Source organism: Pelodiscus sinensis, chromosome 10, assembly GCF_049634645.1.
Source record: "Pelodiscus sinensis isolate JC-2024 chromosome 10, ASM4963464v1, whole genome shotgun sequence".
NCBI lineage: Eukaryota > Metazoa > Chordata > Testudines > Trionychidae > Pelodiscus > Pelodiscus sinensis.
Window position 1 is genome coordinate 14,198,774 of NC_134720.1, and position 144,179 is coordinate 14,342,952.

Sequence of the window (144,179 nt, forward strand, 5' to 3'; positions counted from 1 at the left end):
AAAATTATTTTGAAATAACTACATTTCATTTAGCTCCCAATTTTACAAAATTGAAATAGGGTGTCCCCACTACAGGGAAGCCTCACAATTAGTTCAAGGAAGGCTCCATTAATGTGGTCATGCTACCACAACTTAGAGCCCCAGGAAACAATAGAGCAATTAGTCTGAATTACTCTGGGGAGTAGTTACAGGCAGTCCCCGGGTTACATACAAGATAGGGACTATAGGTTTGTTCTTAAGTTGAATTTGTATGTAAGTTGGAACTGGCTCCAGATTCAGCTGCTGCCACTGAAACTGACCAGGGGCTGACTACAGGAAGCTGGAGGCAGAGTTGCTCTGCCCCCAGCTTCCTGGAATCAGCCTGATCAGTTTCAACAGCTGCTGAATCTGGAGCCTGGGACAGAACAGCTGGAGCGCTGCCCGGTAGGTTCCCAAAGGACCAACCCAGCAGCACCCCAGCTGCTCTACCCGAGGCGTCCTGCAACTAAAGCCTGGTCTTCTGGGGGGGGGGGCACACTAGCTGCGCCCCGCCCCCCCCCCCCAGCAGACCAGGGAGACCCGAGCAAAGCCACACAGGCGGAGGAACCCCGCTGCCCGTGCGGCTTTGCTCTTGTCTCCCTGGGTGCTGGGGGGAGCCCCCCCCAGCACACCAGGGAGACCCGAGCAAAGCCGCACAGGCGGAGGGACCCCGCTGCCCGTGTGGCTTTGCTCCTGTCCCCCTGGTCTGCTGGGGGGGGGGGTCCAGCAAAGCTGCTGGACCCCCCCAGCAGACCAGGGAGACCGGGAGAAGCTTTTCTTGCCCCGGAGGACACGGGTGGCGACCCGGCGCCCGTGAGCTCCGGGGCGAGAAAAGCCCCATTCGTAAGTGTGGATCTGATGTAAGTCGGATCCGCGTAAGTCGGGGACTGCCTGTATTTCAAAATAGTGGCACTGGAGTGTCCACGCTAATGCTATTTCAAAATAACCATTATTCCCCAAGGAAAGTAGGAGTACAGATTTCAAAATAAGCAGCCTGTTATTTTGAAATAACAGTCTTGTTAGTGTGGACGCTCCGCATATAAATTCAACCTAATGGGGGTTATTTCGAAATAGCACCCGGGCTCGTCTACACTGGCCCCTTTTCCGGAAGGGGCATGTTAATTTCAGAAGCCGTAATAGGGAAATTCGCGGGGGATTTAAATATCCCCCGCGGCATTTAAATAAAAATGTCCGCCGCTTTTTTCCGGCTTTTAGAAAAGCCGGAAAAGAGCATCTACACTGGCCCCGATCCTCCGGAAAAAGCGCCCTTTTCCGGAGGATCTTATTCCTACTTCAAAGGGCGCTTTTTCTGGAGGATCGGGGCCAGTGTAGACGCTCTTTTCCGGCTTTTCTAAAAGCCGGAAAAAAGCGGTGGACATTTTTATTTAAATGCCGCGGGGGATATTTAAATCCCCCGCGGATTTCCTTATTACGGCTTCTGAAATTAACATGCCCCTTCCGGAAAAGGGGCCAGTGTAGACGTAGCCCCCTTGTGTAGACCAGGGCTAAGTGGGCAACTTTTTAGAAAAGATAAATAGAAATCACTGTATTTAGGGGGGTTAGATAAGTAAGAGTAGTACGAGACCTATGTATAAAGAAAGCTTTGTTATCGGCACTTTGTTAACCAGAAAATTGGTTAACCAGCATTGCCCCCAGCCATAATGCCCAGCTGAATGGCTTGATAGATGGCTTGATGCCTCAACTGTTGTGGGGTCTCCAATAGCTGGCACTGCCTGATGACATCATCAGGTGCCTTCTTCCCCCTCAGCCTGCCTCAAGCTTGTGGGAGCCAGATCTGCTGGAGGGTTCCTGGGCAACTTAGGAAAGCTCTGTGCCTTGAGGGAAAGGTGTTCCCAAGAAGAGGGAGGTTGCTCACCACAGTCTCCTTTGAGTAGGGGGCAGGAGCAGAGCAATAAGCTAGAGTATTTGGCACATTCATTTAATCGGCAACCCCCCTTCCCTATGAATGCCAGATAGCAAAAACTTCACTGTAAATGTGGAAATAGAGAAAAGAAAGTAGAAGATTATAGAAGGAAATGTATTCTACAAATTGCTTTCAAAACTAGCACCAGGAGATGTCTACCAATGAGTGATATAAGGTAAAGAATTCCACCAGATAAATCATACTTGCACTCACCTCATTCAAGAGTTAGCCATCTGCCTCTGTTAAGTGAGGTTAAATGCAACCTCTGCCCTAATTTTTCCAGAAATTCCAAAGCAACCTTAAAACAATAAACTGGGTAACAAGCATTGTGGATGTGAGGAAGTGGTAGATGTGGTCTATCTTGACTTTAGTAAGGCTTTAGATACAGTCTCACATGACTTTCCCATAAACAAACTAGGGAAATCAATCTAGATGGTGCTACTGTAAGGTAGGTGCATAACTGGTTAGAAAACCATTCCCAGGCAGTAGTTATCAATGGTTCACAGTCATGTTAGAAAGGCATATTGAGCAGGGCCCCAAAGGAATCAGTTCTAGTCCTGGTTTTGTTTAGTATCTCAACAGTAATTTATATGGTGGCATAGAGAGTACACTTGTAAAGTTTGTGGATGGTACCAAGCTGTAAAGAGTTGTAAGAGGATAGGATTCAAATTCAAAATTATTTGGACAAATTGGAGAAATGGTCTGAGGTAAATAGGATGAAATTCAACAAGGACAAATGCAAAGTGTTCCACTTAGGAAGGAACAATTACTTGCACGCATACAAAATAGGAAATGACTGCCTAGGAAGTAGTACTGCAGAAAAGGATCTGGAGGTCAGAGTGGATCACAAGCCAAATATGAGCCAACAGAGTAACATTGTTGCAAAAAACACCAAAACCAAACAAACCATTGTTCTTTTTTGTATTGAGTGTTGTAAGAAAGATACTAGAAGTAATTCTTCTCTACTTCATATTGCTTAGGCCTCATCTGTAGTATTGTGTCCAGTTCTGGGTGCTACTTTTCTGGGATGATCCAGATAAATTGGAAAAAGTCCAGAGAATAAAAAGAAAACATGATTAAAGGTCTAGAAAACATGGCCTGTGAAAGAAGATTGAAAAAACTGGCTTTGTTTAGTCTGGAGAAGAGAAGGCTCAGGGGAAACATGATAACAGTTTTCAAGTACATAAAAGTTTGTTAAAAAGAGGAAGGCAAAAAAAATCTCCTTAACTACTGAGAATAGGAGAAGAAGCAAAAGGGCTTAAATTGTAGCAAGGACACTTTAGATTGAACATTAGGAATGTCTCCCTAACTGTCAGGGTGGTTAAGCCCTAGAATAGATTGTCCAAGGAGGTTGTGTACTGGAGCCATTATTGGAGTCAGAGCAGGTTAGAGAAACACCTATTATCCAGCTCCCAAAGCTCAGGGCCCCACCAGTATTGGAGAGTCCTGGTACTCCATCTCTTCTGCTGTCCCACAGCACACAAAGTCTACTAGCTTGGGCTTTCTGGGCTCTGGTGTGTAAGGAAAAGGTGGGGAGTGTCTTTCTCCTTTTCAGTCAAGGTGGTTTGGGTTGTGGGGGAGTTTGGGTTTTTTGTTTTTGTTTTTGTTTTGTTTTACTTCTCACTTTCTCACTTGTGTGTGGCCCCCAGCTGATTTTTTCAGTGGGTCAGCAGCCCCTGACCCAAAAAAGGTTCCCCATCCCTGGTGTAGATAACATTTAGTGAATGCAGGGGTCTGAACTAGAGGACTTCTTGAGGTCCCTTCCAGTTCTCCCATTCTGTAAACATTTTTTTAAATAGTGAAGAAGGAGAATCTGGGGAGACTGGTCAGCTCATCTGAGTCCCCAGAAAAATCATGGAGGAGATCCTCAAGGATACATTTTGAAGCACTTGGAAGAGAAGAAAGTGATCAGGAACAGTCAACATGGATTCAACATGAGCAAGTCATGCCTGACCAACCTGATTGCCTTCTATGACAAGGTAACTGGCTCTTGGATACATGGAAGGTGGTGATGTGATATATGTTGACTTTAGCAAAGCTTTTGATATGGTCTCCCACAGTATTCTTGCCAGCAATTTAAAGAAGTATGAATTGGATAAATGGACTATAAGATGAATAGAAAGCTGGCTAGATTATTGGAGTCTTTAGATAGGGATGAATGGCTCAATGTTTGGTTAGTGGTTGGTATCCACTGGAGTGCCCCAAAGGTTGATTCTAGGGCCAGTTTTGTTCAACATCTTTATTAATGACCTGGATGAAGTCATGAATTGCACCCTCCGCAAATTCACAAATGACACTAAGCTAGAGGGAGAGGGAGATTTGCTGGAGGGTAGAGATAGTGTCTATAGTGACCTGGACAAATTGGAAGATTGGACCAAAAGAAATTTGATGAGGTTCAACAAGGACAAGTGCAGAATCCTGCACATGGGAAGGAAGAATCCCAAGTTCTGTTACAGGCTGGGGACTGACTGGCTAAGCAGCAATTCTTCAGGAAAGGACCTGGGGATTTCAGTGGATGAGAAGCTGAATGTGAATCAGCAGTTTGCTCTTGTAGATAAGAAGGCTAATGGCATATGGGTGTGCATTAGTCATATTGTTAGTAGATCTAGGGAAGTAATTCTTCCCCTTTATTTGGCATTGGTGATGCCATATCTGGAGTACTACACCCAATTCTGGGCCCCCCATTATAGAAAGATGATGATGCATTTGAGAGAGTCCAGTGGAGGAAGACAATAATGATTAGGGTGCTAGAGCACATGACTTGTGAGGAGAGGCTGAGAGTTTGGGCTTATTTAGTCTACAGAAGAGAAGTGGGAGGGAGGACTACCTTCAGGGCACCCCTTATCCGGCCTTCTTTATGGCCGTCGTGACAGTGACACTCCCCGGATGGCTGATATTGGTAACAGATGACAGAATGAGGAGCAATGGATTCAAGTTGCAGTGGAGAAGGTCTGTTTTGGATATTAGGAAAAACTATTTCAGTAGGAAGTTAGTAAAGCACCGGAATGGGTTACCTAGGGAGGTGGTGGAATCTCCATCTCTAGAGGTTTTTAAGTCATGGCTTGATGAAGCCCTGGCTAGGATGATTTAGTTGGGGTTGGTCCTGCTCTTATCAGGGGGTTGGATGCAATGACCTTATGAGGGCTCTGATAACCCTGATGATTCTAAAAATGGTCCTTTAACTACTAAAAAGAAATGGCAGCTACATATAGAAGAGGTAGGTAAATATGATCTTGAAGTTTATATACATTTTTAAAAAGCTGGAGGGAATTTAGTCATCACTTTACACAAAGATTTGTTAAAATGGAGCATTCTGCCAGGGTATGTCTACACTACCCCGCTAGTTCGAATTAGCGGGGGTAATGTAGTCATCCGCAATTGCAAATGAAGCCCGGGATTTGAATTTCCCGGGCTTCATTTGCATGAAGCCGGCCGGCACCATTTTTAAATGCCAGCTAGTTCGAACCCCGTGCCGCGCGGCTACACGCAGCACGGAGTAGCTAGTTCGGATTAGGCTTCCTATTCCATGAGGAGTACAGCTAGTTCGGATTAGAAGCCTAATCCGAACTAGCTACTCCGTGCCGCGTGTAGATGCGCAGCACGGGGTTCGAACTAGCCGGCATTTAAAAATGGCGCCGGCCGGCTTCATGCAAATGAAGCCCAGGAAATTCAAATCCCGGGCTTCATATGCAATTGCGGGTGACTACATTACCCCTGCTAGTTCAAACTAGCGGGGTCGTGTAGACATATCCCCATTTAGCAGAAAAGGACACACATACCAGTAGATAAGATTTTATAAGGGCTAGTCAGACACTTGCAGAAATGGAATAACCTATGCTATCAGTAGGTAGAGATTGGTACAACAAGATCATGAGCCATATGTATCCATTATGGATTTCTGTACTAACTTATCCAAACTCCTTTGAGCTAGAAATCAGACTGTAAAAGTCACACAAACAGATTTATCTTGTGAGATATTTGTTTTTTTCCTGGTAAACATTAATAAGATTACATCTATGCTACAAGCTAGGTCCTAGCTTGCAAGAACTATCACTCTAAAAGTGGTAGTGTAACCATGGCAGCAATGGAGAACAGAAAAGGTTAGCCATCCTCAATACAGCCTGGCCTGAGCCTTGTTATGGCTAGCCCATGTCACAGTCGCCATTGCCTGTGTTATTGTGACTATGCTACTGCTTTTATTTCACTAGCTGACATGAATCATGTCCCTAGGTCATAGTGTCAACAAAGCCCTGGAGAACGACCTTTTCTTATTATTGTATTGCTGGTACTTCTGGTCACAGCCAAAATCAAACCCCTGCTAGTCCCACAAAAATGGACAAGCTTTGGTTTGATGTTTGGTTTAAATTTTGGAGGAGAGTTATTTTAGATGAATAAAACAATGAGTAGTCCTGTAGCACTGTCTCTAAGGTTCTACAGGACCACTTTTTTTAAAGTTACAAACTAACACAACTACCCCTCTGAGGCTTTTAGCTGAATAGTTCATCCTCACTTTTAATGTTCCTATATATTTTGTTGTTTCACACAAGATAAATATTTCAGTGCAAAGGGAACACAGGGCACATTCTTGTCATGCATGAGTCAGATATCTTTATCTGGTTCTGAAAATTCTTTTCAAATTGGTAAGTATTTCTAGACCGTCCCAATACAATGGACCATATTCTTCAGTAGAGCCAAAAAAAAGTGTAAATTAAGTGGAGACCAGACTAATTTTCATTCTTGTCTCTGTACTACAGACTCCCCAGCATAATTCTCTTTACTTAAGCAGTTATCAGAGAAGAGGATTTGCCCCTTATTATATTACATAAAACACAGAGAAAGTGTGACCAAACTTATGGGATTTAATAGGAAATGATAACCTTTCTCTAGTTTATTTGAACTGTCCTACAAAATTTAATAGAGAATTATATTCCTACTGCTGAATGTATAACATGGTTGAAACACAGATGGAAAATACTTGTATCTATTAAATTTAATGGGTTTTTAGCATAATTTCTATAAGAAACCTATTGGTTCCATCCCCATTAAACCCTATATGACTTTTACATAAGGGAAGTTTAGCTGTCATGATTTATTATGTCATCTGAGCCAATGCAATTATATTCTGTGACTGAGCTGTCATTCTCCAAATCTGAACCCCAATCCTGTAATCAGATCCAGGCAGGTGAATCCTTACATCTATGTAAAGCCCCCTATAAGTGGTGAGGAAAAGTTAACACCAGAGCTCTTATATAGAACTGTTTCTTGTAAAGAACTAATTCACCAGATGAGAATTACTGAAATAATCCATGAGAAATAACACTTGTGCTAACCCCTAATGCAGGCATGTCCAAAGTCTGGCCCGCGGGCCAATTGCGGCCCGTGTTCCGGTTTAATACGGCCCCACAGGTAATTTGGCAATATCTATCTTTTATGGCCCCCAACGAATCCATATGTATTGAGATGAATACATTGTAAAATCTCAGTTAATGTCAGTTGGTCTAAATCAGTTATAAATATATTTGGACACAACATGTATACTTGGTGGCTTATGTTCCTGTTCATATTTTTTGAACTTAAAAGTTGACAGACAGCCTTTATTACCAATAATATGTAATGTACTTTACAATGTTCCTGACATATATTTCAGCTTCCTGGATTTTTTTTCATCTGGCCTTCAGATATGAAAGGCAGAGTGATTTAACACCTGTTTAGATTTGTCATCCATGTGACGGAATGAAAAGTATGCCGTTTGCAATAAACTTTGCATAAAATAGTTAATTTGCATTTAATTTTAATGGTTCAAAGAATGTCAGGCAAAATGGTCGGCCCTCACACATGTTCACTTCATAAAATCTGGCCCTCTTTGAAAAAAGTTTGGACACCCCTGCCCTAATGCTAATGTTTCTTCTCTAGCATCTCATCCCTGCACCTTAATTCAAAATTTAAGAGTGACACCTACAATTTTACATCTCATTGTATGCGACATATTTGATAGAATTCCAGCATTATACAGAAGATCTACAGATGGATAATCTGGGAAAACTTGTCTCTCTCTTTTTTTAAGTTCTGTGAGATAGCACCAGCTTGTCTGGTTAATTGAGATCCGGAGACCAGCAGTTAGTTAATTAATGAGACTGACATTCCTGAACAGACAGGTTCTGGCATGTGTCCAGGTATACGCACTCTATTGTATTAAGTTGTCCCTGCAGTGAAATAACTCATTTTACAAAATTAGGAAGTGGTGCTACATATGTACATATTCCTTTAACCTGGGTATTTAATTTACACGGTCTATTAATAAATACAGATTTTGTTTGAACATCACCAATTTGCTGAGCTTCAATGTTACATGACATTAAAGAAGGCTAGAAGATAATTGCTTATATTTGTGATGAACTGGGGACCTTAGAAATGTTCTCCAAAGAGGAAAACAATTTGAAAAAATATGAATATTTGAAAATAACTATAAATATTAAAAATAGTTATTTTGAACAACATGGTCAGGCCACTGCCTTAAGTAATGGATCTATCCAGTAGTATTGGAAACTGTAGAGATTGAAGGCTTATTGCATTTGTAATGTAAACACAGCTGTCAGTAATACCTTTATCATCAAGCAATTCGAACCACCGCCTACTGAATTAATATTTGCTATATGTGAGAAACAGGTAGGTGTACACAGTCTGACTTGGCAACCTTTCCTCATGTTAGTGAGCACCTGTTTGTGCAGTCCTATTGACAAATAGTCTTCCTATTGACTTCATTGTGCTCAAGTGGATGGTAAATAGTCAATAAAGTTAGGATTGTATAGTCTGACTTATGGCATCCATTAGACTGAGGAAGTAATAGAATCAAGGGGACCTGAAGTTGCTTGTTTGTTTGTTTGTTTGTTTGTTTGTTTGTTTGTTTGTTTGTTTTGGACACAAACTCATGCCATTACAGGGTCATTCTCCTAAGAGTAAGATAAGGAGTAAGGATCCAGGAAAATCAGCCTCCAAAAAGCGTGCCCAACAAGGTGAATGGACAAGACAGATCAGCAATAGGAAAGGTAAGTGATATTTTGCATTCTCCTTCTCACACTCAGATGCTAAGTAGTCCACACACTTGCAATCAAAGATAGGTCTTATGCAGTTCAATCGCTGTGAAAATAACTCACTCAAGAAAGAAACCCAAAGGAAAAGAGGCACACCAAGTGAACAGGAAAAGTAATGGGCTTTTATTGAAGCGTGCATAGAAATCACCCAGGCCTCTAAGGGAAGCCAGGAAGGCATCAGTGGCACAGAATCATCATAAGGTGGTAAGGCAACCTGGTGCTCAAAATGCATTTGGCAGCTGGTGGTTCATCTGTTACAGCTCATAAAATTCTTGACAGCAGAGGAGCTGAATGATTGTTTTCAGTGAATAATTTTTCCCTATTACGTATCTGCATACAATGTGCCCAAAATACCCATGGAAATAGAAAATGATGCCAGGCAGCATTGACTGACATCAAGCTTTCCTTATTCCACATTTCTTTATGCCATGATTACGAACATGAATTCATGACAATGACAATGTGGTGTTACTCCCTGACAATTATGGAAATTCTTTGTCTTGTAGGTCTTGGAGTGGGCCTCATGACAACAAAAGTCCTGAAAAGAAGTCAATAGAGCACAGCTACATGGGGTATCTACCTACATTAGCCAGGCAAACTGTGCAGAACCATCTGAGGGAGCAGTGAACGCACATCAGTGTGAGGTGTTATAGAGATATATTGCTATAACTTTTGAGATTATATTTCTCTTGAACGGATGGAGCCTAGAGACAACCGTATGTGCAATGCAAAATATTAGGAGATAAAAGCAAAACAATCAAAACTTGCCTTCTTTCTCCAATTTTGTTTTTTTTTTTATTAAAATGCAGCATTAAGAATCAGAGCACATGTGAATAAATCAAAACCAATTGAAGATTTGGCTGTGTGTATGTGTTTGTGTGTACATTCTTAAATATGAATTTCCTTTAGCTTTTTATCTTATTAGCTAATGAAACAGCTGTTTCTTCTGCCATCTGTTTGTATTACAAAGGTCAGAATTAATTAATTTGCTTACAAGATAACAATAATTTTATAAAAGCAGTAACATATTTGAGGAAATACAGTTTCACTGGGTACCTGTACTATTATACAGTGAAAACAAATTGGCCTTTGAAAATATCTCTTATAATGCACTGAGGTGTGGGTGTACATTATACCAGAATATTTTGTATTTCACTGTCCATACATGCATAATGTTTACTAACCATAGCAACTGCATTTTATTAGCTTTGAAAGACTCTATGTAGGCATGGGCCTCACTGTGCTACCAGTAGGTGATCTACAAGCGTATAGGGAAGATGCAGTCCCTGGGCTAAATCCCTTCAAATCTAAACAGACATACCAGGCAAAGATGCAGGGAAGTTTTGCAGCCAACAGCAAAATATAGTGTACACACATGGTTTGAGGTTATCTAGATACTTTTGGAAGAGACACATTTTATCTGTTTGTTAAACCAATCCTTTGAGTTTGGGCAGCAACCCAAACTATTTTTATCAGTTTCGCTGGAACTAGATTGGATACAACAATTTCTGATTGAATATGCATTTTTAATATCTCACAGCTAATGTTATATTTTCACTCTATATAATACGGCATGACACTTTTTTGTTACAGCATAGTATTTTCATATGCAATATCTGAAAATTTGGTTACAGACTGAATGTTAAGAACCATTTAAAATACATTGTTCATTTTCAGGAGTAGTACAGTCTAGTTTCCCATAAGATTTTGATATTTTAAAACTACCTTAAGTGACTCGTGAATAATGGGTGATATAATATCCATATGTGTCTGCTTACATGCATAATTAACTTAAAAAAAAGCATCTGTAGCAGATTGGGGTCTGGTGAACCTCAAATTGTTCTAATTTAAGTTTATACCCTACTATTTAGTTTAAATTAGCCAAACCTGAAATTAAAAACAGCATTCGAATGTTAAAGAGAGGTCAATTTAAGCATAGATCTTTTCAATACAGGGGAGAATATGGTACCTCTCAATAGTGCCAACAAAACCGATATGGCAAAGGTAGTGTTTGGTGGAAAAAAATTCAAAAATAGGAAAGATGGTACTTCAACACTGTGGTGGAAGCCAGGGAAAAATGGGAATTCATCAATACAAAAATAAATCAGACAGGAACCAGATCCTAGAAACAAATGGGAAATAAGAGTGTGAAAGTATTCCGGACAATTTTTGGATCTTTGAGAGTAAATTAAAGATAAAGCAATCTAGGTAGAGAATATTCCCCATGTTATCGTGAGCCACATTGCAAAGAAACATCTCTTTCTGTGCAAATAAATTCTTTCCCCTATTATGTGGGTTGTGAATGTGCAGACAGGCATCTTGACAGCAGGCCCATTCCATCTCCAATTCATTCTTTTCTCTTCATACAATTTAAGATCTCAATTTCCAACTATTTTAGTTTAGTTTAGTTTATTGCTATTTGTTTTAGTGCTGCCTTTTGGCACGCAATGGCAGTTCCATTTAGAATAAAGGCTTGATGGAAGGTTGTGTGAATCCCTGTTCTTTATTCTTTTATGGCATATGTGTAATGGTGTTAGGCTTACCATGGTGTGGTTTCCATAGCAATATACCATAATGCTTGTCTTGTTTATGCAGAAATAAATATAATGTTGAATTCCAGTGATTTTGGGTGGGACCGAGTAAAGGCATTTTGTATGTTTAAAGAAGACAAGTTTCCCATTCGTATATGTTCAGGTGGATTCTTGCACTAGTGAAATTTGGTTTACTCCCTGTCCCCCTTCTTTTGTGAGGCCATGCCCCTATTCCGCCTCTTCTCTGAGGCTCCACCATGCTCGATCCATCCCCCTTCCCTCTGTCATTCACTTTCCCCACACTCCCTCACTTTCACCAGGCTGGGAGGGAATTTGTGTACAGGTTCTTGGCCGGGGCAAGGGGGTCAAGGTGAAGAATGGATTCAAGGGATTGGTGCTTACCTCAGGCAGCTGCAGAAAATGACCAGCACACCCCTCTGCCAGTGGCTCGTAGGCTGGCAGGAGTAGGAAGGCTGTATTTAGATGCTACCTTCACAATTTGCACAAAAACTCTTTTCTCCTCCCTCCCCCCCATCTTCCCTTGGGGCTGCAGGATGATGTGCTGTCCACTTCTAGGAGTAGCATGGAGGAGCAAAGGCAAGCAGGAAGCCTGCCTTAGTCCTGCTGCACTTCCAGCAGTGGTAGCCATGGTCCATGGGCTTTTTTAAACTGGCTGTGCTTCTGGGTAACTACTCTCTTCATCCCCTCCCATGTGTAGGCCTGCACCTCTCTGCTCTTAAGCAGAAAAAGCTCCCAGTCAAAACCTTTAAACCACCATCTGATTATCCTTTAAGTCCTGCCTCAAAATTCACCTCTCCCATAATGCCTATGAAAAATTCACCTGTCGTAGTCTGTCTTTGGTTTCTTTGGGACAGGCCTGGCCTGGCATTTGTACAAAGTCTGCAGCCCTAAACAGTTCTAGACAGCTCTTTAGTTCAGTTTACATTAAATAAATATGCACTTCTTTGCAGCTTTTATGATTCTTCCCATTCTTCAGGCATGCTCAAGAGCCCAGTAGTTTAGATAGATTTGATTCGTTAGATGAATCAGAAATTAATATGTGGTGGGGAGCCGAAGGAGATTTTTTTCTACTCAGTCAAAACCTAGAGCTAGAATGTGTTGTCAAGGTGCACAGGAATATTTGAGCCGTAGTGCAGGATGGGAGGTATGTCTTTCAGCATCAGGTTTCTGCTCTTTGGTTTTGTCTTAAGACCTAAATACTGATAAAAGGATCATTCCTTGGAACTGAACTTGCAAAACCTTCCTGAAGTTTAACCACCTCAAGTTTTTCAGACATTGAAATTCAAAATTATGGGTGTTTTTTTTTTTAACTTGACTATTGCTTCCAAAACAACTCTGCAGCTACCGGCTTTATTAATATGCATATGGTGCAATGTAAATGGCTCTTGAGGCCTCCCCTTGGTAGATGATTTAATGTGGCAGTTATGAAAGCTGCTCAGACTGTGCTCGATTAGCATAATAATGAAGCTTCTGCAGCAGTGTTATCATCCTCAAAGGAAATAGCCTGAGTGGTCACAGCTCCTTTAACAAGTGCCACTTTAGGATAAAAAGCAAAGGAGTCTGTTTGAAATGGTAGATTGGAATATGCAAAATGGGAGGGAGTTGTTTGCTGTCAGTTTGTTGTCTTTGCTGTGAGGTGGAAAAGTGGCATCTGCAGGCTGTGAACAAGCTGCTACATAGACTGGGGAAGCAACTGTGGGTCTCCAGTTACTGTGTGTCAAAACCTTTGCAACTAGAGAGACATTTTCTTTGTTTCGGAAGTCAAGCAAATAATTAGCCTGACTCTCCTCTAACTTTCCCACTATTTCCTACACGGCCCCTTCTATTTCCTACATGGCCCCTCTCAGAGCGGGCTGTGAGGGGGACAAAACGTTGTTTTCAAACCATTCTAAAGCCACATCTGAAAATAAGGAGCAGTGTAGCTGTTTAATGCTGATTTAGTTTGATTTCTGTTGCTTTCTAATGGAGCAGGAGGCATGACAAAAAGGAAAGAATAAAGCTTTTGGTGGCTCTTAACACATGGCTGAATTGAATCATAATTTATTTTAAATGAAAAAAATATATTTGATAATGTGCACACCATGCAGAGCTCCAGGTCTCTCTCTTTTTTCTCCTCCGGTTCTGAGGTAGGAGGTGTGAACACAGAGCAGACAGACAGCGGCAACACTTCCAACTTCATGATTGATCGTGGAGGGATTGAGTGAATGAGTTTGCTGCCTCTACTGGTGAAATTTCATAGTAGGAAGAAGTATTCTTAACTAGAGAGTGTTTCCCATTCCTGCCATGGTGTGATCCTTGATATGCCAGTATTTTGCCATTCTTTTCCTGTATTTCTAGCATCATGCTCCACCAGGCAGAAGAAATCTTCAGGGTAGAGCAGCAGGAAAGACATGAGTGAAGTTTTCATGTAGTCTCAGACATTGAACCAAAAGGTGCTTTATGACTCAGCATGTTGGCTAGTTTCCGTTCAAGTGAGGACTAAATCATAGCAACTGCTTGGTGTTTGGGAACTCTGTGCTTCTTGGAGATTCAGTCTTATACACAAGGTATTCAGTTGAGGTCATGACCATTTGTGGTCAATTAAAATCCCATGTCATTAGCCAGGGTGAGTAAGAATGGTGCTTGCAGCCTCTGTTTGTCAGAAGCTGGGAATGGGTGACAAGGGAGGGCATTGGCCACAGTTAGAAGACAGGATACTGGACTAGATGGATCTTTGGTCTGACCCACTATGGCCACTTTTATGTTATCATTTCTTACCTTATTCCAGTGTGGTAAATTGCATTCTTCCTGTCTTGGATTCTCCTCGGGTTTTCAAAGGGTTCAAGTGAGACTGATTTTTCCACTCTGTGAAACTTTGTATTGTCATTTGCTGTGTGTAAAACTCTACCTTTGCTATTTGGTAGCATTTTACCCATGCTTTGAAGTCCCTTTCCACATGTAAAAATGATTGCAGAAGATGCAGGGCAGTAAAGAATCGGGCCTATCTCAACTGAATGTTGAGGGGCTATTCTGAGCAGTTGCTGCATGTCTCTTCCAGAGCTCATACAATTTGTATGGGTGGGAGAAGTGATTGAATACACACACCCACACCCAAAGGTTTTGCCTTTCTAAGGATTCAGAGGAAAGGGAATGTTTCTGGCCAAAAAAGTATGTTTGGAACAATGATCAAATCATGTAAATTCTTCCAGCGAAAAACCACTAAACTAGTCAATTGTAGAGTGCATTTAAATCCTTTCTGCTGTGCAGTAACTACAGCACAAAGATGCTAGTGGTGCAACTTTTGGACTTGTACACAAGTCAGTACTGAAAAACTTCTAGGGATGGAGATTCTACCACCTCCCTTGGAAAACCATTCCGGTGCTGCACCACCCTCCTAGTGAAATAGTTTTTCCTAATATCCAACCTAGACCTCCCCCACTGCAACTTCAGATCATTGCTTCTTGTTCTGTCATCTGTCACCACTGAGAACAGGTTCTCTCAATCCTCTGTGGAATCCTCCTTCAGGTAGTTGAAAGCTGCTATCAAATCCCACCTCATTCTTCTCTCCTGCAGACTGAATAAGTCCAGATCACTCAGCCTCTTCCCATAAGTCATCTGCTCCAGCTCCCTAAAAATTTTTGTTGCCCTCCACTGCAGTCTCTCCAATGCGCCCATATTCTTTCTGTAATAGGGGGGTCCAGAATTGGACACAGTACTCCAGATATGGCTTCACCAGTGCTGAATAAAGGAAAATAATCACTTCCCTAAATCTGCTGGCAGTGCTCCTTCTAATGCACCCCAATATGTCATTAGCCTTCTTGTCTACAAGGGCACACTGTTGACTCATATCAGCTTCTTATCCTCTGTAATCCCCAGGTCCTTTTCTGCTGAACTGCTACTTAGCCATTCAGTCCCAAGCCTGTAGCATCACTTGAGAGTCTTCCTTCCCAAGTGCAGGACTCTTCATTTGTCCTTGTTGAAACTCTTCAGATTTCTTTTGGCCCAATCCTCAAATTTGTCTAGGTCACTCTGGACCCTATCCCTACCCTTCAGCATATCGACCTCTCCCCCTATCTTAGTGCCATCTGCAGACTTGCTGAGGGTACAATCCATCCTCTCCTCCAGATCATTTATAAAGATGTTGAACAAACCCAGACTCAGAACTGACCCTTGGAGCACTCCACTTCATACTGCCAACCAGACATTGAGCCGTTTGATCACTGCCTGACAATCTTGCCAGATTTCTATCCATCTTATAGTCTATGTATCTGATCCATATTTCTTTAACTTGTTGACAAGAATACCATGGGAGACTGTATTAAAAACTTTGCTAAAGTCAATATATATCACAACCACCATCTTCCCCATATCCACAGAGCTAGTTACCTCCACCATAGAAGGCAATCAAGTTGGTCAGGCATGATTTGCCCTCATTGAATCCATGTTGAATCTTCATTGAATCTATATAATTCCTGATCACTTTCCTTTCTTCCAAATGCTTCAAAGTGGATTTCTTGTGGATTCCATCCATGATTTTTCCTGCAACTGAGATGAGGCTGGCCAGTCCGTAGTTCCTCAGGTTCTCCTTTTTTTAAAGAGGGGTACTAAATGTGCCTTTTTCCAAGCATCCGGGACCTCCCCTAATCAACATGAATCTTCCAAGATAATGGCCAATGGCTCTGCAGTCATGTCAGCCAACTCCTTCAGCACCCTCAGATGCATTAGATCTGGCCTCATGGATTTGTGCACATCGAGCTTTCCTAAATACTTATTCACCTGTTCTTTCTCCATTGAGGGCTTCAATTCCAGTTGTGCTTTGACCTTCCTGATTACTCCCCTGGATGCTCAGGCAATATATTTATACTCTTCTCTAGTCTTCTGTCCAAGTTTCCATTTCTTGTAAGCTTCCTTTTGTGTTTAAATGTGCTAAGATTTTCACTGTTAAGCCAACCTGGTCATCTATCATATAACTTTTCTTACAGCACATTGGGATGGTGTGTTCCTGGGCCTTCAATAAAGCTTTTTTGAAATACAGCCAGCTCTCCTGAACTCCTTTCCCCCTCATGTTAGCACCCCAGGGGATCCTGCCCATCAGTTCCCTAAGGAAGTCAGAGTCTGCTTTTCTGAAGTTCAGGGTCTGTAGTTCACTGCTGTCCTTTATTCCTCTGGTAAGGAGCCTTAACTCTACCATTTCATGATCACTACTACCAGGCTGCCACCCGCATCTACTTCTCTTACCAATTGTTAGAGACTGTGGATCTAGTGGTTACAGTCTGGTCATCAGGTAACCAGAGTTCTGTTCCTTCCTGGCTCTGCTGTTGGCTTGTTGTAAGGCCTTGAGCAAGTCATTTCAGAACTCTGGTTCAGAGGCCCCATCAGTAATGCAGTGAGAATTATATGTACACTTTCCTTTGTTATAAACCTGTTACAATTATTGGTGCAGACCACCTATATCTGACTTAAAGTATGATTAAAATGTAGACTGTTGAAACGCATATTTATAAACCATCGAGAACTGTCCATCTGTATAGATGTCTGTTGCTTTGATAGCTAAACAAGATTTTGTATCCTTCCACTAAATCTTCCCAGTTCATCTCCATCTCCAATTCCGGGAAAGAGAGAGAAGAGATATTCATATATAGTGGGGGGGAGGGGGAAGGGGGGGGGAAGGATTATCTGTAGTTTGTGAAGAAGCGTGTAAGTTTCTGATTTTACCAGTGGATCCTTGTTGGGCAGAACTCTACTCCTGAGTGAAGTTCCCTGGAGTGTAATGGTATTCTGCACAGTGCACACTTGCAGATCTTTTGTGGGACTGGGTTATGTTCACAATAGCCCATAATTAGGAAGCAGTCCATATCATAGATCTCATTACCCAAGGGATTATTTTTCCAAGAGTTACACTGCAAGGTGGAAAATCACCATCTATTTGTCTGCAGATTTAACCTTTTCAGATCTGAGAACTGAATTTCACCTACAGGGTTAGGAAAATCTTTGAATTATTCTGGAGAAAAGGCAAGGTCACAATGTCAGTCAGATCAACAGTCTAATGTGACAAATCTCATTCTTGTTATTAGGTGCGTAAATGTTTTCAGTGGGACTATGTGTGAGTGTAGCCAGACACGAACCCAATCTTGTTCCTCCCTCCCCCAGAGAGCAAGAGAAAGGCAGTCAGCCTTTGATGCTCTGGGAACGCAGGTGTGGTGCCTGTCCCTGACTCTACCATAAACAGAAACCAGACAGTAAATGGGCTAGCTGATGATCCGGGGCCTCCCGTCGCCCTGATGGCTAGTACCAGTAATTGATACTCCTGCACTGTCCCAGGAGAGGAATCTTCGCCTATCACATACCAGAGGTGCCCATTGTCTGCATTTTCCCAGGTGTGAATTATGCTTTGCATCCTTCGTGGGAAACTTGGCATTCAAAGCCATTTTTCCTAATTGGCCACTTGAGACCAGGAAGAAGCCTACGTGACCCAAGGGGTATAAAGAGGGGTTTAGTAGCCCACCCCATTTGAGCTCCAATCATCTATACCTGCTGGCAGGTATAGATTATCTCCCAAGGTCTGTGGGATGCCCAACCTCACCCTACTTCTTCCCGAGGGATTGAGAGAAAGACGCTGGCCACGCCAAATCTGGAACGCAGGGGTGAGAATTATACCTGCTAGGTGTCTATTTTGCATGCATTTAATAAGAGCTCAGAGAACCAAAGGGGTTTCATGGTACCTGTAAGTGACTTATTAGTGTAATTTCTGTCCTGTCCTTTGTAGTGTCTGTGTTATCTGTAACACAGCAGTAGCATTTAACAACTAAGTTTACCCTGTAACAATAAAATAGTAACTGTTTAAGCTTTAACCTGACTCCTTCAGTTGCTGTAACAGAACCAAGCACAATTTAAAAGAACTTCAGCCGGTCATAAGGGACTCACTGCCCTGACCGTCGGCTGACAGTGAGTGAGGTGAGCAACTTTTTGCATAGTTAAGGAAAGAGCACGATGTACATGACACTGCAATGAAGATTTCTAACTTGGGGCTTACAAACAAGTGGTGGCAAAGGGAAATCCAAGTCAGATCGCAGATATCTAGAAAGATTTCCCAGTATAGAAAATGAGGTCCTGATGTGGAAACCCACTGCTATAATATAAAACCTTTCTCCCAGTGTTCTCTTATCTTAGCTGAGAAGATATAGAGCAAGTGTCCTCACTCTCGGAAGGGAGTAGCCATGGTGGGGAAGCCTGTTGCAGCATGGCACCAGAGGCAGCCCTTAGTGTTATCCATAAAGTTAGGTGGCTGTTCCGGTGCCTGCAGCTTATTCTATGAAGGAGGAGCATTTCACTTTTTACCTTGTGCTACCACCTCTTTGCTGAATCTTGCATTGTCTTTTGTCACCTGCTGAGGCGGGGACATGTGGTAAGCTATTTGCGGCTTTATATTTGTCTTCCGTGTGTTGTCATCTAGCACAGTCACAAATAATATACTGAATAATAATAAGAGGGACATTGGCTCTACCTGTGTAGTTGAGATCCTTGAGACTGGGCTAGGTTTTCCCAGTAATCCTTGCCAAAACTGTCACCTTGCCTGCCCCTTTGCCTCTTCTCAAAGCTGCTTCTTCCTGCTAATCAAGAGAAAAGTGGGAGAGACCTACCATGATGCTAATGGTATTTCAAAGTAACTGTATATTTCCATGTTCTCCTCTGCAGAATTTTCCATGGACGAGGATAATATGAGCTCTGAACTCTAGACTGGTCTCTAATGAATAGAGGTGGTTTTTTCTAGCATCCTTTTAAGATACAGAAAAAAGGAAACACACTTTTGACAATGCAATGAAATATGAAAATAAGGCTTAATCAGAATTCAGTTTTATGACTGTTTTACAAAGCAAACTCTGATGTGGGATGAGCACCCAAAAATAGATACCACAGCCCTCTGTCATGTCAAAGAAGGTGGGCTAGAAAGAAAGAGAAGAAGAAAAAAGACCATGTTCTCCCTGATCCCAAGTACTGCATTTTTTTTCATACTGCAAATCGCTTCCTATGAACTAAGCACAGGAAGTGATTTACCCGTGAACAGTAGGATAGGATTGCTCTGCAGCAGAATGCTGAGACTAACCCTTTACTTGCAGAATGGCTAAAGGATAAATGTGTCACAGTCCTGCTCTCATTGAAGTGAATACTATCCCTGCAAGTATTATCCCCATGGACAAGGTTTATTCTGATTGAAAAGAGAGAAAAGGTTGTCTTTGAATTTTCTGGGTATTCATCTTTGCTAATATGAAAGTATGCAAATGCTGCAGCCTAACAACTTTTGAAATCCAATTATGGGATGTCTTAGATACTGTGGCACACAGGCATTTGTCCATGGCTTGCATCCCTGTCATTTAATCTCTTTCAGTATTCTAATAAACATGGATTCCATGCTTGCTTGCACTTGCACTGCATGGTCCAAGGCCTGTATTGTGGGGTTCTTTCATTCTAATTTGCAGGCACCTCTCCTACACTGATTATGTTAATTACATTTACTTCCATATCATCTCTTTTGTTTGTGTCTTTCTTCTTTTGTGTGTTAAGCTCCACTGGGAGGGCTTAGTCACATTGCTCGTTTTCTTTTTCTCTTTTCTTCTGAAAAAGTAATAAAATATTTCTTTGACAACTTAGTTAACTTTACTTTTCTCCTACTTGTGCTTTCCAGGGAAATGTTTTGACTGACTTTTCCAGCGGGGGAGAAAGAAGGCAATTCTGATCTGTTAGGCAGGTTCTAGCCTAATATATCTCTACTGAACTCAGTGGAATTAGTCTTGATTTACACAAGGCTTTGAAAGTTCAGAATTGGACTCATGGTACTCTCCTGGGTTCTGTGGGAATCCCTGCATCTGGCTCTTGCGCAGGTTTACAGGAAGCAAAAGGGGAAGGGTGAAAAGAGCTTTACTTATCCCACTTTGCACCTGAACGCTGCAGCCAATAGAAATCTGTGGTCTCTGTGCTCTCATTAGGGGGGGAAACTGATTTCCATGCATTTTTTCCCTCTGGCTTTGAGGTCCCGCTGTTGCAATTGCTGTGGTTTCCCCTCCTCCCCCTTTCACTGCTCTCTGCTCTGTCCATTACTGTGGGGATGGGGAACAGAGAAGAAGTCTAGTCATGGAGGACTGATGTAGTCCAGCCTGAGCAGAATGGTGAGATGGACAATGTGTGTGAAGTCCTTGAGGGAGAACTAATAGTTCTACAAACATTTCAAGTTTCTTCTGCTCTTACAAAAAAAAAAGGGAGAAAAGACAGAGATAAAAAGGGAAACAAGGGAGAGAAATGCAGATGAGATCAAAGACACTGCAAAACAGTCAGGGAAAGGGAGAAAATGAGGAAAGAAATGATCTATAACACACATTTACAATTTCTCCCTTGTGCATGGCCTGAGTTCAATGTAAACACTGTGAAATCCACCTGAAAGGCCTTCTTCGAAATATTCCTTAAAACTCTCATCTGCTTTAGTGCCTACAAAAACTTGAAAATAGCTAGGCAAGTTGATGGGCTATGACCACAGTTTACTATACTACTGCTCATAATTATCTCATTGTTACCTTGGGCCTCCTTTATCTGGGAAATGATTTGACAGTGTAGCTTTGCTAGCAAACCCTCAGTGTTAGATGTAGCTAATACCATTTAAAAATCTACTTTTGCTGATATAGCTTGTATTTGTTCCTCAAATGAAACAAGCTATATCAATAAAACCGCTAACTTTTCCCCTGCCAGTGTGAGGGAACGAAGAGAAGAGAGCCTGGTGTTGGGATTGAAAGTTTTATCCTTTTTATATTTGTATTTTAGGTTTAATAATGTAGCAATGTAAGGTAACATATTATCACATTTAATATTTTATTAAACTAAGCCCTTTAGTAAGACACATATTTCTTTGTTTTAAAGCTTAGTGAGTTTAGTAAGTAAAGAGACAGGATTTTGGTATTGTGTCTGTTAATGAGATTAGAAATATTGAAGGTCCGGGCCTTTGATGTGAATTGTTTTGATTTTGATTTTGCTTAATATAAAACAGTATTGTTTACCTTTGAAGGTTTCTGTGAAAGACTGTTTGTGTGAATAAGAAATGTATCATCATAAAGATAAAGGCATGACTGCCACCGTTACAGCCAGATGGTCAAGAGAGAAGGGGGGCAATGCAGATGAAGACAAACTGTAAAAGACAGACTGTGAAGAGACATATCAGCATCAGAGGAACCATCAGTGCATACTCATGGTCAAGAATTGATCAGATTGGCAGATTGATGGCTCTAAAGGTGAAGGCATCCCTAAAAACAACTGATTAACAGTCCAGGACAGGATGAGCCTCTTAGAGATGTTTTGGGAATAATTAAGATCAACAAGATAACACAGACTGACACAGCAAAATCCATAGACTTCAACAGGGACAGAGGATTATAAAAGCAGGGTGCCTGTTACGGAACTTTGGGTTCGTCTTGTCTCCAACTCCAGGAGAGCATCAGATCGCAATCGACAAAAGACCCTGCCCTCCCTCTCTGTTAGATCTGGCTGTCCAGACTCCGGACTGGTAACTATAACATCGTCTGGTGGGACTGCGTGTGTATGGTGTCTGTGTGTGTGAGAGACTGAAAAGCATATGCAACTGTTGTATTCTGAATAAATGCGGTGTACTGCCTTTTCCCCTATAAAAGATCGTGTGTGCTTCATTTAAGCATAACACTGGCATCACAGGGGTTAAACAAAGCCTTTTGGCCCAGCTAGCCTCATCCTGGTTTATGTGTAGCCAATGCCAGGCCTGGTGGAAGGACAAAAGGGAGGAGCCTGGCTCAGTTTGGGAGCAACCAGCAAGGAGACAGGAGTGTTTCCTAAGTTTGTAGGACTTGAATCAAAGCCTGTCCACCTGGCCAGCCAGAGGAGCAAGTAAGCCTCCAACCCCACACCCTGGGACAAAAGGGGGAATTTACTAGAAACTAAAGGGAGAATCTGCACTCCATGCCCCAAACATAAGGACTGTACGAACATAGTGGGCCAGAGTTCCTAGGCCTGGGACACCACTGGCAGGGTTCTGCACCCCTTTTCTGCCAGCTAATTGACCTAACCACTAGGCCACCCTGCCACCCTGGCCACACCCTGGTATAACTGCATCTAGAGAAGGACTTTGGCTGGTGTAGAGGTGGTGTAAATATCATACCCTAGGCTAAGGTTGCCAGGTGTCCGGTTTTGAACCAGACAGCCTGGTATTTCAGCTTTCTGTCCAGGAAACAAATTCAGAATATACCGGACATATAAAATGTCCAGTATTTTCTAATTAGGTAAGCTTTATTATTATTAGGAGTATCCGTACATAGTTGCATACTGTGTGAGCATGTCTTTCAGCCAGGCAGTACGCAACTATGTGGGGGAGGGGGAGCAGGGCTGGGGTGGGAGGGAATCCCTGGGGCTGGACTCACTCATTCTTCACCGGGACCTTGCATGGGATGGGAAGCACCTCAAATTCTGCGTGCGCCAGGTCAGTCCCGCTCCCCACCAGCCTGTTCTCCTCCAGCTAGTCCCGCTGCCCCTGGGCGCCCCTCCGCCAAGCCTGCCTTGCATCCTGCCGGCCAGTTCACCTCCCCGCCCCAGCCAGCACTGCTCCCCTCCCGGCCGGTCCCTCCCCCTGCCTCCCACATCTGAGATCAAGTGTGTTGGGTATTTTTTTTTTTTTTTGTAGCCATCTCTTAACCCTACCCCAGGCCCTACCTGACATTATAGTGGTAAAAGTTTCTAATTTAGACCTTGCCTTGAGCTCTTGGTCTGCTTCTTGTTGTAGCCACTTCTTCTCTTATACTTAAAGACTATGTCTACATTGCAGGCTTTTTGCGCAAGAACAACTGTTCTTGTGCAAAAACTTGCCGGGTGTCTACACTGTACGCGTGTTCTTGCGCAAGTTAATTTAGAGTACAGCATCAGAAAACAGGGCTTCTTCTGGAAGAGTTATTCCTCTCCCCATGAGGAATAAGCTCTCTTGCTCAAGAGGTCTTCCACAAGAAGGCAGTGTAGACAGGCAACACGAGTTTCTTGTGCAAGAAACCCTATGGCTAAAATGGCCATCAGAGCTTTCTTGCACAAGAGAGCATCCAGTTATCACCCCTAGTATTATTATCTCATAGATACTAAGCCTCCCTCTCACCCCCCTCTGTTCTAAATCTGACTTGTCAGTTTTACAATGTGTTCACTTTTTTTTCATTGTATTCCTTTGGTATATATGGTCACGCCAATTCTCTTGCAGAATATGTGAGGAAGTGGGTCTGGCCCACGAAAGCTCATCACCCAATAAACCATTTTGTTAGTCTTTAAAGTGCTGCATAGTCCTGTCTTTTGTTTCAGCAAGATCAGACTAACATGGCTACATCTCTATTACCACAGTGCCATGGACGCTCTTGTGCAAAAGCACATCTCTTGCACAAAAACACATGACAGTGTGGACATGCTCTTGTGGAAGACCTTTTGCACAAGAACTCCTGTGCAAAACAGTTCTTGCGCAAGAAGCCTACAGGGTAGACGTAGGCAAAGTGTAAGCACTCTGAGGCTTATGATTTTGTATAGCATCTAACTACTGTAATACAAATAACAATCGAGCAGAAAGTGTTCTAGTCCTAAGGCTTTACTGCATCATTCTTTCCAGAGTGATGCAGAATGAAACAGGCTTTCCTTAAAAAAATGTAATCTGAGTTTAATCCATGGAATGAGATCATTAGTGCTCTAAAGGTGGGTGAAATGATCCTCAACAGTGTTCCCTGCCCTGTCTTAATGTGATTCATAAGGTTAAATCGACTAATGTTTGTGGAGCACTTTGAGATCCTCAGGTAAAAGGCAGTGCAGAATCTGTTTCATCTGCCTATTATCAGGTGTTTATAGTGTACAGTGTGTTATTAGCAAAAGAGAATTGTTTTCTCACAGTGTGTGCATATCTCCCATTAGCTTTAGTGGGTTTGTTTACTCACCGAGAAGAGAACTCCTCTCAAAAGATAAGGCATGACACTTTAGATTTAAAAGAAAATGAAGAAAAGTGAGAGAGGTTTTCTGTACTTGAAGATTTAACCACCTTGAAATATATTTACTATAAGAGGCTCTAAAACTGTGAGAATAATGTGAGCTGCAGCAGAGATGGAAGAAACTACAGGAAAAATCCTGGCCCTATTGAAGTGCAGGGGCTGGGGAGGATCAGGATGCTACCATAAGGCTATGTCTACATTGTCCCCTCTTGCGCAAAAAAATATGCAAATGAGGCAAAGCGTGGAATATTGCTGGAACTCATTTGCATAATTAATTAGGCTCTGGTTTTGTGCAAAAACCCCCTCTTGAGCAAGAGCTGTTCCATATTTTTGCCTCTTGCTCAAAAACAGAGCCCAATTAATTATGCAAATGAGGTGTGGTGATATTCCATGCTTTGCCTTTTTTGCATATTTCTTACACAAAATGGGCGCAGTATAGACATAGCCTATGTGTCTGATCCACAACCTGGCAATCACTATTTGCACGTTCAACAGCTGTATGCTCTTGTGGATTTGCTAGGCATGTCAGTGGAGCCAAAGCCTACAACAAATTCCAACACACATTGGCCATATTATTGCCCTCATCCACTGCCTGCAAGAAAACATCACAGTCAGCTGTGGAGGAAGCTGGCAAACAGTCTCCTATAGCCTGAAATGAGTTTGTAAGGAAAAGCAGAACATTGATTTGAGTCACGTGCAGGAGAGACCTGGAAATGTATTCAAAACACATTTGATTGACTGAACTCCCTTATCTAAGGCCAGATTCTGATGTTCCTTAATACAGGTGCATGGAGTGAATGGACAAGTACCTTCTACTCTCATTCCCAAGTGTGTCATCCAAGGCCCACTGTTTAAAAAGCAGTCAACTCCCAGTAAACAATTGAAATTTATTTCAGGGTCATCCAAAGAAAGAAAGACAACAGAGATTCATTTGTGTTGCTCAGTGTATTTGAAAAAATGAAGGCTTGAACTTGAGCTGAAATGATTTGTGAGACCTATTGTTGCTAGCGCTTCATTTTTAGTGGAAGGAAAAAATACTATGCAAACAGATTAGTGTTGTTTATCCTGTAGCTGTGTAACTGTTTTATGTGCTTACAGGGCACCAAACATGCTTCAGTCCTCATATTGCAGGCCATGAAGTTATTTTGGACACTGCAGGAATGAAGTGATACCAGCCTGATTGTGTTCTCCAGCACTGGTGAGTGGAAGAGCAGCCTGCTCTTAATGTGAAACAAAAGAGGCTTGTGAATATTGTAAAAACAGCATGGACAACTAGTGTTAAACATTCGGGATAAGACATTAACTGAAACCACATGTGAAGTGCAGCTGTTTCTGCTGAGGCTTTCATCAATCTGTACTGGAAGATTGGTGGGTTTTAATATGTGGTTCCAAGCAGAGCCAATAGAGATGTGTGGGAAATGTGTGTGAAATCAGTGTGCATCCATGAGGAGGGGGCATCTTGAGCGCTAGTGTATTTTTTCTTTGCTATATATTTGAGAGAGTTTGTGTGTGTGTAGAATAGTGATAGAGATGTAGCCGTGTTAGTCTGGGGTAGCTGAAGCAAAATGCAGGACAATGTAGCACTTTAAAGACTAACAAGATGGTTTATTAGATGATGAGCTTTCGTGGGCCAGACCCACTTCCTCAGATCAAATAGTGGAAGAAAGTAGTCACAACTATATATACCAAAGGATACAATTTAAAAAAATGAACAAATATGAAAAGGACAAATCACATTGCAGAACAGAAGGGGGATGCGGGGGGGGGGGGGGGGGCAGGAAGGAAGGTAAGTGTCTGTGAATTGATGATATTAGAGGTAGGGAGAGTGGGATGTTTGTGAGTTAATGGTATTAGAGGTGATAATTGGGGAAACTATCTTGGTAATGGGTGAGATAGTTCAAATGTTTGTTGAGTCCTTTTTGGAAAGTGTCAAATTTTAACATGAATGACAGTTCAGAGGATTCCCTTTCAAGTGCAGATGTAAAAGGTCTTTGTAGCAGAATGCAGGTGGTTAAGTCATTGAGAGAGTGTCCTTTCTGGTTAAAATGGCAAGAAACTGTTTTCTCTTTGTGATCTTGTCTGATATCTGTTTTGTGGGCATTAATCCTTTGGCGAAGTGTCTGAGATGTTTGTCCAATGTACATAGCAGACGGACACTTTCGGCACATGATAGCATAGATTATATTTCTGGATGCGCAGGAATATGTGTTCTTGATCTTATAACTCACTTGGTTAGGTCCAATAATGGTATCAGCAGAATGAATATGTGGACAAAGCTGGCAACGGGGTTTGTTGCAAGGGAAGGTACCAGGGTTGGTATTATGTGTGTGTGTGTGTCTATGTGCCCATCCACCTGTGAGCCTGTTAGCTCAAGAACTCCTCCTAAACAGTAAGAGCTAACACCACCCAACTTGATATGCAGCTTCCTCTTATCCTAACTTAAAACAAGATCAGGGTTAGGCTGTTCCAGGACAATGGGTTGTGCCTGGAATGTAATTTGAACCTTTCTCATCAAATGGAAAGTGAAGGAGTGATAAAAGATAGTTATACTCTCCAATGACTGCAGGGTGGCAGCAAGCACAGGGGGCAGTAGTACCCCTGAATAACCACATGGGGACTGCAAGGACCTCAGTCCTGTGGAGCAGCCATTAACTGATAGCATGACCCCTGGGAGTAGCCACTGTCTGGGCCACACAGCCCCCCTGCCACCACAGGCCAGCATTTCCCCTCCCCCCCACTGCCTCCGAACCATCCCCAGGGAGAAGCTGGCAGACAGGATGCATTGCCCTCCCCCCAACTGGTCCTGGGGAGAAGCCGGCAGGTGCACACACACCCCTGCCCTGACTCCTGCATCCCCATCCCTACCTTAAGTCCCTCCACATCCTCCAACCCTAACTCCTGCCCCCTTAAGCCCTCAGCCTTCTGCTCTGAGCCTCCTCCCATGTCCTAAAGCCCCTACCTTGACTCCTGCACCCCCACATTCCCAGCTCCTTGCCCTGAAGGAGCCAAGCAATGCTGTGTAAGCAGGGTTGCCAGATACTTTCACAAAAAATACCAAACATGGTGTGGAAAAAATTGGTTGAGGAAAAAAAAAGAGTAACTGTGCCTTTAAATCCCCATGCTCGCTTCACCTCCACCAGATGTGGCAGTAGAAGAATGTCCCAAGCAGCCTTCCGTCTGAGAAAAACAGAGAATTCTGGACATTTTACATGGACAGAGGCTGCAAATACCAGACTGTCCGGGCCATTACCGGACACCCGGCATCCCTACGGGTAAGTCTTCTAATATTAACATAAATAATAGTGACAATATAATTATCACACAATGCCATTATTTGAACATAATAAATTGAAGGGTGGAAGGGTCGACTAGGAATATGGCTCTTCCTGATCACATTTGTCCCTGTCTCTGTCATAAAACACAGCACGATGCTTAGCATAAAGTCACTCATCAGTAATGGAAGCATTAGTCTGAAAATCCTTCAGGAAATACATGAAGCTTTTTAGATCATCATGTTCAGAAAATTGCTGAAATTCTAGTTGTTTCTGGCTTGGTGTTTTAAGGTGACTAAGATGTTGGTATGAGGAGTAACTAAACGAAGGAAGAGCTGCAGTAGAGGGATAGATGTGGCTGTTACTGGTGACCTCTGATGAACTCATGCTTGCAACATTGATATGTTTGCAACATTAGCTTCTAAATCCCATCCAAGGACGAAAGTCAAACTCTTCTACTATACTCACCAGGAGATTCAAACCTTTCTCATCAATTAAAGACTGATAATACACTATGGCTGCATCTAAACTGGCATGTTAAAAGTACTTGCACAAGAGAGTGTCTATACTGGCATGTGCCTTTGTGCAAAAGATTTGCTTTTGCGCAAAAGCATTCATACCAGTGTAGACGCTCTCTTGCGCAAGAAAGCTCCAATGGCCATTTTAGCATCGGGCTTTCTTGCACAAGAAATTAACATTGCCTGTGTACACTGGCCCTCTTGCGCAAGTATTCTTGCGCAAGAGGGCTTATCCCTGAGCGGGAGCATCAGAGTATTTGTGCAAGAACCACTGATTTTGTACATTACCAAGTCAGTGTTCTTGCGCAAATACTCGTGGCCAGTGTAGACAGGCGGCAAGATTTTGCGCAAAAGCAGTTGCTTTTGCACAAAATCATGCCAGTCTAGACGCAGCCCCCAGTAATGCTTTTGACTCTCACATGATGACTGGATGCTGTAAGTAATCTTAGCATTAGTAGAACGAACTACATGTGCAGTTTAACTGAGATCCTGGTGGTCTGCATGCAAGGACTCTATATAGGTTTTCTAGAGGATGTGTCAGTAGGAGATGTGATAAGCCTTTCCCATCTGGAAGTTGCCATTACATATGTATGATCCATAGCGTTAAAACATTCCAAAATAGGTAACCACATAGTGTGACTGGGATGGAGGGGAGGCAGAGATCCCGATATGCTGCAGCTCTACCTTTCCGTGTACCATGGAACTCCAAGAGATCATTTTAGAGTAACTTGCCATCTACTGCAAAGACTGCTTGAGGGAAATGAGAAGCCACGATGAGGTTATGCTAAGTGGGATCTTTTCTCTCTCCCTCCCTCCTGGAAGAGCAGGTGAGAAAGAGTTTCTTCATAACTTTGAAAACTACTAAAGGGAACAAACAACTCTCTTTCACATGGCGGGGGGGGGGGGGGGGGGGAAGGGGAGCTAGGAGGAATTTTGTGATATTAGTTTGCAAGAGATTTATTTTGGTTTTGTTTATTTGTGACCGGACAGGGAGGATAAACTGGGAACAAAACTCAGTGGCATCCACAGAGAAGAAAGGAGAATTGCTGTATTTACAAATATCCTAGGAGGCCATGAGATCTGGCAGTAAGAGAAGGGTCTTAGATACCTGGGTTCTATTAACCTGGGCTGCCACCTCCCACATTACGTGGGTTCAAATCATTGAGGCTATCCATGTGCATTTGTTTCCCTTTGTATACAATTTGGGAGGATAAGGCTCATTGCTTTCAGATCCTTGGTTAAACAGTGCTATATATTGTTTTTATTTGTAACAAGTCTCAGAGAGGTAGCCATGTTAGTCTGTATCTACAAAAACTAACACCATGTCTATACTACAGATAAGATCGAAGCAAGCTGCACTTGATCTTCCCAGGTTCAAATTAGTAGTTCTAGTGAACATGCACTAATTTGAATGGAGAAGGTGTTCCTGTTGATGCTGGTAGCCCTGCTTCTACAAGAAGTAAGGGAAGTCAAAGGGAGAGTGTGCTCCTGTCAACCTCCCACTGTGTGGATGGCACCAAAATTTGACTTAAGATACTTTGACTTAAACTATGCAATTCACGTAGCTGAAGTTGCATATCTTAATTTGAACTTATCCCCCATTGTAGACCAAGTCAAGACGTCCTGTGGCACCTTAACAGATTTATTTGGGCATAAGCTTTTGTGGGCAAAGACCCATTTTGTCAGATGCATTGGAGTGGATATAAGAGGCAGGCATAAATATATTAGCACAAGAAAAGAAGAGAATTACCTTATCAAGTGGAGGGACAGTATTATTTAGGCGAATTCAATCAAGGTGGATGTGACCCATTCCCAACAGATGATGAGGAGGTATGAATACCAAAAGAGGGAGAGTTGCTTTTGTAATGAGCCAGTATAGTGAGTATAAAGTTCTCAGAGGTGTAGCTGTGTTGGTCTGTAACTTTTTTTTTAAAGGAGTAGTCCTGTAGCACCTTAGAGATTAACAAATATATATACATATATTTAATATCATGACCTTTTGTGGGCAAAACCCACTTCCTCAGCCAGGAGCAGAACCCCCATGTGTGCACTGGATATAAACAGAGTAAGAGATATTCTCTACCCAGAAGAACTTAAAACACAAAGTGCAGGAAGGGAAACAGAGGCACAGAGTGACAAGCAATTTGCCCAAGGTCACACATCAGTAGGTCAGTTGTCAGTAGTTAGAAACAAAAGTTTGGTCTTCTGAGCCCCAGTCTAATGGCCTGCAGGCTCTGTGCTTGTTGTTAGAGCGCTAGACAGCTGCCTCTGCTGCTGTTGTCTAACAGATGTAAGTAGGAACAGTCCAAAAAGGACAAGCAATTTTTTTTCTTTTAGTTTCAAATGAAATATAAAAATCCAATTAAACCTACGCTAGCACAAACATAGTTACTTGAAGAAAGAACAGTTTCAGCTAATCAAACAGCTTTCGAAAACTGGCATTTTAGATGTGGAATTCATTGCCTAAAGGTGTGTGCCTTTAAAATAGCATGTAGGCAGAAGCCTAGACACTTGTTAGATCTTAAATGCTTTGGCAATGCAGAAGCAATGCAAACAAACTGCTCTTTGTTAACCTGAGAAAAATCAGCAGCAGTAGTGTTGAAAGCATCAAAACCCACCCACCCATTCATACACTCAACATGCTGGGAAAAGACTTACACAGAACACTAATAAGAACTAAAGAGCCTCTGCAGGTGGCTGCCTAACTCCCATCAAAATCATCTCCCCCGAGCCAATAATAAGCAAGGAAGGATTACAATTATCATAGTACTGATGTTGGTTCTAGTACTGTGCCTGTTGCAGAAGAAAAAGATTAGCAATAGGGGCCATCTCCCTGAACCTCGTAATCTATATATAATCCCTCTTTCCTATTTCTAGGAAGTACAGGGAATATACATACAACTGTTTGCTGCTCCAAGATACATGAGCTAATTTTGCTTTGCTTAGGATAGGATAGGATAGATTATGGGTGAAATCCACCAGAAAAACTCATAGATTAATTACATGCAAACATGTTTTTCATACTGTCATAACTTTCTTCCCTTACTTTAAAATTCTCTATAGACTTAATTAACCTCAACTAGGATCATAAATAAGGCCAGGCATATGATTCATCATAAAGAATTTATTGATGCAATGTAGCCCCCATTTTTCCTTTTAATTTGTCAAATTTTCTGAGAACAGACTGATTTTCCTCAAATGTATTTGTTCCGATATGTTCAGCAACACAGCCTCGCATGGTGATTTGTTTATTAGTTCATTCCAAGTTTTCAATATTTCAAATTCAGTTTGCTCGTATATATGTAATGAATGTAGTATTTCTGTTTCTCGATTGAAAATTTTCCAGTACAATTCATTTTCTGTGATTATTCTGAAATGTTCATTTCAAATTGATTGTTTCAGGAAATACTTGTGCCAGATAAATTGTTTGCTGGGGATATTTATAGAGCACAAATGAACAGGAACAAAAACACAGTCAAAGTAAGTTCACTCATAGATTTAAGTAAAGATTCAAAGCATGTTATTTGAGTTATTGTATTTGCTGTCATCAAACATACTCTATGAGGGTTTTGTTGTACTTTATTTTTTTAAGAAAAGCAATAGCGGATAGCAAAAGTCAGAAATTTCTTCATTGACGAAAGCAACGAGGAGTCCCGTGGCACCTTATAGACCAGCGATTCATTGGAGCACAAGCTTTCAAGGGCAAAGACCCACTTCATCAGATGCATGCACAAAAGCTCCAATAAATCTGTTAGTTTATAAAGTGCCACAGGATTCCTCGTCACTTGCAGATTCAGACTAACGCGACTACCCCTCTGATACTTCACTGACAAAATTACTCAAAATTAGTGCAACCTCGTGGTCTGGGGTACTTCAAAACTAGAAAGTAAATAGTTCAGAAAATAACTGAAAAAAGAAGGAAAAATAAAGATGTTCAGTGGAACTGTTGAAGTTTTTACTCAGAGCAGATTTGTTTGGTTTGATGTAAATGGTTGGCTGAGGAATTGGGGATTCCCCCCGTGACAGGCATCTGCCTCGCACTGGCCTTGCAAGGATTAAACTCAGCCCTGGGAGAGGGCTGAGATTTTTGGAGCCCACAACAGTGGCACGTATCATACAAATAGGGCCCAGCTTAGTAAATAAGAGCTCTTGAGAAGAGAGCAAAGACTCACTCACTCTTGCCCCAGCTATGGAGCAGAAGAGATCTACCAGGGAAGCTAGAGGTTTCCTGAGACACAGCAGTGCTGGGAGCTCTGGCCAGGCAAACTCCCAGGCTTCAGGACCTGAGTCAAGGCCTGAGGGAACTAGGGCTGCAGGAAGGAAGCCAGGATAGCAGAAGGCAGTTGGTCCACTTCCCTTGCCAATGATAAGTAGCCATTTCAGATTGCAGTTTGCCCCTGCCTCAGGGGCAAAGTGATGACTGGCAGTGGGTCACTGAGACAAGGTGGGCATAGGAGATTGGGGGTTCCCTGAAGGGGAGGAGAGTTCCCAGAGTGTGGGGTCACTGTGGCAGGGCAGTATTCTGAGGGAAAGGCTGTGCAGCCTGGGAGGGATGCAGGACCTGATACATGGTGGGGAACAGACAAACAAGTAAAGCAGGTGAGACAGTGGCCAGCAGGGGTGCTCCAGGACTGAACTGAGCTAATTCCCTGAGACTACGTCTAGACTACAGGGTTTTTCTGGGATACCAGAGATATCCCAGAAAAACTTTGCCGTGTCCAGGGAACGCATCTGCTCTTCCGACATTTTTTCAGAAGAGCAGACGCGCTCTTTTGGAAGCCCTGTCTTCTTTGTTTCACAAGGAAGAAGGGCTTCTCTGAAAGAGGAGGCTTTTCTGAAATTTGGCCCAGTGTAGATGGGCCAAATTTCAGAAAAACCTCTTCTGAAAAAGCAATCGGAATTAGGTATGCAAATCACAGAGAACAATTTGTATACCTGTTTCCAATAAGACTCTGTAGTCTAGATGTAGCCTGGGTGTCCAGCAGGAGGTGCTGTGGTGGTGAGTCATGCCATGTTACACCCTTCCAGCTTTTGAAAACAAAACAAATCTATTGCTTATGAAGAATGGGTATGGCAGTCTGAAACAATAGAGATTGAAATTGTCTGACTTCAGAACTGTTCCACCTGGGTAGCAGCGGCATCAGCTTTTCTAACAATGTCCCTCAGTGCTGATTATGAAATTTTGTTCAGGCTCCCTCAGGGCTCCTGGGCAAAGTTGGTGGGGGATGGTAGCTCTTCACTTCTGCAAAGGACAGTGCCGCAAGCAGACAAGGTGGGCAACCCTCAGTGTAGAAAGAACAGGTTAAGAACTATTTAGAAAAGCTAGACACACACAAATCCATAGATCCGGATTTAATGCATCCGAGGGTACTTAGGGAGTTGGAAAATGTCATTGCAGAGCCTTTGGCTATTATCTGGCTATAAAATTATTTGGCTATAAAATTCATGGAGAATGGGAGAGGTCTCAGATGATTAGAAAATGGCGAATGTAGTGCCCATCTTTTAAAAAAGGGAAGAAGGACAATCCAGGAAACTACAGACCAAACAGCCTCATTTCAGTCCCTGGAAAAATCATGGAGAGGTTACTCAAGGAATCCATTTTGAAGCACTTGGCAGAAGGGAAAGTGATCAGGAATAGTCAACATGGATTCACAAAGGGCAAGTCATGCCTGACCAATCTGATTAGCTTTTATGATGAGGTAACTGGTTCTGTGAGGAAGACGGTGGATGTGATATACCTTGATTTTAGCAAAGCTTTTGATAATATCTCCCATAGTATTCTGGACAGCAAGCTAAGGAAGTATGGATTGGATAAATGGACTGTAAAGTGGATAAAAAACTGCCTAGATTGTTGGGCCCAATAGCTCGATGTGTGGTTGGCAGTCGGTTTCAAGTGAAGTGCCCCAAGGTTCTAGGGCTGGTTTTGTTCAACTTCTTTATTAAAGACCTAGATGAGGGGATGGATTGCATCCTCAGCAAGTTTGTGGATGACACTAACTTAGGAGGACTGGTAGATATGTTGAAGGAGGGGTGGTGGTGTTAGTGATAGGGTGCAGAGTGACCTGGACAAATTGGAAGATTGGGCCAGAAGAAATCTGATGAGGTTCAACAAGCACAAGTGCAGAGTCCTGCACTTGAGATGGAAGAATCCCAAACATTGTTACAGGCTGGGGACAGAGTGGCTAAGTAGTGGTTCAGCTGAAAAGGACCTGGGGATGACAATGGATGAGAAGCTGGATATGAGTCAACAGTGTGCCCTTGTAGCCAAGAAGGTGAATGGCATATTAGGGTTCATTAGGAGGAGCATTGCCAGCAGATCTAGAGAAGTTATTATTCCCCTTTATTTGGCACTGGTGAGGCCACATCTGGAGTATTGTGTCCAGTTCTGGGGCCCCCACTACAGAAAGGATGAGGATGCATTAGACAGGGTCCAGTGGAGGGCAACCAAATGATTAGGGGACTAGAGCACATGACCTACGAGGAGAGGCTGAGGGATTTGGGTTTATTTAGTCTGCAGAAGAGAAGAGTGAGGGGGAATTTGATAGTAGTCTTCAACTTCCTGAAGGGAGGTTCTAAAGAGGATGGAGAAAGGCTGTTCACAGTAGTGATGGATGGCAGAACAAGGAGCAATGGTCTTAAGTTACAGTGGGAGAGGTCTAGGTTGGATATTAGAAAAAACTATTTCACTAGGAGGGTGGTAAAGCACTGGAATGGGTTACCTAGGGAGGTGGAGGAATCTCCATCCTTAGAAGTTTTTAAGCCTGGGTTGAGAAAACTCTGGCAGGGATGATTTATTTAGGTTTGGTCCTGCTTTGGGCAGGGGGCTGGACTCGATGACCTCCTGAGGTCTCTTCTAGCCCTAAGATGCTATGATTCTATGCCCCCAGTCTTCAGTGCTGCCTGGAGCATGTCAAATGGAGCTCTGGTGGCAATTGAAAGGTCTTGAGGCTCTGGGTGCTGTTTCAGTAGCAACTGTGGCTACCAGGGGCTCGGGGCTCTTTCAATTGCTGGGTCCTGGGGCAGTTGCCCTTCCCTGCCCTCACTGTTGGTGGGCCTGGGGTTCCCTAGCATTCAGCATTAATCCCCTCTGCTTTGGCTGATGCTAGTGGTATCAAATTTGGCAGGTCTTTTTTGTCTTGTGGTGTTGGGTTTTTTTTGGAGGGTGGGGGGTCTCTTTAGCTGACATTTTACTTACCCACTGGAAAACAGACTTTCAGATTAACAACTGCTTCCACGTAAGTGGACTGAATGCGAGCTTGTCATGATTATGAGAGTTAGCCAGCATGTCTCTCTCTGTAGCTGCAGAGAACTCCCAGAGACAGAGGAGGGAAAAACCCAAATTCCTTTGTCCCAGTTTAAAAGTCCTACCTACATTCCTATTGGCCACTCCACCTCGCTAGGTGTAGTTAACCCCTTAATCCCAAGGCTGCTGGCTAACCCTCATAATCATGACAGAGCTGAACTGGTTGGAAGAGGGGTTGGGGATTTAAACCCACAACCCCAGGCTCTCTGGACTTTGACTAGTTTTGTGTCAAAATGAAACTTGCACAATTTTTTTTTGGAGTACTCACTCTGCCACAAATCTTTATTAATTTGATCCAGAGTGACATTGTGCCATCTGGAACAGGCTTTAGTGAAACCTAAGTTCCTTGGCACAACAGTGACTTTGTGCCAGTATAGAAATGCAGAACTTTTAGGGGTGAAAACACTTTTTGTAGGATTTTTAAAAAAAAATTCATTTGTGGAAAATGTTTATTGGTTTCACTGCATTTTTTGAGTTTTACCATCAATATAAGTCATCTTGTATACCTCCAGTCCTCACTTGCATTACCTTTGATATTTATGTACTTTTCTTCTCTTGAACAGGGATTGCTAAGTGCTAATGGTAATATTTTTTCTGGGAAATATGAGGGAGTCTTGAGATATGGGCATAGATCCCCTAAGAACAATTTTACAACCATAAAACTAACTATACAAACAAAACAGAACAAAATATATGACCTAAATAGGCTTGAAGCCCACTCTCAAGAAGCAAAATGCTACTCTGAATTAACCAACTGTTCTACCTAATCTGTTTAGGGCTAAACATTCTGACAGAAGGTAAAACATAATGAAAAGCCCCCATTCACCTTTCTCAAACTCAGAATGAAACTTTTTAGTGAAATGGCAAAATTGGTGAAATTGTGCAGAATCTCCCTGAAAACAAATATGCACTGAACACTGAAAAAAGGTTCCTACAGGGCCTTGGCTATGAATAATAGATTCCATTTCATGTAATTATTAGTGGGAAAACACTTGAAATGTATTTCAGAGTGAACAGTTGGAATAGATGAAAAGAATTTGTGGGAGAATAAAAAGCACTAGGTTGTTTGTTTGTTTTTACCAGAATTTAGCTAATAAAAACCATATAGTCTGCTCTCTGTGCGTTAGCTCAGTCACATTTGAACAAGAGACTTTTTTGTATATGTAAATGTTTTGGTTGTTTGAAAATTAAACACATTCTTAGATTTCGCATCATAGTGCCAGCAGCAGACCAACTGGGGAGTTCCTAAAAGGATAAATTGATAAAAGTCCTAATAGGGGAACTCAACAGGAAAAAAGCCAAAATGAATTAGCTTGCCGAGACATGGCTAACATCATTGAGTTTATATATGTTTCATTAAGCTGAGACTTGACAGCTTTATGAGAAAACAGTGGGGTTGGGAGTGCATGAAGAACCTGTAACACTGCCAAGGCTGATCAGGTCCTGTGCCATGCAGCCTATTTAATAGACAAATATTTGCACAGTGAAAATGTCATTTTAAATGACTGGTTTGATAATCTCTTAAGCTTTTAAATGATCTGCAAAGTCTGGAAATTCTTCCCTGGTGTTTAAAATCTCTGTGCATGTAAGATAATGAAAGCAAACATTAAATGATGGCCTATGAGTTGTTCCCTAAATTAGGGATTACTTTGGTGCCTCAAGATCCTTCTCCCTCTCCCTCCATTTTCTTCTTCACATAGGAGCCTGTCTGGAATTGGGAGAGGACCTGCCTCACTGCTGCAGGCGTACTTTGTTCTCACAGGCCTAGAGCCTGGATTTTTGTGCCTGCAATGGTGGATATAAGGTATATATTGGAGTATTTGCCCTTTTAACTCCCTGATCTGCATCTGTATAATTAGACAAGCCATTATTTAGCATCTACAGTTCAACTGCAGGTATGAATTGTGCAGATGCAAACTATTGCTGCCAGTCTAGGACAGGTTCTTGATTTGCTACATATTAATAGTATTCATTTCACAGCTTTGTATTTCAATGCTATCTACAAAAAGGGAATCACAACTATTTCAGATTTGCATAGTCACAAGTCAGTGAATTAATCATAATTAGTAAATTAACTGTTTTTTTGTGGCCTGGCTTGAAACAGTGTTTTACAGAAAGTTCCTTTTCCTCAACTACTCCTCCAGATTAGCTGAGTGGAGATGAGGTCAGGCTACAGTAACTATAACAGTTGATTTCTAACACAGGCACTGTGGGTATGTCTACACTACCACCCTAGTTCGAACTAGGTTGGTTAATGTAGTCAACCGAAGTTGCAAATGAAGCCCGGGATTTAACTATCCCGGGCTTCATTTGCATCTTGCTGGGTGCCGCCATTTTTAAATCCCCGGTAGTTCGGACTTTGTGCCCGTGGCTACATGCGGCACGGAGTAGGTAGTTCGAATTAGTGGTGTAATGGTAGTTCAAATTAGAAAGCCTAATTCGAACTACCTACTCCGTGCCGCGTATAGCCGCGGGCACAGAGTCTGAACTACCGGGGATTTAAAAATGGCGGCGCCCGGCAAGATGCAAATGAAGCCCGGAATAGTTAAATCCCGAGCTTCATTTGCAACTTCGGTTGACTACATTAACCAACCTAGTTCGAACTAGGGTGGTAGTGTAAACATACCCTGTAATAGTGAACAGAGACAAGGAGTCCTGTGGCATGTAATAGACTAACAGATGTATTGGCGCATAAGCTTTCGTGGTCAAAGACCTACTTTATGCGCCAATACATCTGTTAGTCTATTACATGCCACAGGACTCCTTGTCACTTTTGCAGATCTAGACTAACACAGTATCCCTCTGATAGTGAATAGAAATTAACTGAAAAATGTAGATTGATCATGTAAATATTTTTTTTAAATCAGAAAAAACCCTAATTTAAGATCACATGCTGTGCTTCCGCTGAAGTCATTAGCAAATCTCTCAGGGTATGTCTACACTGCCACCCTAGTTCGAACTAGGATGGATAATGTAGGCATTCGAAGTTGCAAATGAAGCCTGGCTACACACAGCACGGAGTAGGTAGTTCGAATTAGGCTCTCTAATTCGAACTACCGTTACTCCTCATGGAACATACCCTCACAGTCTCCAGCACAGCTAGGATTGGGACCTCTTCTTCCTGTCGTTTTAACCAGTGTTTCCTTCTGTGATACAAGACCTGGTCTATTGTATCTGTGCAGTCAGTGGGTCTTTTAATCTGCAGAGAAAAAAGGACTGGGTCCATATTGCTATTAATCTTTACAATGCAACCATGACAGGGCATTAATAAACTATGGCCTCTGCTGTGAAAGCCACATGTATTCTGCTTCTGAATAAATTAGAAACCACGAAGATCAGAAAACCAGTGGGCTGGGTACCTTGGGTTTCCTGAATCAATTCATCCTTGTTTTAGCTTGCAAAAGGACTGAGAAGAAGGGCTACAGGTCACTCGGAGTGTGTATACCTATCCATTCAGCACCTTCAAGAGCACTTTTCAAAGCTGCACCCCCGTAAGGAGCGGCTGTGGTTTCTACAGCTGGCTGATGCACTTTGACAGAACAAGCTGTCAAGGGCAATAGTCTTGTTACTGTAATTACAGGCTTTTGATGAAGAAGCTCTTCACCACTTGCTTCAAAGTATTAATCAATAACCTCCACTCAAAATGCTTACTAAGAAAATGAACTAATAGATTACCAGCCTGAAATTCCAGTAAGACACTTGACAGCTTGTAGTTAAATGTGTCACTAATTAGGACATTCAGTATTATATTTTTATCAAACAGCTCTGCTCCCCTGAACCACCCCATACACACACACTTCTACCAGTAAAGAAGTATTTACAAAACCAGAAAAATCAGGGAAATTTTTAAGGTAAACATCCAATAAATGAATGCTGTCTCCTCAGTCCTTTAAAAGCTAGGATTTTAAAAGCATGTCAGGGTATTAGGTGCATCTTTCTCATACAAGCCAACAAGAGTTCGGTACCTAAACCCAGAATAAATTCCAGAATAAATCTATTGTGTAAAGCCAACTCCTTTAAAAACCTATTCTTAAATGTCACCCAAACTTAGTTTTGCCTTCCAGGACTGTAGATGACACATCATAGGTTTTGCCCATACTCCACTCGGGGGAATGATTAGTCATGTATTAATGAAACTTTTTCACTAACAAGAAACAACATAGTGATGGGAAAGCTCTGCATGGTCATTCTTTCTGTTCTGTACCATCTCTGATCTAGGGCTGTGGCTTTTAAAATCTAATTCTATGGAAAGGAACAGTAACAATATAAAACTGATTTCATTTGTTCTATGTGTAACCTCCACCAAGGTGGCTTTGAACTTGGGACCTCGGGAACTGACTATAGGAGCTGAGCTAAAAGTCGACTGGCTCCTTGCCCATGCTGTAGAGGTCTCTTGATCTTAACTGTTGCAGTGGTCTAGGTGCCACTTGCAGTACTCAGTAACCACACTAGGGCTGTGTCTACACTGGGCCACTTATTCTGGAAAATCAGCCACTTTTCTGGAATAAGCTGCAAGCTGTCTACACTGGCCCTTGAATTTCCGGAAAAGCAATGACGCTCTACTGTACAAAATCAGCCGCTATTCCGGAAAAACTATTCTGCTCCCGCTCTGGCATAAGTCCTTATTCCGGAACATTGTTCCGGAAAAGGGCCAGTGTAGACAGCCCAGTAGTCTTTTCCGGAAAAAAGCCCCGATCGCAAAAATGGCGATCGGGGCTCTTTTCTGGAAAAGCGCGTCTACATTGGCCACAGACGCTTTTCCGGAAAAAGGGCTTTTTCGGAAAAGCAGCCTGCCAATGTAGACGCTCCTTTTCCAGAAAAACTGAAAACAGAATAGTATTCCGTTTTAAGCAGTTCCAGAAATTCATGCCAGTGTAGACACAGCCTAGGTGTGTGGGTTACATGTGTGTCTGGTAAAAGGTTTAGTGCAGTGGGATCAAGTTGGTTCCACATTCAGTTTTTGAGAACCCCCAAGTTAGAATGTTGCTTCAGGCGCACATCTGATATTTCTTACCCTCATTCAGCAAGATACCTAAACATGTAACTTATTCTATACAGAGAGTAATAACGATAATGGGACTGCTCACCAGTATAAGATGAGGCATATGATTGTGTCTTTTGCTGAATTAGGATAAAAGTATACTTCGCTGTGAGCAAGTTTCTTACATGTTTTATATTCTCATTTTGATTTCTGTAATGTCTTTAACTGAATTAATTTCAGCAAAACTTGCTGTATATAAATCTTTTTCTTGAGGTTACTGTCTGAGTATAGCACATTTTTACTTCTTTTCTCCCTGTCCCCTTCATCCTTCCCTTTTTTTTAGAACCTCCATCATTTCTCTCAGGAGAGCCAAAGACTTTTTTTATCATTTGGAATAATTTTGTATCAAATGGTATGTTAGAAAAGTGTTGTGTGAATTTGCAGCACGATATAAACAAGGATTCTTAATCAAAATTAATGTCTGCCATTTGTAGGAAATACTTGGTGTTCTTAGCCTTAATAACTATATTGTATATTTCACAAGGAGTTCAGAGTAGAGAATTTAGAAAGGACATACTTGAATTGTCTAGAATTTTTTATGTTTTAGTCGCAGTATATTAGTACGCCAAATTATTTGACACTTACACAGTAGGCAACATGCTAAAATATGCTAATAACAGCATTGAAATAAAAGCTTTTCTCCTATGTTTGTGTCTAGACATACTTTGTTGTTGTGATAAGTTAATTTAATTTTGATTGTAAATTAAACTATTTGTGTTCTTAATGTTGCCTCTCAAGAGATTAAAGTGTGAAGGTTAGAGAATATCAAGTGAAAGGTAATTTCTGTCTGATTTGGTGCTGCCAGGTATCTGAATTAATTGAAACGGTAGTATGTTAGCAGTTTCTAATAGTCACATTTGTTGATTTTCTGACATTGAGGCAAGTTTATGGGAAAATACAAAATGATTCAATTTACGTCAGTGGATTTACACCACAGGAGTGTCTGGTCCATAAAAAGCAGAGTTCACAATGCCTGCATTTTGTTTCTGCAGGAGTTTGTTTGTGTAGCTTGTGTAGTACAGTGATGGAAATTCACAGCAAAATGCCCCATGTCAGATTAGCTGTACCAGAGACCTCCAGAAAAAAAGTTGAAAAGGACCCTTGTAGGAAACCTTTCCTTGTGCTTTGAATTTATCACAGGTTACAGACTCCCAACTTTCTTTGTTTAGAGGCCCTGGTGAACATATTAACAGAACTAGGAACTTTTCCAACCAAATGAACAGAAAAAAATAGAACAATCTATAATTCAGCATAATAGCAATTCTCTAAGTACTGTCTAAAATAGAGATCTATATTAGTGAGTAATAATGAATATTAGTGATAGCTGAAAACACTTCTTTGTTGTGCTTTGGAAGATATTTCCATTTGAATATATGTGTAGGAAGACACACATATACGTTTTATATTCAAAATGGAATACCTGCAGATTCAAGGTTCTGGTATTAGAAATATAAGTCATAGCTAGTGCAATGGCTTGAATTCACTAGCAGAGCCCTAAGGGCATTACTTTGTGCACATGAATAGTTCCAAAAATTGGATTATATGCATGAATAGTTACTGGAACTATTTCAATGAGTAAAGTTATACATGGACTTAAGGCCCAGATTCTGCAATGTGTTTGGTTGGACGAATACTATACGGGCATAAAACACTGCTGATTTCAGTGGGGCACCACTGAGGGTGTGTCTAGACTACATCCCTCTTTCGACAGAGGGATGTAAATTAGACACTTCGAAATTGCAAATGAAGCCAAGATTTGAATTTCCCATGCTTCATTTGCTTAATTGCGTCATGGCCCTCTTTCGAAGAAGCGCTTTTTCAAAAGTGAAACCGCAGTCTGCATGCGATTCTTTCAAAAATAGAAGCCTTTTTTGAATGATCCTGTAAACCTCTTGCACCAGTTCTCTTGATAGTTTGCAAACTTTTCATAGCAGGAGTTGCCTTTTTGTTCTGTGTTTACACAGTGCCCGGAAAAAGGGATACCTGACACATTATAGAAATTCCTAGGTGCTACCCCAAAACAAATAATTAGAGGGGATGGATCAACTTCTATTTAGGTGCTAATATTTCCAATATAAGAGATGTTTCCTACCTTTTGAGAAGATCTAACACCACTGCTGTTTGGAGACAGCTTTCAAAATTAATCGGGGAAAGCCCTAGGCTTAGCGAAGTGCTTCTTTTGGTCCCATGTAGCTCAAATCTTAGACATCAGTGCTGATATCTGTGGGTTTAAACCCTGATGGTGACACGTGATGGGGGAGCAGTTTATTACATAATAGATAAAAGTAAATTCTAGTTCTTTAAAACAAAATATCTACAAAGAAATAACATAGAGTAGTATTTTATATGTAATAATAATATATTTTAGGCAGCAAAATCATACACCCTACATCTCACTAGACAGTGCATCCTCCATACCATAGGACTACATGGGCTCCCTCTAGACTTTTGCTCTGGGGAAGAAACCCGTCCTCGCTATAATGGTGGCTCCTGGTCCAACCCAAGAACTGGGAGCAGAGAGCCTATTCCTCCTGTGCTCTAGTGACCAAATTGCTGGTGCCTAGGCAGCATGTAGCATTAAGCTACTTGATGCTAATGAAGAGGGGACAAGAACTAGGCTGGAGGGGTAGGAAGAGCAGGAAGAAAAAGTAATAGCTTGGACAAGCAGTCTGGTAATGATGGGAGTAGTGGGAAGAGAAATTGGGAGTTGGCGTGAAAGACTGGGCTGGGCTGGTGGAGGAGATGGGACTAGGAACCAATGAGAAAGGTGAGGCTGGGACTAATTGGGCAAGGAGAATGGAACAGAATAGGGCAGAGAGGAGTCTGGAACTCCTTGAGCAAGGAGACTAGGTTTTGGAGTCAGGGAGGAGATGGTGGGAGGACTGAAAGCCAGCTGGGTACTATGGCTAAAAGAACATAGTGAATAATCACATAATTAAAACCTGTTTCAGAAGCAATTAATTGGCTTTCCAAATGTGCTGATAGTTCAGAAAAATAATAATAAAAAAAATGGCTCAGGTAGAACTGAAACAGATTCTATTTTCAAAACTGAAAAACAATGAAAAAAAAGATAATTTCAGGTTGAACTAAATGTTTTATTGCAATTGCAGACATCTGAAACCTTTTTTTAAATTAAATAAAGCAAAGGAAATGAATGGCTGGATTCACAAAACCAAAAAGCAGATGGTGGTGATGGGCAGATCTCTTAACCAAGGACTAGGGCACTCACTTCGGATGTGGGAGATGCAGGTTTGACTGAGCAGGGACTTGAACTCAGTCAAGTGTCCTTTCTACAGGGCTATTGTCTATTCAGCAGGGGGCTCCTCTGTTTCTCCTTTTGAAGCTGTTCCACTAGGTATAAGTAATTAAATAGTAATTTAAGCTAGTTAGGGTTGCACAAACAACCTTAATTCTGGCATTTCCTAACATTTGAGTGCTTGACTTAGCAACCCTAATGTTCTTTTAATGTAGTTTTTGTTTGTAATTTATATTGGTATTCCTGAAGACAACAGTGACTTCTTTCACTAACACAGCTCTCTTTCTCATGGGGTGCTTTTTTAAATGGCTTTGGTTCATCATACTCTGGGGCTGGTGCATCCTGCTCAGCTATGCTGACCACTTCCCAAGTGTAATCCTGGGAAATTAAAAACAACCAAACAAAAATGTGCCCTGCCATCATGGTAAAATCAGTCTCAAATAATATAAACAATAGAAATTATCTCATCTTTATTAGATCTTCTTTTTGCCAACTACAGCAATTTTATGCTCTGTAGGATTTATGGATCCTAGGCTATTGAAAATAATTTGCTGTATTGTATTCATATATATATGTGTTTCTTTATTTTTCTAATTTCATTTATGGAGAGGAGAACTTGAAGTCCTAACGTAGCACCGTGGCGATTATGAATTGTTTGATGTAACAAATGTAACACGTAATGGTGGAGTTTATGCTGTAAAAACATTTATGCCTTTATGTGACTATAAAATCATAAGAGCATGGTCACATAAGTGTAAATCAGAAGCAGAGCGATGCTGAAGGTTGTGGATAACTCACAATGTAATTCAGACAAGCTCTCTCTTCTGAGATAATAAAAAATGTGTTACTTTGCCCAGCTTCCTTGCTGCTTTGCACACATGCATTGAAAACAGTACTTTATATTGTACTATGTTGAAATGCAATTGTGGTGGTTGTGGTGCTCCCCACGTGGGTGGGGCTTGAACCCATGATCCTGGGGTTCTCTGGCCGATCCTGTCCCCAGGCCACTCCAGAACCCACCCCACTTTTTTGCCTTTAGGGTGTCCCTTATCCTGCCTTCCTAATGGTGGAGCCAGCACCATCCCTGGGGCAACTGGTACTGGCTGTGGTGATGCTCCCAGGATGGGTGGGGCTCAAATCCACGGCAGGGTGGCGGGTTCAAGTCCTGCCCCCCCAGGGGGAGATGGGACATCACATCAAACACCCAGGCTGCCGCAGTGAAAGGCAAGATAAGGGATGCCCTGATGGTAAGGAAATGGGGTGGGTTCTGGCATGGCTTAGGGGATAGGGCCATTCGCCTGGGGTGGGCAGGGTGGTGTGCTCATAGTCATCCCTCTCCCACCCTCCCCAGGAGGGACAGGAGAGCCAACACCCAGGTTGCCCTCAGGATAGAGGTGGCTCAAGCACCTGGCAGACATAAGAGACACCCTGAAGTTAAGGCATGGCCTAGGGGATAGGGTGTTTGTCTGAGAAAGTCCCCTCCCCCCAGAGAGACAGGATATCAAGGCCACCCTGGTAGAAGGTGGAATTCTATAGCATCTGTGCATCCCAATTGGTGAAGTGATGGCAGAAGTCAGGGTGTAGGTATGTGCAAGGGTGGCTTAAAGCTCACAGAGCTATGTTCTAATCTTGTTGCTGCACACAGAGCTATATGCATGTCCCTTTGCACGAGAATTAGAGCAGCTCGAGTGGCTTCTACATCTGCTGTATGTCACCAGAGCCTTGCATTAGCTTTGGAGTGATGCTTCCAAGGCCATACGTGCAATAGAGTGATATTGAGCAATGTGGGGTGTGCTGTGTGGAACAATCCAACCTGGTCAGAAGCATGCTGTGAACTACAATATTTTTTATATAAAATTTCTAAGGATTTAATTTACTTTGTTTGTAAATGGTAATGCTGCAACCAGACAATCTAGTCCTGACATGATTTCCAGAGGAACTTTCATCTTCACTAGAGGAATACTGATGGAAATGCCTGGAAGATAATTAGACATGGTTAAACTTCAGTTGTTATTTACATCCTAACAATTAATGTTATTCTCTGAACTTTTCATTAAATTCATATGTCATGCAGCTGTTGTAGAGTCAAACCATATTCTCATAGAAATGATGTCACTGGGCCAAATTTCCCTTGTACAACTTCATTGATTTTAGTGGAGTTACCTTTAGGATTTATTTGGTCCATTTTACTAGTACCTGATATAGTAATCTATCCAAATGAATTGTTAGTCTATTTTTTTGTTGCTACTAGCGTAAGGTATATGATTGTCCAACCCAGAAAGCTAGTCTGCTGTTGAGCATGTGACTTCTAACATGATGTTTTGCAGAGTTCCGCACAGGTCTGGCTGGCAGTGTCAGATGCAGATTAAGATTCAAAATTCTTCCCACTAGAAATAGCAAAAACAAGCTTCAAATTGACACAACAAAACTAACTAAATAAATACAACCTGGATAATTCAGATGATAAAGGACTTTTTAGTTCTCTGTCTCTTAAAACCATGAGGGCATATCTCATTAGGGCCTGATCCAAAGCTCACTGAAGTCCACTATGACTCTGGATTATGTCCTTAAAAAGCATATGGTCCTTTGAAACATCAATGCTGATTGTACATATTTTATTCTTTTCCTTAGTTTTTTCAATAATAAAGATCTTTGTTTCATAGGGGAAAATATGTCTCTGTTTATTCCTAAGCTGAAGTTATAATATTCCTTTTATGATTGGATAATCATCTGCACAACAACCAACTATCGCAGATAGGGAATTTAGACAGTGACAAGTGTAGTTATTATAATTTTAAACATAAAGACTCTGTTAGGAATAAAATGGGACTCGATGGTGAAACAGAAATTATAAAGCAGAACACAGACATTTTTTTTCTGGGCGATGTTAGTCAGCCTTTAGTTACCTTGGTGTAAAGTTAAGCCATAGACATTCATTAAACACCTACGATACAGATATACAACATGACTGAAGCTTCTGCTGATTCCCATCTGAGAAGTTGGGAGTGAAGTGGCTTATAGCTGGACTGATCTCTAGATGAGTTCTTCATTGACCTGGTGAAGGCACTTAATGCTTTACAGGGTCAGTTTGGCTTGCCTTCATACATTTGGGAAGCTCCTCTAGTCATTAAACCACGTGCTATACTCACTTCTCCTAATAACTGTCAGAGCTGGTCAAAACTTAGAATTTCCATCGGATGATATTTCAACATTTACTTTCATACTGACCTGGGAGGGAAACTATAAAAAATTCTGTTTGCTTTTCTTAGAACAGAAAGATTTGATTTGGGAATGTGGAAATGTTTCAACTATATTTCAGCTTGGTTTGACAATGAACTGCAAATGCCTGAACTACTGCAGTGCCTCATGGGAATTGTAGTTTGAGTGCTTCATTCTTCCATATAGACAGAGCTTCTCAGCTGGACTGTGCTTCCCAGGATCATTGTCTTGGGACTCTCATGATATATTGTGGCAGTTTTACCAGAGGGGATACTGATGCATCATAGGTCATCTAGTTTAGGTAGAAAGATTAGTTTTCAGAGGTGAATGGGCACATGAGGCACCTGAATCAAAGCTACTGAGACACCGTGGTAGCTTAGGAAGAAGGAGATTAATACAAAGCTAGCTAAAACTAAAACATAACATTTTTGTTCATCTTGACAAACCAAACTGTTTCATTTCAGCTTGACCCAACCTGAAACATAATATTTCATTTTGATTTTCCTATAAATTTTCCCCAATGGAAAGCACTCAGCTTGTTATTTCGAAATAAGGTGAGTTATTTCAGAATAACTCCCAAGGGTAGAGAAGGATTTAGTCCAACAAATTTATTAGGTCATGAGCTTTCATGGGTAAACTCACTTCATTAGATGACTGGAATGGAAATTACAGAATCCGTGCTATATATGAGAGCAAAAGAAGTTACCTGTCAATTGTTGGACTAGTGTTAATGAAGCTAATTAAGTGAGGGTGGATATGTCTCATTTGCAGCATTTAATATGGAGATGCAAATATCAAAAGTAGGGAAATTGCCTTTATAGTGTGTTAAATAGTTAAAGCAAAATGCAGGACTATGTAACACTTTAAAGACTAACAAGATGGTTTATTAGATGATGAGCTTTCGTGGGCCAGACCCACTTCCTCAGATCAAATAGTGGAAGAAAATAGTCACAACCATATATATCAAAGGACACAATTAAAAAAATGAACACATATGAAAAGGACAAATCACATTTCAGAACAGAAGGGGAATGCGGGGGGGGGGGGGGAGGAAGGTAAGTGTCTGTAAGTTAATGATATTAGAGGTGGGGAAAGTTAGATGTCTGTGAGCTAATGGTATTAGAGGTGATAATTGGGGAAGCTATCTTGGTAATGGGTAAGGTAGTTGGGGTCTTTGTTCAATCCCCCCCCCCCCCCCCCCCGGAGAGTGTCGAATTTTAACATGAATGACAGTTAAAATTGTCATGTTAAAATTCGACACTCTCCGGGGGGGGGGGGGGGGAATTGAACAAAGACCCCAACTACCTTACCCATTACCAAGATAGCTTCCCCAATTATCACCTCTAATACCATTAGCTCACAGACATCTAACTTTCCCCACCTCTAATATCATTAACTTACAGACACTTACCTTCCTTTCCCCCACCCTCTGCATTCCCCTTCTGTTCTGAAATGTGATTTGTCCTTTTCATATGTGTTCATTTTTTTTAATTGTATCCTTTGGTATATATGGTTGTAACTATTTTCTTCCACTATTTGATCTGAGGAAGTGTGTCTGGCCCACGAAAGCTCATCATCTAATAAACCATCTTGTTAGTCTTTAAAGTGCTACATAGTCCTGCATTTTGCTTCAGCTACACCAGACTAACACGGCTACATTTCTATTACTATTTTAAATAGTTAAGATCCTTATTCAAGCCTAAATTGATAGTTTTGAACTTGAACTGATTTTACCTCTCAAAGCTCATGTCCCAATAAATTTAATTTCTGAGGGTTTGTCTACACTACAGAGATTTTTTTGGGGAAAAACAGTAGCTTTTCCTAAAAAACTTCAGTTATGTCCACACTGAAATCATATTCTTTTGAAAAAAAAAATTGAAAGAACAGAGGGGTTTTTCCAACATTGGTAAATCTCTTTCTATGAGGTTTCAGAGGTTTTTAGCTCTTTTGGAAAAAGGTGTGTGTGGATTGGGAAGAGGGAGTTCTTTTGAAAGAAGAGGAAAGAGAAAAAAGCACAAGTGCCCTGATGGCCACTCCATCCATAGTAATCACAGCTGAAATGTGAGATAGCATCCATTCAGTGTGGACACTCTCTTTTGAAACAGCAGATCGCTTTTTCGATGCTCTTTGGCAGTGTGGATGCTCTCTTTTGGAAGAAGTTTTTTCAGAAGATCTGTTCTGGAAAAGCTTCTTCCAAAAGAAGCCTGCAGACTAGACATAGCCACAATCACATCCATTTATTTCTGGGTTTTTTTACTTGCACTTATCTGTTCTCAAGGCCCTGGCACTCTCCAATTCTCTCTTGATATCCACAGTGTGATAATTCCAAGGCACTGTTGAACTTTTGTATACCTGCTTCCAGATCCACCTACCTCATTCTCTGATTGTTCTGTTACCTAGGTTCAACCTTTTTTAAAAATCTTAATTTAAAAGTTCTCTAGGAATTCAGTTTTGGTTCTATCTCATCCATGAAGGGTGATTACCAGTCCTGCATTTGTTTAAAAAAAAAAAAAAGTATTTCATCTCTCTCTGGGCTGCAGCCCCTTTGAGTTATGTATCTTTCATATCCAGGAAAGAAACAGAGTGCTCACCCTTCATGGGTGAAGTATCCTATACATATTCAGGGCCAGGGAGCAAGCAATTATAAATAGATTTAAAGAGACGCCAAGATCATTGTCTGGAAACATCAATTACTGTGAACTCTTTGTTTGTTCCTCCTCCCACCCTGTGTTTCACATCACGGGTCCTAGCAGTAGAGTAGCTGGTCATACAGTTTAATATTAGGGGGTGACCATCATTTTGCCCCTTCCAAACCATGTAGATGACACCAAGGCTACGAAATAATTTATGTTTACCAATAGTTACAAATGGGGATAAATTCAGTCCTAGTTAACACCTTTAGTCTTCCTCTGCAGGGAGATGGTCTGAACTCCCTGCATCTCCTGAACACAGGAATGGCAGGGACCATGGAAAGGGCTGTGTGGCCCAAGATAGGAAAAGGAAATCTGTAGGCCTGTAGCCAATGACCAAGATGGATATCATCAGAAGAAAACACTGAAAGGCTGCAGTGCCTCTATCTGTGCAATGAAGGAAAAGGCACACAGGCACAGTAAATAGGTCAATGGAGGGATGATAGGAGTTACTATAGAGAACTTTCTGGGTGTCTGGCTGGTGAGTCTTGCCCACATGCTCAGGGTTCAGCTGATCGCCATATTTGGGGTCGGGAAGGAATTTTCCTCCAGGGTAGATTGGCAGAGGCCCTGGAGGTTTTTCGCCTTCCACTGTAGCATGGGGTACAGATCACAGCTGGATGATTCTCTGCATCTTGGGGTCTTCAAACTATTTGAAGGTTTCAATATCTGAGATACAGGTGAGAGGATTATTCTAGGAGTGGGTGAGATTCTGTGGCCTGCATTGTGCAGGGGGTCAGACTAGATGATCATAAGGGTCCCTTCTGACCTTAAAGTCTATGAGTCTATCACCCCATTGCTAATTTGCAAATAGCATACTTATATATTGTATTGGAATATATATTACAAACTTCCAATGTTCTTTCTTTGCTTCACCCTCCCCCACCAGTAAAATTAGAAAAGCCAGGACTGGGATCAGGGCAGGAAAGATAATGAGCTCTTGGCTGACTCTCTGTGAGCTGAAAATCTCTTGATGCCAAATGAATTGCCATGCCCAGTTTGTGGTTTCAAGAACAGCCAAGCAGAGCATAGCCAGTGCCACACTGCACTGGCAGATGCAGTTTCTCTTTTTAAATACCTAATTGCGCCAACCTTGAAGTGCAGCCCATTTGTTTTAGCAATGCAAGAGCTCCTGAGAATAGCAATACTTTAGCTACACTTTGTAGCTCTCAACATCTCAAAGTAAAAATAGAATCAAGATTAGTCTAGTTCTCAGCATGGGAGAGGAAATCTGACTTCTCGCAGCAACCATCAACCTGGAGTTTTAAAGAAGCAGCTGGAAAATCCATGAGCTGTTTGATATATTATTTCATTTTTTTTCTTAAGCTTTGAACAAACTTACAATCTGTTCTGACACTTTCGTGTGTATCAATGTGTGGGGGTCAATTTGAAACAGCTATACTTCTGACAAGGTAGTTGCATATCTTAAATGAATTATATATATGCAGAGCTCGACAAATAGTGTAATCTACTCGCCCATGGCGTGGAGCGATCTGCGCATGTGCAGAACGATCTGTGCATGTGCAGAGCGCAGAACCATGCAGCTGGTGAGCAGGGCTCTCTGCCGCTTGGCGAGCCCTGTATATATGTATATAAATGTACACATATGCATTTTTTCTATGTATATATACATGCATATCTATATGTAAGGCTCTGTCTACACTGCACATCAATTTCAAAATAAGCTATTCCGGAATAGTTTTTCCAAAATAACTTATTTCAAAATAGAACATCTACACTGCAGGGAAGCATCAAAATTAGTCCAAGGCAGGCTCCCCTAATCTAGATGTGCTACCTCGATTTAGAGGCACAGGGGAAGAATAACTTAGTATTGGCCTGATGAAGGGCTATTTCGAAATAGCAGCAGTGGAGCATCTACACACAGCCTTATTTCGAAATAATTATTTTGGAATAGGTGTTATTTCTTGTAGAATGAGGTTTACAGATTTTAGACTAAGCCATGCATTATTTTGAAATAAGAAAATGGCCGTGTGAATGCTCACATTGTTATTTCAAAATAACGCTATTTATCTCGAAATAACGGTGCAGTGTAGATGCACACTAAGTGTTTATATGTGTGCATCTATAACTTAATATATGGATAAATCTGTATGGATACAGATGCACACACATATATACTGTACAGTGATTTTTCCCGTCCCTCTTCCAGTGCCTGTTTTTGTTTCTCTGTGCCGTGGGAAATGGGCCTGCTCTATCTTACATGTTTATTAATGTTTGAAGACATACCTGTTCTATCAAAATGATGTCTAGCACTGGAGCAGCAGACACTCAATGTTTATTCATTATTTCAAACAGTGATCACCATTAAACTGCCAGGGCTCCATTCTCAGCTGGTGTAAATCAAAAAAGCTCACTGACTTCCCTGGAGGGTAGCCATTTTAGGACAGCAGACAATCAGGCCCTCAGTATCTATCAGTTGTTACCACAGATCAATAAATAAAAACCCAATGATCTCTTAGATGACTCTAGTGGGGCTACTAAAGCATTTGAAAACTCTAGCTGATAGGAGCACTGTATCTAATTCCTATATAAACATAAATAAATATCAGAGCCATTCAGCTCTAATACTAACATATCCTGACATCTTGTGGCAAGTCACTTAAGGCATGCTGGTGAGGCTTCAAATTGTAATGTATATCCTTACTTCAATACTAACTCTTCTGTGAGAAAGAGACACACACACAGTCAGGATTCTTGGGCTCTATCTCAGTTCTGGGAAGGGAGTGGGGTCTAGTGGGTTACAGAAGGAAGCAGACATATTTGGGTTTTATATAAGAATGTCAAAATGCCCATAATGGGTCACACAAAAAGGTTCATCTAGCCAAGTATCCTGTCTCCAACAGTAGCCAATGCCAGGTGCTTCAGAACGAATTAACAGAACAAGTAATCATCATGTGAATCATCCCCTATCACTCATTCCCAGCTTCTGGCAAGGATAGGGACACCATCCCTGCCTATTCTGACTAGTAGCTATTAATGGGTCTATCCTTCTTGTACTTTATTTTCTTCTTATTAGAACCCTGTTATAGTTTTGGTCTTTCCACCATCCCCTAGCAAAGAGTTCTTAGGCTGACCACAAAGAAATAATTTACTTTGTTTGTTTTAAATCTGCTGCCTATAAATTTTATAGGGTGACGTTCTTGTGTTATTTTAGTGAAGGAGTAAATAACATTTCCTTATTTGATTTTATTCCATACCATTCAAGATTTTATAGACCTTTAACACTCCTCCACCCGTTAGTCTTTTCTTTTCCAGGCTGAAAAGTTGGAGTCTTTTTAATCTCTTCTCATATGGAAGATGTTCCTTACTCTTAATCATTTCTGATGCTTTCCTCTGTAACAAATCCAATATCCAAATCCAATAAATCTTTTTAAATATGGGGTGACCAGATCTTCATGAAGTATTCAGATGTGGGCATACCATGACTTTATACAGAGGCAATATGATATTTTCAGTCTTATTATCGATTCCTTTCCTACTATTATCCAGTATTCTGTTAGCTTTTTACATTGCCCCTGAGCATTGAACAGTTGTTTTCAGGGAACTATCTACACTAATTCCATTATCTCTTTCTTGAGAGATAACAGCTAATTTAGACTCCATCATTTTTGAATGTATAGTTGAGATTTTTTTTTCAGGTGCATTACTTTGCATTTATCAACATTGAATTCCATCTGCCATCATGTTGCCCAATCACCTAGTTTTGTGAGACCCTTTTGTAACTCTTTGCAGTCAGCTTTGGACTATTTTGAATAATTTTATATCATCTGCAAATGTTATCACCTCACTGTTTACTCCTTTTTCAAGAACATTTCCCACTAAGTTGAATAGCAGTGATTCCAATAGCTACTCCCAGAGAACATAATTTCTAACCATCCTTTCCTATCTTTTAAGTGGAGTACCTGGAAATGTTTTCATGATCATCTAGCAATTCCTCAATTACTTGAATGACAAGCCCTTTGTTATCTTAATCACTCTGCCACTCTCTATTTATAAACAAACTTCCAGCCCCTAAAGGCAAAACTGGGAGCAGCACAAACTCTGTTGTAGTTAAAGCACATGACTTAGCCCAGACACAGCTCTTAAGCGATCTCAAATCTGAAATTCAGAGATTCCAAATTTTGGAGGGGCTATAGCACCACTTAGCCCTCCCCCCCAAATTGCACCTCTGAAATAAAAGCCAAATGTGCCTTTGCAAATACTTCCTCTGCCTGCAGTCCAGGTTGGGAATTATGTCAAACCTCTAGTCCCCACTACCAAAACAACCGTGGGCAGCAGTACCCCTTACTGGGACTCCTCAGCCTCTGTGAGGCTGGATCCCTTCTTAAAGAACTAGACTGTGATTGTAAAGATTCCATTTCTACTACAGACTTTGTATGTGACCTTGGGAAAGTCACTATTCTCTGTGTGCCGAAGTTCCCCATCTGTAAAACTGAGAGAGTAATCATTATTTCCCTCCCAAAGTGTTGAGAGGATGAGTCGAGCACCTAATATACTGCAGTGGAAGGGGATACATAAGTATCTATGTAAGCAGGGAGTAGACCAATTCTAAAGGATCTGCTTCAAGTTCGTGGATGGTTGTGCGGCATCTGCGGCACTGTCTGCTGCACTGTGCTGAACACCTGCTGATGAATGGAGTGGTTCTGTGTACCATAGCACCTTACTGCTTCTGCACAGATTCAACAACTCTGTGTCTGCGCCTGGGCCCAATTTAAGATGAGCAGGCCCCTGTGTTTTAATTCTGGTTCTGACACACACTTGAAAGACAACGTACAGGTCACTTAGGTCCAGATTGTGAAAGTATTTAGCCACCTGAAGATGCCAATAGAGAGATTTTTCAAAAACCCTAAAAACCTCTTCATCTCTCTCCTCCAACGCTATTTAAAGAGATAGCTGAATTATCTTTGTACTGCATTTAATCCTCCACTGGGGAGAGGCGAATTGTGACACATCTAAGTACGAAGGAAAATGATGGGCAGAAAAATGAGCTTGGGAAATGCATCAAATGTATGTTTTGAACCATTTTACAGCTGCCTAGTGGCATGGGCCAGGATAAAGGGAGGAATGTGAAATTACATCTCTTATTTGTTTGTAGATCGATGTCTCCTCTGATATGTCCACCTATGCCCAGCCTGGTTTTTGCCCGGTGCTCTGGAGAGGAAGGTCACAAGCGGATTCAGTGTGGTAGACTGCATACTATTCCAGCATACTAGGGCTGATGTGAGGCTGCTGCTTCTCGCACTGGCACCTGAGTGCAACAGACCTTACTCCCTGCTGTGCACCAGAGGTGAGAGAATGACTGAGAATCTGGCTCCCAGTCTTGTGCCCAGTTCACTAGACCGTGATGCTTCTTGGAGTCCTGCATAAACACAAACCTCCCAGGGAGGGATGCAGAAAGTTGGGATGTCACAAACCTTTTTTTAAAAAAAGGGCAAGATTTGAGCAGGGAACTTTCTCCTCTACCCCCACCACCCTACAGCTTTTCATGGTGACTATTTTCCTTAGATCTACTAGAGTTAAGCCTTTGTTTACCTCCATCCTCACTTCTGTTAACAATTCATCCATGTCTCCTAGTTAGGAGGAGTTAACACTTTACATAAATGCTGACTATATCTATCTAATTCTTAAATAATTAATAATTCTCAAGCCCCTTTTCCTCCTATTTTATTCAGTTCTGTATATTCTACTGCTGATTCCCCCACACCCAACACACAAACTTGCAAGGATCTCTTTTCCAACATGTGGGAACTCTGTATCCTGAGAATGTGTAAAGAATTTCCAGTGAACTTGGTGTAAGTGAGATGATCCACAATCCTGTGAAAAAACTGCATCTGTGCAGTCTCAAAGTATGTCTGCACAGCTGTGTTATTTCAGTAAAACATCAGTTATTCTGAAATAACGAAGAGCCCATCTACACTACAAGCTTTTATTCCGAAATAATGTCAAGCTGGAGAACTTCTTACTCTGACTCCTGATAACTCTATTCACGAGGGCTGTGTCTACACTGCACCCCTTTTCCAGAAAAGGGATGCAGATTAGACCAATCGGAATTGCAAATCCGTGGGGGATTTAAATATCCCCCGCGGCATTTCCATTTACATGGCTGCCGCTTTTTTCCGGCTTGGGGATAAGCCGGAGAAAAGCGCCAGTCTAGATGCGATTCTCCGGAAAATAAGCCCTTTTCCGGAGGATTTCTTATCCCCAAGCTGGAAAAAAGCGGCAGCCATGTAAATGCAAATGCCGCAGGGGATATTTAAATCCCCCCGCGGATTTGCAATTCCGACTTGTCTAATCTGCATCCCTTTTCCGGAAAAGGGGTGCAGTGTAGACACAGCCGAGGAGTAAGGAAAGTCAAAGGAAGAGTGTTCTTCCTTTGATTTCCGGCTGTATAGACAGTGCCAAAAGCCAAATTAAGTTATTTTGACTTAAGCTACACAGTTGATGTAGCTGAAGTTGTGTAACTTAATTCTACTTTAGTCCTGCTTGTACACATACCCCCAGAGCCTGGGAAATCTTTTCTGTTAACAAGAGTCTTCCACTCACCTCCGTCTTTTATTTGCTTTACAAAATGACATCATTATACAGTAAATTGCACACATGGAAATAAATCCTCTCAACTCTGAAACGTGCGAATCACAGTTTAAATCATTATTGTAAATTTTTTCCAAGGGAATCAATTCTGCTTACCAAACTATAGCAATTATATGCTAGTAATGTTTAAGTCCTGATGTGAACCCCCAAAGCAAAGAAGAACATCAAAGGTGAGTGTGAATCTTAGTCTTGTTTAGAATAATGAAGGTGACCTTGTCTCTGCTAGTTCAGAGGGACTTGAAAGACTCAATGTCAAAATTGTTGGTAGCTGCATATTGTATAGGTAAGTTTTCCAATGAAAGATTATACTTTGGATTGGTTTATTGAACGTAGTTTTCCACCCACCTAAGAACTGATAGCACCTGACCCAAAGCCCTCTCAAGTCATTGGAAAGACTCTCATCTATTTCAATGGGCTTTGGATAAGGTCCTGAGTGAGCAAGTTGACTAACAGATGGCTGAACTTCCAGAAATAAAAGAGATGTCCCCTAAAAGAGTTGTGGTCTATCTAAAATTACATCTTGTAATTTACTTACTTGGCACCTCTAAGTTAGGTGTCAGCCACCCTTTTAAAGATGTGTGTCACAGTGAGCAACCCAAATAGCAACAAAGCTAATGCAATCTGTGAAATGTTTATATATGAACATGGATCAATGTCAATCACCTTTAGATTCCAAATCTCTGGAGCTCTTCCTTCTTCCAATAGAAGGATATTAGAGGACGGAAAAATTGTATGGACAGTATATATCTATTAATAAAGCAGGAGGGAGATTAAATTACTCATGACTATAGCTGGGTGAACTACTCAGTTTAAACTATATCAGTTATGAGTTTCTGTTTTGCTCAACCCCATCTACAAATTGATCCTACATTTTGGCTCACTATGTTCTTTCAGAAACAAGTTGTAGCTAATACTCCTTCAATGATTTGTTGTTCTTCATTCTATATTTGGTCTGTGTGGAGGGTCACCTGAATGAAATTGATGGTGTTTCTGCTCCCAGACTGGGAAATAAAAGTAACGTCCAAAGAAATCATTCAGCCTTTAAATCATTTGGAGAGAGGAGAGAGGAGAGAGGAACATTTTAAAGAGAAATACAATTCTAGAATGTTTTAAGTCAGAAGCTATCTTCTTTTGACCAAGAAATAGCATAATATTAGGTATGTATTGTATTGTATGTGGCCAGATTTTAATAGGGTCTTTTTTGTCTAACTCAGAAACAAAGCCAGACTTATTGGATATCTATGTTCAATTTTTGTCTTATCATATGGCCACCAAGTCATTGCATATATAGTATATAACATAGTGCTACCTGCTAGGCTTTTATTTTCAGGACAAATGTACTCGTTCATTTGTAAATACTGTTGCTTATGCAGAAATGCCATTTGTATGAATAAAAACTCCTTCTCAAACATTTCTGTGTGACTGACAGTCACATCCATAGTTGAAGAAAAGCAAACAAGAAAGGTTACAAATATCACAGCTCGAAGTGTATATTGGAGGTAGTAAACTTATTACCTACTAAACGTTCCCAGTATTTGCATCTAAAATTATTCAAGAATGACTAAGAGTTTAGACAATGAGAAAGCAACACCTTGTAAAAATACAATATCAATATGCTATATTATAATTTCATATTCATTTAAAAGTCGAACTTTAATAGAATATAGGTACAGCTTGGTAAGATAATGTTGCTACCAGAACCTTATATTTTCCATTTCCTGCTACTTAGGGTCAGGTTCTGCCTGTCTTAATCATTCTGAATGTTACCGTATTCTATTAATACTAGCCAATTAGCCTGTCATAAGACAGGATTTTCAGGTCTCTCCTCCACATCGGTCTTCTCTCCTGAGCCTCCGGTCTCTCTCTTTCTCTCTCTTTCTCTCCTCCTCCTACTGTCTCCCTCTCTCTCTCTAAGCTCTCATCCGCCTTCTGCCTCTCTCTCCGTCTCTCTCTTTCTCTTCTCCCCCTCCTGCCTCTCACTCTCCCTTTCTCTTCTCTTTCTCCACTCTCCTCTGGCTCCGTTGTGGATGCACTCTCGTCACCACCCCTCCCCCTTCTCCCCGCCCCCCTTTGCCTCCCACTGTGGCTCTTGGCTGACTTCTGTGCTGCTCAGCTGGGCCGCCGCGCGGGAGCAAGCAGTGCAAACGGCCTCTCTCTCTCTCTCTTCTCCTCCTACTGCTTCGCCCTCTCTCTCTCTCAGCTCTCGTCCACCTCCTGCCTCTCTCTCTTTCTCTCTCTCTTTCTCTTCTCCCCCTCCTGCTTCTGAATCTGTGTTTCTCTTCTCCTACTCCTGCTGCATCTCTCTCACTCTCTCTCTCACTGTCCTCTGCCTCCTCTCCATTTCCTCCATTCTCCTCTCTGTCTCCTCCTCTCTGCTCCGCTTTCCTCCTTTTGATCCGGCGCCCTTTCCTGATGTCAGAATCGCACGCTCGTCCAGGCCCCCCCCCCCGGCTGTTCCCTTTGGGCAGCACTGTTGCGTCCCGCCATGGTGCTCGGCTGACTTCTGCGCCACTCAGCTGGGCCGCCGTGCGGGAGCAAGCGGTACAAGCGGCCGTTTGGGTGCTGCATGGGGAGTGTGGACCCCAAACGGCCACTTGCTCCACTTGCTCCTACGCAGCGACCCAGCTGAGTGGCGCAGAAGTCAGCTGAGTGCCACAGCGGGAGGCAACAGCCAGCGTTTCAGTGTTACAGAGTCACAGACATTGGGCTGTTATATATATGACTCCTCAGACTTTTTTTTATTTTTTCATTTATTTTCTGTTCTTTGGCTTTGATGGGCGGGATTATTTCTCAAGCTTACTACAGGCTGAACCTCCCTATTCCAGCATGCTTGGGACCGGAGTGGTCCCAAAAAAGAGAATTTGCCGGACCAGGGGAAGTCAGGCATCCAGGCTCTCTGGTGGCTCCCCTCCCAGTTGCTGTCTCAGGAGAATCCGGAGGCATGACCTCTGGAGGTTCTCCTGCCTAGGGCTGCTACCCACAGCCCACTGCTGAGACTTTGCTTCCTACCCTGGACCCTCACAGCAGCAGCAGCTTTTCCCAGTTTCACTGACCCCAGCCCCATGTGTGCAGTGGCAGCAGCTGCTCCTGGGGTTCCCTTGTCTTGCGCATGATGACAGCTGCTCCCATGATTCCCCATGAGGGATGGGGAGAAGGAGCACTGGGATCAGCTGCCACCATGCAGGCCAGGGCTGGGGAACACTGGAAGTAGCTGGCAGTTGCTCCTGGGGCTCTCTACCCCCAGGTCACTGCCCCTGCAGGCTGCTGCAGACCAGACCATATCTGCTCCCAGCTGTTCTCAACCTCTGCAGCAGGAGCTCTCTGGTCTAGCAACATTTTGGTACTGCCAGATCATGGATGTTGCCAAACAAGAGAGTCCTGGGTGAGAGAGGTTCAACTGGTAATTTTATTCGCTCTCAGGCAGAATGTATCTGGTGGTTTATAACATAACAATGTTCCAGGTTTTTTGACCTGGTTTGCTTTGCCTGTGTGAGTGGGCCAATGAGTATTATAACCTGAACACAGTCCATTATACAGTTAGGGTGTGTCTAGACTACAGGGTTTTTTCAAAAAAAGTAGCCGTTATAATGCAAATGGTGCTTTTTGGAAAGAGAGCATCCAGACTGCCTGGGTGCTTTCTTTCAAAAAAGCGACTTGCTTTTTCTAAAGTACTGGTTGCAGTCTAGACACTCTTTTTCGAAAGAGGCTTTTTCAAAAGTATCTTTTGAAAAAGCCTCTTTCGAAAGAGGCTTGCAATCTAGATGTAGCCTTAGAACATGGTTTGAACTAATCCATATAGACAAGATGAGGTTGTAACATCGTGTCACACACAATAATATATGGTCTATAGGAGGGCCTTAAATATTCCATGTAGGCTTTAAAGTTCTTTAAAGGTGATTGGGATTAGGCAGAGAAAGTCATATTTTTGCTGTTGTTTTTGGTTAGTGGGGAACATTTTTTTCTGCAAGTCAGCACCCTGTTTATAGTACAAAAATCAAATGAATTGATAGGATGTAATATAACGCGGCAGGAATTCTTTGTTTACACTGGGACAGCTGTATCTTCAGAAAAGAAGTTTAAAATTTGAAAAAAAAAATTGAATGCAGCAAACCCCTAAAACTATCAGTTACACAGTATTCTCCCCACATGATTATTCATATTCTGTGGCTAGGGCAGATTTTTGATGGATTTTTCTATGTGTTTTCAATAGTATGTACCTCACTTGACCCATATGAACTCCCTGGAGGAGGCAGAGCTTCTTGGCAGGGCACCTGGTAAGACTAAGATGAAAAAAGGTATCTGCTTACTTAGGCTATGTCTAGACTTCCAGGGAATGCCTCTACTCTTCTGACATTTTTTTGCGTAAGAGCATATACGCTCTTTTGGAAGCTCCATATTTCTAATTTTATGAGGAAAAAGGGCTCTTTTGAAGAGGAAGTTTTTCTGAAATTTGGCCCCATGTAGATGGAGAATTTCAGAAAAGCTTCTTCCGGAAAAACAATTGGAAAAAGGTACGCAAGTTGAAGAGTGGAATTTGCTTATCTTTTTCCAAAAAAAAAGCAGCAGTCTAGATGTAGCTTTAGTGGCCAATTCTTACACGGTCTCGTTTAAAATCTTAACCTATCTGAAGTGTGCTCATAAACATTTTTAAATGCCCAGCCTTAAAATATGCATTTCTCAAGGAGCCACTGCAAGTGTGAAGCTTTCAGTCTCTAGCCAGCAGTGTTATTGGTGAGCAAAATATCTTCATTTTTTATGGAAAGTTACCTTAGTGTTTTTATTCCCATTTTCCATAATTTATAATTAGTTGAAGAGGATCTCCTGAGATTTCCAGTGAAAAAAATCACATTTAATATGATGGAACAAAGCAGGCTGATGTTTGACCCAAAAGTTAGGTAAGTGCTTCCCAAGATATGGCTCGTTTTTGATAGGTGAAGGAAAGGAGTTGAATCGTCGTTCTGGGGTTGAACTACGGTTCTGACAATTCCCTAACACTCTTTGCCCTCTTGAGCCTCCTTATACTACACAAGAGACATCTTAGTCATGTGCTCCCTCAAATGCAGAGTTCTGCTTGGTGCTTACATGGGGCACACTAGAGTGGCTGAAGGCTATTTATTCCCTTACCTACATTTAATGGCTGAATAAAGGCCAGTAATCACATCCTGGGTTATTAAATGCAAATGGCAAGTATTTAAGGGCCATATGGTGCCATGCTGTGTATGCCCTAATACTGCCTGTTAATGACTAATTTAAACTGTTGAGTAATGGTTTGAAATATGGCTCACTGGTGGGAATTTGAGGACAGAACATTGTACCAATTGGCTAGAGTGCTGTGCTACCACGGTTTGTAAGATGAGCAGTTGTCTCATTCTAATCCCTGATGGACAATTGGTCCCCAAATAGGTATGATCAACCAACACTATAGTCAAAGGAAAGATTCCGAGTGACTTCAATGGATCAAATTCTTAGGATCACAGTTTTGTTTACCTTCAGCTTTTATGTGGCATCCATCCTCATAGTATCTGAGTACTTTACAGTCTCTCATGTATTTATCCTCACAAACACCACGTTGAGATAGGGAAGTGAGGCACAAGGAGACTGCAGATTTCCCCAGGTCATACTGAAAGTCTGTGGTGAAGCTGAATTGAACCTGGGAATCCTAAGTCTTAGGCCCTTTTCATAAAACAAGGAGTCGAGGTCACTTGTTTTACCACAGGCTTGTGATAAATGCATTTCTCCTCACTGTCTAAAAGTTGGATTAAAGTAAGACAGACCTGAACAGTATATAAATGCTGAAACCCATTAAAATCATTATCTAATTAAAAAGAAGTCAGAATGAATAAACTCTCTGTTTGCCAGTGGCTAAAGCCCAATGATTTTCTGAACTGTGCCCTACTTTGCTGTGTATTGCTATTTTTTTGCAAACAATGAACAATGTAAAAGAACTGACCCTTTAAAAATAACGTACTACCAGGTAAAGCTAAAATGAGTTGATCCCCCCCCCGCATTTTTTATGTTGCAAACACAAATAATTCATATGATTCCATTTAGATTTTTTTAAAGTAAGAGAAGAATGAGAAAATCCATGAAGATTACTGAACACAGAAGTACAAAAAAATCCACACAGAAATTCCAGTTTGGTGCCACAGCTCTGGGGTGCAATTTGGACCAACGAGGGGCTGTGTCATCTCTTACTCTGTGAAGCACTCAGGCTATGTCTACATTGCAGAGTTTTTACGGGATTCCGTGTTACCGGGTTACTGTCCAGGTAACACATCTGCTCTTCCAAAAAATTTTTCAGAAGAGCAGATGCACTTTTTCAGCATCCCTGTAAATCTTGTTTTACAAGGAAGAAGGGATGTTCTGAAAATGAGTCGGGGGGTCTGACGTTTGGCCCAATGTAGATGGGCCAAATGTCGGAAAAGTCACTTCCGAAAAAAGAAGCGGAGAAAGCTACACAAATTGTGGGTTGCAATTTGCATAGTTTTTTTCCAGAAGAACAGTGCAGTGTAGACATAGCCTCAGTGTTACAGTGCTTTGGCAACCTAGCTGTCTGTCACTCAAAATAAACAACAATAAGCATGTTATTTACCAGCCCTGGTTCAACATCTCTGACCATGGCAGCCTGTCGACAGCCCCACTGTGACGTTCATCAACCTTGGTTGACTTTTCCTCAGTCAGGACCTTCCACTGTTTTGCCTTAGCTTCATAGGTAAAAGATCTTTGCTTAATCAGGTTTCTCAGCTTATATTCAGTTTCCAGAGATTTCAAACCCTACTGTAGTTGAAGGACCCATCTTCTCAGCTTGCAAGAGCTCTTATCCCATGTGTCTGCTCTCTAGTGATGGATGCCAAAGATGGCTTCCATCCTATATTTTCATGTCAGACCAGTGAACATTTGCACTGTATTCTCTGAAAATTAAAACCCAGACCAAGCATCTCTCTCATGTTGAGGTACAGTTGCCATGCTGTCTCCTTCCCCACTGGCTATTTTGATCACTTTATTTACCTGATATGTAAATGTACTTTCATTGTCTCTGCCTGATGATTGGGTGAGAGAAGCAAATTCACATTCATTTGTTTAAGGCGAGAGATCAGAATCTCGCAGCCTGTGGGCTATCCCAGGCTGGAACAGTTGTGCAATCTGTGTGTGCTCACCGAGTGTGGTCCGCTTCCTCCCAGTTCATGTCCCTTTGAGAAATGTGAGGAGGCCTGACCACTGCTCCAGCCTGGGATGACTCACTGGCCAGGAGCTTGAGACTCCTGTCTAAGGCAGACTTGTTTATCATCTCCTTATGACATGCCTGGGTTTAGTCATCATTCCAGCATACATCCAAAATTCTTAATACACATGGGCTACGTCTAGATTACATCCCTTTTTCGTAAAAGGGATGTAAATTAGACGTATCACAATTGCTAATGAAACGGGGATTTAAATCTCCCCTGCTTCATTAGCATAAAGATGGCTGCCGCTTTTTTTCCGCACGGAGCTTTGTCGGAAAAAAGCGCCAGTCTAGATGCTGATCTTGCAGAAAATAAAGCCTTTTCTGAAAGATCCCTTATCCCTCTATGAAATAAGGGATAAGAGATCTATGAAATAAGGGATATAAATAAAGAACATACATTCCTGGCGATACAGGAATATAACTAGTTATTTATGGTTCAATGCAATTGTCTCTCTAAAAATTCACCTTCTCATGTTTTCTTATTTTTTTTTAATAAATTACATCAGAATGGTCTTTTGTAAATTGCTTCTCATGTGAATCAATAGCAATACAATTAGTGCTTCTATCAAAAACAAGACTGTTTTCTTTAACATTTGGAAAATGAATAATTTTCTTGTCCTTTAGGCAGACCAAGAATTACAATACAGTTTAAACAAGCATGTGAAGTGTCTTAAGGCCCAGTCCTGCAAGGTGCTAAGAGTCGTGAACCCCTTTTGCCTTCTAAAGCCATTGAAAGTTCCCAGCAATTCATACAACATGCTTAAGATCTGACAGGATCTGGCCCTAAAGCTCAATGAATGTTCAACTCGGACATTTTTACACTGCACTTAAAAATAATTCTTGGAGAGTGTTTATGATTTCAAGCAGTGCAAAGAAGAAAGAATAGAGCATTTTCTAAAGAAATCTCTAAAGTCTCTAGCATTCTGCTTTATAGTGACAAATTAATTGCCAGCAAAATGCTACATGGGTGTTCTGCAAGAAGGTGTCTTCTTAGTTTGAAACATGTTCTCGGTCTTCCTTTTAGACAAAAATGACTTGTCTCATTTTAGGAATTTGAGGATCAGTATGCATCTGTTAATTCAGCTGAAAATACTCAGGGCTTGCTCTTGTTCTTAGATATACACTGTAAGGTCATGTTGCCATTAACTAATAACTATGGTTGTTGTGATTTTATGTGGCTGCTGATTTTAAAAGATAAGTGCTGGTGCATACCTGTGTGTATCGGCGAGAGATATCAAGCCTTTGAACTTTTAAAATAGAAAATGTAAAATTAGATAAGCCAAGGGACATTAATATTACAACAGGCCTGATGTAGCAAAACACTCATGCCTTAAGTGTGTGAATATTCCCACTGCAGCCAATGCGGTTAGCACCATGTTTAAAGCCTAAGCATATCCTTAAGTAATTTGCTGTGAGAGCTGGAAGAAAATTTTCAGAGTAGAGGTTTATTTGCAACACACAAACAAACATACACTTTTGGACAGGAAAATACAGGAACCATTTTGAAATGTTCCATTTCAGCACTTTGAAGTAGAATGTTCACACTCCTTATTTTGAAATGATGTTTCATTGTGAAATTTAGCTAGATTTATTTAAGAAGAAAAAGGGTAAAAAAAAACCCCTCTATTGGGGGTCCATCTTTAATTTTATCTTAAAAGTTTTGTTTTTTCCCCACATTTCATTGAGAGAAAAAATATCCATTTTGGGGAGATCTGAAACTGTAACTTGTTTATGTATTTTTTTTGGTTCAGCCTTTGAAGTGCAAAGGTCAGAAATATTGTATCTGTCTATGCTTACCAGTCCCCATATATACATATATCAGAATGTTAAAATCATATGAGAACAGAAGAGCCACCATAGGAGCAACATAGATAAGCAACATTTATGACTCTGCTCATAGCTTCTTGATAAGTAGGACAAAGATGAAGAAACAATAGACAAACTGTGTCCATGCACCTCTCCCGAAACTTTTTCCATACACAGCAATCAATCGTACATTGTCAGGACTCTATAAAGGAAAACAACACAAGAAAGAACTCAGTTAAAGTTTTTGTGAGCTTGTAACTGTACCTTCATGGGTCATAATTGAGAACACCGAATTCAAGTCACACTGCTGAGAAATAGGGCAAATACACCCCAAAATGCTGGTGATTATTCTACCATAAAATATATCCAACCAATGGGGGGGGGGGGGGTGGAGAAGGGGAGGAAGCTATTTAAATTTCTTACAGGTACTGATGTATTGCAAACCTCTCCCATAGGAGTTGTGATAGAACAGTACCTGTAAGAAATTTAAGTGTAGGACGGAGTGTGTAGGACTCAGGGTAGGGGGTTGAAGCGTGGCTTGGTGTGGAGGGCTGAAGGCAAGGGGTGGGGATGGGGGAGCTGCAGGAGTCTGGTCAGGGGGTTGGGAGGTACAGAGGCTCAGGGCACAGGGTCGGGGGCTGCAGGAGTGAGAGCAGATGCTTGGATGGGTTTAGGTGCTCAGGGCAGCAGCATGTAGGGTGCAGGGTATGAGGAGAGTTGGGGCTGGTAGTGAAGCCACCACAGGGCCAACTGCCCAATACTTGGGTTTGGCAACTGTTCTTCCTGGTCACCCAATTCTCAGGGCTGGCTTGTCTGCTGGATCCCTGGGGCTGGCTGGAGTGAAGGATGCTACAGTCCCCAGAATTAAACAGTGTAGCGAGGTCCATGCTGCCTGCCCCCTGGAAGCCCAGGGCTTGTGGGGGCAGCAGGGGCCGCATTGCCTGGCCACTACATCCCTAGGGCTGTTGGTCTGTCCACCAGATCCCTAGGGCTAGCCAAGGTGGCAAGGACCATAATGACCATCTGGGATCAGATCCCCAGGATTCATAGGGGTAGCAGAAACAATGCTTCCTAGCTGCCAGATCCCCAGGATTTATAGGTATAGTGATTGCCCTGCCCATCCATCCGAGCACAGGGTCCTCCTGGGTGGGTCCTGGGAGCCCTGCTCGTGCTCCCTACAAGGACCAGAGCAGTTTCGGGGGAAGGAGGAGGGGGCTTGTGGCTCCGCCATGGGTAAGCAGGCCTGTGGCAGGGAGAGCCGCGCGGTCAGGGTTGCTGCTCTCAGGCTGGCTTCCTGCCATAGGCTTGTCCCGGGTGCCTGCAGCTTTAAGAGTTGCCAGGAGACAGGAATTATAGAGTTGTGGTTACTTTGAATGGAGTGGCCACCAGGGCACCTGTGTTATTTCCTGGAGGCCTCTTCTTTCAAAAGAAAACCCTCTTCCCCGTCCACACACGCCTTTTTCTGAAAGAGCTCTTTGGGAAAAGACTTCTTCCTCGTAGAAAGAGGATTCCCACTGTCGGAAAAAACCCTCTGTTCTTTCAAAAGAATGCAATTGCCGTGTGGACGTAGCTCAAGTTTTTTCGGAAAAATGGACATTTTTAATAAAATGTGAGTTGTCAGGCCCTGCGTTCTTAGCCCTGAGATAGCAAAGGTTCTTCATTTTTGCTAGTAATGTTAATAGTAAATGTCTTCACTAGGGGCAATAGAACTATCACTAAGACAGAGCTAATTATGAAGAGGCTGGTTCTCTCATAAGGTTAGCAATTGTTGCTGAGGTGTAACAGTTTGATAGCCTGAAGGTTGTCTTGCCTTTCCTATCACCTATGCCCGCTGCATTGTTTCAGCATGAAGGATTGGTAGACCCCAGGCTGGAAACAGTAGAAAAATTGGTATATGCAGATCCAGATTGTGCAGCATTGGAAATATTCCCTGAAAGTTATTTGTATTCCTGGATTGGAGAGCAATATGGAATTAATATCAGATTTTTCAATCTTTTTAAAACACAATGTATATTTGGTATTCCAAGTGGATCTGACTCATTGATTCTTATAAACTATGAGACAACTTCTTTCAGCAGGACTCCTATGTCCAAAGATCAAAGTAGGGTGTTGGAAGGGAAAAGGAAGCAGACACTGTTTCTCTGTATATTTTACAACAAGTGGGTTTCCTGATATTGTGGATTTTCTTTTAGTCTCTGCCAGAGAGTGGGATTTTATAGAAGAAAACAAAAACTTATTAAGCTGAAGAAGAAAAGATTGATGTGAAAGAAGATTATTTTTTAATTTATCAAATGGTACAATTTCAAACACAGCTGTGATCCTGGAACACACAGATTTCTGTCAGTTCTCCATAAAGCTTGTTTGTTTAATTTAAGAATAAGAGACAGTGTCATGTGATACACTGACCCAGCCCTTTTCTGGATACTTGCCCTGTAGTGTTTTCTTTGACTATACTTTACTCTGAACTTCTGCCTCCACTTTTTCAGATTTTGCATTAAAGTGGATTGAGAAGTATTTTTCTGTTTAGAATGAAAGCCAAACTGTTTCTGTTCACCTTTTCCTACCCCAAGCTTATGAGCGTCTGGACTCATTCCAGGGAAATTTATGTTGAAATGTATGTTCCAGGGAAATTTTCTGATTGGTTGCTGTTACAAATGGTTAAGCAATACTTTATGTTTATGTTATGCCTCTTTATGTTACTCATCCTGTGACACATAACTGATTAGTTTGGATACATAAGAAATCCTAAAACAATAAAGTCTTATTCTTGAAAATTAAAAGAAAAAATTCTAGGGAGGGAGTGGAATCTCCCTCATTGGAGATTTTAAAGAGCGGGATAGACAAATGCCTGTCAAGGATGGTGTAGATGGTACTTGGTCCTGCCATGAATGCATGTGACTGGACTTGACCTCTCAAGGTCCCTCCCTCTTCTATGAGTCTATGAAATACCCAGGGTTAAATCTGGGGGAGGGAGGAGACGTGTGGCTATAGCTGGCAAGGGGATCCTATAGGCAAGTAGGAGACGGGTTTGTGGCTGGCCCGGGGTTCTCTGGGAAGGTGGGGGATGAGGCTCTGACTGACCCGCGGGTCTTCTGGTCCAGGGATGGTGTTCAGGTTTTCACTGGGTGAGGGTGGGATCGTGACTATATTTGCGGAGAGGGATGGGGGGGCCTATTGATTGTTCTTTCCAGGGGCCTGGAATTCCTGTTGAAGGGCTTGGCCGAAGGAATCCCACTGTTCTTACTGCAGAAAAGTTCAGTAATGAGATGTAGCATAGAATCACATGGGTTTTGTCATAGCAAAAGCCATTCACCATATTCTAGTTTGAATGTTGACAGAAAAGTCCATGAGGTACAGACGGGTGTTTTCCATGGTTAAGTGTTCCTTGATTGACTAATCAACTTGACTGTATTTTTAACATGCATAGCAACATATACAGCAGGCAGTAGAATAATAAGTGCTGCATGAACATACATGGAAATATTTCTTTTAAAGGTAGACAGCATTTTTCAGTATCCAATGAAAATAGCTTCTTGTGCTTACCTCAGAACCAATGGTGGTAGACTCATAAATGACAAAGAAAAAAGACAACACCCAGTGAGAGAGACTATCCTGGCTGCTGTCACTGTTGCTTAAGCTGGGACATTCTGGAGCCTGATCCTATAAATATATAAAAATTCAGTGGTGCAATTGTCATTACAGAAGTGAATTAGTATTTGTGTGTGTGTGTGTGTGTGTGTGTGTGTATACATACACACACACATACACACACACAATCCCATTCATTGTTAGAAGCTAGTGTGACTCCCTGTGATGATCATGGAGGGGGGAGAGCTCCAGACCCTGAGATGCCAAAGTTATATCACAAAGAGAGATGACAAACGCTGAGCAGCATTGGTATTTCTGACATTTGCTTTTTAAAGTAGCATTTTTTTGCCTTTTGTTAATTGGGGTTTTTTAAGGGCCTGATCCAAAGGCCACTGAAGTCATATCAGAATCTTGGCTTTCAATCAGGCCCTTAGCACTTATTAAAGGCATCATACCATTGGGCTTGTAAATGAAGTTTCCTTGACCAGATCATGGGACAGGAAGGGGCAATGCTGTCACAGTGCCGAACCAATGTGATTCATTCCCTGAATTGTATGGACTGTCAGCAGGGGGAAGAGGCTAGTTTAATCTCCATGCCTATTTCTCCTGCATTTTGTGCCTATGTTAACAGTACCAGGTTTGAGAATGTGCTTTAGTTTGGAGATTTGCTCACTGGCAACCAATTTGAGACCACCAACTCACTTCAAATGAGCAATCCAGCACCAATTAAATGGAATAAACATTCGATCCCTGGGCTGGATTCCAAGAGTGACCTAGGGGTGAAATTCTCTGTATTCCCTTACCAATACCCTGAGCCTACTCTCCTTACTTTCATTTTAATTACACTGTATTATGACTGGTTATTAACGGCTTGCATGACACGGTGGAAGGAGGGATTGTACATATTGTTTTTAAATTGTATTTAAAATGATATTAGACATTTTGCTTATACTATCAGATGTTTTTATAGGGACTGTCGTAGAAATACTGATTCAGAATACAACTAAACCTTCCCTTAGTTTTTTAGACATGTGGTTAAACAACACTTACTTTCAAAAACCCCTTCATGAAAAAAAAAGTGTGGGGGATGGAGTAGGGAAAGGAGGGAGGTCTGGCTGTGTGGTAGGGAAATAGAAATGCACTTCCATTTCTTGAGCAATCCTGTGGAAGTTCCCTGGGTAGAAATATGCGGGATGAGTGAGGTGGGGTCCAGGAGGCCCAAGGCTGCATTGGCACATGGATTTTGTAATGGAGAGTGCACAAACAAGCTGATGGGGACTATTCCAATTGTTAGGCTACAGTGGTGTCTACAGAGCAGTTTGTGCAGAGGGAGCTGCTTTGTCGCCTAGGAAGCAGATGGAATCCACCCCACTCTGTATCCTTTCATGATTTGCCCCTGAGAACAAGCCATAGATCCACACACAGATACTAGAAGATTTACCTGGCATTGCTTGGGTCCTTAACTTAATTAATTTTTCCTTCATGTTAATCATTCCTGTGGGGTGGGGCTAGGGATGAGGGGTTCAGTGTGCAGGCTGCTCCAGGGAGAGAGGACAACCCCAGCCCTCTCTCACTGTAGCAGCTTGGGGCCAGGTAAGAAGCACCTCTCTGTGGCCACTGCAGATCCAGCAGGCAGAGCAAGTGGAGGGGCACATGCTCCCCAGCTGGGACAGGTCCATGCTCATCTGCCCCCTGTGCTCTGCAGCAGCTTCAGCCCCCCTGCCCTCCCTAAAGGGTGGTGGGAGGCTCAGGACTGAAGCAGACCCTTTCACCTGCCTTGTCTCTTTTCTGTATGATTTCATAAGCAATCCCATTCCAGGCACATCTTCCTGGCACAACCAACCCCTTACCTTTCTTTAAGCCACATCTATACTTACCATGCTGGAGATGGATCTTCTGGCATTTGATACAGTGCGTCTAGTAAGGACCTGTTAAATAGAACATCAAGGATACCCCAGGGTGACACCAGCACTTCTCAATTCATGAGGAGTAAGGGAAGTTGACAGGAGCATTTGCTCCTGTCATCCTCCCTCTGAGGAGCCACACCAAGCTCAGCTTAAGTACATTGACTCCAACTATGTTATTTACGTAGCTGGAGCTGCGCACCTTAAGTGGACCTTATGGGTGTGGTTATACACCTGACCTAAATCTTTAAATTATGGTAAAAAGAAGTTGTATTTAGGAAGAGCTCTTGAACAGACAGACAGACAGATACACTCACAGACAACCAAATACTCTCAAATATATAGTAGATAGTGAATGGAATAATCAATTCACATCACAGTAGTTCTTTTGGGTAAAGTTGATCAATAACATGGCCCCTGAGCTCTCAGTACCATTGCTCTCTGTAAAACCAACCAACCTAACAAAAGTTAACTTGTATTGCAAATTGCGGATGTGGGGCAATTTGGCCTGCTGATAGATTTGGAAGCATGAAAGCTCACTTGCTATTGAGATGTGATTAAAATTGCTTGTTTTCCGTTAAACTGGTTCCATACACACGAGCTGAGTAGCCCTCATTCATTTTGTTTTGCTGTTCACAAGCCCGAAGCAGTAACAGATTCAAGTGCCTATCTAGCACTCAGTAGGAGAGACAAAGCCAGATTATGTGAGCTCCTGCATGAGAGCACTAGAAAGGGGAATGTTGAGGAGGCCTTTCCATCCTCATCTCATGCAGGAGCGAATACTAATTCAGCTCCATATTTGCACCCTTCAGAGTTTCACTGTGAAAGCTGCTAAGGGCACCTTTTTTGTCCTCAGTGCTTCCTCTAGCAAGTATGCTACATAATGAATGGGCACTGGCAGCCAGCTGAGGCTGATGATCCTGATCCCTGTGGCTCAGCCTCATTGGAGCCATAATTAAGCCCTTCTGTTCTAAACCAAATAATCTTCATTTACCGCACCTGTCAACCTTTAATGGTGGAGATGATTCTATTGACTTCAGTGCCACAACTCTAGTATGTAAGGGTTGCTGGATGGGATGGGAATTGCTACTGTTTTTTTGGGTGTGTGTGGGAGCGGGGGTTGATGAAATGCATTGGTTTCTAAGGCTCAGGACTGAATTTCAGAAGAGGGCAAGAAGAGAGTGATACACCGATATACCTACCCATGGCTGATGAGTGACCCCACAGCTTATGGAGGTTAGCCCCTGCCCCTTCCACCTGAGTCCCATCCCTCAACTGTGGCCACTATTGGCTTCAGCCTTCCCTCCCCTCCCCCCCATCCCTCCACGCACAATCAGGATAGCACAGCCCCTGTGCTCCAGGGAGCTGGTGTGTGAAGCAGCTGCAGCCTCCCTCGACCCCAGAGATTCATCAGGCAGCACAGCCCATTGCCTCCCCTGATCACAGAGTGCTGAAGATGAGAGCCAGGAGGCACGGCCCCAGCCCCCCATAACATGACAGCCAGACTCTTACAGAAAGCCCCCCACTCCAGCCAAATGATCAGTCCCAGTCCTGGGAGGACAGACAGCCCAGCCTGCCTGCTTCAACCTCTGCCACTGCAAGAGCAGGCTGGGGAAGGCACCCCGGGGACTCTGGTGGAACATGGGCATTGCCTATGATACCTGCTGCCCATGCATCTACCACAGAGTAGTCTAGTGGTTAAGTCGCTCAAGTGAGACGTGGGAGAGCCAAGTTCAAGTTCCTACTCCAGGTTGCAGGGGGGTGGGGAACACTACAGCTTAAGTTGGCATAAATTATGTCACTCCAGGGTGTGAATTAGCCACTCCCCTGAGCAGTGGAAAAGTTCCACTAATTTAAGCACCAGTGTAGACACTGCCATATCCTCAACACGGCTTCTTCCATCCACAAAGCTTCTGCCGTTTGTGGGGGCTGGAGTAATTAAGCAGAAGCAACAGCTCTCTCCCATTGGCTTGGAGCTGTTAGATTTAGCCTACAGTGGGGCAGTTGCACTGACTGCAGTGATAGCCAAGATCTTCCATGTCTCAAGTCAGTGTTGTAACCACCTAGCTATTTCAGGGGCTTGTTTTAATTTTTCAAACAAAATTACAAAAGATCTCATTTTTCATTACTTTTAAAATTGTATTCATTTGTGATTGTTAAGTCTACTCATAAAGGATACCTGATTTAGGTTCGAAACAGCTTCTAATATTTATTTTTATAAAGCTATATAATTTATCCTTAATATAACTATGTAATTTACTATATTAATACCTGCTGGCATATTTGGCACTGGTTATATGGGGTAGTTGAGAGACTATGTTAGTTTTCCTTAAACTAGGAAACTGATATTAAACATTTAGAGTAAAGCCTAGCACCCATATGCTAACAATATGTTCTGAGGGCAAAGTGTTTATTTGTGGGGGTCCGTTTCATAAATATTTCCATGTTCAATAGAGACAATACATTTGGCCTTATCAGGAGGCTACCTTCTATTTCTGCTTTATTCCTTTTACAGAATTGGCCATGGCAGCTGAGGGTATGTGTAGACTGCAGCTTTCTGTCAGCACAAGGATGCAGATTAGGCAGGTCGGCATTGCAAATGAGGCAGGGATTTAAATATCCCGTGTCTAATTTGAATAAAAATGGCCGCTGCGTTTTGCCAACTCAGCACTTTTTCAGCAAAAAGCGGCAGTCTAGGGGGGGATCTGTCGAGAAAGAAAGCCTTTTTCGACAGATCCTGTAAACCTCCTTGCAGGAGGCATAAGGGATCTGTCAAAAAAGGCTTTCTTTCTTAACAGACCTCCCTCTAGACTGTCGCTTTTTGCCAACAAAATGTGATGGCCATTTTTATGCAAATTAGGTGCAGGATATTTAAATCCCTGCCTCATTTGCAATGTCGACCTGCCTAATCTGCAACCCTCTGCTGAAAGAGGGCTGCAGTCTACACATACCCTGAGTGGTTGGGCCAAGAATCAATTTCTCAGCATAGGCATGCGCAGCACATTTCATTAGGGTGTGCACCCAAAGAATTTTTTTTAAATGCACTTTGACCCCCCCCCCCATTAGCCACACCCCTGACCCCTGTTAGCCACACCCCTGGAGGTAACCCTCTCTGGGCAAGATGGGCACATGACCAAAAGTAAAAAGTGTTATGTGACCCCCGACCCAAGGCCTTTTCCCACCATCCTCCTACCAATAGGGATTAGTTTGCCCCCCCCCCCCCCATGCAACTATCCTGCAATTGCATTAATCCAATGTGTGTGACATTAATGCGGGGGTGGAGAGGCTGGGGGAGGATGGGGAAGTGTTCCCTCTAAGAGTTTCCTCCCATGAGCAGAATGAATTTTGTGTTGTGCACCAGTACCGAATTCATGTAGCTTGTTTGGATGTGCCATTGTGGCACCCAAGTTATTAATAAATATCTACCTTTCCCCTCTGCTGCCATGTCTCCTCCCCTTGCTCCATCAACTCCCCTGGTGCCTGCTGCCCCCCAACCCCTCACATCTCCTCTGCTGTCCTGACTCCTGCCCTTCTCACTGCCCTCAGCCTTCCTGAGATCTGCCCCTCCTCCACCAGCCCTTCTCTCCCTCCTGTGCCCACTCCTCCAGTAGCCCCACTCTGATCATGTGAGCTACTCCTCCTCATCCCTTGGTCTAACACCTCCCTCGCCTCTCTCCTCTGGTGCTGGTCCCTCCCCTGCAGGTGTCTCCCCTTCTGCTTCTCCCCCAGAATCCCCTGGCACCTGCACCTTTCCTTACCCCTGCACCTTCCTGGTGCCTCCCCCTTCCCTCACTGCCCCCTGCCCCCTTTGCCGTTTTTTCCCTGATGCCCACCCCCTCACTACTCTCTGCCCCCATTCCCCTCATGCCTCTCTGCCCTCACACATGACTTGCTCCATCCCCATCTTTCTCATGGCCACCTCTTCTTTCAAGCCTTCTCCAGCACCTCCTCCTCCCCGCTCTAGACCTCAGTGTCCTAACCATCTCCTCTCCCAGCATCACTCTGTCCCCCCTCCCACTGACGCCGCCCCTCCTGCCCTTTTCCTCATTGTCTCCTAGCATTTGTGTCTCCTCTACCCTGTTACTTTGGTGCCTTCCACTTTCTTCCCCCTCTCCCCTCCCTCTCCATACAAGCCCCTTCTACCCCTTCCCCTTTCTTCCTCCTCCACCCTCCCCCACCGCAAAAGCCCCTTCTTCCCCCTTACCTTCAGCTTCTGCCTTACAACTGCAGGGCTGGAGTCAGAGCCAGCCCAAGCTGCAGGGCCAGGGAGGGGCACCCCCGGGACGCTATATGGTGCTGCAGGGCCGGGCGGGGGTGCCCCAGGGGCACCGCACAGTGCTGCAGGGCGAGGCGCCATGCGGTGCTATCGGGATAGGCGGGGGCGCCTCACTGGTGCTGCGCGGTGCTGCAGTGCTGGGCGGGGGCGTTCCCAGGCTCCGCGCCGTGCTGCCGGGCTGGGAAGGGCCCAGGGTGCAAAAATGGCTCGGGCTATCCAGCCCAATACATTAGGGTGTGCCAGCCTATGTTTCTCAGCCTTCGGTGACTCTTAGGCCGTGTCTAGACTGGCAAGTTTTTCCGCAAAATCATCTGCTTTTGTGGAAAAACTTGCCAGCTGTCTACACTGGCCGCTTGAATTTCCGTAAAAGCACTGACGATCTCATGTAAGATTGTCAGTGCTTTTGTGGAAATACTATGCTGTTCTCGTTCGGACAAAATGGCGATCTGGGCTTTTTTGCGGAAAAGCGCATCTAGATTGGCCACGGACACTTTTCCGCAAAAAGTGCTTCATTTGCAATTTCGGTTGCCCTCATTAGCCTCCCTAGATCAAACTAGAGGGCTAATGTAGACATACCCTTACATAGTGTGACCATGTATGCCATACTCCGCAGGGGGCTGGCTTTAGGATACCAAAGAGAGTTAACTCATGAGGCTATGTCTACACTACATATTTTTTTTCCGGAAGAGCAGACATGATTTCTCGGCATCCCTGTAAACTTTGTTTTATGAGGAAGAAGGAATGTTCCAGAAAAGGGAGGTTTTCCGGCATTTGGCCCAGTGTAAATGGGCCAGATTTTGGAAAAGCCTCTTCCAAAAAAAGAAGCAGAAAAAGCTACGCAGATTGCAGTTCCCAATTTGCATAGCTTTTTCCGGAAGAGCAGTGTAGACACAGTGTAGAGATTCTCCTTTATTTTTCTTCCATGAGTTGGAGACCCAAAGCTGGCTTTGTTGCAGTGAGTTAGCATTTTTTCCCCCATGGACTAACTAAGAACATCAGATCTGATTCACTTCCAACTTTTGGGAAGTTTGGATCCAGATTTAAACTCAGCTCAGGACTCTTTGTAATTATGTTTTAATTGCACAAAATTGATCAGTACAGATCTTCAAGGCCTCTGTGACATGCAAGACACAAAAGCAGCCCTGCCGCGCACCTGGCTGCTTAGCCACTAATAACTCTTTCCCTACATGCACTGTTTCCCCGGGGTATGTCTATACTACCATTAAAACCCATAGCTGGCCTGCACCAGCTGACTCGCACTTACACTTCTCCGGCTAAGGAGCTGTTTAGTTGCAGTGTCATTGTTCATAGATGGGAGAGTCCCAGAGCTCAGGCTGCAGCAAATAAACAGCCCCCTTATGTCTACACTGCCCATGTTATAGTGCAGCTGCGGCAGTGCTACTCCCGTAGTGATGTGATGTGTGCAGGGCAGTCACTCTTTAGCACTAGGGGAGAACTCTCCGAGGGTATGTCTACACTACCCCCCTAGTTCGAACTAGGGGGGGGAATGTAGTCATACGGAGTTGCAAATGAAGCCCGGGATTTGAATTTCCCGGGCTTCATTTGCATAAAGCCGGCCGGCGCCATTTTAAAATGCCGGCTAGGTCGGACCCCGTGTCGCGCGGCTACACGCGGTACGGACTAGCTAGTTCGGATTAGGCTTCCTATCCGAACTAGCTGTACGCCTCATGTACAGCTAGTTCGGATTAGGAAGCCTAATCCGAACTAGCTAGTCCGTGCCGCGTGTAGCCGCACGGCACGGGGTCCGACCTAGCCGGCATTTAAAAATGGCGCCGGCCGGCTTTATGCAAATGAAGCCCGGGAAATTCAAATCCCGGGCTTCATTTGCAACTCCGTATGACTACATTCCCCCCCCTAGTTCGAACTAGGGGGGTAGTGTAGACATACCCCCGTAGACAGTGATTTAAACAAAACCCAGAATGATCCATGGTAGCTTCTTGCTGGGAGCGTGGCTCCAGGTGCTAACGTGCTGTCTACACTGGCGCCATTCAGTGTTAAACTTTTATTGCTCACGTGTGGTTTTCGTACCCCCAAACAGCTAACATTTTTGTGCTGAAAGTGGTAGTGGAGACACAGCCTTAGTCTGAGACTGGCAAACCTGAGTCAGCTGGCACAGGTTAGCAGCAGGTATCTCATTTTTTTACCTTGCTAGGCCCTTTCCCTTTAAATATAGTGAAGCCAAGCAGCTGCTGCCCTAATGAAGCCATATAATAACTGGCAAGTACCAGCTGCAATTCCCTCTCTTCCAGCTGCAAACACTTGCCGTGAGTTCTCTTTCTAATTGCTGGGGAGAGAGCACATTTCCTTACCCTTGAAATGTGAAGGGGTTCAGTTTCCCACCCTCTGGCAAACCTGGTTTTCCTGTGTGCTGAGTCTTACTAAAACCTATCAGCAAGATTCTGGCAAACACAGGCTTGTGCAAACTCACAGTGGGCAAAGAGCTGTGCAGTCCACAACCAAATTAAATAGGGAAAGTAAGGAAGGTTGAAACCGGAAGAGGGGTACACACAGTAATGGCACAGTGATCTATCACAGAGGGAACTTGGCGAGGTATCAGTGCAGGTTACCAGCAATAATACATAGCTTAGATGTCTTCTCTGATATGAAAATCAAACTCTTCGTGTCAGCAAAAGACAGTTTCCCCTTGTAAAGTTGGGATTTATTTATTTGATCCAAAATATAAACTAAGGTATTTCAGACTAATTAGGCCCCGGTTTGACAAAGTCTGGTACAGTGGCCAGAAGGAAAACAGTTTAATTTTTTCTGACTTTTACAGATGATTCAGTTTAAATTCAGCCTCTACAAATCAAATGAAGAGGGAGTCTGTACAGCTGATCACATGATATTGGGTCAACCAATTGGGCATTGATGCTATGCTGTGACTTGTCCCACATGATCTATTTCACATAACTTTGTTCAAGCTCAAAATATATTTTGAAGAGAAGCTTCATAATGTTCCCAGGTAGCAGTGAGAATTTGAAGAAGAAAGTTTCCTGTCCATATAATGGTTATAATCAACCTGTGCTGGTTCACAAATGCAAGCTACTTGTGAACAAGGCGCAACCTGAAATTTGTCTATAATTCAGATCAAAAGTATTGCATAACTCAGTCGTCTACTCTGCGCTGTAGATTTGTAACCAACTTATGCTTGCACTTACATGTCTTAGATAATATATTTTAAAAGTGTACTTTTAGGGCTACTGTATCATTTATTATTGGATTAGCTGCTATTGGACAGAGAGAGACGAGCTTTAGACTGCCACAGTCTTCTTCAGGTCTGGGAAAGGAACTCCAGGACTTTCAGCAAAATGAAAAGTGGAACAGACTAGGGAGGTAAAATCCCATTTACCCGCGTTATGTTTAAATTTAACATTTAACCAGTTAACCGATTAAAGAAGAGCATGCGGAGGAAATGCTCTAGTCCATGGGTTCCCAAACTGGAGGGCATGCCCACCTGGGGGGAGTGAAGAAATTCCAGGGGGGGTGCGAGGTGAGCCAGCACCCTTCCCTATCAAGTTTTGCTGCCCTGCTCAGTTCCTTTTTTTTTTTTTTTTTTGCTCAACAAGTTTTTTTGGGGGGTCGGGGGCGTGAGAGTTTTTCAAAAATCAGAAGGGCATAATGCTGAAAAGTTTGGGAACCACTGCTCCAGTCTATCTGGAGCAGCCCTCCTGCCCACCGCTGGGTTAGAATGCCCCCACCCCCACCACAGGCAGCAGCCACAGGTAGGGGGTGTGCTGGAAGACACCCTGTCCAAGCAGCCCTCTGCCTGAGGCAGATGGACAGGTGCTCCAACCCCACCAGTTAATCTTAACGGGTAAGCCTCACCTGTTAAAAGGATTCACACCAATTAACCAGTTAACCCTTTACATCCCTAAAACAGACTCTTTTTTAGCATAAGTAGTTAGCACATATTGTAAAGGCCTGTCTGAGGTAGAATGGCCCGTTAACATCTTGGCAATCAGAGGACAAAAAGAGGTGGTCAGTGAATTTCAGCTTGTTAATAAGCCATGAATCCAGTATCACTATTCAGTCCTTGATATTTGATGTCTAGCAGAGTGCTGAATCTAAGATCCCTGGCTCACCTTTTAAAAGTGCTGTGCAGGTTTCCTTTGAGAACAAGGACTGATAGGTCAGCTATAGCAGTGGTCCCCAACGCGGTGCCTGTGGGTGCCATGGCGCCCGCCCGAGCATTTATGTGCGCCAGCCAAAACATCTGGGCAGCCCCGCCCCCGGCACACGACACATGCATGGTGCCGGCCCCAGGCTCAGGGCATGTGGGCAGGCCTCTGCCCCCGGGCGCGTGGCGCATGCGTGGCCCCACCCCCAGATGTGCAGTGTGTGAGCGGCCCTGCCCCCGGATGCCCAGCAAGCGAGTGGCCCCGCCCCTGGGTTCCCGGCAGCCACAAAAGGTTGGGGACCACTGAGCTAGAGCGTGATTGCTTTGTGAAAAGTGGTAATCCACAGGGGAGAGTGGATGTTTTTTACTTTTAGCATTTCCTGTTGGAATTCATTCAAGAATGTAGTGATTATCTGGTTTCACCCATATAGCTGTTGGGGCATTAAGTGTGCTGTGTAAAGTATGCTATGTGTTGTGATAGGCATGCTTAAGACCTATGGATCTTGAAAGGTGTGTATTGGGGTGTTGATCATTCCAGTAGTGAAGATATGTTTGCAGGTTTGTATCAGTTGTTCTGGCGGGGGCTGGTGTCATTTAGAGTTCCTGTGTCCTGATCGGTAGGGCCTTGCTTCTATTGATGAGCCTGGACAGGTTGAGGGGAGTTGTTTGAAGACCACAAGTGGGGGTTCAGTAAAGTTTTCCTCAGAATGGGGAACCCATTGTGGCAGAGTGTTGCCCTTCCCTGGCCCTTTAAGGGGCCAAGGAGCTGGCGGGAGGAAAGCCCAGCTGAGGGCTATAAGAACAGCTCCTAGGAGGAGAGAGAGGGACCTACCTACCTGCTGCTCTCAAGGAGAGAGCAGTTAAGACCTGATGGCTAGGGAAGAAGGAGGCTCCCTGTAGGGGGCAGGACTGGGGCGGGTCAGGCAGGAGGAACCCAGGCTACACGGCCTGAGGCCCAGTGCTGCATAGGAGGCAGTCATGAAGGGTCGGGGCAAGCAATGGAGGCATCCCTATAGGGCCAGGCCACGTAGGAGGCGGCCACAGCTAGCAAGGAGGCAGCTGCGGTAGTCGGGGGTAGGCTGAGCCAGGGAAGCCCCAGCCCATAAGTCCAGGAGACAACCGGGCAGGCAGAGGTGCACCTGTGGCCAGGGAATAGGGGCCTAGAGATCCTGCAGCCTGCCTAGAGGGGCTGTTAAGGAGATGGCAGGGGGCCTGAGGCCAGGATGACACGAGGGGAATTAGGAATCCCCAAGGAGAAGAACTGGGGGTCCCCAAGCATTGGGAGGACCTTGGAGGAGAATTGAACCATAACAACATGGACTATCCTCCCCCAGAAGGAGCGTGCGGAGCAACCGAGGAGTGGTCATTGCCGGAGGGCAGTGCCCTGAAGCCACCACCACACCCAAACAGGGCGCGTCTGAGCAGCCAGCTACTTCCCCCAACTGGCCACCCTGAAGGGAAGAGCCAGGCGAAAAAGAAAAAAAGTGAGTGAACCCTCTACACCATATTGAATGGATTGCAATTGTTACCATGTCTCTCTAATATCCTGGGACCAACAGGAACACAAGTATATATTTAGGGCAGGTCATTTACAGTTCTCCTGTCTCTGGAACTCCCATGTGTGAAGTGGTGAATCAGTTAGGTGCCATATAAGAACATTATTTTAGATGCACCAGTTTCAGCTTCCTATGTGTGATCTTCCAAAATATCCATTCTCACTACTTTTAGCTTGTAATCTTGAAGCGACTCATGCTAATATTAATATGTATTCTAGACTATTCCTTTAGCAAATAACTGAGGGCATGTCTACACTACAGAGAAGATCGATGCTCTGATGGTCGATCTTCTAGCATTCGATTTAGAAGTCAAGTGTAGACCCCTAAATTGAATGCCGAAGGTAGCCCTTGCTGGCATCTGGTATTCCTCATTCTGGGAGGAATAAGGGAAGCCGATGGGAGCGTGTGATCCTGTTGTCCTCCCTCAGTGTAAACACTGCAGCGGCCCGGCTTAAGGTAAGCCGAATCCAACTATGCATTTTGCATAGTTGACTGGCGTACCTTAAGCTGATCTGCCTCGTCTAGTGTTGACCAGGCCTCAGAGTTGAGCTCATTCAACTCAGAGTCTGTGACTGTTAAAACTGGTTGCTGTCTTACAGCATATAGTATTTCTTGGGATGATCTCCTTATGAAGAACACCTCCTTGCTCAAGTCATGTGCTTAGTTTGAAAATTAATCATTTCAAGTCCAAATTTTCCTGGCACAAAAAACAAAACAAAAAGCTACAACAAACCCCTCTCAGATCAGCAGAATGGAGATATCAGACTTTTGAATTACTAAATGATGTTAAAGTCTTGAGCATTATTTTATTTAACTGGGTTCCATATGTTTGTGTTTCCTTCTTTGGCTAAACACCTTCTTTACTTTCTATGATTTGCTTTTACAACTCTAGCTTTTCATTTTCATCACACATCAGAAAGGAATATGTTAAAGCTATTAAGTTAGCAAGGACAAAATACTTCTCCAGTGTTCCTTACCCCCCAGTTCTGTCACAGAATATGTAGTATGCACGAAAAGATGTACTTTTAAGGAAAGAATAATCTATTTTCCAGTTCCAACAAATTTCAACCACATTTGAACAGAAAAGATCACATTTCCATGCTGTAGGTAGATGGCTCCAACATTATTCATGTGACTCTTTGTATATGTCTGCAGCAGCCCTTTAACAGGAGCACTGAGCTAGCTCTGAAATACTATAGCACTCAGGTCCAGCCTTTTATGTTTGTTTACTTATTTTTATGAGCTTTCCTCCATTATTTGATTAACGGAGCTGACGTATAACAGAAGACAGCTAACGAAATTCATTTGACTGTTCTGAAGGGAGGCCCCACTATATATCGGCCTTGGAATGCCAGGACAGTCAGCCTAAAATCTGAAGTTTTACTACGTGGCTGTTAAAAGACAAAGGGCCCCAGCTGCTATAACTTGGCCTAGCTCCATTGATTTGAAGGGTTCTACGCTGAGTTCTTGCCAGCTGAGGCTCTGTCCCAGAGAGCCCGAGCATCTTGATGCCTCTCTACTGGGCATGAGAGGAAAATCAGGCGGGATACAATGGAGGGGAAAATATGCAGTAGCAATCTAACAAGGTAGCATGTTCTAGGGCTGGAAGGCCTGGGACCAGCCAACCCTGATTACTGAAGGAGTCTGCAAAGCACAGCTGAGGGAGTGGGGAGCTGGAGAGGGGAGTGTCACAGCTCAGGAAACTTCAGAGAGACTGCAGTGAGGGAGAATAGGGATGTTGCCCCACCTGAAAAGAGCTAAGAGCTGCATGCAGGAAAATCCAGAGACATCAGGGGGTTTTCTGCTGTGCCCAGCTACAGACTGGAGCAAAGCTTTGTGTGATTAAGTCTGAACCTTATGTGGATAAATCAGGGTATGTCTACACTACCCTCCTAGTTCGAACTAGGAGGGTAATGTATGCATACCGCACTTGCTAATGAAGCCCGGGATTTGAATTTCCCGGGCTTCATTAGCATAAGCGGGGAGCCGCCATTTTTAAATCCCCGCTGCTTCGAACCCCGTGTAGCGCGGCTACACGGGGCTCGAACTAGGTAGTTCGGACTAGGGTCCTATTCCGAACTACCGTTACTCCTCGTTTCACGAGGAATAACGGTAGTTCGGAATAGGACCCTAGTCCGAACTACCTAGTTCGAGCCCCGTGTAGCCGCGCTACACGGGGTTCGAAGCAGCGGGGATTTAAAAATGGCGGCTCCCCGCTTATGCTAATGAAGCCCGGGAAATTCAAATCCCGGGCTTCATTAGCAAGTGCGGTATGCATACATTACCCCGCTAGTTCGAACTAGCGGGGTAGTGTAGACATACCCTCAGATTCCTAAAGGGGGCTTTAGTTAAGAGACTTGTCAAATCTTTTTATTTTAGTTTATTGAGAAACTAAGAGGGGGAACTGAGGCAGGTCCCAAGTAATCAAGTGAATATCAGGCTATATTGGCCAAGGAAGACATTTTTATCAGCAAGACTAATAAGCCATTGGGGCACGAGGAATTCTCCATTTCTTGCAATCTTTGGGTGAGTCTACACTGTACCTGAAGTTCAACATAAGCTATGCAATTTAAGCTATGCAAACTGTAAACAAACTATAGTTATTTCGAAATGTAGTGCTGTCTACAGAGCACTTATTTCGAAATAAATCTCTTATTCCTCATGGAATGAGGTTTACAGGGACGACAGGATAGCGAGCCCGTTATATTTCAAAACAATGGACGTGCTCAAAAGACCTCTGGGATCCTGAAATAGCACTGTAGTGTAGAGGTAGCCTTTATGTCAAACTAGATCTCTTTTTAACTGCTCTAGTATAGCTACAGTGTAGCTCAAACAAAAGTTATGGGTTCAAAGGCAAGATTATTGGCTGAGGTTCATCTATTAATCCTAGCCCACGGATGCTGTGGGAGCCCCAGGCATGCTCCCTGCTTGCCTCGCCCCACCCACACGTCGCTCAGAAATGTGGCTGTGGGGCATTCTTTCTTTAAAAACTGTGAGTCCAGAGGGGAGGGTCTGCTTTAGGAACTGCTTCTGCCCCCCCCAGCACAATCCCATTGGCCAGTTTTTGGCCATAAATTGGCCAATGGGAGCTATCTGTTTCAATAAGAGGCAGCCATGAAGCACAAGGGGCTCCAGAGTAGGGATGTAAAAGACTAGTCGACTAGTCATTCTCCCCCCTTGCTGCCTCTATCTGATAAAGGAGAAGGGGGGGTACTTAAAAATGGCAACATTGCATGGAGCCTGGGGTCAGCTGGGGAGTCATGGGCATTTCAAAGCAGCAGCACTGCACAGAGCCCGGGGTCAGGTGGACTCCCCTGCTGACCCTGGGCTCTGCATGGCATTTCATAGTGGCAGTGCCTCTTGGAGCCCAGGATCAGCTGACCCCAGATTCCATGCAGCGCTTCCTACTGGAGCATTTCAAAGCAGAAGCCCCCGCGTGGAGCCCAGAGTCAGCGAGACTTTCCATTGGCCCTGGGCTCCACACAGCATTCCAACTTTGAAATACACAAGTGCATTTCAAAGTAGGAACGTGGAAGTGCTTATTAACTAGTTGAGTAGTCGGTGGAAATTGCATCAACTACTCGACTAGTAAATTAACATCCCTACTCCAGAACACATGGCTGCAGCCAGTGAGGGACGGGACGGGACAGGGCAGGAGTCTAATTCAGGAACCGCAGCTGGCTGGTAAATCTCCTGGCAGAGCCTACCTCTCTCATCCCAGTCCCTCCTTTCCCCAACCCTTTGTCTCTCACTCCTTCCCCCTACTCTACGTATCCAAATCCTCTGCATCCCTCCTGTACCCATATCCCCTCCCAGATCCAGCATCCCAATCCCATGCCCCATATCACAGTCCCCTCTTGGCCTAGCTCACAAACCAAATCCCCGCACCACCTCCTGTACCCCAATTCCCTTCCCTGGGTCACAGTCCAAACCCCTCTACCCTAGTCCAGTGCCCCAGGTCACAACTGCCTCCTAACCCCCAAAACTCCCTCGCTTACCCCAAGCTTCCTTCTGCACCCAACCTCCATTCCAGACCCTGCACTTTCTCCATTAATATCATGGAAGAGTGCGGCCCTCAACTACTTTCCAAATTCTTGGAGTGGCCCACCCATCACAAATTATTGGCCAGCCTTGTATTAATCCAGTGCTAAGATTTGGCTCATTGTGTGTATTTATTTCATTAGAATTGATCTCTCTCCTTTCTATTCTCCTTTTCCTCCACCATCTATATGAACATTGACCCCAAAGTGATAGAGTTGGAGATGAACTTTCAAACTGTTGATTTTTTTTGACTGTCAGACATTAGATGAAAGGATTCAGTGGCAATACTTAATTGAAAGCTTTATGGGGCAAGGACACTCATTTCATATGTAGTAGGAGAATCTAGATATAATGTGTCTGGGACCTCTGGTCGCTATCATAATGGACATAATAACTAGGAACGTTCCCCTGACTACAGCAAGCAGGATGTAGCCCATGGTAAATGGATTTAGTTTTCATATCCTGATTGCCTACAATGGCTCAGTTCATCAACCTTGCACAATTTGCTATGGTTTTGATTTATTCTACAACATCCTTATACACGTCTAATCCTTACAGCTTTCACACATATGGAATTAGTTACAGATTTAATGCCCCATTGATATCAAGGAAAATAATTAATTTTCTGACATTGTAAAATAAAGGGAATTTAAGCTTCATGTTTTCCCATTCCCACTTAACATTTAGGTGTCATCTGCAGTGCAAAGGTAAATCTTTAGTATTCACAATAATTTCACAGATGTGATTGATGTTTGAAAAGTAACATAATAAACATAGAAATGATAGAGGTAATGGGGGAAGTCTCTGGAAGCCAGGAATACAGAATAGTATTTTTAATATACTTATAATGTGAGGCCCTAAAAGCCACAAAATGGAAATTTTAGCTCTTTCAGTTGTTTCATTTAACTTTTTATCTTAAGAAGCTATAATGCAAATTCTTATACAGTAATAGTCCAATAGTATATTTGCCAATGATAGTCAATTCTCCTAGGATATTTATGTAGAAAATATATTTTATAAATATTGAACTGTATATGAGGATTGTTTTAAAAGAAAAGGCCACAGTTTGGAAAGCCAGCCTCTATGGAGTTTTCGTAGCTTGATTCCTGGGGGACTTTGAGTGACTTTCCATGTTTTCCTAATGAAAGACCCTCACAGAAAGAAACCCTCTGCTCTGAAATGTATCAACTATCCTTTAAAAACTAGACAGAGAATTAGACTACTGCTATAGAGTTCTATAGGATGTTTTAACTGTAGAAACGGGTATCATTCTCTAATAAAATATATACATTTTTTTAGAGTAACTGCTATAGAACCCAATTGGTTTGATCTCTGTTAAACTTTATAAGGCTTTTTCTATTAGATAAGGGGTTCTGAACCAGGGGTCCATGGACACACCAGAAGTATGTGAAGCCTTGTCAGGAGGTACGTGAGAGTCAAGTATAGGTAATTTACTGATTTTTTTCAATACAAAAAATCATACAATACTAAAAAAATTATGTAAAATACTTAAATTAATTTAAGTTTTTAAATTATTTTCTTAAGAAAATAATATAGTGAGTAATATAGTTGACTCGTGATATCGTAAACATCTACCTAATTATTTTGAATCTCTCGTCTGCTCTGATGTGTAGCATCAACTGTGGGCATGCATAGTTGTGGTTACCGATGTCGGCAAACTAATCTGTACTAGTCAACTTATTTCATCGCTTGTCACAGAAATAGCTGTCAGACGCTCTTTATTAATGAGAGACGTAGGCACATACAGGTGTATTCTACAAGTGTTTCTTAAATTCAGTGTGGATTACTTAAAGGTGTGTATTATGTTTAGTGTTTTTTTCATATGGTAATAGATAGTATGTTTATTTGTATGGCTACATTTTTTTTGAACATTTTTCACTCATTTTCTTGATATATTTATTACTAATGAGACAAGTGCTTCCTTTGCTCAAAGGTACTCAGTAATGGGCATATGAAGCCATCCAAACTTAAAGAACATCTGCAGACTGTTCATCCTCAAAATGTTAATGATCCAGAGGCTGTTTTTAAAATCAAATGAGCACAATCTGAATCACAGGGCACTCTTGTCCAGCATGGATTTTTTCCTGTGAAGAAACCAGCACTGGAGGCTAGTTATCGGTGGCATTATGGATTGCCAAAGAAAAAAAAGCCCCATACTATCGCCGAGACCCTGGTGAAACTGTGTGCCATCGATATGGTTGAATTCATGTGTGGTATAAAAGCAAAATCAAAAATAGCACAGATCCCATTATCATGATCGAATCAAGGACGTGTCAGAAGATATCCTCAAACAAGTGGTGGAGGAAATCACCTTGCAGATGTATTTGGAATCCTAAACTCACTGAACATTTCACTCCAAGGTAGTAATATGATGACTTTGGAGGCTGAAGAGAAGATCAAATCCTTTCAAGAGAAATTAACTCTCTGGGGAAGAAGAGTGAGTTGTGGTAACTTTGCCAGATTTCCTCTCTTTGATGAAATCACTTCCAATCCAGTACAGCCAATTCCAGTGGAACCAAGAGTTCGCAAAAGTATTATTATACATTTGGAAAACCTTAAAATCACCATAGATGGAATTATCCCAGCTGGTTTGACATTTGGGCGAGGAGCCCCTTCACAGTGTCTTTTGAACAAGTTCATGATACCGATCTGGCAAAAGATGAACTTCTCGAATTGAGAAATAATCAAAAACTTCATGTCGACTTCGAATCAATGACACTGTACCAATTCTGGTGTAAACTTGGTGAGGTATTTCCCATTCTGACAAAATGAGCTTACCAAGTTTTAGTTCAATTTGTCACAATTTACCTTTGCAAGTTGGGCTTTTCGGTGCTTGCCTCAAAAACCAAAGCAAGGAACAAATTTAATACAGAACATGCTATGCGTGTGGCTCTCTCAAAAATTACACCTAGGAGAGAAATGTTGGTTAATAGTAAGCAGCAGCAATGTTTGCATTAGTGAGACTAGTGTGGTTTGTCCATTTGGAAAGGGATATTTTGTGCAGTTTTTAGTGTTTTATTCTTAAAATAAAGTTTGTTTAAAACGAAAATCTGTTGATATTTGTCTTATAAGATATGTGTAGTTTTGATTATTCACATTAAGTTATTAAAAAAATGTTATTACCGAGAGGGGTATGTGATGTATTTAGCTGAGACCAAGGGGTACATGGACCGAAAAGGGTTCAGAACTGCTGTATTAGTTGAAAGAAACTGTTTTTCTGCAATGCTCTCCTGAAAATAGGCTTATGATTTTAAATATAATATTTTGTAGCTGGTAATAAGTCATCATGGATATAGCTGTGGGGGTTTTCTTTGTTTGTTCGGTGCAGAACCAAAGCAAAAAATTTTGTTTGGGGTTGACCTAGAATGCATTTTTAAAACATTTTGACAAAACAAAAATTAAAATAAAATAAATCATTTCAGGTCAACTCAGAACTGCAGGTTTTATTTTTAAGGGTTTTTTGTTGTTTTTTTTTTTGTTTTTATTTTTTTTGAATGACCTTGAACCAAATTTTGAAATAAAAATTTATAACTTTTCATTTTGAAAAGGTCTACATAAAACATTGTCTTTTCACCCATTTTTTTTTTGTTATTTTTAAACAAAACAGTAAGAAAATCGGATGCAAAAGTTAAGCCAAATTTTCATATTTGTCATTTAAAATAAAGTGTCAAAATCTTTGCACAGCTCTAACCATGGGTCCCTAAGCCATGTAATAAAAATGAGATAAAATTGGATGCACACTTTATCTTGATGTTACTAGACAAAAGAACTGGAGTGGATTCTAAAGGCTCTTTGTGGGTGAGAGCCCCCTACTACCACAAGGTATGTCTACACCACAAAGTTAATTTGAACTAACAGCTGTTAGTTCGATTTAAATTCGAACTAGCTGTTTGTATGTGTAGCCCCTATTAAAGTTAATTTGAACTAGCAGAGCGCTTAATTCAAACTAGGTAAACTTCATTTTACGAGGAGTAACGCCTAGTTCGAATTAAGTAGTTTGAATTAAGGGCTGTGTAGCCACTTAATTCGAACTAGTTGAAGGCTAGCCCTTCCCAGCTTGCCCTGGTGGCCACTCTGGGCCAAACCAGGGAAACTCTTCTGCCCCCTTCCCAGCCCCAGAGCCATTAAAGGGGCACGGTCTGGCTACAGTGCTCATGCCAGTTGCAAGCCTGCCAGCACCCAGCCAGCAGACCCTGCACCTGGCATGGCATGAGCCAGCCACCTGCTGCCACCCAGCCCTCCTCCTCTTCCCAGGACCAGGCTGGCAGCTCACAGGAGGCTGCCCGGGGCCGCAAGAGGTGGGCGCCCACCTGGTCTAGTGCAGAGATCATGGATCTTATCGAGGTTTGGGGGGAGGCCTCCAATGTCCACGAGCTCCGCACTAGGCACAGAAAAGTGACCGTCTAGGGCAGGATAGCTGCCAGCCTGGCCACCAAAGGCCACATGCGAACCCAGGAGCAGGTTGGCATGAAAATCAAGTTGGTCCAGTGAGACGCCCTGACCCTGAGCCCTGAGCTAAGAACATCATAATGTCCATACTGGGTCAGACCAAACGTCCATCTAGCCCAATAGCCTGTCTGCCAACAGTGGCCAGCACCAGGTACCCTGGAGGAGATGGACCGAAGACAATGACCAAGTGATTTGTCTCGTGCCATCCATCTCCAGCCTTCCACAAAAGAAGCCAGGGTCACCATTCCTACCGCCTGCCTAATAGCACTCCATGGACCCAACCTCCATGAATTTATCTAACTTCTCTTTAAATTCTGTTATAGTTCTAGCCTTCACAGCCTCCTGTGGCAAGGAGTTCCACAGGTTGACTATGTGCTATGTGAAGAAGAACTTTCTTTTATTAGTTTTAAACCTGCTACCCATTCATTTCATTTGGTGTCCTCCAGTCCTTATATTATGGGAACTAATGAAGAACTTTTCTTTATTCACCCTCTCCACACCACTCATGATGTTATATACCTCTATCATATCTCCCCTCAGTCTCCTCTTTTCTAAGCTGAAAAGTCCCAGTATCTTTAGCCTCTCTTCATATAGGACCTTTTCCAAATCCCTACTCATTTTAGTTGACCTTTTCTGAACCCTTTCCAAGGCCAAAATATTTTTTTTGAGGTGAGGAGACCACATCTGTACACAGAACTGAAGATATGGTGCACCATAGTTTAATACTTCCCCTCCTCTTTCTTCCCCTGGCTTCCCCCTTCCAGCTCCCTCCTCCCAGGTATCCACCTCCCCTCTCCCACCGTCTCTCTTCCCTTCTCCCACCTCCTTTTCCCAGTCTCCCCAGAGGTTAATCTCCCCTCCCCCCATTTTGTTAAATAAAGAGAGTTTCTATTTTTGAACACGTGTCCTTTAGTTTTTACATCAGGAAGGGGGGCTAGAGAGGGGTAAGTGGAAGGAGGTGAGGGAGGAATGGGGCACAAGCCCCCGATGGGGAGGACTGGGGTGGCTCTGCGGGCTCCTCAGGGTGGAAGCTCTCCTGCAGGACCTCCTGGATCCTGACAGCCCCCCAATTGACACCCTCCTCCCCCCCCGGATGGCAGCCTGCAACAAGTACAGCTGGGCTGATGGCCGAGTGCTGTGATGTGCCGAGTGTGGGCACTCAGGGCACTCCAAGACAGGACTGCTTTGCTGTCCCTCATCGAGTTAGATAAGCAAGCGGGGAACCCTGATAACTGTCTGTCCGGGGTGGGAGTCAGGTCTCTTTAAGCACAGCCCTTGGCTAGACTGAGGCAGCAGCTCCACACCCTAAGTCTTAACCTGATGCCCTGCCAGCACTGGTTCTGGCCAGCCTTAACTTCGGTTCAGGGTCCACTCAATGTGGACATGCTATTTTGAATTAGCAAAACGCTAATTCGACTTAGTTTTTAGGTCTAGATGCACTAATTCAAATTAGCTTATTTCAAATTAACTAATTCGAATTAAGTTAGTTCGAATTAGTGCTGTAGTGTAGACATACCCACACAGAGGGAGATCTCCAGTGCATTGTAGATCACTTTGCTGAAGTTGCAAAACATTTTGGTCCCACAATTACCCTGGGCAAAACTGTGATGTTGCACCCATCATCTTTACCACTCCAGCCATATCTCCCAGCTTAAAGGAATCTAACTAAAGCAAGCCAGCTGACAGTTTTACCTATCTTGGTAATAGCATCTGCAGTGATGGGACTCTTGACAAAGTGATCACGAGCAGGATAAAGATTGCTTCTCAGTCATTAGAAAAGCTCTGTAGCAAAATCCTGAAATCCCACAACATAATGCTTTTAATGCTGTTGTGCTCACATCTCACTTGTATGGTTGTGGGACCTGGCCACCATACAAATGGCATATCAAACATCTAGAGGCAGTTAGCGCCTTCCAAATGCAGTCTCTATGCACCATTAGGGATCCGCTGGCAAGACAAAATTGCCAAACTGAAGCTTCTCCAAAACTCAAATGCCACAAACACTGAAGTCATCCTGAGAAAAGCTCATCTACATTGGGCTTGACACATCGCTAGGATGCCTAAATATTGACTCCCCAGAAATTTTTTCTGTGGAGAATTGGCATGGGGACATGGGAATTTAGGCCACGCCAGAAAGCGCTACCCAAGGACAGCATTAAGAACAGCATACACTTTGGTGCAGTTAAACCACTGGATCTCAGGAAGGATGCATGAAATAGGTCAGCATGGTGACGCATTACACTCAGAGCTTTTCAAGCCTTTGAAGAAGTCAGATGAACTACATGGGAGAGAGATTTTTGTCTGTTTCTATGCCCTTCCAGCCCTTGTGAATCTCTCATGAACTCCTGTTTAGTGCCTGTGGCAGACTTTTAAGAGTATTTAGGAGTCTAGTGGGATTTTCCGAAGTGTGTAGGTGCCTAACCCTCACTAAAATCTTAATCTTATTGATTTCAATGGGACTGAAGTGTATGCTTAAACATAAGCATATGTTTCACTTAATCAGGCCCTAAAAACTTAGACCTACTTGTAAAAGTGAAAGTTGAGAAATGCCTCTCTGATTGTTGTTTGTTGCAAAATCTCATGGTAGCCACTAAGCATGACCACGTTTTAGTAGCACAGTTGTGTTTATGGCTAGGGAGAAATACATGTGCTTTTAAAACAAAATAAAAAACAAGCAAAGTAGTAACATGTTGTAGTGTGAAATTCCTTATGTGCTGACATTCTGTAGAGAGTATTGAGCTCCATTTTTTTTGTTTTTGATTTGAAATGTTGGCAACTCTCTCCTATTAATTCCCCGATAGCCTAAAGCTATTAAAATTCTAAGCAGTCAACCTGCAAGAAAACACACCATAATTAAAAGCTACTCTCCCGCACCCATTTCCCGCGGTAGACTTCTGTAAAAAAAGTATGTAAAAGACAAAAACCTTTGATCAAAAAATGATCATTTTTTAAAGTCTAAAGTTACTAACCTCTTAATTTGTCATTGACAATGTTAGTAAAGAGAGCTGTTCTGAGTTGAGGAAAAACTCTTTCGATATTTTTTTTTTCTAGAAGTCAGCCAAAACCTGATTCCAAGCTCCTGTGAAACTTTAGAAGTTCAGACCTGGCTAGAGATCCAAACTTTGCAGCTGGCCTGTATCACTAGGCCTAAGTTTAAAAACAACAACAAAAAACACCTGGGCCAAATCCAGAGGCAATGTGTAAATTAAAACTCCTTTTACTGAACTCCCCTAGTGCTATTTATGCCTACTATTTCAATATGTAAGCTCATGTCATTTGCTGTCTCTGGAGGTGCACTTGGAGTAAGCAGTTTTAGGTGGGTTCCAGATACCTTAGTCAGAAAGGTAACAGGCAAATACCTGTGAATCATAATGCAGGGTTGTTGTAATGAGGCCATCCCAAGGATATAAATTAAGGCTCAGCAACAGGGGATATAATGGGGGCAATTACCCTGGGGCTCAGTGATTCAATAAGATCCGGGGCTCCCAGCTGTTACTGCCATTACTGTAGCAGCAGCAGTGGCATGAGTCCTGGGCCCTTTAAATTGCAACTGAAGCACCATGTAATGTGCTCCAGGAAACTCAGAGGGCTGCTGGGGGTGAGGGCATCAAAGTATGGAGGCCTCCCAGCCCTCCCCTTCTGCCTGAGGCCCTGCCCTTTCTGAGATTATGGTGCTGACCCTCCCTGTCTTGCCCAGGGCCCTGGCAAGTCTGTCAGCCCACTGCATCATTTATAATAAAATCTGTAGGCTAAAGTCTCAAGCTTGCTTTAGCTTTTTTGTGCAGCCCTGATGCTACAAAATTTGACTAGTACCTGGCTTTTGCAAGGTAGACATTAGTGTTCCGCACATGCTTACTCCATCTCCAGGATAACAGAGCCCTGGCTGCAGTAGAAGGAAGGGGGAGACGGGCTTTAAGACGTGAGTAGGCAGAGCAATACAATGCATCCACATGAGCAGTGGAAACCAAACAAGCACACACTTTCTTGCACAATCAATCAATACGTTAATATATCTTCATTAGTGAGGTTGTTTTATGTTATTGACATTAAAGATCCACATATTGTGTCAGGTTTCTTTATAATTGTTATTGATGAATAAAATCTTGTGGGCTGAGATTTTTCCTCCTCTTGTATTGCTGTAAAATAGATTCCCCATTAAGCCGTAAACCATTATGGTAATTGTGAAATAATATTATATTAGCATACATGCAGTTGTGGCTCTTTCTGCTACTCCCCCCGAAGCAGCAGGGGAGTTGCATAAGAGGGTAGCTATTTTGGGGGTACGCCTCACACTAATTTTAATAATAGATTTTTTACTCATGTCATTCACAGTTCAAATATGACTTCTACGATACAATATTTGATTGTAATGAGATAATCTAACATCTACTGACAGGTCATTTATGACTGAATCCCAGTTTTAGCTCTGCATACCAAGGAGCACGCCAAAGAAAAGCAACCCTTTTTACTCAGTGAGGAAGGATAATGGATAACCTCTGGAATTAAGTGAAAAATTGAATCCAGCTTCCTGTGTGCACTTTAGGCCCCGCACAGGGATTACAGAACTAGCTCTGAACTGCTTGGCTGCTGACAATAAAGATTTTATATGTGTCATGTTGAATTTTCAAAGACGTTCCAGAATTGAAAAGGTCATTTTTACACTGAGTCTATGCTGTTTAGGAAGTTAAATGCTTTATAGTGGCCTCCCTTCCCATTAGGATTGGAGTTTATATACCCAATCTCAAGTTCCGTAGGAGTGTAGCAGTTAAGAAACGGGGGAGGGGAAGGAAAAGGTCCTATGCAAACAGAATTCCAAAGCTTTAGCCTCCTTTCCATCATTAAAAATTTATCTACAGTGAAACTCTTATAGCAAAAATACTTTCTTGCCAACAAATGCTCTTTAGGAGGAGTTTTATTAACACAAAGGGACTGCATTTGATTGATGTATTATGGCTATCAAATACAGTTTGTGTGTGTGTAAAATGCAGAATCAGTGCCCTTACAATCCACAGTGCTTCTGTTCTTGGCATGAAACAGCATATAGTAAAAATAAAGATGCTTTTTTGTGTACTCTGCATTATTAAATATTGATATGCTTTCTTTGGTGGCACATAACCTAATACATTAAAGGTCATCAGTGCTGCAGAATGTTCCATTCTGAGATGTGCTTGCCTAGACTTTGCAATCATTGTGGGAGACACATGAGACAGCCAGACATAGAGGACATGCTGTCATTCCTAATCCATGCATATAAATAGATCATACAGGGCTAAGACCCATATGAATATCCACTGTGAAAAGCATTTCAAAGTTCTGTATTGAAAGCTTCTTATTGACGTAATATACTCTCCCCTCCCCAAAATTCCAGCAATGTTCCCTTAAACCAGATGTAGTTTGAATCTTTAAAAATATACAAGTGCTCAGTGCTATTATTTTTATAATATAGTAATTAGAACTAAATGAAGCCTAGAATCAAGAAATAATTAGTAGATGTTAACACAAGCCACAAAACAGATTGTCTTAAATTTTACATTTGAGGTTCCATCCTCTTGTTATTACTAGAAAGATTTGCAGTCTATGTACATGAAGAGGATTTAGAAACTTTCGTGTATTGGTGGAATACACGAGGCAGAGAGGGTTATCCAGAGAGGGTTATCCAGGGTCACACAACAGGTCAAGTGGTAAAGCCAGGTATATAACCAAGGACTCTGGCTTACCAGTCCAGTGCTAATCTTTGGGAGCATGTTGTCTAACAGTATGTGACTATTAAAAACCCTCAGATACATTGTGAACTAATTCTTCTAAAATTCTTCCAACTGCAGAACTGTTATGTTAGTCTTCAAGGCATTGATAATAACTGAAGAACCTTTTTTTTAAATTCAAAAAAGAGTTGGAAATTATTTTGTAAAACAAGTATTTCTGGGAGGAAATACAATCCAGTTCCAAGAAAGATTTCCTTTTTCCCCCCAAGAAGTTGGTGCTGTTTTATAGACTACTCTACAGAATTTACTGTATAAGCAATCTAATGGGGGAATAAATATGATCCGAAAATAGGCAAAATTTTGGATGGGATGTGATGATCAGAGACTATTTATGCACATAGATTAACATTACTCCTACATACAGACTTCATGGTAGATGTAGTATTCTGACTACAAGCAAAGTAATCCTCTAGAACCCATCATTTAACTCTCTGGCTGTGTCTACACTGCAATGCTATTTAAGGATACCAGAGTATCCCAAAATTGCTATCCTGCATCTTCACAGCAAGTCCGTTATTTCAAAATAACGAGGAGTAAGGGATGTTTTGGAATAGCGGGTTATTTTAAAATTTGGCACTGTCTACAGAGTACCAAAGTATGAAATAAGCTATTTTGACATAAGATCAAAATAAGATATACAATTTCCATTGCTCAAATTGTGTATCTTATTTCGAGCTACGGTGCAGTGTAGATGCACGCTCTGTGTCCACCTATTATGATTAGAAATAATAAGGCGTGTGGATTTAACCATAGTGATTAAGAATGGGACACACGCTATTGTTAGGTTCTAGAAGAACAGTAATGGTGAAACATAACGAAAGCAGCTCTTGGGCACATAAAGCACATTCATCATTACTTCTGTCAGATCCCAAGCCTTTTCCCTGCATGTACGGTAAATAAGACTACATTGTTGAGTAGTCTTCAATATGGCTTTTGCCTGATTGGATGAGTGTGAAAAGTATGATGCCTGCTGTAAAGAAAAGCTATATGCAAGGAATATGCAGCATGTGTATGAGGATTTTGAACTGACCCTACATGTGTATCTGATATAGAGTGAGGGGTAGGAAAACTGGAATTTTGAATCTGAGCTTTGGAAGTAAAGTAGAATTAGAACATAAGCCATTTGCTCCTCCTCTGAATCAATCTGCAGTGGTGCCCAGATTATTGTGACAGTGCCAAAATATTGTACAATAGCATTAAATGTTAAGCAGTGGAATGGCAGCAGCTTGACAGTCATAGTCCTGCCTATACATTATTAGAGATTTACCCAGCATTTTTCGGGTCCTTAATTCATTTCCAGTAGAGTCCCTATCATTCGACCTAAACGGGATCGACACATGGTCAGATTACTGAATATGTTGGATGATACGAACTCTATTGTAGAGAGCAACGAACAGCTGATGCCGCTCCTGTCGGGACGAAGCGTCCGGGGCAGAGCAGCATCAGTTGTTATGTTGTTCTATAGGAGCGTCTGCTGCCACTCCTGCCGGACGCTTCCAGGCAGGAGCGGCAGCAGCTGCTCCAAGAGAGCAAGGGACCAGCTGACGCCGCTCCTGCGGAGGACATTCCCGGCAGGAGCGGCAGCAGCTGTTCCCTTGCTGTCTAGAAGAAGCAGCAGCAGCTATTGATGCTGCTGCTGCTGCCTGGAAGTGTCCCAGCAGCGTGGCAGCAGCAGCAGCTTCTCCTAGGCTATGTCTAGACTGCAAGCCTCTTTCGAAAGAGGCTTTTTCGAAAGATACTTTTGAAAAAGCCTCTTTCGAAAAAGAGTGTCTAGACTGTAAGCGGAACTTTCGAAAAAGCAAGCCGCTTTTTCGAAAGGCAGTCTGGATGCTCTTTTTTGAAAAAAAACCCTGTTTGCATTCAAGAACGCCTTTTTTCGAAAGAGCACTTTCGAAAAAAGGCGTTCTTCCTCGTAAAATGAGGTTTACCACCGTCGAAAGAAAAGCCGCGTTCTTTCGATTTAATTTTGAAAGAACGCAGCTGCAGTCTAGACACAGGTGAAGTTTTTTCGGAAAAAGGCTACTTTTTCAGAAAAAAACCCTGAGTCTGGACACAGCCCTAGAGAGCAAGGGAACAGCTGATGCCACTTTGTTCTCCTGGACCGCGCTCCTGGACTGCGCTGTATCCAACTCTGCAGCTCCCGGGGACTAAGTCCCCAGGAGCTGCAGGGTCGGATACAGCGGAGTGTTGGATTACCGGGTGTTGGTTAATCCGGACTCCACTGTACTTTTTTTAAATAAAAGGAAAATGTAAAGGCTTTATTTAATATTTGTATTTTTCAAAAACACTGTCAAAAAAAAGTCTATAGACAATTTGGTTTCTAAAAACATTTTCTTCTAATCATCAAACATTAAGTATTGATTTAGCTGTGCCAAAGTAGAGCACTGCTCCAAATGTCTCCATTTTATCTCTTTTCTTCAGAGTTTATTGAGAAGCAATCCTATCCTAGGTTCATCCTATTTTTCTGGCTCATCTTGGTTTAGTTTCTTTCAACATTCACTCAGTTATGTCAATTTTGAGGACTGTACTTGATTTGGTGCTTTTGACTCTTTTCTGTTTTGTTTAGTGAGAAGCAATCCCATTCTCAATATTTCTCGCACAACCAAATCCTTACATTACATTAAGTTATTATAAGAGGAAGCTGCATATCGAATTTGATAGTCCTAATTCTTACATTTAGGAAGAGTTTTTGAACAAACATACAAACAGACAAATTCTCTAATATAGATACTAGATAAAATCACAGAAAAATACTGACACAGTGACCAAATTTCAACTTTTAAAATTTCTTAAAATCCAAGATTTTCCAGAATTTTAGCTAGCCCCTGGTTTTGTTGAAGATTATTTTTTTATGGAATGAAACCCATGACCTAAAAGAATATACTTTCCCCTGTCAATAATAAGACCCAGATCTGCCCCAGCTTGGTTGAGAACCAATCCTGGTTTTGAGTTTGGCTGTGTGACAGTTTTTGTTCAGGTTCTGCAAAATCAAAAATAATAGCCTCCATGGCCCATCTCTAATTACATCTACTGTAATGGGGCCAGATCTTCAGCAATATAAACTAACCTTGTTTCATTAACTTTAGGGGCAGCTACACTGGTTTGCAACAGCTGTAGCTCTTGCACATGACTTTTGTAAAAAAACAACAAATGGTCTGGTAGCACTTTATAGATTAACAAAACACGTAGATGGTATCACGAGCTTTTGTGGGCACAGCCCACTTCATCTGAAGTAGTGGGCTGTGCCCATGAAAACTCATGATACCATCTACATGTTTTATTAGTCTATAAAGTGCTACCAGATCACTTGTTGTTTTCCTCTGTACAGACTAACTTGGCTATCCCCTGAAGCCTTTTGTAAAGTCAATAAAGACATTTAAAAAAAAACTATTGATGGTCACTCCTGATCTGATGCATGGGAATCAAAGAAGATGAGATTGTTGTTCTTTATGAGCATGTTGCTTGTTCTTATTTCATTTAAGCAAAGAACATTCTCAGCTACCCACCATATTTTGTGTGTGTATATGTGTGCAGAGACAGTGTTTTAAACTACCAATGATCTTTTTAAAATATAGGATCAATCCCAAATAAAAGATCTATCTTGAAAAAATTATAAATTGCCTTTCTAATGTAAGGCTAAAGATTATGGAATAGAATTCATTAAAATAAAACCAATAGTTCCCTTCCTAGTGGATAGATTTATCATACTGTGCTATGTTAAAACAGAGTAACCTCAAGCTCCCTATTAGTTAGTGAGCAAGAAACCCTTAGGCCAAATGAAATTAAACATTATGTACAGTGCACCTAAGCAAAAGATTACAAGGCTAGACAAGAGGAATGCTGCCTTACTGGAGGTCTATAAGCACAATCTGTAGAAAACAAAAGTCCTTCCTGTAAGAAAGTGGCAGGAAGGGACCACTTTTTCCTTGTCTCAAACAGAATTTGCATCCATTCAAGAACAGGGCTTATCAACATGGCTGTGAACTTTATTGCCTTATAACTGAAAGTATTTGCACAAGAAAACTTTACTAATCTATTTTAACATGGGGGTCAAGTAGGGCAAAGTGATACCAAAGTACTTCTGAAATTTCTCTGTTCAATCTTTATTTGTGAAACCCCAGTTCAAAATCAGAGAATCAATAAGTGGGAGCTAATGTAACATTAAATAGTAATAGTAAAATATGTACAGTGTGACTAGCAGAAGTCTTTTGCATGATTAATTGGATGTTTTCAAACTAGGAGTCTAGATATTCGTTGGCAGACTACTCTCTAAAAACTTTGCAGCCGTGTTGCATTCTCATATGTGTGGCTCATCCATTCCCTCCCTCTGGGGAGAAATACAGATTCAATTTCATTGGTTGCCAAATGCCAAGTATAACAAAGAACACTGAAAAAGAAGAGACCCGTCTCTTCACTTCTGAAATGAGATCAACAATTACAGTGAGAGACAGATAAACTAACTGCAGTAAACCTACAGGATTTATAGAGGCATTCTTAAAACTGAAATACCCACCCGGAGAAGTGAAAAAACAGATCGACAGAGCCAAATGAGCACCCAGACATGAATTACTTCAAGATAGGCCCAAAAGAGAAAACAACAGAATTCCACTTGTCATCACTTACCATCCACAACTTAAACCCCTCCAAAGGCATTATTAACAATCTATAACCTACCCTGGATAATGACCCCTCACACTTAGAGGCCTTGGGGTAAAAGCCAATTCTCACCTATAGACAACACCCTAACCTCAAACAAATTCTTTCCTGTAACCACGCAACACACCTCCATCATAATTATCCAGGAACCCACCCCTGCAATCAGCCCCAGTGCCAATTCTGCCCACACATCTACACTAACGGTTTCATCACCGGACCCAACAACATCAGCCATTACATCAGGGGCTCATTTAATTCAACATCCGCTAATGTGATCCATGCCATCAAATGCCAGCAATGCCCAACTGCCATGTATATTGGACAGTTTGTACAGGAAAGAATTAATGGACACAAACCAGATATCCAAAAAAGCAATATACAAAAACATGCCAGGATACTCATTAATGGATCTCCAAGTCACTGTTTTGTTTCAGGCCAATTCCACAAGCCAAATACACAGAGAAGGGTTGGAACTAAACTTCTTTCACAAGTTTAATTCATATGGAAATGGTATGAACAGGGCCTTAACCAACCAAGCAACCAAACAATGGAGGTGCTAACTGTTCTTATCATCCTCTTGTAATCGTTTGAACCATCTACTCACTGTCTCTTTTTTTCCCTCCCCTCTTTTTTTTCTCTTTTTTCCTCCTCCTTCTCTCCTCCCTTTTCCCTTAATTATTCTTGGATCTGAACTTCTAATACTCCAGTCATCTGAAGAAGTGGGTTGTGCCCACGAAAGCTTATGATACCATCTACATGTTTTGTTATTCTTTAAGCTGCTGCTAAACTATTTGTTGTTTTTTAAGTTTTTCCTGTTACAGACTAACCCAGCTACCTCTCTGAAGTGTTTGCAGTAAAATTAGACTCTCTGGCTACGTCTAGACTGGCATGATTTTCTGCAAATGCTTTTAATGAAATAAATTTCCGTTAAAAGCATTTGTGGAAAAGAGTCTAGATTGGCATGGATGCTTTTCCGCAAAAGCACTTTTTGCAGAAAAGTGTCAGTGACAATCTAGACGCGCTTTTCCGCAAAAGAGCCCCAATCACCATTTTCGCGATTGGGGCTTTTTTGCGCAAAACAAATCTGAGCTGTCTACACTGGCCCTTTTGCACAAAAGGACTTTTGCCTGAACGGGAGCAGCATAGCATTTCCGCAAGAAGCACTGATTTCAGACAGTAGGAAGTCAGTGTTCTTGCGGAAATTCAAGCGGACAGTGTAGACAGCTGGCAAGTTTTTCCGCAAAAGCAGCTGCTTTTGTGGAAAAACTTGCCAGTCTAGACGCAGCCTCTTTGTTGCTTAGCCCCTCTCTGGCTTTTGCACTGTCAGCCAAAATTGCCATATATAGCTAGGGAATAGCTCTGTGGAATTTTAAATGTGCAGAAATTTTAAAATATGAAATCTCAAGCTATCAGTAGATTGAATGAGCCAGTCAGTCTCGAGGGAAATGGGCTACTTAATGGGGAAAAATCCACAACCCAAAAATTGTAGACAGTACAAAACAATGTAAAATAGATTATCTTAAAAAAATCCATTTTGCCTATTGTCTAAAATTTAGTTATAATACAGGGCAACAGATATTTTGCATTATATGGCTTCTTTTTACAATAAAAATACCACAATATAACAATGTATTTTAAAAAACGGGACTAATGGCAAAGACACTCATGCAACAGCTTACATACAGTGCAATTTTAAATCAATTAATTATTTGTAGAACTACAGTATTAAAAGCATAGTAATACTCTACATTTGGTTATTTATGTTTTCATAGAAATCATCCCATCACTCCCAATTTGCTGCTAAGTATGTCCATATAATCCTCCATAGGAATTAGGTTGTATTTGTATAAGAAAGTATTTGGATTGTTAAGGAAAGCTAGATATTCAACTATTTCTGCTTGCCTTATTACTTAAGCTTTAGAAGACAAGTTTGTTGGCTATTGAAAATTAGTTGAGGTAGATTGAATCGAGAGTGACTCTTGTGTCCTTGAGTAGAATTCTCTTAAGTTCTTTTATACATATTAGGATGTTTGTCTTGTTGCTGATTTACAGCACACGATCCATGCATAGTCACCTTCAGGAACTTCAGATCTCATACTGTAACTCTGGGAAAGCAATACCTCTGTACTGGCACATCATTTATTTTGAGACTAACTTCTGAATGGGCAATGAAACAGTGGCAGTTCTCCAAGGTTAGCCCCTGGCAGGCCACCACCACTATACTTAGCTGTGCCTCCACTGGTATGAGTGATCGCAGCTCCCTTTGGCTGCAGATCTCCATTCCTGGCCAATGGGAGCTGTGGGAAGTGGCAAGGACCAGGATATCACTTCCCACAGCTCCTATTCCTGCAGCCAATGGGTGCTACAGTCACCTATATCTGTGGAGTTGCAGGTAAATATAGTGGCAGTGGCCCCCTAGGAGCTAACCCTGGGGAACCAGATCCAACTTGTGGACCATTTGCCCATTCCTGAATAGACTATTTTTATTATTTTGTTAATACATTCATTCTTAAATTGCCCCAACATATTATCTCATTAGTAGTGTGACACATTAATATATAGAATAGGCTATTAAATGTTTCATATGTTTACTCTGGGCTTGATCCTGTTCCTATTGAAATCAACAGGAGTTATGCTTACAACTTTAGTAGGTACAAGATCAGATCTGCTGGGTCCAATCTGGTAACTCTTATGCATCCCTGTAACTCTAAAATCAAATGGATAAGCCCTCTGAAGTCAGGAAAACCACTCATCTGAGCAAGGACTACAGTCACGTCAGGTGTACATGGGTAGCGTGCAGAGTCTCTGTCAGCCTTAAAACCCAATAACTAGTTTTGTACCTACCATGTTAAAATGGGTGTGTTGTCTAGTATGGACTAAATAGGAGGATGAAAAATCTTCCAAAATTGGAGTTTGTATAATAGGTATAATTTTGCCAGAACATATGCTTTATGTGCCAGAAGTTCACACGGATGTTTATTGGTTGTTTGCTATTATAAAAATACAATATTTTGAAACACAAACTCCCCACTCCCAGAGAGAACACATTGGCTGTGTCTAGACTGGCAAGTTTTTCTGCAAAAGCATGTGCTTTTGCGGAAAAACTTGCCAGCTGTCTACACTGGCCACTTGAATTTCCACAAGAACACTGACTTCCTACTGTCTGAAATCAATGCTTCTAGCGGAAATACTATGCTGCTCCCATTCAGGCAAAAGTCCTTTTGCGCAAAGCTTTTGCGCAAAAGGGCCATTGTAGACAGCTCAGATTTGTTTTGCGCAAAAAATCCCTGATGGCGAAAATGGCGATCGGGGCTTTTTTGCACAAAAGTGCGTCTAGATTGGCACTGATGCTTTTCCGCAAAAAGTGTTTTTGCAGAAAAGCGTCCATGCCAATCTAGGCGCTCTTTTCCGCAAATGCTTTTAACAGAAAACTTTTCCGTTAAAAGCATTTGCAGAAAATCATGCCAGTGTAGACGTAGCTATTGAATATAAAGATTGAAGGTTCTACTGGATTATCTAATCCAACCTCCTGTAAAACTGAATTATTACAACCTACAGGAAACTACACTATTACGTGCCACAGGCAGAGAATAAGAGGGACTGAAATGCACATGTACTGTAACTACAGGCAGTCCCTGACTTACGCGGATCCGACTTATGTTGGATCCGCACTTACGAACGGGGCTTTCTCGCCCCGGAGGTCGAGGTGGCGGATTGCTGCCTGCGAGCTCCGGGGCGAGAAAGCCCCGTTCATAAGCTGCTCCCGGTGCCCCGGTCTGCTGGAGACCGTCTCCAGCAGACCAGGGGCACCGGGACTGAAGCCGCAGCCACGGCGGGGTCCCACACCTCTGAGACTTTGCCAGAGCAAAGCCTCAGAGGCACGGCACCCCGCTGCCACTGCGGCTCTGCTCCCCGTGTCCCTGGTCTGCTGGGGCAGGGGGCGCAGCTAGTAAATTCAGTAGTGTGCCCCCCCCCCAGCAGACCAGGCTTTTGTTGTGGACCCTGGGGCAGAGCAGCTGGGGCGCTGCCGATTGGTCCTGCAGCGCCGCTCTGGCCACTACTGGAGCAACCCAGCAGCACCCCAGCTGCTCTGCCCCAGGCGTCCCCAAGTCAGCCGCTGCTGAAACTGACCAGCGCTGACTACAGGAAGCCCGAGGCAGAGTTGCTCTGCCCCAGGCTTCCTGGAATCAGCCGCTGATCAGTTTCAGCAGCAGCTGACTTGGGGACGCTTGGGGTTCTTAAGTTGATTCTGTATGTACGTCAGAACTGGCGGTCAGTTTCAGCAGCGGCTGAACAGTTCCAACTTACATACAGATTCAACTTAAGAACAAACCTACAGTCCCTATCTTGTACGTAACCCGGGGACTGCCTGTACTGCAGAATTACTCAAAAAGAGACATAGGGAATTCTTTTCTTACTCATTCTCTATAAAAGAATTTTCAAATTGACTTTGATTTCAAATTCCACATTTATAATTTTACAATACGACAAACACTCTTTTTATAACATGCAGCAATTAAACACCCACTGCTGGCACACGTCAGGTGATCTGGGCTTTCAGAGGCTGGGCTGCAGGGCAGAAAAACTGCTATGTGGTGGTTTGGGCTTGGGCTGAAGCTCCAGCGTGTCATTGTGGTCATGCCACAAGAGACCATAAACAATTCTCCAAAACAATATGTGATGAGAACGAGAGCAGCGTCAAGAGAAACACGGAAAGAGTTGCAAGTTTGGGAGTAAATTCAGCATATGGGAATTGTATAACTGTATGATCAAATCTATCTGTCACGTCTATAAAAAATAACATACAGCGCAAGAGAAAGAACAGAAGACTGAGGAGCTATGATCGTTTAGTCAAATCTTGTTATTGAAGCCAATTAGGCCTAGGTTTGTGGACCTTTGTGATTTATAATCTGTACTGAATTGTCTGCTCAAAGTAGTATATTTCTAGTAATTCTTTGACATTAAAGCCGCACATCACTTTCTGGTCTAGTATTTTGTTAGAGCCAAATTGGCCCAAGGCACATGCACAGATGCTAAAGTTTTGTTCCTTCCATAAGCCTCATATGAACTCTGAGGCTGTGTCTAGACTACATGCCTCTGTCGGCAGAGACATGTAGATTAGACACATAGGCAAAGTCAAATGAAGCCATGATTTAAATGATCACGGCTTCATTTAAATTTACATGGCTGCCACGCTGAGCCGACAAATAGCTGATCAGCTGTTTGTCCACTCAGCGCGCTAGTCTGGACGCTTCCCTGCCAACGTCAAAGCCCTTTGTCGGCAGCCCTGTTATTCCTCGTGGGATGAGGTTTACCGAGGCTGCTGACAAAGGGCTTTGATGTCGGCAGGGGAGCATCCAGACTAGCGCGCTGAGCGGACAAACAGCTGATCAGCTGTTTGTCGGCTCAGCGCGGCAGCCATGTAAATTTAAATGAAGCCGCGATCATTTAACTTTGCCAAACAAACAAATCTACATGGCTCCTTCGACGGAGCCATGTAGTTTAGACGTACACTGATATGCCAGCAGGTCAGAAAGCAAATGATTGATGTTGTAACCTTTGCTTAACACACCACTGACTCTCTTCGGCCATCTCCTCTCTGCTTAAGCCATCAGTTATCATGTCTCTTTGCCAATGTGTACGACCCTCCCTTCCTCCAAAAACGCTGCTAGGTTTGTGTCAAAGTGCCAGGTCTTTGAAGGGTTAGAGTTGTATCAATAAATGTTAATTTCACTGCACCCATGCAAATCAATGATAAAATTTAAATTAGGAGACATGCTGCATAAGAATTTATTAGTTTTATCTGAAACAGTTCCTTTGCATATTTTGACGTGCTGTTGACTATTCGTGGATAATGCTTTCCGAATCTTACCATCTACTGGCACTAAATTATTATTGTCTGAGATACGTCCCTCCTCCCCCCCCCCCCCACACACACACCCCATTTCCCACAACTGTGGAAATTTAAATGAATAAAAATATACACTTGCTTAAAAAATTGCTATTGAGATTTTTGGTCAGGATTATAGAACAATTAAAAATCAAATTTTGCCAAGCCCAGTTACAAGACTCCCCTCCCTGTTTATTTTTGCTGCTGCTTTTTCCCACCTGCCTGTCTCCATGCCTCACTGTTACAGCAACCCCAAATGTTTCCCAAATATCACTCTGTGAACTTTTGCTTAATGTAACCATCCTGGGTCTCTTGGTTAATATGATCCTATCTTTCATATGCAGTTATGTCTGCTTTCTGTGACCCTTTCCATCCCTTGCCCTCCCACATCTTTTTTCTTACTTTCACAAAGTTAAAAATAATTTAATGCATTTAAAAACATGCATGTTAATAAATTTGTTGGTAGGTCTTTCTACTTAATTTATCATTCCTTCAACTTTGAGTGCTTTCTTGAAACGGAACAGTAGTTTGGGTTGACATTTGGCCCACAGATGAGACCATTACATGAGATCCATGTGCATGAGAAGTGAGCAAACTTCAAGTGTGTTTCACTAAAGCAAGTGAAAATGGTACCCCTCGGTTCAGGAATGACATATTCAGGTGTGTCCTTGAGTCCCTCTGTAACATGCCTAAGCTCAGTCAACAACAGTCTTAAACCTTACAAAACAAATCCTGTTTCGCTTTAAACTGGTGAAAATGGGGAGTAAGTAATTAAGAGCTAATGAAGTAAATAGATTTCCTCCACTACAGCGAAGGGTATACACACCTCTTTAATGTCTGGATAACATGGCGACTCCCATGACTGCCACTTGACTACAAATGCTGTTTTACCTGACCCTTAGACAGCACAGTTCCTCCCTAATTGTGTTGGTTTTGTTCTTATTACATTACACTGTTTGGTTATTTGCTTTCAACTGTACAAATCCTGTACCATAGACGCTAGGAGAGAAATGGGGCCAACAAATGGTAATTGATACTGAGTGTAGTTTAGCTGAGTCAAAATAAAACAGTGAAATGATAGGAATGTTTTTGTTAGGTGTGTTACTGCTTTTACTGCAAAAGCTACAGATCAGACGTTGGGGATTTTTTACATTATTGAAGGGGTTTTAAATGAGCCTTAGGTATAGACCACACACAAAAAGACACAAAAAGAATCTACCAAACAACCAAAAACAGAACAACACCCCACCTCCCGCAAGAAATTGCTGCTGTCTGTGTTTGCCTCAAAGGCTACATCTAAACTGCAGGTTTCTTTCAGAAGAAGCTTTTCTGGAAGAGATCTTCCGGAAAACCTTTTTTGAAAGAGCGAGTCCATACAGCAAAAGTGCATCGAAAAAGCGATCTTCTTTTTCGAAAAATACTGTCCACATTGATTGGACGCTATCTCACATTTAAGTTGTGATTACTATGGATGGAGTGGCCACTAGGGCACCCGTGCTTTTTCTTGGAGACCTCTTCTTTCGAAAAAAAAAAAACCTTTCCCCTGTCCACTCACATGTTTTTCCGAAAGAGCTCTTTCGGAAGAAGGCTTCTTCCTCATAGAAGGAAGTATTCCATTGTCAGAAAAACGCAATTGCAGTGTGGACATAGGTGTAGTTGAAAAACTCTGCAATGTAGACATACCCAAAGATAAAAGGAATATTTAAGTTTCACCCAGACAAATGATCAGTGACAGAATTGCTCTAAGGTAGACGCATACAGACTGAGAATCATCCTTCCCCTTATAAAGCCCAACTAGGGTGGTGGTGTAGGAGGAATTCCAAGATGGTTGGGGAGGATGGTAACCAGACCATCCCCACCAGTCCCTCCAGTCTAACCCCAATTCCAGCATAGTGGCTGTTGGCCTTGCAGCACCCTCCTGTTCGGGCAAATAACGGAGCAAGCGATGAAAATCTTCTTCTGTTGCACTGTATCTGTTCTATCCCCTGCACTATCTCCATAATGCAAAAGGTTTTTTGTAGGAGGTTGAGTTTCTCACACAGCCAAACTGTCAAGCTTTGGCCTTACAGCGCTTCCATGAGACCTGAGAAATTCAGTTCTCTCTAGTGTATTTTAGCGGGGACTGCAAGGTCACAGAATGATACATGCTGTCGTTACAAGGCACATCCCTGTGACAAGAATTGTCAAGCAGGTAGCCAGAAATGTAACTTCACACATTTTTTACCCCTTGTGCTCTGTACTCTTGCATTTCATTCTGAACTGGATGGGTCTCTGGGAGTTAGGAAATGGAAAATCAGTATAAATATAATATTTCCTTTTTATTCTCTCTTCATTAAAGCTTGAATTCTGCAGTCTTTTTTATCATCACATACTCAGATAAAACTCCCACTCAATAGATGGTTTATCTAAATAAGAACGAGCAAGGACTAAGTAATGTCTGTAGAACATGTCCCTAAACATAGAGCACCCTCTGTATCTTGTGAATCTAGGGCAGCTGAAGTGTCTTTGTCTTATTCCCACCTGATTATAATAAGCTGCCACCCATGCTAATTAGAGAAAAGCATAGGCATAGGTTGATGGTTCAGTCTCCTTTCAAAGATTTAGATGGCAGGAGAAACCTGGGGATTTTGGTGGAAGAAATGCAGAAGGGGATTCTGGATTCACAACGTACTCTCTGCTCCCATATCCCACCTTGCAACCTCAGAAATACCTCTGGTGGAGTCAGCCTATGAAGTTCAAGACTCTGAAGAGTGAAGTTAAGCTAAAGTAAGGGATTACCATTTTTTCTGCTACTGCTTAAATCAGTATTGACCTCTCTCTCTCTCTCTCTCTCTCTCTCTCGCTCAGAGAGTTTGAGTGTCTGTCCGTCAGCCAATTTGTTAAAGAACTCCTCCTAAATGGTAAGAGTGAGGACCTCCAAATTTGGTATTCAGTTTCCTTTTACCCTAATTTACAGCAAGGCCAGAGTTTGGTTATGCCATGAAAACAGGAGGTACCTAGAATCTGATAATTTTCCATAACATGGAAAGGGGAGGGGCTGAGAGAAGGGGCAGCTATGCTCCACATTGACCACTGGAGGCAGCGAGTGCAAGCTGTGATGTGTGCTTACAGGGGCTTCTCTATACGGCCGCATCTCACAAGCCACTCCTCCCCTACCACCCCCCTCGTGTGACACAAAAGGGATGCAGTGGGCACATGCTTTATGTTCTGGAACAGTGCCAGGCTCATGGACCTCACGCTGCACCTCATGGTGCAGTACTTCCAAACTGCCCACATGTTGCTTCAGCAGGATGAGGATGAACCCCAGTGTGACACACAGGGACAGCTCACTGAGGTCCTGGAGCTCCTGCTGCTGTACATACCCCTCAATCACCTGGACGCCATGGAATGTCACTTCTGGAGATGAGCTTGGACTGGTAGGACCACATCATCCTTCAGGGATGGGGACAATCAGTGGTGGCTGCAGAACTTCTGTATGTGCAAAATCACCTTCCTGGAGCTCTGCAAGTGGCTCACCCCAGCCCTCAGACAACAGGACACCCACATGTGACCCGCCATCCCCATGCAGAAGCATGTGGCCATCGCCCTGTATAAGCTCATCATGCCAGACTACTACCACTAAGTCAGGAACCAGTGCAGTGTGAGGAAATCCGCAGTTGGGGCCTTATTCGGTCAAGGAGCCAAGTCCATCAACCATGTGATACTATGGAGGGTCTTCACTCTGGGTAACGTGTACAGCATCATTGATGGCTTTGCCACCATGGGCTTCCCCAAGTACGGTGGGGAGGGGCATAGACAGCATGAACATCCCCATCCTGGCCCTCAATCACTGGGCCTCAGACATTATCAACAGGACGGGTACTTCTTCATGGTGCTGCTCTCCCTCAGGGATCACAAGGGATGCCTCACTGCAATCAGCGTGGGATGGTCAGGAAAGGCACACCAACACTTTGTTCCCTGACCTCACCACCAGATTTGGGGAGATGGACATGCTCATAGAGATCCTGGGCTATGGAGCCTACCCCTTGCTCCCCTGGCTCAGGAAGCCCTACACGGGCAGCCTGGATCTCAGCAAGCAGCAGTTCAATACCAGGTTGAACAGGTACTGCATGATCATGGAATGTGCATGCATAGAGCAGGTTCAGGAGTCTTCTCAGCCACCTGGACATCAGCATGCGCAGCATCCCCTTCAAGGTGGTGGCATGTTGTGTGCTCTACAACCTATGTGAAATCAAGGGGAAGACTTTTCTGTAAGGATAGGGGGCTGAGGCTGAACATCTGGCCAGGGAGTTTGAACAGCCAGACACCAGTGCCATCAGGAGACCACAGCAAGGGGCTGTGTTCATCAGAGAGGCCTTGAAGGAGAGTTTCACACACTTCTGGGCCAGTTCTGCCTTTCCAAAAGGGGCCCCTGCATTACCACCGTGTGACTTTCCTCCCCCACTCCTGCCTTCCTTTGCCCTCCTTTCCCGCCTTCCCATTTCCCCTGCAGAGCAAACAGAAGACAACTTTTGTGAAAAAACAGGACTCTTTATTGGGGGGACATAGAACAGTGGAGGGACTGGGTAAAGAACTTGGAATGGAGGAGGGTGGGCTCAAGGATGGGTTTGGGAGAGGTACCTGCCTCCAAATGGTCTGGAGGCTTTGACTGCCCTAGAGATCCTTGGAGGGGAAATCATGAGGAAGGGGGGGAAGTGGCTCCATGCATGATGGCATGAGCTTGATTACCAAGGTGGGGGTAGAGAACATGGTGTTATGCTGGGGTGTCAGCTTGTCCCAGGTGGCCTTCCTCTGCTCCTGGTCAGTGGCCCACTCTTGGCATTCATCCTAAAGTCCTTGAATGAGGGACTTCAGGCAGGCCATCTGCTCCTGCATGAGCTCCTCCCAAGGGTATAGCCATCTGTGGATCCTGCTGAGTCGGGTACATGTCATGGCAGGTGGTAGATGCCCCATGCTCACAGTTGTCCAACTGTGAGGAAAAGTTACAAGGGCAGTCATCACAGGAGACATTGTGTATGAAACCTAGTCCTAATCGCTGAGCCAACACCAAAAGTCTCAGTTTAGGCGATGGCAACGTGCTTTGATCAAGGCCATCTGTTGCCAAGACTGTAGGCACTTGCCAGCAGGGGCACAGATGTCCCGGGAGACCATCGCAACACCCACTGCCAGAGACAAGCAGGCATGGGAAGGTGCCTGTGCATGGGAGGGGGCTAGGATGGCTTGGCTTGCTTCTGTGTCCTACACACATCGGATCCAGCACTGGCGACAACCTGCATAGACAGAACTTCTATCTCTGCCTGCTGGGTTGAGGGAGGGGTTGACGGAGGTGTGTGTGAGTGGCAGATGCTGCTTGTTGGACAAAGTGCTAATGGTTTCCTCTCTGCCTCTTCCCCTCAGCAGGTTCCCATACACATGATCAGTCTCCTCTGAATTGTTACGCTTGACTGGGAGTGAATGCTGAGTGTTGTGTGCAGCACTGCTGTGTGGTTCCATGACCCCAGACTACTTAGTGGTGGCTTGTCATGGGAAGGTATCCCAGCATGGAGGCTGGAGAAAGGCAGGTCTCTCCTGAAAGAGGATAGGAGTATCAAGGGGTTCCTGTGTGAGAGCATAATGGAGCTGAGTGCTCCAGACTGGCGCCTCCATGTGCACCCAACTGTACAGGCTGTTATGCGGTTCCTCTAGGCTGAGTAGGCCAAGAGAGAAGTGCACAGTCTCTCACAGGCTGTCTTCTGCCCCCACTTGTAGATAGTAAAAATTAGAGAACTCATCTGAAGTGCCGTCTCCAGGTTCATCAGAGATGTCTGGGAGATGTCCTGGGAGGGGGAACTGGCTCCAAAGGGAGGAGCAGCTCCTGGCTGATGGTCATTGGTCACCTGGCTGGCCTCCTCCTCCTCCTCCTTATCATAGTCCTCTTCCTCCGCCACCTTGCCCTCCTGCAGGCTGACACCAGGTGTGTCCTGGCTGAACTCAATAGCAATGGGTGGGGAAGTGACCGGTTGTATTCCCTGTAATCTGAGCACTTGGGCAGCCAGCAAGGTAAGAAGAAAATGCTGCCCAGCCGATTAGTAGAGTGCCCAGAGCCAGCAACATGTGTGTCTACTGGTGGTACACATCTGCACATGCCTCTGTGCACATAACAAAATTTATTCTGCATATGGATGGAAAAAATTAGAGGGAACCTTGGTGACCAGCCAGCCTCCCAGGATGGCATTGAACTGCTCATAGTAGCGGCAGGTGTATGGTGCCGCTCCAGAGCATCCACTGTGCTCCCTGGCCTTGTGGTAGTCGTACTGCAGCTCTTTAATTTTCATGTGGCATTGGTTGAGGGTCTTGGTGTTCCCTTTCTTAGCCAGTCTAGTTTTGATCCAGCCATAGATGTCCCCATTCCTTTTCCTGGTGAAGAGATCCTGGAGGTTGGTCTCCTTCACCAATACCTCAGTGAGGTCCAGCATCTCCACACCAGTCAAAGCTGGAGCTCTCCTGTGTCCCTGTGCAGTGACTGCTGTGGGAACAGCAGAAGCACTGGCAGATGTTGGAGAGTCCAAGGGAGAATTTGAGCTCTGCCTCAGGTCCTGGTTACTTCTCCTCTTACAGGGAGTTTAAGGGATCTGCAGGAGGAGAAGAGCGGTGGAGATGCCAGGGTTGGCCAGAGCAGTCAGTGCTGCAGCTGTGAGAGGCCTCCAGAAGCCAATAATTTCAAAATAGCTGCCCTAGTGCATCCATGCTACCACTATTTTGAAATAACTATTTTGAAATTAGCATTATTGCTGATGAAAAGCAGTACAGATTTCAAATTAAGTGGCCCGTTATTTTGAAATAATGAGCTTGGCAGTGTGGATGCTTGGCTTATAAATTCGACCTTAGGGGGGTTATTTAGAAATAAAGTACATATAGCTCTGCCCTCCACCCCAGTGGTAGGCCAGGACCAGGGTTGGCCCACACACCTGCACTGCCCCACAAGGGCTCTGGGAGACAGACCCATAGTCTCCTATAGACAACCACCTAACCTCAAGATGATTCTTACCAGGAACCACAGGACATATCACACTAATACCAACCCTGGTACTTTCCCTTGCAACAAACCCCGCTGCCAGCTTTGTCCACATATTCACTCTGCTGACACCATTATTGGGCCTAACCAAGTGAGTTATAAGATCAAGAATACATATTCCTGCGCCTCCAGAAATATAATCTATGCTATCATGTGCCGAAAGTGTCCGTCTGCTATGTACATTGGACAAACGTCTCAGACACTTCGCCAAAGAATCAATGCCCACAAAACAGACATTAGACAGGATCACAAAGAAAAAACAGTTGCTTGTCATTTCAACCAGAAAGGACACTGTCTGAATGACCTGCTAACCTGCATCCTACTTCAGAATACATTCAAATCTGCACTTGAAAGGGAATCCTCTGAACTGGCATTCATGCTAAAATTCGACACTCTCCGCAGGGGAATTAACAAAGACTCCAGCTATCTTACCCATTACAAAGATAGCTTCCCCAATTATCACCTCTAATACTATTAACTCACAGACATCTCCCCTTCCCCACCTCTAATATCATTAACTCACTGGCATTCACCTTCCTTCCCCCCCCTCCCCCCCCACATCCCTCTTCTGTTCTGTAATGTGATTTGTCCTTTTCATATGTGTTCATTTTTTTTAATTGTATCCTTTGGTATATATGGTTGTGACTATTTTCTTCCATTATTTGATCTGAGGAAGTGGGTCTGGCCCACGAAAGCTCATCATCTAATAAACCATCTTGTTAGTCTTTAAAGTGCTACATAGTCCTGTACTCTGTCATTGGGCTGTGGAAGTGAACTATTACTTTTCAGAAAAGGACATCTCAACAGGGTTCCATGGACTATGAGTTCTGGGAATGGGGAGGAAAAAATATTAAAACAGATGGACCATAATCTGTGCCACTACCAAATATGAAAAGGGAACATAGCGGCATTAGAACAGGGCCTCTGACAGTTTTAAAATTAAAATGAGACCGCGTTCAGTTTGTACTGTTTCTTGGGAACTGCTAGGCAATTTTTGCTGAAAAGATATGCCTTGTAATGACATACATTCTTTGAAAGATGTCTTCTGTGGCTTGTTTAGCATGTAATAAGAATTTTTGTCCCCTCTGTCAACTCCAGTCGCTTATAAAGGATGAACTAGAATGCCCACCAAATTGACTTATAAAATATAAAGGAATTCCATGTATTACTGTCTTTCACAGACTGTAGTTGGCATTATAGTCCATTGACAGAGACTGTAAAAAGAATAATGGCATACAAGAGACTTCATATCCTTGCCTGTGACATAATGAAAACGGGAAATGATGTAGTATTAGCCTTGCTTATTCCCACTAAAATTGCTGAATTGTAATCCTTCAATGTGCTCATCTAGGGTACAGCTAAACTTTGGCGTTATTTCAGGATACTATCGGTATTCTGAAATCACATTTTCTGTGTCTCTACAATACGCACATTATTTTGAAATGCAGTCAAAATAAAGGACATGCTATTCCGATGTTCCCGTAAACCTTGTTCCACAAGGATAGTGGTCTATTTTGAAATCTGGCACTGGGTAGAGAGCACCAAATTTCAAAATAGACTATCTCGAAATAAGCTTGAAATAAGCTATGACCAGAAGTCTAGCCAGCGAGAATTATCTGGTTGTTTCCCAGGGCTCCATCATAGCATATCATCTCAGATACAGCAGATCAAATTAGACATGCTTCTGGAGTGGACATTTTAAAGGAAGAGCAATTAAGTTTGAGCAGCTATCAATGAATTGCATGTGTCCTATGAGCAGTTTACATCTTCTATCAGTGCTTTCATTCACCTTTGCCAAACACTGTTACCTCAAATGCCTTCATTCTGTAGTGCTGGTTTTTAAGGGTATATCTACATAGCAGCATTATTTTGGAATAACGAATGATATTCCAAAATAGCATAGTGCATGTCTATACTACAAGCCTTTATTTGAAATATTGCTGAGCAGGAGGAATACTTTTCCAACTGCTGTAATCCTCATTTCACAAGGAATAAGGGATGTTGAAGGAAAAGTGTTCTTCCTTCGACTTCCTGTTGTGTAGACAGTGCCTAAAGATGAGTTAAGCTATTTCGACTTAAGCAATGCAATTGACATAGCTGAATTTCCATAGCTTAATTTGTCTTTAGCCTTTCTGTGTAGATGTACCCTGAGTGGCTTGTCACCTCAGATGCTGAAAACAGAGCTAAGTCAAATAGGGATGAGGAAGAAGCAAAGGTGTTGAGATGGAAGGGATGGGGCTTGATGAAGAAAGTCAAGTGAAGTAGCCATAATGAGGAAGGGAAGTAAATATAGAGTGTGTCAGAATTTCAACAGGCGCAGTATATATTACATGTATTTCCCTAGGAATGTTCTTTACATGCTCTGTGATAAAATAATGCATTTCCATCTGATTTGACAGTTACCGCCTTCAGCATCATACTTAATAAAGCATGTAGGCCCATACTGTACTCGCTGTTGTGTCTTTCTGCTTAATTACACAGTATCTGTTTTTGACTTTTTGATCCTACATTCTGCAGGAACAGTTTTGGAAGTAATTGCTCTACAGGAGCTCAGAGTTATTTTAGATTGGTTTGCAGCAATACTTTCCTGGCTGATGCTTTGTGCACTCCAAATTACCAATTCTTTAATGAAGGGCCATTTGGATTATGAAGATAGATAGGGACAAAGTACCCATATGGCTTTTGGACTTCTCTCTCCAAAGAAGTGTGGTGAATTTCAGTTGCAGGATTTTTGTTTGGGGTCATGTCTAACATTTCTCATATTTGTTAACCATTTATATCCCAATGTCTTGAGACTTGGCTGAGCAGCTTGACCTGCTTCCCTTTCCCTTGTGCTGCTCCAAATGTTGCACCCTTACAGGAAAACAAAATCTTGTAGAGTATCCCTTGCTGGGCTCAGCTAACCTGTGAGAGGGTATGTCTACACTAGCCCCCTAATTCGAACTAGGGTGGCTAATGTAGGCATTCGAACTTGTAATTGAAGCCCGGGATTTAAATATCCCAGGCTTCATTTGCATGTTCTTGGGCGGGCGCCATTTTTAAATCCCCTTAGTTCAAACTGACTGCCCACGGCTACACGCGGCAGTCAGAAGTTAATCCAAACTAAGTCCTTAGTTCAGATTAACTGTTACTCCTCCTGCAATGAAGTGTAACAGTTAATCTGAACTAAGGATTTAGTTCAGATTAATTTCTGACTGCCGTGTGTAGCCGCGGGCGGTCAGTTCGAACTAAGGGGATTTAAAAATGGCGCCCGCCCGGGAACATGCAAAGGAAGCCTGGGATATTTAAATCCCGGGCTTCATTTACAAGTTCGAATGCCTACATTAGCCACCCTAGTTCGAACTAGCGGGCTAGTGTAGACATACCCAGAGAGTCTTATAGTGGGGAGGCTGGAGGGATTAGACAGCCTAGTGCCTCATTGCTCAGGGAGAGACATAGTGGGAATATACCTGTCCTGCTTCCCTCCCTCTCCAGACCTGCGCTGACTGTTACAGCTACACTCTTTACAATAACTTTCTATTCCACTGCTTGGCTTCATGCAATGATCTTTGCTTGCCAACATGAAGGCCTATGATTTTATAAAGAATTCACTCATCTTTGGTGCCTCTATTGTTGGGCACCTGTCTCGAAGGTCATTCAGGGCATGGTGCTCCCTTCCTGTGAAACTATTTTGCTTTGAGGGTGTGATAACATTTGTTGTGACAATGTCTATAGGGTCTTGTGCTGGCCTCTGCTCCTGGGAAGAGACAGAGTAAGTGGGCTTTGTTCAGGATATATGAGAGTAGCTGGAGAGGGAAAAATCTTGCTTAAAATCTGTTGCCACAGTGTGGAGAAGCTGCGCAGAAGCCCTAGGATGGGAAGGGAAGCTGGGACCCCTGTATGTCTGCTGTGCAGGGTGTGGCATTTAGAACCATGTGTTTTGTGATTTGGTGGCCTCTCCTTTTCCTCTCTCTAGTTGGCAACCATCATATTCCCAGCCTCCTGCCCCACTGCCATAGGAATGGGGTGCCTCAGCATAAAGTATGTCTGGGGGTCTCCTCCACAAACTCTGCCTACCCTGCTACATTGCTCATACTCAAACAATTACTGAAATATTTGCCAGCTAGGGCTTACAAGGGAAGCTGCCTTAAAGCTAAAACCTGTCCAAGACATGCCTGCCTGTCTTCAAAGTAGGTGGAGGAGGATACATCAAACTATTTCTCAGCAGGTTCCCCTGGTTCTTTGAACAGTTCTCTTCAAAACAGACTTTAGCTTGTCATGTATAGAGTCAACTGAGATTTTTGTCTGCATGGAGGCTTACAAGGAGACACAGCAGCTCTTATGCCACATCCTCTATATGGAATCAATATTTGAGCTTGCCCAAAGGAAAGGGTGAGAAGAACTTTATGTGAAATAAAAACTAGTGTGGGAATTGTGATTTGTAACAATTTCTCTCAGTGTATTAGAATTAATTGGCATATTTTGTTTTATTGTAGCTTAGTAACGTGTTTTGACCTTTGTTATCACATGCAACCACTTAAATCCTACTTTTTACCCTTAATAAAATCAATGTTGTTTATCATCCAATTCAGGGCAAATAATTGTTACCGGTAGAGAGGGGCAACAGCTGTGCATCTCTCTCTTTCACTGATAAAGGGAACAAACTTTCTGAGCTTTCTCTGTGTACAACTGTTATACAGAGCAGGGTGGATTTATGTGGGGGTTTTGGTCCCATTGGGGCTGTGCACGGGATGCTGGGTCAAGGCCTGGGGACTGAGTCTTACCCGAGCTAAGATGTTCTCAGTTTCTGTGTTACTCTGCTGTGGACTGTTATCCCAACTCTGTGCCTCACTGCAGGAGACCAGAGCTTCTAGCTCAGCAGGACAGGGTGATGGGATGCCCCAGAGAGCAGGTAGGAAGGCAGGCTCAGTGCAATGATCTGCCCATCAAGTAGTTGTCTCAAGGGGAGCTCTGTGACCCACCCATCACAAAGACTAGCTGGTGTGTTCTGAATTCAGTTTGTGTCTTTTAGAAAGACTGATCCACAATTTAAGTGATGATAGGTTAAATCCATCCCATTTTCCCTGTGGACGCAGGGGGGCCATTGAGTAAGACAAATGATGTAGCTCTACTGTACAAGGGCATGTCTAGGGCAGTGGTTCTCAACCTACTCACTCTGAGGATGTCAGTGGGCTGCAGCTGTGTGCTGATTGGGCAGCCAGTTGAGAATCACTAGTCAGGAGGATGTGAGGACTGTGAGACTCACTGCCTGAGTACAGGAGACAACACAGGATAGGCATGGATGCTCTTCCACCTCATGGATTCCTCACCCTTCCTCCTCATTCCCATGGGATAAACAGGTAAGTTGCATCAGAGGTAGAACTGAAGTAGACTCTGAGAACAAAACTGCAGCCCTCTGTGGTGAAATATTCCTTCCTTGCACACATGCTCCAGCTAGGTGTTTGGTCTAGATAAAGGAGATGGACTCTCTCATACTTTGAGCTCCATTGGTTTCATTTGGCAATTACATTCAAAATGGGTTTGTTCCAGCTCATCCACAGTGATGTGTGTTCATTGATAGTACTTCTGAACGACTACCCGGCCTTTTCATTAGGTTACGCAACTGATGATTGTTGAATGGCTGATGGGAGTTCTGTTGGTTGTGTGGGACTCTGACCTTTCAAAGTGGCGGCTCTCTATATGGGACTGTGAACAGCTTATTTTAAGCACCTAAGTACTGCTCCTCAAATCAGTGCTTTCTCCATTCTCCACAATGCATTTCCCAGTTTAAGTTGGAAATTAAGTGACTCTCTGATCACTTTTTCATGAAATAACCTTGTCACGTTTCAGCAGATATTGATTTAAGTTTTGAAGAAAAATAAGCATCTGGGGCTCTGCTGAAGTAGCGGCCTCTCTAGACTTGCAGCAATATGATTATCATTATCATTGCCATTAAACACTAATGAGAACTGTTAATTAGTAAGCCTGCCTGTGTGTATTTCCCCCAGCCCACCACCACTTTCTTTTTTTCTTCTCAGGGAAATGGAGTGGGAGGGAAGATTAGAGTCAGGAAGACTTTGTTTGTTCCTCTCACATGAGCTAAGCAGCTCTTGCTGTATTTTAATTGTCTCTGTTTTATCATGAATTCTTACAGCTCACTTTCTAGGATTACCCAGGCCTGGGTTGCAGCTCAGCTCAATCCCAGTGATAAGAATCTAGAGATCCTGGGTTTTTACAGTGTCTCTATTCTGTATAATAATGTGGGCCTGATCCTTTGTAAGTTAAAGGGAATTTTGCCTTTGACTTCAGTGGGCCCCGAAGCAGGCAATAGATCTCAGAACCGTGCTTTTCTGTCTTTGAGAAAGATGCAGGGAAAATTCTAGAGGGCCTGTTATACACTCTCTTTCTGTTTGTATTTGTTTTCATTCCCATGCAATGATTAAAGCTTCTTGTGCTTTGTTGAGAACTGCCCTCAATGAAGAACTAATGCATTTGCAGACAGCTTTTCTTCCATGTGAGCTTGTGCTTTGAAATGATAATCAGCCAGGATGGTTGGTACTGCCCTAAGCTGCTGAAAGTGGGAAAGGTGAGGAAGGGGAAAAACTTGACTGGAACTGACTTCCCCCTGCTGCTGTGGGTCTAGAGGAAGATGCAGCTTGCAGTTTGAGGGTCTTGCCTTAGGCCTAATAGTTTAGGACTCAGAAATGTCACAGCCAGCTCTGAACCAGCGTGGGAGTGACTTCACACTTCTCTTGCACAGGCTGGCCTCGCAGGACATTTTCTCCCTGTCAGCCAGTTCATGATTTATTTAATCATCACAGGGTCCTCTGGACTGTGATAGCATGTAGAGGCCACAAGATTGGGGTCTCATTGGATAAGTCATTCTGTGCTCACCCTAAAGATATTACCATCTAATCAGGGGAGATGGATAAAGGAAGTATTATGACCGGGATTTGACAAATGGAGAATTAAGGTGCAGAGAGAGTGAATAATGTGCCTAAGCTCTCTTTTGTCTGGGTGAGAGAAGAATCTGAACCCTACCGAAAGCCCTGATTCTGCAAAGCCCTTATTCTTATGCAAGTAGTCCCATTACTAACAGTGCACAAATATTTGTTAGTGGTTTTGTTTTCTTGCAGAATCAGGGTTCTAGAGTCTTCACTTTTGAAGGCTCTAGAGTCTCCTCAAAGGTACATAGGCACCAAACTCCCATTAGAAGTCTCCCCTAATCTTTTTGTGCACATGAAGAACTTGGTTCAGTTGGGGTCCAGTTCTTAGTTGGGGCTACTCTCCAAGCTTTTAGAAAGACTGATCCACCCTGGTGCTCAGCCCTGGCACCAGTTCTGTTCTCTATTCATCTTGCATGCGGGATCATACTAGCAGGGACAGAGCATCACACTCTGCAAAATGACATCCTCCATGTTGCGAGGTCTACAAGAAAAGCCCATGCAGAAAAACCCACTGGCTACATCTAGACTGGCATGATTTTCCGCAAATGCTTTTAATGGAAAAGTTTTCCTTTAAAAGCATTTGCGGAAAAGAGCATCTAGATTTGCACGGACACTTTTCCACAAAAGCACTTTTTGCGGAAAAGCATCTGTGCCAATCTAGAGGTGGTTTTGTGCAAGAAAGCCCCAATCTCCATTTTCGCGATAGGTGCTTTTTTGCGCAAAACAATACCGCGTTGTCTACACTGGCCCTTTTGCGCAAAAGCATTTGCACAAGAGGGCTTTTGCCTGAACGGGAGCAGCATAGCATTTCCGCAAGAAGCACTGATTTCAGACAATAGGAAGTCAGTGTTTTGCGGAAATTCAAGCGGCCAGTGTAGACAGCTTGCAAGTTTTTCCGCAAAAGCAGGTGCTTTTGCGGAAAAACTTGCCAGTCTAGACGCAGCCACTGGGTAAAAAATGACACTGATTCTTTGGAGAGAGAAATCCAAATATTGGTTTGGCTAAACCACTAGTGGCTGTGATAACATGGCAAGGAAACTGCATGTGTTGGATATTCTTTCAAATTGGTTAGAATTTTGGATGTGTGATTCTTAGGCAAAGTATTATAGTTTGAGTCTTGGCACCTCCTCCTGTACAAATTAAGCACTAGCTATTTTACTAGTGTTCATTTTTTTATATTATATCCTTTGGTATATATGGTTGTGACAATTTTCTTCCACTATTTGATCTGAGGAAGTGGGTCTGGCCCACGAAAGCTCATCACCTATTAAACCATCTTGTTAGTCTTTAAAGTGCTACACAGTCCCGTTTTTGGTTTCAGCTGCACCAGACTAACACGGCTACATTTCTACCGCTATTTTACTGAAAATCAAACAAAAGTATCAATAATCATTGACACTGAACTATTGTAGCAACTAAAAGGCAGAAGACAAGGTGGGGGTAAGGAATATGCAAAAATGAAGGGAAAATGTTTTGACTTTAGACCAGTCTCCAATATCATTGTGTATATAGTTCCCAGAGTTTCTCACTGCAAATCCTTTTTTGATGTTCCTTTCACAATTTAAATTATGTAAACTTGTTATTTGAGCTTTATTTTTTTTCTCATTTATATTGTAAACAGTCTTTATCCACATAGGGATTTCTCTCTTTTCTAGGTCATTTGATCCTGAAAAATGCTCAGAATCCATCCTCTGCTTTTAATTAAACCCCCTTGATTTGGGCATATAACTTTGCCAAACTTGGGAGGGGGAGAACTTGTCATATTTCCCAGAGTTTTTACAATCAGGTCCAGCTTTGCGCTGAACAGATACTTCCCCCCTCTCAGTCCCCCCAACTTCTAATTAACTTAACTTGGAGAATGTATAAAAGCTTAACAAAGGGAAGGGCTAACTGACAAACCTGTAATCAGATGGGCTAGCAAACACCACTGGGACACTTGAAATATTGAGGATGGGTTTTTTTTACACTGAATGAGAGATGGAATAATATTTAAACAGCCAATTTATATATTTCATGTGGCTAGGGCTCCCATACTATTGGAAGCTCCTGAATTCAAGTCAGCCATGTCACCCAGAATGCATTGTGATCAGAGAGTCTATTGTAAAATCAGGGCAAGATTGGACTGGTGTCTATTAGAATATTTGAGTTTTGTAATGTGGGCAGAAAATACATGAATAAAGATACAACTGAACGGCAGTGTGGAGAACAGGGACAGGGAGTACAATAATCAAGGTAGAATGTGACTACAGTGTAGAGAATGAAGGATAAAATTAAACAGGAGGACTTGAATATTGTCCTTGCAGGCTGGGCCCAGCAGATCTGCTCAGTCCATTTGGTTCTGAGCTCCCAGCTCTTTCAGTAAATACAATAGGACCAGGCCAAGAGGCATCAAAGGAACCCAAGGAATGTGTTTTAGTGGAATTCACAAGCCATTTAAAACATCTCTGGAATAAGTCTCTTTAATTCCAATCTGGGTTGTGCCTTTAAAGCTTGGGAGGCCAGGAAGAGGCTTTTTGAGCAAGGGTTCACTAACACCTAGCTGAGCCAGCCCACCCAACTATGATGGGTTGGCTGGAATGTGTGGGGTAGGTGCAGGGAGAGTGGGAAGACTGGAAACACGAAAGAGTAGAACTAGAAGTGAGTAGGGAGAGCAGTGCTTGTTGGTATCTGTCATTAGGAGCATTTAGTGCAAGGAAGCAGTAGTATGAGTATAAAGTGACCACTCATCCCTTTAGCATTTAGGGGTTATTTCTTATTTAGTATCTACTAGCAAGAGTCTCAGAACAAGTCAATGTAGAATCATAAACACATAGGCTACGTCTAGACTGGCTTGATTTTGCGGAAATACTTTTAACTGAAAAGTTTTTCCGTTAAAAGTATTTCCGCAAAAGCGCGTCTAGATTGGTCCCGGAGTTATCGTTATAACAATGCGCTTTTGCACAAAAACGTCCCCCCAATGTAGACGCGCTTTTGTGCAAAAGCAGAAGCCTGGAACCATTTTGAAGAGGGCAAAAGGACACCAGCCCTTTCCAGGGGCGGGGGCTGGAGCTCCGTTGAGACACGTGCTTAAAGGGATCTCCCTGGACAGCTGTTTCTCTCCTGCTGCGTGCTATAGGACCTCTTGAAGGGACTGTCAGCCGTAGCAGTTTTGGTGGTTGCCCTCTGCCTTTTTGGTCACCACTGCCTTTTGTCACTTACGGTATGTCTACACTACCCCTCTAGTTCGAACTAGGATGGTAATGTAGGCATACCGCACTTGCAAATGAAGCCCGGGATTTGAATTTCCCGGGCTTCATTTGCATAAGCCGGGCGCCGCCATTTTTAAAACCCTGCTGGTCCGAACCCCGTGCAGAGCGGCTACATGGGGCTCGAACTAGGTAGTTCGGACTAGGATTCCTATTCCGAACTACCGGTACACCTCATTCCCGGGCTTCATTTGCAAGTGCGGTATGCCTACATTACCCTCCTAGTTCGAACTAGGAGGGTAGTGTAGACATACCCTTAGTGCCTTTGCTTGGTTTTTTTTCATCTCCCTTGTTTTTTCTGCCATGGAGCCAAGGGTGGCCATGTGCCTGCTCTGGTCCCTGTCAGCCATTTTGGAGTGCCTGCAGCTGGTGCTCCAGGCTGCTGCCCTCAGGTTCCAGGACCTGGAGGCGCAGATCGCTTTGGACTCCCTCACCACGGAGGCCATGGTGTCCCTGTAGCATCCCCACCCCAGCGTGAAGAGGCCACTGTGGAGAGTGGACACCAGTACGGACTGGTGGGACCGGCTGGTCCTGGGGCAATGGGACGACCAGTAATGGCTCCGGAACTTTTGCATGCGAAAGCGGACGTTCCTGGAGCTGTGTGCCTGGCTCGCCCTTGCGCTCCAGAGAGCCACCACCCGGCTGCGAGCACCCATCCCCATCAACAAGAGGGTCGCCATCGCACTATGGAAGCTGGCCACCCCAGACAGCTACCGATTGGTGGCACACCAGTTCGGGGTGGGCAGATCCACCGTCGGTGTCGTTGTGATGGAGGTAAGTCCCAGGGGGAGTGGGGTGTGGGGAGAGTGTTACACTCCATGCTCAGGGGCAGCCAAGACTCTAGGCTGTCACCCAGGGGTTTGGGCCATCCCTCCCGTGCAAGGCCTGCTGGTGGGGTGGGCCGTGGGGCAAAGGGGCCCTGGTGTGTGTGTGTGTGTGTGTGAGAGAGAGAGAGCACAGAGGGCATCACGGGGGGGGGGGGACCCAAGGGAGTGCACACTCACTCTGCCTTATGTGATGTGTTCCCCTGTGTTTCTCTGCACCCTTCTGCAGGTTGTCCACGCCATCAACAACGTCCTGCTCCCAAGAGTCATCCGCCTGCGCGATGTGGATGCTACTGTGGCAGGCTTCACTGCCCTCGGGTTCCCCAACTGCAGGGGAGCCCTGGATGCAACCCACATCCCTGTCCGGGCCCCAGAGCATCGAGCGGCCCATTTTATGATCAGGAAGGAGTACTGCTCGATCGTACTCCAGGCCCTTGTGGACCACCATGGCTGCTTCCTAGACGTTTATGCGGGCTGGTCCGGCAGAGCATACGACTTCCGCATACTATGCAACTCCTTACTTTTGGAGTCATAAGTGTGCATCACTTAAATTGTAGGTGGAGCTTGGAAGAAGGCTGCTGCATATTTAATCCAACCTGACTCTTGTTCATAATATAGGTTAGGATTTCAATTTTGCAGCCAGCCTTAATCTTTCTGATGGAATACAGGTCCTAAATCCAAACACTTCCAAATATTGGAGACTGGAAATCCAGATCTGGATCTAAATTTTGACTCTGGGTCTAGTTCTGCAAAACTCACATTAAGTTCTACAGTCCAGGATAGAACTCTAGGTTTTTCATTTTGCCATTATTTAGGGCTTATTTCAAATTCAACATACTGGGGCTCGCTTTGGCTGCAAATGGTGAACTGGAGCCAATAGGAGCCATGAGGCGCCATGGCTATGGAGCTGGTAAATAAATAAACCGGAGCGGCCAGTTAGCAGGTTTTTCAGAGCGGATCCGTGGACCACTTTCCGAAAATTGTTTTATGTGAACCTGTATTTTATGTTTAAATAACACCATAAGAAACAGTTGTTAACTGTATCATCTCCCGATGAGTGCCCAGATAACTTATGCAACCACCACCTGCAAAAGATGAGTTCTGCTTTTCCATAGTGATAACCTACACTCTTCCTGGAAGTATAACTGCTCAAACAGTGAAACAGAAATCAAATCCATGGACTAACACTTTGCACTTATCTGAAGTACTGTTGAAGGATACAAGTGTAATATGTACTTTAAGTACATGAGCAAAATGGGCCTGCACTCCACACCTTTAACTGGTTTAACTAAGTGTGTGTATTTCAAGTTGATTTTAGTTAAATTGGTTCAAACCCCAATGCAGATCCTCTCTTAAATTAGTTTATACCTGGCTTAACTCCTATCTGTTGGGGCTGATGACAAGATTTGCTGTCCAGTGTTTGACTCCTGTGGCACAGTAGTTCTAGCCACCAGACCGGTATAACTTACTTGAGACGGGGCTTTCTCAAAGACTCCCATAAGATCTGAGAACCACCACCAACCTCATTTGCTTCCATTCCGAGGGTGAAGCATATTATCTCAACCTTCTCGTTCCTAACAAAAACGCATAGAGCAGCGTCTCTGGGTAGAGGAAGACAGCGAAGAAATAAATCACATATGACAGATGCTATTTGTATTGTTTAATGCTCTACTGAAAGGTGCTCAATACAATGGTGAAGGGTGTGGTGTAAGAGCCTAACACAAGAGATATGTACCATATGGGCTATAACCCTGAAGCACAAGAAGATGAGGTGAGGCTGAAGTGCCCTTTTTAAAATGTCAATAGCCTTGTTTTGGTTGCTTTTTGTTTTCATGTAATACTAAGGTTATGATGACGCAGAGGTTTTTTGCCTGTGTGGGGTCAATGCATTGTACAGTGATTGATTTAACAGCATATGCCAAAATACAACCCACTGCAACTTTCTTAAGAGAAGAAATTGAAACTAGAGAAGGGCATTTCATTTCCGGTAGACTATCTGAGAAAAAAAAACCCAATGATTTCCAAGGTTTCCTGTGTTCCTGCCTGCTTGGTTGATTGGTTGTGGATCATTATTTGCAACAGCAAAACAAAGCAGTCTTGAAATGGGAAAATCATTACAGGCCAAATTTTGCTCCCATTGAAATCAATTACAAACTCCTGCTTGACTTCAGTGGGAACACAATCTAGCCCTAAGTGTACAACTATAATTTGAGGAATTTATGTTTTTTAGAATAAATGAAAGGAACAGTTAAGCAAGGGAAATCTTCAACAACAAGCTTATTCATTTCAGTTCCTGTTTCCATTGGGATCAGATCAGATTGGGAGGAAGGCACCTGTCTATTGTGACTAAATCAAACATTTATCTGCTATTCTCTTGGCACTGCAGGCTTGGGATTTGCCACACTCAAGGCTGCTGCTGGAATGCCAGTTTTGTCAGATGGGAATTGTAACTCTCTCAGCAGGACACAAAGCAAACTAGGGGATTTGTGATGTGAAGGTTTTTGCAGAAATTGGGTTGTGGCAGTCAGTCAGTGTGGATTTATTTTGCTCTATCTGCTCAGGTTTTCTTTTATATCTTATTTGTTTAGTTTTGTGATGTTCAGTGACTCATTCATACAGGAGTGCAGAAGAGACCTGTGGTTTCCATAAACAAGAGTAACATTTCCACTATTTCTCTTATTTCACTTCTGGGAGAAATCTTCCCAAATTTTTCCCCCTTTTTGTCCTCAGCTCCTTTATGCTCATCAGTTCCTCATCCATTCTCCTTCTGGAAAAGTTCTCTAGAACTGTAGAAAGATTAAAATGATAGGATTTCAATAGGACACCCTATAGGACACCAATGTCTATAGAAGTACTCACCACCTCCAGCTGAGTCATGTAGTCCAAAAGGGTGGGAGGTAGCAGCCACATGCAAAGAAGCATTCCTTCTATAGCTCCTCTATTGGATCTTCTCTGCTCATTGCTGAACTAGCTTGGTCTTAGTATATCAGTCACTGCTGCTTGTTTTCTGTTACTGGATCCACTACCATTCCTATTTCAGCTTAGGGTGGCAGTTGCTTCTGCTACTGCTTCCATAGAAATTACTATAAAACTTCAGTAAAGGACCCCATATATAAAATACATTAAAACGATAGGCTGCAAAGTGCAGAAATGTCAGATTAAGGTTGCCATGATATGTTATATCTTAGCAATTCATGCAGGCTGTGATTGTCAAAGGGGTCTAAAGAATTAGGTGTTAAATTCTCTATAGGAGGTGGTCACCTAAGATCTTTAGCCCCTTTTGAAAATTCCGCTCATAATACTTCTAGGTCTTCATTCCTATCTATAAAATAAGAATGAAAATACCCTTCTCTACTTTTTTAGATAGTAACAGTTGTCTGCATCAAAGTTTACAATATGATCTCCAGCACCTACTCTTGTTGCAATAAATAAAAATGACAAATAATCATCAGCATCATCAACTAGATACACAAGCAATAATGGGATGATGTAAAATTATATCTATTTTCAGTTTATTATTCAGCCACTAGAGGCTGCTATAGTGCAGGATAGAAATCCAAATAGGGTGTGACGAACCAGAGAGAAAGATGGAACTCAAGTTGTGTAGAAGCCTTGTTTTGTTTTGTATTGCAGTTTTTAGCTGTGATCTGCCAAAAAAAGATTGCCTTCTCAATTAAAATATTTGTTTAATTTCATATATCATGATTTTTCCAAAGAAACAAATAGAAATAAGCCACAGCACCGGGACAGCGAAATGTATTTCTAGCTACTTGATCTCATTTGAAAAGGAACAAACTTCAGCCCCTAATGAGGAAATGTCCCTCCTTTAGGGAAAGCTGTAAGGGTACATCAACACAGCTGGGCCAAAGAAGAATTAAGATACGCAACTTCAGCTATGTCAATTGCATAGCTTAAATTGAAATAGCTTAATTTAGCTCTTCCTTTGACCTTACTCCTTGTGAAATTAGGGTTATCATGAGTCAGAGGAAGGAGTGCTCCAGCTTGACATTATTCAGAATAAAGGCTTGTAGTGTAAATGTGCACTATGTTATTTCAACATCACTGCTGTGTAGACATACCCTAAGTCTGTGTCTAAACTGGCAAAAAACTTGCCAGCTGTCTACACTGTCCACTTGATTTTGCGCAAAAGCACTGACATTCTACTGTCCAAAATCAGTGCTTCTTACGCAAGTGCTTTTACGTTTCCATTTGGGCAAAAGCCCTTTTCCTGAAATGTTTTTGCGCAAGAGGGCCAGTGTAGACAGCTAAAAACTGTTTTGCGCAAAAAAGCCCCCATGGCGAAAATGGGATTGGGGCTTTCTTGCGCAAAACAGCGTCTAGATTAGCACAGACACTTTTCTGTTAAAGGTGCTTTTGTGGAAAAGCATCCGGGCCAATCTAGACACTCTTTTCCACAAATGCTTTTATCGGAAAAACTTTTCTGTTAAAAGTATTTGCGGAAAATCAGTCTAGATGTAGCCTAAGAGAATTAGATAAATCTTAGCTCTGACCCTTTTCCCACAGTCCCTTCTAGATGACACAAAAAATTCAAAACTGTCTCGTCCAAAATGAAAAGTGCGTGGGAATGGGGAATGGAGCTTGTGTATTTAACGATAATGAACAAAACCCCAAGAAGGCATCTAATTTCTGGGCCTCGAGGTTCTGTTTGGATGACTCTTGAATTTTATGAAGCTCTCATGGAAAACTTTTTTATGTATTGTTCTTGGTAAACAGTTAGTTTCCACTGTCGATTCATATCTACAATCAGAAGAAGAGCAATAATGACAGGCAATAGTTTGTATATTCTGGATTTCCCATGTTAGAAGAGCTATTAGGGCTCTGTGAAAGCTCATCCTAGCCCACCTGAAATTGGAGAGGGTTCTTTTTCAAATTAAATGTGAATCTGGCAGAGGTGAAAGTAAGTTGGTGCACCTTGGTGCCTAGCTCTGGCACAAACTGGCTGAGCTGCGGCAAAAGCCAGCAGGGAATGGTTTAAAAAGCTGGCAGGGATCTGGACTGTGTTAGGACAGTACCTGTAAGAAATGTAAATTCCTTTCAGCCCTGGAATCTGGACTAATCATTTGCTCAATTTTAGAACTAGTCTGCAAAGTCCACACCCCTTCTGCTTTAAGCAGACCATCACTTTCTCTCTGTGTATCCTGCTATGTAAAAGGAAAAACAAATACTCTTGCTGGAAGGTTACTGCCTAAGACTTTATTTATTAGAATTTACCATTATAAGATACAGAGAAACAAAGCAGGCTGCTCCCAAAGGCATGGGGGCACAACTCACTCCCACCTTATTTTAAGCTGTCTCTGTCTAGATTGACACTGCTTGCATACCTGGCTAGTGAGCTCTGTAGCCTGCCAGGAAGACCCAAAATCACTCCCTACCTACATGCATCTTCACACTCTCTCTGAGTATGTCTACACTACAGCACTAATTTGAACTAACTTAATTCAAATTAGTTAATTCGAACGAAGCTAATTCGAACTACTGCATCTAGAACTAAAAATTAGTTTGAATTAGCATTTTGCTAATTCGAACTAGCATGTTCACATTGAGTGGACCCTGAACCGAGGTTAAGGATGGCCGGAAGCAGTGCCGGCAGGGCATCTGATTAGGACTTAGAGCGTGGAGCTGCTGTCTCAGGCTAGCTGAGGGCTGTGCTTAAAGGGACCCGCCCCTACCCCGGACAGACAGTTCTCAGGGGTTCCCCGCTTGCAAAGCAGTCGTGGCACACTCGGCACATCACAGTACTCGGTCATCAGCCCGGCTGTACTTGCCGCAGGCTGCCATCCGGGGGGGGGGGGTCAATCGGGGGGCTACAGGAGAGCTTCCACCCCGAGGAGCCCACAGAGCCACCCCAGTCCTCCCTCACCTCCTTCCACTTACACCTCCCTAGCCCCTCTTCCTGATGTACAAAATAAAGGACATGTGTGTTCAAAAATAGAAACTCTCTTTAATTAACAAAACTCGGGGAGACTGGGAAAAGGAAGTGGGAGAGGGGAAGAGAGAGGGTGGGAGAGGGGAGGGCAACTAAAATGATCAGGAGTTTGGAACAGATCCCATATGAAGAGAGGCTAAAGAGACTGGGACTTTTCAGCTTACAAAAGAGGAGATGGAGGGGGGATATGATAGAGGTCTATAAAAGCATGAGTGCTGTGGAGAGGGTGCATAAAGAAAAGTTCTTCATTAGTTCCCATAATAGAAGGACAAGAGGACACCAAATGAAATGAATGGGTAGCAGGCTTCAAACTAATAACAGAAAGTTCTTCTTCACAAAGCAAATAGTCAACCTGTGGAACTCCTTGCTGCAGGAGGCTGTGAAGGCTAGAACTAGAACAGAGTTTAAAGAGAAGTGAGAGAAATTCATGGAGGTTGGGTCCATGGAGTTCTATTAGCCAGGGGGTAGAAATGGTGTCCCTGGCCTCCGTGAAAGGCTGGAGATGGATGGCATGAGACGAATGGCTTGGTCATTGTCTTCGGTCCATCCCCTCCAGGGTACCTAGTGTTGGCCGCTGTCGGCAGACAGACTACTGGGCTAGTAGACCTTTGGTCTGACCCAGTACGGCCATTCTAAGCTCAGGGCTCAGGGTCAGGGGTCTCACTGGACCACCCTGATTTTCATGCAAACCTGCTCCTGGGTGGCCAGGCTGGCAGCTATCCTGCCCTAGACAGCCACTTTCCTGTGCCTAGTGTGGAGGTCATGGATGAGGTCCACGATCTCTGCACTAGACCAGGTGGGCGGCTGCCTCTTGCAGACCTGGGCAGGCTCCCGGGAGCCGCCAGCCTGGTCCTGGGGAGAGCGGAGGGCTGGGTGGCAGCGGGTGGCTGGTTCGTGCCATGTCAGGTGCAGGGTCTGCTGGCTGGGTGCTGGCAGGCTTGCACCTGGCACGGGCACCGTAGCCAGCCCATGCCCCTTTATGAGCTCCGGGGCCCGGAGGGGGGCAGATGGGTATCCCTGGTGGTGCCCAGAGTGGCCACCAGGGAAAGCTGGGAAGGGCTAGCCTCCCACTAGTTCGAATTAAGTGGCTACACAGCCCTTAATTCGAACTAGTTAATTCGAACTAGGCGTTACTCCTCGTAGAATGAGGTTTACCTACTTGTAATTAAGCGCTCCGCTAGTTCAAATTAAGTTCGAACTAGCAGTTTGTATGTGTAGCGCCTATCAAAGTTAATTCGAACTAACATCTGTTAGTTCGAATTAACTTTGTAGTGTAGACATACCCTCTTTTAGTGTGATTGCATTGGAATTGAAAGCTGTCCTCAGTATTTCTCAGCATCAGGCTAGGGCCCCATTTCTAAGCTCATTATTCCTAATGGTCACAGTTTTCTGTTCCCCTTTGTGTCTTGCCATATACTGTACTGATACTTGGTGTAGCTTTGAATAGTATGACTAATCCATCTGAACAATTGGATTGCAATAGCCAACTCAAATCCGGCTTTCTGTAGAAAAACAACTTCAAGCGAAGTTTGTTGCTGGCCTGATATTCATGCGAACCTGCTCCTGGGTTTGCATGTGGCCTTTGGTGGCCAGGCTGGCAGCTATCCTGCCATAGATGGCCGCATTCCCACGTCTAGTGTGGAGATCATGGACATTGGGGGCATCCCCCTAAACCTGAATAAGGTCCATGATCTCCGCCCTAGATCAGGAAGGCACCAGCCTTCTCCAGACCCTGGCAGGCTCCTGGGAGCTAGCAGTCTGCTGCTGGGGAGCGGTGAATGGATGGCTGCCAGTGGCTTGCTGGCTCATGTTTTGGGCCACTGGGTCAGGGCAGTGACTGCTGGCTCTGGGTTGGCAGGCTTGGAGCTGACACAGGTACTGTGGCCAGAATCTACCCCTTTAAGGGCTCCGGGGAGAGGGGGATGGAGAGTAGTGTTCTTGGATGAAGCCAGAGTGGCCACCAGGGCACCCTGGGAAGGCTGGAGGCCCCCTATTTCGAAATAAGTACTCCTATTGAGCATGATGAGTTCACCAATGTAAAATTCAAACAGTTATTGGTAATGATTTAAGGAAAGAATTCCTTTGCTTTTCTTGGTCACTTTTCTGGCATTTATAAAGTTGGCTTTAATATTTCTTTTTACCTCCTTAGAAGGATAAATAATCCATGAAACACAATGTATTAAAATCCATTCAAAATATTAGAATACAGCTTTAAAACAAAAACAAAAAATGCCTCGCAAATCTAACTTGTACCCTAAATGGACACCCCATGGGTTAGCTGCCAAATTAATGAATTGCTAGTCTGCAGTCTCAAGGAGCTGGCTCTTATAGTCTAATTAAAGGTTAAAAAATCAAGACCGCCAGAGTTGTCTCTTACAAATTAAAATTCCCTTTTCATCTGTTGCAAAGGTGTCAGCATTATTATAAAGACTAATTAGGGCATTTTACAACATCTTGTAACAGGGAGGAAGTGGTATTGTATGTAACTTTAAAGATTCTTCTACGACTTTTCCACTCTGGGTCAGATTTTTAAGATGCCTTCAGCGCTCACCTGCTGTTGCAAGAGGAAGTATTTTATTGTCTCATAAGAAGAAATGAGCATTTTCAAGACTTAATGTCTGCTTGCAAAGGAGAAAAGCCCACAAAGCCACTAAAAGGAGGTCCCCAGGAAGAACTACAGAGTGACTTTGCTACATATGATTTGCATTGATCAGTCATCTGGTCAGTTCATGGATCCAGATCCTGCTCTTGTTTACACCAGTGTAAATTTGGAATGTCTAAGGCTTCAGGGAAATGTGTCTAGATTTAACTCCACGTGACAGAGAATGGAAGAAGCCCAAACCAGCATCAGTTTGCACACTGACAAATTTTAGCAAAGGAAATACTGGGCTCAGTCCTGAATGCCTTTTCTCCCCGCTCTCCTCCCAGAATCAACAGAAGTCCTGTGAAGTCCTGGTAAAGAAAGAGGTGCTTGGGCCACTCTTGAGGATTTAGAAATGAAAGCGGCATATGTGGGCCATTAAAGCACTAGCTCTCAGAGAAGGAAATTATGTGTACACCTTGTGCTCTCTCTTCTTTGTACCCTGATATGAGTGTCTAGAAAGCAAATAGAGTCTGAATAGGTGGGTCTTTTAAAAAAAATTGCATGACTTTTAGGCTGGATAATGAGTTTTGGAAGGCCTGCCTTTTGATTTTTGAATGCTTGTTTGGCAAAACTGGAATCTGTCCCATAATTAAAATGGTGTCTAATTCTGCAGTTTCTACTCCTATAAACTCTGCCAACTTTCAGTACAATCAGTTCATTCACATCTCAGACATGAGACCCAAGATACTAAGAGTTGTTTCTAATTCTGCAAATATCCCATTTATTGCAAACATGATTGAGTGTACAGACTCCTGAGGGCTTTATTAAATACATAAGGCTTGTGGCAAATTAGTGTTGGAAACTAGTACTCGTTGCCATTAAAATGCTTGGCATTGTCTTGAAATTAAAACAAAAATTAAGATGAGGGAAACTGTATTATTCTCACCGTGAATGACAAATTCAAATGCCATGAATTCATCTAAAGCTTTTAAGTTCTATTCATAGATTCTCTTCCTCTGAAGCTATGAAGTTCTTAATCAGTGCCTGTTCTAACTGCACTTTAAAAGTGTTGTTTAATGTGTGAACTGGATCCCATGTTCAGCTCTTTAAATTAAGGCTGAAAACCACATGAGACAGTTTCTCTCAGTTGTTAGTGGGAGAGCAATGAATGTTTGCTTTGAGGGTTTAATAGAGTTACAAGTGTAAAAATAACATAATGGGCACATTTGAAGCTAAATTTTCAGCTTGGTGTTCAGGGATTTAGTTATGCAATGCCCATTAGTGTTAGTGGGAAATTGTGCAGCCAAATCTCACTGTATTGTACTGAAAATGTACCCCTTAGTGTTTAAAGTTGGCCTGTTAACACGTTATAAGACTGCAGTCAAGTAAGCAAGTGAAGAAATATGATTAATGGTTCATTTGTCAAATAATCCAATATCCTGGGAATATTTGGGACACAAACTAGAGAGTGCTGGAGGATGCTTGAAAGAAGTGTACAATCCTATTGCAGCTGCTGCTATGTTTTTGGCCCTTCATTGGCCTCTGTGGGGATGTTGTGACATCACACATGCTGTGAAGCTGCAGATACATAGTACTAGGGTTATACAAACTCTACTGTACAGCAGTGAAACAGGGCAAGGAGGAGGCCTGAAGAGGGGATGTCTGATTTTTCTGATTCTTTTCTTGTGTCAGCTGCTCCATATTAAGGGGCAGGACAAAATCAGCAATGAGGACATTCATATCCAACTCTAGAAACTACCTCCATCAGCACGGCTACAGTTTCAGCGGCTTTTGTGGCACAGACAGTGTATTAGGATGCAAGACCAATGAATCGTGATGCATGCTTGGCAGAGGAATGCAGCTAAGTAGCCGCCAAAGTCTTCAGTGATGCTATAAGATGACCAGTGATGGATGGGAACTAGATAACCAGCCAAACCACAGCTGGAGATCGTGCCAACTGCTAAGTCGGCAAGAAGGCTACTTCTCTTTGGGATTTGCCATGCTGCATCATCTGTGTTTTGCCAAGCTCTGCATTCCTTCATCCAGGAATAGGGAGCTGAATTCTTGGGTCCAGCTTAATAGCTCTTAATGCTGGACTTCTGGCAGAAGTGTAAAGAGGGCTGCAAAGCTTCCTTCCCCACAACATGCAGCTGCCCTCTGGCTGATTTTGGAATTGGTTCAGCCTCCAGTAGAACGCAAGCAGTGCAAGGGGGTCAAGTCTTTTGTGGGAATAATGAAGAATGAAAGTGCAGAAAGACAGGGGAATCTTTTGGGAAACCTCAGCCGCGGGAGAGAGACATTTGCATGTGTGATGTGGCTACAGCCTAGATTTTGAATTGTCTCAGCGCTAAGAAATGAGACATGAAATGAATGTCCATGATTGTAGAATGACTCTGCCAAAAAGAAAAAGCATAGCTGTAGTCAGCAATGTCTTGTTCTTGGGGTAGTCTTTAAAATGAATGAACATAATTCAAAGGTGAGTGGAAAACTCCTCATTTCAGGTTCATCCCAGCCCTGTGACCCTGTTGGTATGATCTTTTACCCTCTCTCACAGCCACTCATAGATCCCTTTGTCTCAGAACCTGTGCAAGGGGATGAGACATCTGAACCACAGTTAATCCCTTGTTCACTGGAGATCCAGTATCAGACCTGTATCTTGAACCACACCACAATTCTTTGCTGTGCTTTTCTAGTTTCCATTTTTGACTTTGAATTAGCAATGACTCTTTATTTTTAACTGATATAGCACCCATCATCTGAGTCAACAGCCCTTTGTAGGTTTCCAAACAATTTTTTTTTAATTTGGCATAACTACACCAGGTACAAAGTGGTTGTTTCTATCATTAGTGGGAAAAATGCCATTGCTCTCTAAAGAGTTATTAGGAATGCAATCCATTCTTCAAGCTGTTTATATAAGAAGAGCTGGTGGAACAAACGGAAAATCTTTTTTAAAGCCTGAGCTTTTGTAGATTGACTACTGTATTGCAGAATTTTGGGGTAGAAATGAATTGGGAAAGAGTTGCTTGGAATATTGCTTCACGTCTATTAACTTAAGTGGAGCCACATCTTTTTACATTGAGCATTACCTTTTTGTAATACCATTCAAATCTATGTGCATAATAGAATACCTAGAGTTGAGAGAGATGTTTTTCCTAGATGTTGCTGAGGTAGGATAAATTGATATTTAAGCTCATCCTGCCTTTTTCTGTATAATGTATGCAGTGTTGAAACATTGCCCTCATAGAACAACCCTTTCATCTTGCAGGCTTTTTTCCTCATCTTTCCCTGGACAAAACATTACATAAGTATTTTACCTTCTCTTTCCCTGGACAACAGTTACTTATTGTAATTGTTCTTTGATCAATTTCACTGAACAATGCAAACATCTATTCCATGTAAATATCCATGCTTCCAGCACCCTGGAGTTTGTGAAATTTTCCTAACAATAACCGTAGAGTGCCTTTCTCATCTCATGACCTTAGCCCCTCAGAGGCTATGTAAGGGCAATACAGTCCCACCACCCCGTCATCATTTTTCCCATCCAAAGATCTCCTTTAGACATTCAGGGGGAGGGGACAGAGGGTGAGTTGTGGAATGCACGTCTGCAAATGTTTTCTTCTTTGAGTCAATACAGCCATGTAGGTGACTTACAGGCAATACTTGCAGGAGATGAGACTCCAAATCTGTTTAAACAAGGATTATCTTCCCAAAGTTTGCATCAGAACGGGGTGCAGTATCAATGGCATTGCTGTTTGTAAACATATGTACAGAGGATCAAGGGACAGTCTTGCAAATGTCAAAAATCAGATCATTTTAAAATACAGTTGATGTTACCTGGGCTCCTTCAGAATGACCTCATACCTGGGAAGAGAGGAGGAGAGGAAGGAAGAGGATGATCTGAGCTACTCTGTATGCTGTCATGATGCAGAAAATAATCCACCTGGAGATTGTCTAGAAACTGCTTGACTCTACTTTTGGTCTGCTTATGACACAAGTAAATGAAGTAGGAAATGAAAGGATTTAGTTCTATAGAGATAGAAAGTTAGACATCACCTGACATGCAACATATAAACACTCTGCTTCTCTGGTTGAAAGTAACTTAGGAAAAAACAGTAGGAGATATGACCTTGGCTCAAGTGAAACTGAAAAACTTTTGGACAACAAGACTTTAACAAGATTCCAAAAGAACTAGATAAATTCCTGGAGGTTAGGTCCATCAATGGCTGCTAGCCAGGATGGGTAGGAATAGTGCCTCTAGCCTCTTTGCCAGAGGCTGGAGATGGATGACAGAGGAGGGATTATGTGATGATTACCTGTTCTGTTCTCTACCTCTGGGGCATCTGGCATTGGCCACTTTTGGAAGACAGGATACTGAGCTAGATGGACCTTTGGTCTGATCCAGTATGGTCGTTTTTATGTTCTTAGCTTAAACTGTAGTTTCAGGGTCACTTTGTCTTTGGATATCTGCATGAAAGGCAGCTCAGCCATCAAGACCTTCCATTAAAATACTCTATTGCAGATGTTCTTGGTATCAGAAAGGCAACTTTCTGACATACAAGGGGGAGAGAAGTTGCCAGAGGCTCAAACTACCATCCTCTCTCCAACATTTCCCTCTGGGACCAGCTGTTTCTATTTAGCCAAAACAGGTAGGCCTCAGAACTCAAAGGGATCTCCCACTCCAGATTTCTTCCTTCTTCTTCAACCCATTCAAGAGGAAAGCTGTATTTAGGACAATCAATCACCTCTTCTAAATCTAGATTGAAATTAGAGACCATCTCAGAACTGGCACAGTGTCATATGGTCCCAGTTGGACTTGCGGGACCATGCTGAAGAAGGGTGAATGACTTTTCTTCTTGGGGGAACCTGAATGTGGGGTGACCTCACTAGCCCAATCTGCAGTCACCTGCCAATCAGAGATGGCCCTCAGTGCAGTGGCAGTCTTCATGACCCGCTCCAGACAGTACTACGTACTCACAAGTTCCTCACAACTGGAGTCCTCTTTGTGAATATCTTATAGGTGTGTGCACCTTCCTTGATGAGTCCCTTCCCAAGACTCAACAAGCACTTTGTGTGGGGATCATTGCTAGGTGTAGCCCCCACATATGACAATGCTTGAACACAGGATATCCTAACTAAATCCAACATTAAATTAAGCCTAAGGCACTACAACTACATACAAGAAAAAAATGGGTAACTTATACAGAAAGCATCCTACAGAGCTCTGACTTCAGCCCACAGATGGTAAGAAAGAACTAAGGGAGGGATCTGAGTGGCGCTGTCCTTATAGGCTATGTCTATACAGCAACATTATTTCTGAATAACTTACGTTATTCCAAAATAACAAAGAGTGTGTCTACACAGCGAGCCATTATTCTGAAATAATGGCAAGTTGATGGACTTCTTACTCCAACTCCTGTAACCCTCATTTCATGGGGAGCAAGGGAAGTCGAAGGAGGAGTGTTCTTCCTTTGAGTTCCTACTGTGTAGACCATGCCCAAAACTGATTTAAGCTATTTCCAGTTAAGCCACACAATTGATGTAGCTCAAGTTGCATGGTTTAATTCAACTTTTGCCCTGCTAGGTAGATGTGCCTGTCCAGCCAGTAACTGGCTAAGACCATGAGACATGAACACTTAAGGCTTCTGTTGGTCAAAGTTCTCTGGCTCCGGTGCTTTTACATGAAGAAGAACCAATAGAACCAAACTCTTCTCTGTCCAGCTCACATTTCTGAACTTTAATTCAAGCCCTAGACTGCATTTCAGGGCTTCCAGCTCAGATGCCTTAATTCTTCCTGTTAGCACTCTTTCTCAGCTCTTGCTGATTGTGCACCTCTCTGAATCATGGCCCTAATTCTGTTCCTCCCACATCACTTAACTAAGTCATACTTTTCAGATGCTACTTGAACATTTACTCTGAATACTGCTCCACCAACACCTATTTGCAACCAGGCTCCACTTCCTATGCCCATCCCTGCTCTACTTGTTCCACCAGACTTCCTCCCAGAATCTCAAATGAAATTTTTAAACTTCTATCACAAGATGTTATATAATACATTGCCAGTATAGTCGGGACAAACACTGTAACTAGTTTTAAGAGCTTTATAGATTTATGGATGAGATTATACAGTGGGAATATCTGATAACATCAGGGAACTGGTCTTGATAACACAGGCGATCTCTTCCAGTCTTATATATATCATGTTTTAGCTGCCATTTTGCTAAAGGATGTGCTTGCTTTGAGGTGTGGGTGGCAGAAGTTCATAAAGCATTGAAACTGAAATATGCCAGCAAACCTGAGTTCAGATGAGTTAATTGAAGATGAAGAGAGTGTTTACTAAACATATGCTTCACCTGAATCCCTTAACTCTATTCATCTGAAGAAGTGGGTTGTGCCCAGGAAAGCTCATGATATCATTTACATTTTTTTAATAGTCTCTAAGATGCTGCAGGACTATTTGTAATTTTCTTAGTTACAGCTTAACAGAGCTACCCTCTGAAACACTATAAACCTTTCACATGGTATAAACTATAAGGCTATGTCTACGCTACAAGCAGTTATTTCGACATAATGTCAAAATAATGTTGAGCTGGAGGACTTCTTACTCTAAATCCTGTAACCCCTCATTTTATGAGGAGTAAGGGAAGTTGGAGGAAGAGTGCTCTTCTCAGACTCCCTGCTGTGTAGATAGCACCAAAAGCCAAAATAAGCTATTTCAACTTAAGCTATGCAATTGACATAGCTCAAGTTGCGTAGCTTATTTTGGCTTTAGCCCTGATTTGTCGACTTGTCCTAAGAGACTTGCCAGCAGACGTAGAGAAGTGATTATTCCCCTTTATTCGGCTCTGGTGAGGCCACATCTAGAGTATTGTATCCAGTTCTGGGCCCCCCATTATAGAAAGGATGTGGACGCATTGGAGAGGGTCCAGCGGAGGGCAACCAAAATCATTACGGGGCTGAAGGACATGACCTATGAGCAGAGACTGAGGGATTTGGGTTTGTTTAGTCTGCAGAAGAGAAGAGTGAGGGGGGATTTGATATCAGCCTTCAACTTCCTAAAGGGAGGTTCCAAAGAGGATGGAGAGAGGCTCTTCACATTAGTGACGTATTGACGAGTGGCAGAACAAGGAGCAATGGTCTCAAGTTACAGTATGGGAGGTCTAGGAAGATGAAGTACTGGAATGGGTTATCTAGGGAGGTGGTGGAATCTCCATCTTTAGAGGTTTTTAAGTCTTGGCTTGACAAAGCCCTGGCTGGGTTGATTCAGTTGGGATTTGTCCTGCCTTGGGCAGGGAGCTGGACTTGATGATCTCCTGAGGTCTCTTCCAGCTGTATGATTCTATGATTTTATCACTAACCCACTGTGACAACTAATAAGTGAATCAAAGCACTCCAATCTTTAAACAGCAAATATCACTGAAATGAGATCTCCTATGGTTGTGGAGAGAAAAGGTAGGTGAGGTAGTAGCTTTTATTGGACCAACTTCTGTCAGTGAGAGAGACAAGCTGTCAAGCTACATAATTTTCTTTCAGCTTGTCTTTCTCAGACATAAGTTGGTCCAATAAAAGATATTACTTCATCCACCTTGTCTCTCTAAAATCCTGAGATTAAAATGCCTACAATACTACTGCCTCTAACTACAGTAGTTAGTCATTGCCTATCTCAATGATCTTCAAGCACCAGACTTTTATCTTAACCACATACTCCATGTGAGAAAATAACTGAGTTCAAAGGTAACATTGAATCATCCATAATATTTATTGCCATTGTTTCTGGCTGAATTCTGCTCTGAGGTCCAGAACCTGAAAGATATTTGGACTTCTCTCTACCACTGTGTGACGTGGTGTATCTACCCCAAACTCAGGAGCAGGGAGATGCCCTGGCCCAGCTGGCAGAGAAGGCCCCTCCCCCGCAGCCCTGCTGGGCATGTGCCCAAGAGAGGCAGGGTATAAAAGCCCAGGGAGCTACTCAGTTGGGGCTGACAACCAGAGAGGAAGGAGCTCAGGCCCAAGCTCCAAAGCAGCCCCAGTAGTAGCCGTCTCAACCACCATCACCACTTCCTCTGCAACAGTCATACCAGCTTCAGCCCCAGCAACAATCCTGCCCAGGGAGACCGTCCAGGAGGGTCTGACCCACTGAGCGATGCTCTGAGTGTGGAGCAGCGCTCCGGTATAGTAGGAAGTGACCCAGGGCGGAGGTCTGTCCTCCCGGAGCTCGGTGTGTTTTGGCTGGAATCCCCGCTGAGCAAGCAGCGGAATCCTTCACTGCCAACAGGGTCCTGGGCTGGGACCCCAGTGGAGCGGGAGGGTCTGGATCCCCCTAACTCTCCCCCCACCCTGGTACCCAGCTCCCTAACAGTTTGGGAAGTTTACCTTTGGACTAGGTCTCTAGGCCACAGTGACCCTGATGGAGGGGACTGTGTTTGTGACTAGGGCTGTATATACCCTGATAGAGGGAACTGTGTTTTGGTACTAGGTCTTGGGGCAGTACATATCCTGCCAAGGGGAACTGTGCGTGTAACTAATGTGCATAAGAGAAGAGTGAGGGGGGATTTGATAGCAGCCTTTAACTTCCTAAAGGGAGGTTCCAAAGAGGATGGAGAGAGGCTGTTCACAGTAGTGACGGATGGCAGAACAAGGAGCAATGGTCTCAAGTTACAGTGGGGGAAGTCTGGGTTGGATATTAGGAAAAATTATTTCACTAGGAGGGTGATGAAGCACTGAAATGGGTTCCCTATGGAGGGGGTGGAATCTCTGTTGCTAGAGGTTTTTAAGTCTCAGCTTGACAAAGTCCTGGCTGGGATGATATAGTTGGGATTGGTCCTGCCTAGAGCAGGGGGCTGGACTTGATGACTTCCTGAGGTCTCTTCTAGCTCTATGATTCTATGATTCTAACTAGCCCTTAGGGCCATATATACCCGAATATAGGGGACTGTGCTTTGAACTAGGCCTCCAGGCCATATATACTCCAGTAGAGGGACATTTGCGAGGAACTGAGCCTATGGGCCATGTTTTCCCTTCGAAAAAGCAGCACTGACCCAAGCTTTGGTGACTTAGGACCATCAATGGGGCTTGCGCCCCTTGACACACGGCTTTCAAAGGAAGTTAAGAACCTAGATAAATTTTAGAGTGTGAGTTCATTGACTTCGGTAGATGATGTGTTTGGCTGTGGGGGTGTGATTTTTCTCTCAGCTCCGCTGATGTAAACTCAGAGTAATTCCAGTGATATATATTGAGGTACTCTACATTTACATCCATGTAAAATGAGAAAAACATTGGTCCATGCATTACAATTCTAACCAGAATGGTGACAGCCTTGTGATAAAGCAGGTAGATCATTGAAATAAATACTCCAATAAAGCTCAGAAAAATCCCTTCAAATTCTCTCTCCGTAGTTTAAATCAAATGTCTCACACATCCACTGTATAAAACATTTCCACCAAATAAAGCAAGTAAATGAAAAAGCGCTGCTTTTCTTCCATACTTTGTGATTATAGTTACTGGTGGGTTTCAACTATCTTTTTCTTCCTACTTCACAGCTCTGAATTTTGTTCCTTGACTATTAATTTGACTGCCTGTTTGAACATGAACTTGAAAACCTGTGTGGTATGATTATTTTTTAAAATTTTGGTTAGAAAAATTTTTGGCACAGTGCACTTTGCTTTTTAGGAGACAAATTTGAATGTCCACAGAGAGCAGCTAGTTATGACAAATAATGTAGATGTAGACAGATTTTTTCCATGGGTGAAATCAGATTGTCAGCATGAGTACTATTACTAATGTGGCTGAATCAATATAATTTATCCTTAACTTGGCAAGCTCAACTAGTGTACACACCTTGAAAAGAAACAGCAATAATTGCTAAACCCTATGTGGTCTGTTCTCTCCTCTCTCTGTGGGAGAATATGTGTGCAGCTCTTATTCGCTCTAATAAGAATGCTGCACATCAAGTGGATGACAGATCTCTTTGCATTATTTGTTTTTAAATTTTCAATACTACTTTAAAAAAAAAGCTTTCTGAGTTTATCTTCCTGACACTTTCCAGTCTCGGATTTCTTCTTTTTCCTGTCTCTGTCATTGATCATTGCAGCTGATCCACAGGAAAGGAGGGTATGGAGGTGGGAGAGTTGTTTCCAAATCCTGGGTCAGGCCAGGCTTTGGTTAAAAATATATGTGCATAAAAAACTTAACTAATTTTTAAAAATGCAATCTAGCCTTGGAAACCAGGGGAAGTGAGCTAAAGGAATAAAACCTGGGTAAATGGAACCTCAGGCACTGATCCTCTCCCCCCAAACTCTGCATAAGGGAAGAATAAGAGCTATTTCTTCAATCTCAGTTTGTGCATCTTTGGTAATGTACAACTGATGCATTGGCAAAGACTCCATAATAAACCAGCATCATTACTGGGCAAGGTTTTATCTTTGTGAAGGTATGAAGATGCTCTTAAGGCTACGTCTACACTATGCATTTATTTCAGAATAAGATATTCCAGAATAGTTATTCTGAAATAGTTTATTTCAAAATAGCACATCTATACTGCAGGGAAGCCTCAAAATTAGTCCAAGACAGGCTTCCCTAATGTAGACGTGCTATCTTGATTTAAAGCCCCAGGAGGAACTGGGGAGGAATAACTTAGAATGGCTATTTTGAAATAGCAGCAGTGGAACATCTACACAGTCCCTATTCCAAAATAACTATTTTGGAATAGGCATTATTCTTCATAGAATGAGGTTTCTAGAAGTCGAAATAAGCCTCCTGTTATTTTGAAATAATTCCAAAATTATTTCAAAATAACACTATTGCTGTGTAGATGCTCACATAGGGTATGTCTACACTACCACCCTACTTCGAACTAGGGTGGTAATGTAGTCAACCGGAGTTGCAAATGAAGCCCGGGATTTGAATTTCCCAGGCTTCATTTGTATGTTGCCGGGTGCTGCCATTTTTAAATATCCACTAGTTCGGACTACACGAGGAGTACAGATAGTTCAGAATAGGAAGCCTAGTCCGAACTACCTACTTCATGCCACGTGTAGCCGCCGGCCACGGAGTCCGAACTAACGGACATTTAAAAATGGCGGCGCCCGGCAAGATGCAAATGAAGCCCAGGAAATTCAAATCCCGGGCTTCATTTGCAACTCCGGTTGACTACATTACCACCCTAGTTCGAACTAGGGTGGTAGTGTAGACGTACCCATAGTTATTTCAGAATAATGGCTGTTATTCCAAAATAACTTTGTGTAGATGCACCAATAGTGGTACCTGCTCAGGTATTCTTATCTCTCTTACCATGTTTTCACACTGGTGTAACTTCAGTGGCTTTAATGGAGTCGCTCTTGGATTACTCCACTAGTGTAAGAACCCTTTGATGTATTTTTCTCTTTGGTTTGGAAGGAAAGCATCTGTCTTCTAAAAGCTAGTAAGAGGAATGCCTAATAATCCATATTTGAGGCATGCTTCCTGGAGTACTCTCTGCTAATTAGTGCATTGTCTGTATTCCAGCAGTGCATAGAGGACCTAAGATCAGGGTTCAACTGTTTCAGTTGCTGCACAAACATCTAGAGTGAAACAACTGCTGCCACAAAAAGCTTCTGCTATAAATAGGCAAGCTAAGGCATAGGCAGGGAAAGCAACACAGAAGGATTAAATGCTGTAGCCAAGGTCAAACAGTAATTCAGTGGCAGAGCAAAAGATAGACCCCCCCCCCACCACCTTCATCCTCACCCTCCCACAATCTGTTGGGTCACAATCTAATGCACTTTCTGGTGGGAAAACTGCCTGTGATGTGTAATGAAAATATCC

General features: G+C 43.0%; 2 long non-coding RNA genes across 4 annotated transcripts; one reads left to right on the top strand and one right to left on the bottom strand.

The window, feature by feature from the left end:
• The first annotated feature begins 25,457 nt into the window (after nucleotides 1-25,457).
• Nucleotides 25,458-88,345, top strand: LOC142830847 (uncharacterized). 3 transcript variants are annotated; one of them, XR_012906372.1, is made up of 5 exons: nucleotides 25,458-25,775; nucleotides 27,718-27,849; nucleotides 80,760-80,909; nucleotides 86,386-86,447; nucleotides 86,977-88,345. It is a non-coding gene; the product is annotated as an uncharacterized LOC142830847 (long non-coding RNA). The 3 variants fall into 3 exon arrangements; XR_012906373.1 differs by lacking the exon at nucleotides 86,386-86,447; XR_012906374.1 differs by lacking the exons at nucleotides 25,458-25,775; nucleotides 27,718-27,849 and adding an exon at nucleotides 78,533-78,641.
• On the bottom strand, nucleotides 64,893-71,347 carry LOC142830846 (uncharacterized). Its single transcript, XR_012906371.1, has 3 exons — nucleotides 70,985-71,347; nucleotides 69,063-69,179; nucleotides 64,893-65,721 (listed from the first exon to the last, which is right to left on the bottom strand). It is a non-coding gene; the product is annotated as an uncharacterized LOC142830846 (long non-coding RNA).
• Nucleotides 88,346-144,179: the final 55,834 nt, after the last annotated feature.